The sequence below is a fragment of the Callospermophilus lateralis genome, chromosome 3 (genome assembly GCF_048772815.1).
Source record: "Callospermophilus lateralis isolate mCalLat2 chromosome 3, mCalLat2.hap1, whole genome shotgun sequence".
Classification (NCBI taxonomy): Eukaryota; Metazoa; Chordata; class Mammalia; order Rodentia; family Sciuridae; genus Callospermophilus; species Callospermophilus lateralis.
The window spans coordinates 157548258-157679302 of NC_135307.1; the positions used below are offsets into that span (position 1 = coordinate 157548258).

Here is a 131045-nt window from a genome sequence, read left to right on the forward strand (position 1 = left end):
GAAGAGGTTGTCTCCTGAGCCAGTTTTCTTATCTTTTTAATAGGGCTGATGGGATGATCGGAATGAAGATAATTGTGTTCACAAAGCCCTCTGCAAACTATTAAACATGCTTCAATGGTATGTGAGGTGTTCATATAATAAATCTAGACGATAGCTTTCTTTCTGACCTCTTTTACTACTTGCTCTTTACCACTTCTTGCTCTCCACTTAGATCTCTGAAATTGTCAACCGTTTCCACCTCGTTCCACCTTCTGCACATGCTGTTCCTTCTATCTAGAAAGCTTCCGCTCCCATGTCTTCCCACAACGGGTTCCTTCAGATGATTTAGATTTCAGCTCAGTGTCACTTGAGGCTTTACCTGAACATCCTAAAATAGGCTCTCCCCACTATCACTTTCTGTCATATTACTCCAGTTCTTTTTTCCTTTTTTTAAATTATATTTTTAGAGATGGGGTCTCACTAAGTTGCCCAGGCTGGCCTCAAACTCCTGAACTCTAGTGATTCTGTAGCTAGGACTACAAGCACATGCCGCCACATCCAGCACCTATCACTCTCTTATTAGTATAGTAGTTGTTCCTTTTCTGGGGGTGGGTGGGGTGCTTTCCATGTCTCACAATGGATCCTGAATCCATAGATAGTGCCAAACCTTATGTATACTCTGTTTTTTCTTATATGCTCAGCTGTGTTACCACATAGTACCATAGGTAATCATCCTTATATTTGTATGCACAGGTGCTCCTTCTCATCATTATTCATGTGCTTTGGGGCCAATATTAAGTAAAATAAGGATTACTTGAATTTGATCTCTGTGATACTGTGACAATCCACCTGATCGATGGCAACTAAGTGAACTAATGGGTGGGTAGCCTATACAGCATGGATACTCTGAACAAATGATTCAGGCTTATGAGATTTCATTGTGCTCCTCAGAATAGTATGCAAATGAAACCTTATGAATTGGAAAATTCCAGAAATTTTAATATTTTGACTCATAGTTGACCATGATTAAAGTGAAACCACTGTAGGGAGACTAGGATACTTGAAATCTTCTTATTTGTTTGGTACTGATCGTCCACCTCCTGTCTCCTGGTCTAGAGGAGTTTTGTCCATTTTGCTCGTTGCTCAAAAATCATGCACTGACCAAATTTTTTTTTTACAACATTGTATGTATTCAGTTCAGTTTTCCAACCTTTTTTTTTTTTTTTTGCAAAAAGAAGAGACTGTGAGGGAAATACTGTTCATTCCCACCCAGTGACTGAACCAATCTACTCAAGACGTGCCTGTCGGCCACAGGTCTGAATGTTTGCCACCCTGGTAAGGCTCCACGTCAGCTGCCGGGTTGTGAGGAACTGGAGAATAAGGAGGGCATTGTGCTGCGCTCAAAGATGGATGCGTTCTGAGAACAGCTCAGGGAAAGCACCTCCCCATTAGACACACCTCTCCAGGCTAGGTGCTTTGTTCTCTTCTCCTTTCCTGTCTTTCCCCTACCAGAGCAAGGAAATCAGAACAGTCTGCCTTACCTTTGTTCCTTGTAACTCAGTGTGCAGATTCTTTAAGGTTCTGGTGCTTGTAGACAAGCCCTGCCAACACCACAGTGGAATTTTCTAACCCATGCCAAAGAGGGAGCTCATTAATTTTCGTGGCTGAAAGAAAACACTTCTTTAGAAATTGGTATATTTGCTCTGCTGAAGGAGGGTGCACAGCCTCCCTGGGAGGAAGGTGGGTCCCTCAGGGAATCCCCCCACCCCAGCCCACTGTATAGTGTGTTGTTTGCACTGATGACTGCCAACTGTCCTGGATGACTTGAGCAGAGACAGGAACACACTCCCTCTTCCCCTAAAGTGACCACCCAGTACATTTCCAGAAAGTTCTTTTGCCCTGTCTCTTCCCTTCTTTCTTCTTGAATGTTCATGGTTCCTGGAGGGGATCACACCCAAGTGTCTGCTTTTCAAACTGGAAAGCAATTTGGGTCAATTCCCCAGTGCCTGGACTTGGTGCCATCAAATAGCCAGAATATTTTACACAGTGGTAAGTAATTTAAAAACATTTTATGTTTAAACAATGTGTCTTTATAAATAGAAAATAGTGTAGAAGGAAAACCCTTAAAATGTCACATCAGAAGATTGGAACTTCCCATGATCTTCTCATATTTTTATTGATAACTTCCCTTGTACTATATTCATATTTATTCACATATATATATAAGAAGTACAATAAAACTATTTCCATTTTGAGAATACCTGCTCCTGTGGATGTGTTTCAGAGAAGAATGGAAAAATCACGTGGGTATTTTAAAATCTATCTTAATGCCTTCCTGGGACAGATGCTTTAGGGGCCATAACCTCCTTCTTCAATGTCCACCTTCCCTTCCCTCTGCCTTTAGAGGCAGTTTGGCAAGAACGTTTGAGAGGAGCTGCATAGTAAGCCAGTAAAACTTTAGTGTGAATTAGTCTTTCATCTTCCTCTCTTTCAATCATGCTCATACATAAATATTGGCATCTAGGGCTTCATGGAAATCACTGGACTTGTGAAGAAATGACCCTGGAAGGAAGAACAAAAATTATCTAAATTAAAGTTATCTTAAACTAAAACTGTGCCCTGACCTGGGGCTCTTGGTCCACAGTGACTATCAACAGACTAAAGAAGAGAGCTGATGGAGCTGTGGGCTAAGTTCTCAACCCTCCAAATTTAATTTTTATGCAGTTCACATTCAGATCAGAGGCTGGGAGGACTGTGCTGAGGCGGGCCAGCCGACTTGATGTATTAGCATTAGCTGGTTGAAGGGCCTGCCGGGCCAAAGGCAGAGAGTGGAACTCATTCGCCTTAGTGAGCCTTTCTGAATTTTATTATACTTTTTTTTTTTTTTGGCTTCTGGCTTAAGGACCGTCTTCAAAACTCTCACTAATGATTAAAAAATAAAGAAGAAGAAGAAAAAAAAAAGCTGATTAGTAGAGTTTGAGAAGAGCCATACAGTGATTAAGTGGTTGGGGAAGAAAGGTTTAAGGAGCTGCACAATTTAAGTCTAGAGGCAAGAACCTGGAAGAGGGGATCGAATGATAATTTTTAAGTGCCAGGCTCTTACTAATCAACTGACACCACTTGGTGAATGTTTAGCGAAGATCCAGCATGGAGCAGGGTGCTTTAGCTTTGCCCTAAAGCTATGTAAAAATAAGGCTTGAAGAAATAAGTACACAGTGAGGCAGGAGTGATTTAAGAAAGAACTTCTGGGATCTATAAGAAACACACTGCTGAACCTAGAACACAGGAAATACAGAAGGAAAATAGTACCACTCAGGCCTTCCATAAGCTGTTATTTCTGAAGAGTTAGGATACCTGGATCTAAAATCTAGCAGCAAACTCTAGTGCCCTGTTGGGCTGGGGCAGCCTCCAAAAGTAGGCATTGGTAGGGGCAAAGTATTTAGAGGTTTTGTGGAAGAAGGAGTTCTGTGGGCTCTTCAAGGGCGGAGAATAACCAAATTGCACTCAACTTTGCATCCACCTATGAGAGGGCGCTTGGCAAACCTAGAACCAACTACGGAATGAATGACTGAAGGCAGGACTTGAAAGGTGACAGGGTGGGGTGGGCATGGTGCTGAAGGTAGGGGAAAGTGCTCCTTGGGCAGAGGCAGCTGGTACCTACAGATGGGAAGAGGCAGACGTTGGGGAACAGAGAGGTACTGGCATATGAGGGTCTATAAAAATCGGGCAGAGAAAGAAAGACTTGATATAGTCAGGACTATTTTTGGCTGCTGAGGCGGAGGCATGACAAGGTAGAAGGAGTAGTTTTAGAGGTAAATTTTACTAAAGAATGGACTAGAAAGAGAGAAGGGGGAGAAAAGGATAGCTTGGTCCTTTATATCACTTTATTCTGTGAATTTACTTGAAATTTACCTACTAGGAGCTGAATGCAGAGCTGTTAAACTATTGATTGCCTGATTCCCCCATCTCCACTAGACTATTAACTCACTGAGGGGAGGGGCCTATAGATTTATTTTCTGTTGGTCTTAGCAGCTAGGGTAGTCTGTAGTATGCCATGGCGCTCCATAAATATTTATCCAATTGTTTTCATTAACTTTTGTGTTTCTGTGACCAAAACATCTCACAAGAACAACTTAGAGAAGGAAAAGTTTATTTGGGGCTCATGGTTTCAGAGGTCTCATTAAGCTAACTCCATTGCTCTGGGTCCAGGGTGAAGGCAGCACATCACGAGAGAAGGACCAAGGCAAGGGAAATGCTCAGCTCATGACAGGGTCCAGAAGAAAAGGAGGGAGGGACCACAGGGAAGAAGAACTCTCCCAGGGCATGCCCCCATTGACCTACCTCCTCTAGCCTTGCCCTGCCTGCCCACAGTTACCACCCAGTCAGTTCATTCAGACTAGGATGGACTGATCAGATCATAGCTCTCCTAATCTAATCATTTTACCTCTGACTATTCCTGCATTAACAAGAAATTTGGGGGACACTTCATATCTAAACCATAACATGAATGAAAATAAAGTAAACCAAGAATGAGAGATGAAGTTCTGTTCTATGTACAGGTCAAGTCCTGAGCTTTTCATCTCTGGTAAGATGAGCTGAGATATACTTTTCACTCAAAGATGGAAAGATGAAGTCCTTTTGCACCTTCCAATCCAATAACTTTGGAAACCCATTTTTGTCCCAAGATGCCCATTGTAAGGCTTTTGGTCATGCCAGGCTGACCTTAGGGACATAAAGTGTTTCTCCTGACAGGTAACTTCCTATCTGTGATGGAGGGGTATAATCACACAATTCCTAGAATACCACAGCTGGATAGCACAACTGGACATGTTTTTGATTAAACTAAAACATTTTTTTTGACAGCTTACCAAGTGCTCCTTATTATCTAAGGCTGAAGGGGAGATACATGGAATCCTAGAAGAATGGTGGAAAAGAGATTGTTTCCATAACTCATGTAGGGTCTGTTGTACTGGCTCATTTCTTCATTCATGATTCCATAGAGGAAGCAGAGATAAAGCCTGGAAAGATGCTGTTTTTTGAGTCTTTCAGTGTTATTTAACTTTGTCATTTATAAGTGTGAAAATTTGGGCAAGCTACTGTACTTCCCTAGCCTAAGCCCCCCATCTGTAAACTGAAAATACTAATAATACTTTTCTGTCATGATTATAATAAGAATCATCTGCAAAGCACTTTAGAAACAAAAAAATGCCAAACATCATTCATCTCTTATTTTACTTTTCCTTGTTTTCTTTGGGAGCCTACAGATGGTCAAATCATTGTCATTTCTCAAAAGCCTCTAACTCTAAGCTCATTTCCAACATCACCCACACAACAAACCCGTTAGTTATTTTCTAACTCAGGTTGTCTTTTACTACCACTAGCAAGTGCAAGTGTTGGTAACTTGGGCTCACACAATCTATTTTATTTGAATCAATTTTATTTTTTCTTTTGACAATTTCTACAGTCTATAGGGATATTTTTCCCCAATGTGCTCAATAATATTACTCATTTCAAGGAACACTATTTCAGAATTTAAATGATCTGGGGTATCATGTAGATTCTTTGCTCTAGATCTTGTGAGAAAGCATATGATATATGGACTTCCTGGGGAATGGAAGGATATCCATTCTGTTTCACAACTTTTAAATTCTAAATTTGTGTTTAAAGGTATTTAATGGGCCCTAACCCTAACACCCATTCATACATTTGTTCATTCATTCAAGAAATATTTATGAGTTTGGTGCAGATACAGTCAGTGTCCTGCCCATATCCCCTTGGTCATTCTTTTGCATATCAAGTGTCTATTATTACAAACACTAACAACGGTCTTTCTGGTCTTTCTAAGTGCTTTCTTTGGAATGTGAGCTGGAAATGCCAGCTTAATGCCTTCAGGAGCAGCTCAGCCAGTGATGGATAGGAGTTGGTGAATAAGTACTTCAGCTTCCTTACCTCTCAGCTTGAATGACTGTGAGGCGTATTCTATACTACTTCTAGCGTTCTTTTATGGGATCATACCACAGCTGCCCACAGCAGTAACTTGCCTATGATGCACTATTCACAGGCTTTCATCCTTATCTGACTTCCAGGTTTCCCTTCTGGTAATTCCTGAGATCGTCTTCCAAATAAACTTTTTTCACTCAAATCTTTTTTTTTCAGGGTCTGCTTCTGGGGAGATAAATCTATGGTGAGTTTTGCTTTTGCTTTTTTTATTTTTATTTTTTGGTAGTGGGGATTAATTAAACCCAGTGCCTCACAATGCTATGCAACATAGTATTTTTTAAAAAACTTTGAAACAGGGTGTTGTTAAATTGCCCAGACTGGCTTCAAACATGCTACCTCTGTCCTTAGCCTTCCAAGTAACTGAGATTACAGGGGTGCATCAGCATTCTGGACTATGGTGAATTCTTAACATAATCAAGGCATTGGGCTAGGTTTTCATAATGATGCATTGGACAGTGAGAGTGCAGAAGTATCAACATGAACATAGACAACATTTCATTTTTTTGAATATTTTAAAATCCTGCTGAGTTTTTCCTCCATTCTTCTCTCTTTCTCTCCTCCCCACCCCACTCCGCTCTGGTCTAGATGACTACTATATTCAGTGGTGTGGTGGAGCTTATAAGAATTTATAAGAACTTATTATTACATTTTGGGAATTCATGGCAATGTGTTAAACACAACCAGTATTAAAAATTAAATCATATAAGCATATAATGAAGTAATTATATTTTTAAAAAGTTAATAAATCCTCAAAATCATTATTTCCTAATTATTTTACTCCATATCAAAGCTCTTGAAGTTATGTCTATTGTATGTCCGTGGCCAAGATAGTACACAGTGGTGTATGACTGCAAATTTCTTCCCATCTTTGCCTTCAGTAATTAGATAGTTTGAAATCAATGGGCTCTGATGGGAATATATAAACCACAGAAATTGGTAAATGCCCCAAATCAGGGAGTTCCCCCACTTTCCCTGCCCTCTTCAGATAGTTGTTAAGTATTTACAAGGCAAACATCAACTGCAGCTTGCCTGGAATTTTTCAATACCTCCCTAGTTTATGGTGCCTAATCCTCTGTTATGAAAACTGTCCTATCCATTCTGGTACTACTGATAAAGTAGTCTTTTGAAATGCAGATCAGATTGCATTTAGTCCCTGTGTAAAGCTCCCCTTTGGCTTCCCATTACCTCCCACAGGGCCTCCCTGATCTGGGACCTTCCTGCTACAGATCCCGTGTCTTTTCTCCCTCCTTCCTGTTCCCTGAACCAGCTGCTGATCTCCCCTTTGTCCCAGGAATTTTGTACTTCCTTTTCCTTATGCTGAGACAAGATCAGCTTCTCATCATTTAACTCTCAACTCAACCATTCCGTCCCCAGAGAGTCTTTCTCTGACCATCTTCTTCACACTCACTGCACTGCCCATTTCCCAATCCCTGGTCCTTCACTGTTACATGAGCCCCATCCACTTTTCCTTGCACCACTTTGACTCATCTTGCTTATTTATCAGTTGATTTGTCTACTGTCCCTCTCCCCACTACCATGTGAGTATGCTCCATCAAAGAAGATCCCTCACCTTGTTCATGGCTGTCTCCCCAGCTGCTAGAGCAGTAACTGACGCGTTGTGGGTACTCAGCTGTGTGTCTGTTGGATGAACAGATGCACTTTGCTTCTACCTTTTCCCCTCCCATTCATTTCTCAATCCCCTGTAATCTAGTGGCCACTTTACCACTCGCTGCATTCTCTAAAGTTGTTTCCCCCAGGTCTCTGGTGATTTCTGAGTTGCCACGTGTAACACTACTCCTATGTTTCTCTTGCTATATTTCCAGGCTACCTTTAATAGTGCTTATCCCTCCCCACCTCTTGAAACTCTCTGCCTTCTGTAAATCCCTCCTTTTCTGATTTGCTTGCCCATTACTCCCACTTAGACCTTGTGGTAGTTTACATCATGGATGCCATTTCTTTACTCCAGCCTGTATTTCCTCTCCTTGTAAATCTGAGCTCACCTGTATGACATGGTTTGGCTAAAAGAATGATATGGACACAACACAGTTCTGAGCCAAGACCTCAAGAGTCCTTGTATATTTCTGATCATTTTCCTCTGATTCAATCATTGTCATGAGAAGGGAATGTTCCCTCTAGCTTGCTGATCCCAAGAGGAGGGTGTAAGCCAAGAGTTAGGAGCAGGAGCAGGGCTTCTGAGGTTCCTCAGTCAAGCCCCATGCTAGAGGTGAATCCCCAGTCTACCCAGTGCCCAATGAGTGAGCCAGCCAAACTTGACCAAGCCTCAGCTGACTCACAGAAGCCTCAGCCCCGACAAGAAACCAGACTTGTATTAAACCACTAAGTTTTAGACTCTTCTGTTATGCAGCAAAGGCCGATTGATACAGGCTTTTTTGTGGATTTTCCTTTTTGTGGATTTTCCTTTTTCTGTCCAGTGCTCAAGCATCGGCTTTCTCCTGTCACCATCCACACGCAGCCCCCAGCTCTATATGTTGTGTATAAACATTGTTGTTCTTGGGGTTTGACCTTGCTTTGGCATGCTTAGGTTTCTAAATTCTTTTGCCAACCCTGATTTCAATATGAAACTTTGGATCTACAGAACAATACAGTCCTGAGCCTTAGAACATTTCAGTCAATGACACATCACACACATAAGAGTGGTCCCATAAGACTGTATCATCTAGTGACATCATAGCTGTCTTAGTTTATGTGAGTACATTCTGTAATCTTTGCACAACCCTTTTTATTTTCTTTTTGAGACAGAGTCTCACTAAATTGCCCAGGCTAGCCTCAAACTTGCCATCCTCCTGATGAATTGCTGGGATTACAGGTATGCACTACTATGCCCCATTTCTACTTATTCTTTTAAAACAATATTTGCAATTTGGTAGAGAAAGTAAAGTACTATCATGAATTAATAGACTATACTAGACAATTATTCTCATGTTTAATTTTTCCTAATAAGAATGCTTTGTTTTAAATGTACAACTAAAGTCTAATGCATCCTTTTTTTCAGTTAGGTGATTTAATCATAATTTTTCTTACAAACCAAATCCAGCCTTTCAAAGAGTATACAATTTGATGAGTATTGCTATAATCATGTGACCATTACTATAATCAAGATATGGAACATTTAATTTCTATCATTCCAAAAAAGTTCCCTTATTCCCCTTATGATCATCTCTGGGGAATAATTCTTCCTATCCTCTCCTTTGTCCCTGAGGTCTTTCCAGGTAGCTGTCCCACATGCATCACGCTGTTCCTCACCAGGGGCATACTTTGGACCTGGTTACCTTCAGTGTCTCCCTTGAGCCCCTGTTTATTCCCTCTTCCTTGTGTCTGAAGGAACCCCTCTGCCCAAAGCAGCTGTCCCATCTGGGTCCTCTCTTTCTTTTGTGTTTAAATCATCCATTCACACCAAAGAGCTCCTCAGTGGACTGCCATCTGGGAATGGAAAGGTCCTGTTTCCTAGGCTCGAGCCTGAAGCCTGACACTGGAGTCTGGGTCACAGACAGAATCTTCCTTGTGCTGCTGGTGAGCTGTGTGATTTAGCAGATTCTGGACTGTGGTGAAAGATCAGAGCTGAGGAGATGCCTCTTACTGCCCCCAACATCTAGTCCAGGGGATAACTATGGTTTTTCCCATCTACACCTTGGGAGAGCTGATGAGATTGTGCAGGGATAAAGATGGGACTCCACAGGTACAGCAGTGTGGCCATGAGGATAGACCGTAAGGTGGGATGTGAGGCTGACCAGCTCTGATAGAGCTTGGCTGAGGGAGGTCGGTTTCTCCACTCAAAAGGTGCCTGAGGAAGATGAAGCTGCAGGTGGGAGTCTCTAGCACATAGCTGGGGGTGGCAGAAGATGAGTGGGGAGGGATTTCGGTAAGCAAAGCTCAGAGGAGGCCACTCTTCCTTCTGTCCTGAATTGAACGTTGTGTTGAGGCTGAACCAAATATTAAATTAGGAGGAGGAACAGATAGGGAGCCTCTTTTTGTAATAAATACCACTTACTCCTAGAGACTTCATGATCCTATCATTCATTGGACAATATTTACAGAAATATTGTTTTGTGTTTAAATTACCCATTCACACCAGCTGCTGTGTCAGGCAGGTGCTGTGGCAGGCACTGGTTCCATGTGGAAGGCTTTAAGGTGCTCTCTCCCACACCCTCTGGCAGTCACCATTCTATCAAGAACTTCTTTCTGCAAGGCCTTCTCTGGCTGATAAGGAGTAGGGTGAGTTAAAGTCCCTTAACCAACAAGGACTGGGAGTGCAAAACAACCATGTCCTTATCCCTCTGGTGGGACATTTCTGAGGTGTGTTCTGTATCATTTCCCAGCATCTCCAGTGACACCAAGCCCTGGCAGCCTACAGAAGTTACTCTCTTGACGCAGGGTGTGGTGGCACATGCTGTAATCCCAGTTCTCTGGAGGCTGAGGCAGGAGGATTTGTGAGTTCAAAGACAGCCTCAGCAATTTAGGGAGGCCTAAAGCAATTTAGTGAGACATTGTCTCTAAATAAAAAAAATATAAAGGACTGGGGATATGGCTCAGTGGTTAAGTGCCCCTGGGTTCAATCACTGTTTAACCCCCGACCCTGCAAAAAAAGAAAAAAGAAAAAACAAAACAAGTGCATGATACTGTGTTCTTTACTGGCTCCTTCCTATCCTATTTATCCATCAGTGTTTCTTATAATCACCTCTAAATGAATTACAGTTGCCTTCCAGAGCTATCCACAGGTTATGCACCCACATACTCAACTGAAGATAAAAAACTTCAGAAAAAACCTGCATCTATACTAAATATCAATAGACTTTCCCCTCCTTGTTATTATTCCGTAAACAAAATGTATAACAACCACTTATATCATATTTGCATTTTATTAGATATTATAAGTAATCTAGAGATGATTTAACATGTATGGAAGGATGCATGTAGGAAATATGAATATACTATGCCATTTTAGATGAGACTTGAGCATCTTCAGATTTTTTTACATCTGTGAGTGGTGGTCCTGGATACCAAATCTCCTTTGAATAGTAAGAAACAATTGAAATTTTGAACCATATCCTTGTGCCAGGATCTGCTGGGAAAACAGTGAACAAAAGGAGGCTCCTACACGAGAACAGGCCCCTGGGCAGTTGGGTCTTTACTGGGTCTATGTATTACTCTGGGCTGCCTGCTCTATCCCAGTCTCTCAACAAACATCCATGAATGAATGAATTTCTTCCCTAAAACCCAGAAGAAAGTGACTGTCCTAAAATAAATACATCGATGTTCAGAGAGGTTAAATGGCTTATCTGTGGTAAAGTAAGACCAGTTGGTAGTAATTGCCAGCCAGAAGTTGGAATTCTTGAATTTATTTCAAGCCAGGGTTCACTGAAGAAAATGAGTGTAGAAAGCTGATCCAGGTTAATTCCCGTTGATTAATCATTAATGTGCTAAGGAACTGCTGAGATTGAAAATAGAAATGAATAGTTTAATTTCAACCTAACTCCTCTTTATTCCCTCATAAAGGTTTTTATTTTCAACTTCTAACAATAACTAGTATAGTACCAATGGCAAATGGTGGTGGTGTTTGTGGAGAAACTGTCTTAAAAAAGTAGGTATTAGGCAGGGAATTCTGCAACCACAAACATGAGAGGAGTGGTGTGGGCAGATAGACAGTCACAGCCCTTTTGGCCTCTTAGAAACTTAAATTTCAAAGAAACTGGCTTTGGCTCTAGTTTGAAGGGTTAGTTTTTGTTCTTTTTTTCTTCGGTGCCAGGGATTGAACTCTGGAGCACTCGACTACTGAGGCACATCTCTAGCCCTTTTTGTATTTTATTTAGAGACAGGGTCTCATTGAGTTGCTTAGGGCTTCGCTAAATTGCTGAGGCTGACTTTGAACTTGCAATCTTCCTGCCTCAGCCTCCTGAGTCACTGGGATTACAGACCTGCACCACTGCTGAAGGGTTAGTTTTTTGTTCTTGCAGTGTTACGGATCAAACTCAGGGCCTCATGCAACCTGGCAAGTCCCCTACCACTGAGCCACACACCCTGCCCTTTTTACATTGTATTCTAAGGGAGGGCCTTGCTAAATAGCCCAGGCAGGTCTCCAGCTTGGGATCCATCTGCCTCAGCCTCCTAGTAACTGGGATTACAGGCCTGCACCACTGGGTCTGGCTGATTAATTTTAAGAGACTGTTATAACGGTTAAAATCTAAGCCTACAGTTAACTTAATTAAATTTGGTTATGAAGACAGTGTTGGGTAATATCTGGAAGGAACACATGTAATGAGGAAGTGCCAATTGTTCAGTTTCCTGGAGTATAGGTGAATTTTCTTGGGTCAGAACCTTTCACCTTTCCCATTACCTGGAATAAAAAGTCCATAAAGTGGGTGATGAATTATTACTCTGGGGCTGTGGTTTAGGCCAGAACAAGAAAGACACACTGAGCCTTGGGTGCATCCTCTCTAAACAAAGGGTGTGTGATGTTCACAATGCTTTGTACACTTTCTGGGTTTTTCACCCCAATTTTCCCCTTTATTCAAGGAAATCTTTCTAGTGTTGACTGTAATCTCTTTGAAGATGATTACTTATCTTGAGTTGCCCCCCAGCAGAAGTTGTGTTCCCACCCAGAAACCCCAGGGGGCTCTGCTTTTCGGAAAGTTTAGTTGGGTTTGAATAAAGCAATTTCTTGAATTGCGCAATCCTGCTTAGGGTGACACCCACCGCCACCTAAGACCGGAGACGTCCAAAGGCGCAGGCCAGGGTCTGCTGGGATTCGAACCTTCCGCCTCCCGCCTAGGCGGAGCCCATTCCAAGTCAGCTACGGCAAGCAGCGCCCAGGCCCGGAATGGGCGGGGCTGGTCGGGGACCACCCCTAGCTGGGCGGAGCGCTCGGGTCCCGCTCCGCCCCCGCGCAGAGACCAGCGCTACGCGGCCCGCCCCTTCTCGGCCCCGCCCCCCGCGGCTCCCCGCAGCTCCTCCCCTCTCCCATTGGCCGAGGCGGAGACCCTCCTCTTTGTCCAATGGCCGCCGCCGCGGCTCGGCCATTCGCGTCCTTACTGGCCAGCGACCAGCAGAGTGGCGGGTAGCGGACCAATAAGGAGAGGCGGTTCGATGAATGGCTGGCCCGGGTGGGGAAGGCAGGAGGCGGCGATCCCGGCGGTGGGGGCCGTTCGCCAGCTCCGAGGCAGAAAGTGCCACGACTCCACACGCGCGCACGCAGCCAGCGAGCGGCCGGAGCGGACGGCGGACGGGGCGGACGGCGTCGGGGTCGCGGCGCCTGCAGCTGCTTGGGGGCGGCTTCTTGGTGGAGGCTCGGCCGGCTCCTCTCTCCCGGTTCCGCGGCGGCGGCGGCGGCGGCGGCGGCTCCGGCTCCTGTCCTCTTGCTCTCCCTCTCGCGTCTCCGCCTGCAGGTAAGAAACTTGGCTGGGCCCTGCAGCGGCAGCGGCGGCGGTAGCGGCGCGCGGGCCCGGCCGTCGGGGTGCCGGGGCCGGCCGCGCCGCGCCGCGAGTGACACGTCTCCTTGGCGGCCCCTCCCCCGGCGGCGCCGGCTCGCCCGCCGCCCGCCGTCACCGCGGCCGCGGCCCCTCGGGGTGGGACTCGGGTGGGGGGGCGTGTGCCAAGGCCCATTCCTATTCAGGGGCGGCGGCCGAGCGCGCCTAGCTGCGCGGACCCCACGTCCCTGGCAGTCTGGCGAGCTGTGGCGGCCCGGCGGCGCGACGTGGCGACCCCTCCCTCCCGGCCCGGCCGTCGGGCCGGCCCGCGCGCTCCTAAGTTGGGCGAAGAAAGTTGGCGGCGGGGCGGGGCGGCGCACAGCTGGCGGAGGAAGGGGTTAAGTTTCGGGAAGCCGCCGGATGACGTTGCCGGGCTGGAGTCCGGGCCGGAGGAGTGGGGGGGAGCTGGCGGAAGGCGGTGGAGGCCGTGGGGAGGAAGGCGGGATTGAATGGGCAACCTGAGGGCCGAGTGCGCCCGGTTGCGGGCCGCCGAGTAGCGGTGTCTTGGGGGATCCTGGAAGACTCGACGGGGCGGGCCCGGGCCGCAGGCGTGCTCTGCGGACGCCCCAGGGTGCTGTCCCGGGCGCGGACGTTCGGGCGGCCGTGGTGGCAACTTCCCGGAGTGCGGGACGAGGTTCCCTGCTCCCCCTGGCGGCGGGGCTGGGGCACCGTTTCCCCCGCGGGGCCGCGCGATGTCCGGCGCGAGGGCACCCGGCGGGGGTCGGGGCCACTCCGGGCCCAGCTCGGCCTGCCCCTCCCGCGGCCACTATGAATGGGTCGGCAGTGCCAGGCCCAAGCGGAAGCGGGCACCTCCGGCCCGGCGGGCCAAGTGCTCTGGCACCCAGCCCGCTGCCCGCCCCAGCCCGCCAGGCTCCCCTCCTGCGCTTTTGGTAGGGAGAGTGTTACTGTGGCCCGAGTTTCCACTGGGGCTCAGAGATGCTTTAGGGATCCCCTTTGCATTACAAATCACAAGGTGTGGCACTGTCTGGTGTCCATGCAACGTGGAGGTTAGGACCAGGTCATCTTTCTCGGGCTTGGGGTGAGGGGCCGTCTCAATTTCCTCGTCTGAAAAATGGGGCTCCTGATTCTCTGTACTTTAGAGAAAGCTGTGAAGGACCAGCACATGTAGGAAGTAGTCAACAAGTGTTGGCTTGTCCTTTTGGGATGCATTTTTAGGGATGTGCCGGACACAGGAGCAAGGTGGAGCCAGGCTTCTACTTGCCTACTGCAGACCACGCAGGCCTGCAGCCTGCAGAAGTCACAAGTTTGGATTCCACTTGCTAGACTACATATCTCTGGTCCCTTAACCTCTCTGAACCTGGGTTTCCTTATCTGTAGCCTGGAGATAGTACCACCCACTCACTATGGGGTCAGGGGAGCTGTGCAGGGAAGTGCTGGGACCTTGTGCAAACAGCAGGCAGTTTGGCAATAACTGCGTAGGTCAGAGGTCAGGAGAGACTGGAAGCACCAAGGAAATGAAACTTTGGAGGCTCTTGGAAGACTCCCACGTCTCTGTTTGCCCAGTTATTCACTCAGTGTGCTGAAATCTTCCTGGTTGCCAGTATCTGGATGGAATTTTCTGAAGTTTGGGGAAAGTGACCCAGTAGGGTCTCATATCCCAGGCTGAACAACTGCACATTTTACACGAGCCCTAAGCATTTGGGGGGCATTCTTCTACCTCCCTTCCACCTCCGTATACTATTCCAACTGCCCTTGTTTGTCTTAACTGCTCATTAATTGGATACCCCAAGAAATCTCAGTGATTCTGCAGCATGCTATCTAACTTTGGTGATGTCTTAATTTGTTTATGAACTTTCCAAAGGTCAGCCCGCTATGGTCTGCCAACTTGTTTCCCTTCCAGAAGTACCTTCCGGTTCTGAGGTCCTGGAGATGCCACTTCCTTCTTGATTTAAGTAGAGGAGGAGAGGTCAGGGCAGACCTCCTAGTAAGTTTCCCTTTGTATGGAACAGGGCAGACTTGGATAGCCAGGCAAACCCATATTATTGGGCTGCCTGGCCACACCCCAGAGGAGGGTAAGAAAGGAGTCCTGGGGTTTGGAAACAGAGGGTTTCCAGTGGGTAGGGCTATAGGCACTATGTTATAAGAGAACTTTACCCTTTTATACTTAGAAGTCTGCCTCTGACCATTTCAAAAGGAGATTAAGAAGTTAGAGCAGTACCATGGTATAAGGATATTTTTTGTTGATGGGAGAGTTTTAAATAAATCCTGAATCGAATCATTTGAGTAATTATGCTCTTTGCTGAAATGAGCCCTAACTCTACAGGCTGCAATAATTATATAGCACCAAACTCCGTTTAAATGGTTGAATGCAAATGATTTAATTGGAATATTGGTTTATTATGCAGCAGAATACCTTTTTAAAGTGTAAAATCCTGGATTCTTCTTACTCATTCTCTTATCGCTGGGAGCTTTAACTAATAGACAAATGACATAGAGTCAGAGACAACAATTCTTTTGAGATACCGGATTTTTTTGTTAAAATCTTGTTTCCAGAGGGAAAAATGGTCAGTCAGAATTATGAAGGTAGAGACTGTGCTTTCCTTCTGTATATCCCAGGCCTACAGTGGATAAGATCTAGTAAGTTTCCTTTGACACAGAGTGGTGCAGACCTGAATCACAGGACTCCTGATTTAGCTGAAGCCTGGAGGAGGCCATGATTGAGGGATGGCAAGAAAGGGATCTTGGAGTTTGGAGATAGAGGGTTTCCATAATTAATACTGATTAAGTGGAATAATCTACCATCTCTGGGTTAAAATATCCTCAGTAATTAATCCAGCTGTTTCATGGGATAAATGAAACTGAACACTACTTGATTTTTAAGGTTTACTGTTTATAATCAGATTTCATAACTTTAATGTACATTTAAGACTGACAACAACCTTATTTTTTAGGATAGGTATAGTTGTCACCCATTTGGTGGATGAGAATGGGGAGGCCCAGCAGATCAGGAGGTGTTTAGACTTGTTTTTGTTGCCAGTTTCTAGGTGACCTGGACTCTGCCTTCCAAACATTCTGTGGGGTTGTACAATTCTACCTTCTAGGGACAGTAATTATCCCAGAGACAACATAGAACTAGAAGACCAAAATTAAGTTTCACTGGCGAGAAGGTGGAGAGTCAGTTGAAAATGTAAAGTGGCAATGCAAGAAGGTACTTTGAATTTCATTTCTTTATGAAGCATCTCTCTTCTGGACCTTCAAATCTATACATACAAATGAGGGACTTCTAGTTCTTGTCTGAAGAAGTTGCTATGAAAAATGGTATTGTCTGGCACCATAGCCATATACAGCTATTTAAGTTTGACTTTAAAACAAGTAAAATGAGATAAATCAGTTTCTTAGCCACATTTCTAGTGCTCAGTAGTCACATATTAGTCAGTGTAGATTTAGATCATTTCCATCATCACAGAAAGTTCTGTCAGATAACATTGGTCTAGGGAAGCTGTTATTCTCTAGTTAAGTCTCTGTTCTCTTCATCATAGGGAAATATTTTGATGACCAGCCAGGTGAAATGCCCATTCTATAGATCAGTACAGTTGACTAGTGGCAGTTCATATGCTTTGACCTAATAAAATGTCACTTTTAATCACATTAGTCCTGACTCTGCATTGTAAACTACATAATGAGTGGGGAGTGGGGGGATATCAGTTTTTACCTAATAGCAACAGCATCTAAATGGCCAAATGTACCAAACATGGAAAATAAATAAGTATTAAGTAGAAATCATATGGCTTGTAAGGAAAGTAAATATTTAATTTTAAGTGGGCAAGCAAGGCCAGTTAGCATTATAGAATATTAACTCAGGGACTTCCTAAGAGACCATTTTTTTTTTTTTTTTAGGCAGACAAATTCTGAATGAGTCTCCCCAAACAGGCAAGAATACACCCAAGTTTAAAACCAGACAAAAGTGACTCTCCAATCTCTCTAGAATGCACAGCAACTTTAATGTTTTTTTTTTTTAAAGTCCTATAATTCCTTAAAGTCGTAAATTCTCAATTATTTTGGCAAGACTGGACTACCTGCTTGGTCATCAAACCTTACATCTTCCAACATATTGGAGTTTTCCTACCCCTGGGGCAGTAACGAATTTGCAGGCTCTTTCATACTCCATATGACTCCGAAAGGCTCAGTGGGATTTGAGAGGATCAGTATTTGGGAAGAGCTGTTGAATTCTTGGTTGTCCTAGTGGGTTCATCTTAGTACTCAGAATGACAGAACCAAAGATTAAACAAAGAATCTTCAGTGTTGGGCAACTAGTCAATCTCTTGTTGGTCAGAGGAGTGGCCCACTGAGATTGTGCCGGAAGTTATCAGCTATTTATAGTGATAATGAATATCATTTGCTGACTCAAAAGTCATACTAAAAGACCATCCTGATCCCAAACCTTTAATTCTGTACCCTACCTCTGGGCTAGTTATCAGCAGACAAGGTCTGTGTTAAGCTGTCTCAAGACAGGTTTGAGGCTGGTGCACTGTGTGGACTGAAATTGGCCTGCACATGACATTTGTGTGACAAACCCCATGTCATTAAACACCTTTTAAAAATGGGGGGATTTTTCCCCCATTAAAATATTTCATTTTACATGAGGAAGAAGCTAAAGCCCAGAAAGAGAAAAGTCATGTCTAAGGTCACATCACTTATTCCTGGTATCAGAACCCCCACTAGGGCTTATCTCTTGGAAAAAATATTTAGGGCCCTCTTGGAAAAGATGAGAATGTCTGGCCACATTATGTTGGTTTTTCTTGCATGAAAACTATGAACTGTGGTCACCCTCTGGGAAGAGCCTGTGCTCTCATGCACCAGCATTCTACCCTAGTTTATGTGATGTGCTGCGGTTTCAGCAGTCCTTGAGGGGACTGAAGAGCTTCTGGGAGCGGCCTGGCTCATCTCCAGCATGGGGCAGTGAGATAAGCCCTGGTTGGGGTTCTGATCCCAGGAATAAGTGGTGTGACCTTAGACATGACTTTTCTCTTTCTGGGCTTTAGTTTGTTTCTCATGTAAATGAAAGTAGGCCAGATGGCTCCATCTTTGAGGCTTCAAACCTTGGTTTAATTCCCTGCTCTCTCATGCCAGTGTCTTCAACATCAGCAAATCCCATCAGTTCCACCTTTAAAATAGAGCCCCCATTGGACTTCTTACCCTCTTTTGGTTCCACTGTCCAACCCCTTTCACCTCTTGCATGGATTGTTTTACTACCCTCTGAAGTGGTCTTCCAGTTTTTGCCCTCACCCCATGCCTTCTAATCTGTTCCAAAGCAGTCTTCTGTTAAAGAGCCTCCTTGGCCAGAGTCTTTATAGTGGTCTCCAGTGTCCCCACTTAGGCTCTGGCTGCCTACCATGTCCCTTGCTCCTCGGGCACACTTCTGACTCAGGCCTTTTTCATGTGCGGTTGCCTCTACCTGGGGATAACCAGATAACCACGTGACTGGCTCCCCCATCTCCCTCAGGTCTGTTGCCACTCTTTTTATTTTCACAATATCTTTATTTTGTTTATTATTATGTGGTACATAGTGCCTCACATGTGCAAGGCAAGTGCTCTGCCACTGAGCCACAACCCCAGCTTCTGTTGCCACTCTTTTTAAAGTGACAGCTATCTGTCTCTTTTCATGTCTTTCTCATCTCTGCATCACTTTCTGTTGATTATCACCACTTAATGTATCCCATATTTGACTTTGCTATGCTCCACCCCCAGTGGAGCAGTTCTACCAACATGGGGATATTATCTGTTTTGTTTCCTCAGGTGTCCCCAATATCTTCAACGGTGATGGCACCCAATAGATGCTGAGCTAATTGAAGAGACGATTTCCTAGTGCTCATATACTTTGGGTATATTATCATTTAGCCTGAAGTAGTCTGGATTCCTAGAGCATCAAATATAAACACAAAAACATATTCCAGAGCCAAGTGCAAGTGATTTTTGGATTACCTCCAGCCTGGCTCCAGTTGAGAAATTGACAAGAACGTTGTGGAGTGGCGCTGTCAAGCATGGACAGTCCCTGCTCTGGCAGCAGAGGCCGGAGGTTTAAGTGTGCCTTAGGGGAAGGCTTGGGTGCCTGCCCTCCCTCTCCTGGCTCCCTGAATCTCCTGGCCAGCATATTATATAGATCTCAGGGCTGCCTGTTTCTCCACAGCCCATCATCCATAGCACCTCAGCAGGGCTGGGCCCTCCCAGGTGCTTGTCCTAGTTCGGGGGAGGAGCACTGGCAGTCAGCATCCTGTGTTTCCCTGTGTGAATTATGAGCATGAGGTGGGGTTTGCAGAGTAACTGAGCATATCAGTGACGACACACTTAACCAGGAAACAAAACGTTATTTTTGGTTCTGAACAATGTGCTGGCTTGCTCTGAATAGAGGTGGATTTTGTGTTTCAGTGTTTCTCAGTGGTAGGAGGGAGAATTCTTTTCTTTTAGTTGGTATGGCATTTTCTTTTCTCTTGGTCAGACTAAGGAGTGAGAGGACTTGAGAGGTTATTCTGCTGCCTCTCCTCGCAGTGGGCTTCTTTACCCTCAGAGGGCTTTAGTGTGTAAGTTAGCAGAGATGGAAAAGCCTGGTCAAAGGCATGCTGGTCTTGTAGGTGAGAGTGGATTCCAGGCTAGCTGCCATTCTTCATTTCTCCTTCTCTCTTGCTTGTAGGCAAAGAATGGAAAAGAACATCCTAGATTCCTAGCCCTTTGTAATGACGGTTTGTGACCTACTCATTTTACATGGAAGTGTGACAGCCCCTTGTCCATACCTAGGTGTGGTGTTTTCTGGAATCTGTCCTTCAGTGATTAGAATGTACAGCTCAACTGTATCAAAGACAATTGAGTTTTCTATGAATAGGAATTGATGCAGCTTTATTTCTGTTGGATACATTCTTATTTTTGGTTCTTGATATTTATACTGTAGTATTTAGAAAAATCTTAATTTTCAAAAATTTTTTAATAATAAATGATTCAGGGAAGGAAGGAGCTAAAAAATAAATGAATTATTACAACTCTTCATGAAAAGTCTTATTAGGGACTTGTCAAGGAACTTCTGAAAAGTCAACTTTAGCCTTGACTCTGAAGCCCACTCTAAGTTGACTGTCATATGTAGCTTCTGTCTTAAGTTCCTGAGCCTTATGTTGTACAGTTTTATTTTTTAAGACTGTGAGGAGGATAGCACAGTAGGTGTGGCTCCTTGCTGTCCTGGACACATCAGGAGGTAACACCTGCCTGGTTTCTTTAATTCCTCTCTTTGGAGAGAACAGTATTGTGTATATGTAAGAGCTGGGAGGTAGCAGTAGAGACAAACTGTGACAGGTTCTTTAGGCCTTAAATTTACCTTTCCTTCAGGATCCATGAGATGCATTTTCCTGTCAGAGATGGCACACATACTTTTAAAAAAATATTTATTTTTTAGTTATAGGTGGACACAATATCTTTATTTATTTGTTTTTTTAATGTGGTGCTAAGGTTCGAACCCAGTGCCTCACACATGCTAGGCGAGTGTTATTTTTAACTCTTTACTGAAATAAATATATTTGAGTCTATAGCTCAATACATTTTTTACAGAGTATAAACCCTTGTTTAACCATCAGATCAAGAAGTCTATTATTTTTCTCTATAGCTCTTCTTGTGTCCCTGTGTCCCCTTTCACTTGCTGCCTGTTCCCAAGGACAACTGTTCTCCTATTTCTAATAGATTCTTTTTACCTTTGTAGGAATTCTATAGATGTGGAATCACGTGGCATATGCTTGTTTTTCCCTCAGCATATGTGTAAGATTTCATCCATGTATTTGGGATAGCTGTAGTTTATTCATTCATTCTTGTTGTTTATATTCCAGTATGTGAATATATCTCATTTTATCCATTTTACTCTGGATAGGTACTTGGATAGTTTCCAATTTGGGGCTGTTACAGATAATACTGGTCTTGCCTCTGACTTTTGGTGAACACATATTCATGTTTCCATTGGAGTGGAATTGCAGAGCCATGAGGAGGTGTATGCTCAGCTTTAGAAGATAGTGCCAGACTTTTCCCCCCAAAAATGCTTCTATTAATTTGTACTACCACCAGTAGTATATGAGAGTTTAGAGTGCATTGTGAAATGACTGACTTTAGGAAGGAAACAAAATTTGATAATAAGAATCAATTCCTTCATACCAGAGTTCTTTTGTCACAGAGATGGGAATGTCTGGCCAGCAGAATTTGTTAATCAAAGATGGGTCTTTGCAAAGGGCTGATAGGAGGGTCAGATTTAATGTCAGTGAGCAAATGTTATTTCTTCACCACAAATCCAAGTGGAAAGGAGCTCCTCATAAAAATTAAGTGAGGGAGTTGATTTGTGTTCTGATCTGATCCCTCTTGGTTTCTTAAAAACAAGGCAAACAACAGTTGGGTACCAGACCTTATTCAGCCCTGGCTCATACATTTCTAATTAGAAGATCCACCCCTTACATGAGTATGGTGGTGTGGGGATACACCTGCAGGATCTCCTACTTATCCACCTCCCACTCTTGGGATTAGGGTATAGTAGTTCTCCCATCTGTGGGAATATACTCCTGTGACTCCGGTGGATGCCTAAAACTGCAGGTAGTTCTGAACCCCATATATACAACGTTTTTTTCCTATACAATGTAATATGATAAAGTTGAATTTATGAATTGGGCACAGTATGAGATTAACAACAATAACATAACAGAGAAGAAGAGTTCCAACAATATCTGTAATAAAAATTATGTGAATGTGGTCTTTCTTGGTATCTTATTGTTCTGTACCCATTGTTTTTCTGTTGACAATGTGAGATGGTTCAATGCCTGCCTGACAAGATAAAGATAAGTAAATGATGTAGGCAGTGTGATATAGCATTAGGTCACATTGACCTTTTGATGATACATACTTTAGATTGTGGCTGACTGAGTACCTAAAACCTCAGAAAGGGAAACTGTGAATAGGAAGCACTTCACATATCCAGGTCTGAATTAGAAACTTGTCTTGCTGGCACAGCCAGCCTTCCTGTCACATAACAGTGATGTTTTCCCTTTTCTTTGAAGAGCTTGATTGGCTGGAATTTGGTTTGATTGTGAGTGGCAACAGTGCCAGCTATCAGTTAGCTTAAAGATTGAAGGGACACTGGGTTTCTGGTGAGGTAAGGCCTGGGTTGTCTACACCAGTCTTCTGATTTGGGATGGGCTGGGGCAAGTACTAGATAGAAGATCAAAAACACCTCCTGTAAAGCAAGGAATGGCCTGGAAGATACTGAAGAAGGATAAACACGACCCTGAGGGCCTTGGGTGAACTGTGCAAACTCTTAAGTTTTGAGGGAATCTCTCAGCACAAGGGGCAGAGATCAACATGGACAGCATAATAGGAGAGCCTTCTCCTAAGAGCTGGAACCACTAAGGACTTCAATACCTTTAGGAAGAAGGAAAGTCCTAAGTAAGTACTTCTGGGACTGGGAATGTAGCCCAGGGGTAGAGCGCTTGCTTGGCATTTGGGAGGCCCAAGTTTCAATCCCTAGCACTGCAAGATAAATAAGCAAATATGCAGATAGACCAGCAGTATACAGCAAATAAATACATAGAAAGGAAGGAAAGGAAAGAAGAAAGGAAGTACTTACCCTACCCAAGAGCCAGGTTGGGTGCAATGGCGTAGCCTGAGAAGTTGATATGAGAAGTTGTCCCTTATATAGATCACATGACCTGAGTACTGGGAAACAAGCTCATTTTAAAGTTATTTTATAATTGACCTGGACAGATAGTGCTCCTATGCCAGTCTCTGAGCAGGCAGGTCTATGAAGAACTGTACCTTTATGTAAGCTCGTTGAATTCCCAGTAAAAGTGTAACAGGAAAATGAACAGCCCATGCTCACAAAACACACAGAACTAGACAAAGGATGCAAAGTGCTGTCAGTGAGGAACATAGGAACAGATCTGTAAAAATATAAGATGGTGGTGTTGATGCATATTAAATACCACCACTTACTGAAAGTAATAGGCAAGGTTGAAAATACCCACAAGGAACAAGAAACTATAAAATGGTTTAGCATATTTTGAACACTGAACCAGGTCCAACATGTAAATATGAAAATGTCAATAATTGTAATAAAAATCTGACAAATGGCATTATCATCAGATTAGACAAAACTGAAGAGAAGACATGGACTGGAAGGTAGAACAGAAGAAAATATATAGTATTCATCTTTAAAAATCAAATAGATGGGCCTGGGGTTGTGGCTCAGCGGTAGAGCTCTTGCCTAGCATGTGTTAGGCACTGGGTTTGATTCTCAGAGCTGCATAGAAATAAAATAAAGGTTCATCAACAACTAACTAACTAAATAAATAAATAAATAAAATAGATGAATACTTTGTAAGACCAATAGAGATTCACAGAGAATGGACTGAGAAGTGTGTATAATTGGGGATCCAGGAGAGGATCTGGATCTCTTCAGTGGGTATCTAAAGAGATCATGACTGAGAATTTTTGCAAAATGGATAAGACATTCATCAAAAACTAAAACAAACCACCTAAAAACAGGTTTATATGTGGATAGGTTAGTGGTGTAATAATTAGAGGGAAAAATTCAACATGAAGGTGAAAAGGTCATTTTAAGACATAAACCAAGACAGTTACTATGGATCTTGGCTAAAGGACATTCTCAAGGATATTCTTGGAAGAAAGATGAGGCCAGATGGAAAAAAGTGAGTCTGCAGGCAATGAAGAGTAAAACTAGTTAATTTTTGAACAATCCTAAATAAGTGTAAATAAAATGAGATTATATACATGAAAACAGTAACATCTAAGTTGGAAAAGGTAATGAAATTTTATGGGGGAGGGTAAAATTTTTGTAACTGAAATTTGTGAACCTTGCATGTTGATTTTTAAAGATAATTACTAAAGAGTAGAAACAGTGAGTTACTTCTGTAATAGTGGGGTAGAGAATGGTGAATAAAACGTTTTAAATAATCAAGAAAGACAGACAGTAACCCAGGACAGGGAATAAAGTAGCACAAAACGCAGATTTAAACCCAAATATGTCAGCATTCTTATTAAATGTAAATGACCTAAATATTCCAGTTAAAATGTAAATATTTTGTTCATACTGGGTTTTAAAAACATTCAGCTCTGTGCTGTTTATGAAAGATGGTGAAAATAAAAGAATAGAAAAAGATACTACAGAAAAACTATTTAAAAAACCTGGTGTATCAATGTAATATCAAATATGCTTCAAGGCAAAACCCATTATGTAGAGAGAAGGTCACTTCATAATGATAATCATGCAATTTGAAGATTGTTAATTCTAAAGTTAAAATTGCTCAATCTCAATACATAAAGCATAAACTGACAATTTTCAAAAAATGGTCAAATCTATATTCATAGTAGAGAATTTTAGTAATCCTGTCAGCTAAACAGAGCAGTAGGAATGTAGTTTGTAATGATTTTTTTTTGGGGGGGTACCAGGGATTGAACTCAGGGGTGCTTAACCACTGAGCCTCATACCCAGCCCTCTTTGTATTTTATTTAGAGACAAGGTCTCGTTAAATTGCTGATAAATGACTTTGATCTTGGGATCCTCCTGCTTCAGCCTCCCAAGGCCCTGATATTAACAGGCATGTGCCACCATGCCTGGTTGGTATGTAATGATTTTTTTGTAAATAAAACACTATAGCCAGTGCATACTTCAGGTTAGCCATATCTGTAGCCTTTAAAGTAATTCTCAAGAAATAATAAAGGATTGAAATTGTACAGAGTAGATAGATCACTATTCAATTAAATCAGAAATATGAATAAAAGGAAAATCTCCATGTACTTAGAAATTTTAAATTGCTTCTAGTATTCATGTGTAGGTCAAAAAATAATAATGAGAAATAAAAATGTTGAAATGTATAGTATGTTAAAACTTGTAGCATGTAGCTAAAATATTATTTACCAGGTAATTTATGACTTTAAATGCATTCAGAAAGAGAAAAAAGATGAAAATTAATGAACTAAGCATTTATCTTGAGACATTACAAAAGGCAAAATAAACCTGTCAATAAGCAAGAAGTAAAATAAGGATTAATGAAACAGAAAACAAATATATAATAGGGAACCTCAACAAAACCATAATTTCACCCTTAGAAGAGATGAGTAATATTGACAAATCTCAAGCAAAATTGATCAAGAGAAAGACATAAATAACTAATATCAAGTGTGTAAAATGGGACTTCACTACAGATGATGTAGACATTAAAAAGATAAGTGGTTATTATGAAGAACTTGTGCTACATAAATTTTAAAATCAATATTAACATTTATTAAAATATCTAATAACTAGAGAGGAGTTATACATCATACATCAAAAACTTCCCTTTTACATCTCAACATGGCAGAAGTTTTGCAAATTCTTACAATATTAATAAGTTTCTAGAAAATGTAACTTATCAGTACTGAATCAAGAAGAGATAGAAAACTTGCATAGTCCTATAATTATTAAGGAAATTAGATCCTTCAAGTTTTCTCACACAGAAAATAGCAGCTCCAGATGACTTCACTGATTAGCTCTACTAGACTTTTAAAGAATAAGCATTTCAGTTGTTCACAAACTCTTCAAAAAAAGAAAAAAGAAACACTACACTATCTACTCATCTTGATATAAAACCTGATGAAAATAGGAGGGAAGAAAATTATCAAATCTTACTCTTAAAAATACAAACCAAATCAATTAGTATGGTGTATATAATGACATATCATATTTATCCTAGGAATGCAAACTTGGTTTAATATTTTAAATATGTTTATATTCATCTCCCATGCTAACAGATTACAGGAGTAGCTCAGCGTGATTATCAAATACAGAGAAAGTATTTGGTAAAATTAACCATGTATTTATGCAAACTAGGGATAAAAATGGACTTTTTTAAACTGATAAAGGATGTCTACAGAAAGCCTGTAGCAAACATCACACTGAAAAAAGGGATACATAAAATCCTGCCCTTAGATATCAGGAAGAACTGGTTGCCTAGCATCATCCTTTTTCCCTTTCTTTTTTGTTTTTCGTTCTTACTGGGGGTTGAACCCAGGAATACTTTGCCAACTGAATTATATTCCAGCCCTTTTTATTTTTTATTTTGAGGCAGGGTCTTGCTAAACTTAAAATCCTCCTGTTTACCTTCCATGTAGATAAAATTATGGTGTGCGCCTCTGTAGCCATCCGTCATTTCTCTTTAGTGCTGTGTTGGAGGTCCTACCCTGTCAAGAAGAGTGAAGCAGAGCATATCAAGAGTGGGAAGAAAAGAACAAAACAATGGTTCATATGCTAAGATGTATAGAAAACTTAAAAAAAGTCTTCAGATGTATTATTAGAATTAGTCAAGGTTGCTGGGGGGAAAATTTACCATACCTGAATCAAATACATTTCTTATACAAGTAACAAATTGAAAATGAAACGTAGAGACCTTTTGCAAGTGTGTAAAAACTGTGAAGAACCAAGAAATAACTCTCTGCAAAAATGGGTAAGACTTCATGGTGGACATTAATTTCTCCTTCAAGACAGTTGTGTTTTTCTTTGTAAATTTGGTCCTTATAAAATAAATTGCCCTGATATCAGCAGATACTGATGCCGATGTGAGGAGGCTAGCTGCATGCAGTGCAGGTCAAGTTCATCCCTGCTTTCTGAGAGGTGCATGTCAACTGCAATAAGCACTCTTGTTGTGGGCTGACACATCTTTATTCTTCATGTTTATTTGTAAAAGTCAGGATCCTTGATTCCTACCACATAGGCATGTTGTCTTCATAAGATGAAACTTGTAGATTTCTTAAAGCTCTCAGAAGATTTAGGTCTATTTAGATACCTACTTTTCCAAAGACTTCATAATTTTTTTTAAATTTTTTTTTCCTCAGGCATACAAATTGAATCTGAAATGGCTGATGAATAAGGCTTATAATAGAATACATTTTTATTTTTAGTGTTTCAACTCTTCTTTGAAATGAGTAGTATTGTTTCTTTAAAGTAGGAAGTCAGTTATTTCCATCCTATTAACACATGAAATAAGTGATTACAGAGCTGTCTTTAGTTACTGCATTTTCTCTTAGTTCCTCTGGGTTAAACAAAACAAAAACAAAAACAAATCCAAGATTACATTTAAAATTTTAGACCAGATACTCTGATTCCCTTTTAGAAATGAAAAAAGTTTTGCTGAGGTAGGGATAGCAAAGAGATTGCCAGAAACTGTAAGCTAAGTGAGAAGTGACTGGGGTGTAGCCTAAGCTGACCCTGGGATGGGGTAGGGTAATGACAACTACAGTCATTTTTGGCTTTAATACCCAGGGGGTAAGGGATTATCTGAAGTGGAAGTGGGAACTGAGCTTTCCTTCACATACCATTTAAGTCCCAAACCCTTGAAGGCCTACATCCTCAATGGAAGAGCAGACATTTATCCCATGATTAATAAGGGGAGAGGAGGATAGGTAAGCACTTACCTGCTTTGTTCTGAGGCAGGGAAGCAAAGTCTCCTGAGATTTTCTGTGCTACTGGGCCCAGTCCAGGGCCTAGCATATGATAGGTTAGTGCTCAACCACTGAACTATACCCCTACACCTTTTTATTTTATTTTAAGACAGGGTCTTTAAGTTGCCCACACTGACCGTGAACTTGTGATCCTCCTGCCTCAGCCTCCCGAGGAGCTGGGATTACAAGTGTGCATTACCATTCTGGGCTTAGTTAATTTTTTTTTTTTTTTTAAGGATTACTCAATGATAAAGTGGAAATAAACCGTAAAGGAAAAAAGGATAACACTTGAATAATCCAATAAGAGTGCAAAAAAGAATGGGAAAATATGTAAAGAAACTGTTATAAATAGGAAGTATAAAATGAGAGTATAAATGAGTCCAATTACATAGGAAACCACAATAGATGTTGGTGGATTAAACCTACCAGTTAAAAAGACAAATTGCCACTGGTCTTAAAATAAAACCCAGCTATATGCTATTTTTAAGAGCTCCACTTAAAACATAGGGACACAGAGGAGTTGCTAGTAAAAAATAGAAAAAGGTTCCAGGCCAATATTAACCCCAGAAATTTTGGTAGGGCTTTTAAGTAATCAAACAACTTTAAGGAAAATAAATTATTTTTAGGATAAATAGAGACATTGAAGAATAGAGGGAAGGTAACAGGCTCTTTACCAGGAAGATATAATAATTCTGATATTATGTTCACCTAACAAAATAGTCTCTAAACAAAGCACAATAGTGGGAAAGTTACGAGTTCTCAATAGCTGCTTGATTAGGTAGGCAAAAACCTAGTGATGTATACAAGATTATTAAGCTAGAACTAAGGATTCACACAGGACCTTATATTCTACAGAGTATACATATATTTATAAATATTGATCACAATCCTGGTTTGGAGGCACATGCCTATATTCCCATCTACCCAGGAGGTTGAGACAGGAGGATGGCAAGTTTGAGGCCAACCTGGGCAACTTAGAGAGATCCTGTTTCAAAATAAAAAGGACTGAGGATCTAACTCAGTGGTAGAGTGCTTGCCTAGTATGCACTAGGCCTTTGATTCAATACCAAGTGCTTGGACAAAAAACTGACTACAATGTAGTAAAAATCACCAAATATATAATCTAAATCAGAGTTCTTCAAACTATAAGCATTGGAGTCATTTTAGTTTGTTATATAACATCTTCTTTAATTTTTGATGACAGAGAAAAAAACAATAGTGCATTCCATCTACTAAGATTGAGTTGTTTCATGAGAATTTTATTTACTTGGTTTTCTCTCCATATGTATGTGTGTATATTAGTATGTATGTATGTATCTGTGTCCATGTCCTAGGATACACAATAATTATTTATTTTTTTGGTTAAAAATCTGAAAGCTTATAATACAGTTAAATTAGGATTTATCAGCCATACTTCAGACTCATCCTATGTGTTAGGAAAGTTAAGCACTGCCTAGTCACAGGTCAAAGAAGAAACACATGGGAGCTAGATAATAAAACCAAATAGTTATGAAAATGCTGTTCATTGATGCCTGTAGGATGAAGCTACAGCAGTACTTATGAGGAAAATGTATTGCCTTAAATATTTGCTATAAGAAAAGAGGAATGAAAATTGATAAATGTTCATGTCAAGAAATTGGAGAGAACAGAATGGAAGATCAAAGAAATAGTGAAAATTAATTGGGTCTAGAATCATCATTGAAATTGAATCAGCACTCTACCTGAGTTCTATACTATTCTACTCCCTACTCCAAGAAAATATCTCCAGACATCCATCCTGACAGTTTTATTATACCCCATAGTCTTCCAAACCTACAAAGAGCAAATAACCATAATTTCATACAAACTTTTCCAAAAAACAGAGGAAGGGAATAATCCTTAGTTCATTCTATGAGAATTGAGTGACCCTGATTCCAAGATCAGAGAACAACCTGAGAATGATCTCTGATTTTTCTACTTAGAACACACAGAAATTCCACGTAAAAATATAAATATACCAAATCTAGAGATAGTATTTAAAAAAAAACACCCAACCTTTTGAGGACTCCTTTATGCCATAGAAATCGTCTTTTTGAGTTAACAGAATATGTATGATAATAATCCCCCCTTATGGTTTCACTTTCCACTGTTTTTGTTATAGGTAAGTATGGCCCAAAAATATTAAATGGAAAATTATAGAAATAATTCATAATGGGGACAAGAAAGATGGTGGAATGAGATGAACATCATTACTCTAGATACATGTATGACTACACATATGGTGCGACGTTTCATTGTGTACAACCAGAGAAATGAAAACGTGTGCTGCAGTTGTGTACAGTGAATCAAAATGCATTCTGCTGTCATATATACCTAATCAGAATAAATAAATAAATTTTAAAAAAGAAGCAATTCATAAACTTTAAATTGTTTGCTATTCTGAGTAGTGTGATAAAATCTCATGAAATATTATGTCTAGATTTGGTTCCTTCATATATTTATGTGGACTTTTTGTGTGTTCTAAAGTAGAAAAATCAGAGGTCATTCTCAGGTTGTTTTCTAAGGTTGGTATCAGGATCACTCAGTTATCTTAGAATAAGCTAAGGATTATCCTCTTACACATCATACTCAGGACATAACTCCCTTCATCCAGTGTATCCAGACTATATGTGCTACCTGCCCATTAGTCTGTGTCATCAGACTAAGTCTATCATGGTATCGCACAAGTAAAACTTATTTTGTTTAACAATGGCCTAAAACACAAGTAGGGACGTATTATAGTGTATTATTATAATTGTCTTATTTTATTGTTGTCAATTTTTGCTCTGTCTAATTTACAAACTTTTTTTCATGATAAATATGTACAAATAGGAAAAAACATAATATATACATATAGGATTTGGCACTGTTTGATTTCAGGCTTCCACTGGAGTCTTGGAATATATCCCTAGCTGATAAGGAGGGGGGGTACCTTATTATAATTCAATACATTTCAGATTAAAAGAGAAAATGTCAAGTGATAATGAAAAAGAATTTGCAAAAATTTACAACTCAGTTGCTTAAAAACAGGTAACCAAAAAGGTAAGATACACTACTTAACCTGAGAAAAACTTGCAGTCAGTATAACATGTGATAGTGAAACATAGAAGGAAAAACTTAGAAATGCATGGGAAAGCCTCCCCTCACTGACCCCTCAGCCCTGCATGGGCGCTCCCCACCAACTCTGCTAAGATGGGAAGAGATGAGATAATCCAGTTTAGGAAGCAAGAAACAATACTGTCTTGTTTTCCACACATGATTTTTTTTTTTTTTAAACAAAGAGAATCTGCAAACTCCTAGATTTGACAAGAGCTTAGCATAATAAAAGCTGGGTAAATAATACCTATGCAAACTTGTAGAACATTGCGGGTTGTCTATAGCTAGAAAATAGAAAAAGTGAATTACAAAAGATACTTTTCTGCCAGCACATTTAAAAGCAGTAGTAATCTTAATAGCAACAACAAAAATTACGAGTTTATAGAAAAAAATCATAAAAGCTTTCTGAAAGTATGAGAAAACATTTAAATCAATGTAGTGCTGTAACATACAGTGTTCATTGACAGGAAGTTCCCATGGTTACAAATGTCAGTCCTCTCTGTGTTTATCTGTAAATTCAGTGTGATTTAAATAAAAAAGTCCCAGTGGATATTCTGGAAGGAATGCATAGGCTAAAATTGTGGTATTGGCACAGGGCACAAATAAATGAATATACTCTTGAAACAAAGTATAGAATCCAGAAACAGGTCTACTCATTGGAACAGAGGAATGGAAGGAAGAGACCAGATAGGGGCTGAGGATGTGGCCCAGTGGTTAAGCCCTGGGTTCAATCAAAGTAAAAAATAAAAAAAGAGACCAGTCAGGGAATGGTGCTGGTCATTGAACTAATGGGGATAAGTTCTATCACTCTTTTTTGTTGTCTATCAAAGTCAATACCCAGTGATTGTGAAATCCTAACTACAAAAAGCATTACTGATGTTTTTAGGAGAAAGTAAAATTTTACTATTTTAAATAGTAAAATGACTTTTGTTGCAGTGGTTGCCTCCAGAAAGGGACCTTGGGTAGCAAGGAGGGGGGGATGAGAGAGAATTTTTACTCTGCGGTAATTTTTATATACAATATCTCATCAATATGGCAAATTTTTATATACAATATCTCATCAATATGGCAAACTCTTAGAGGATTTGATAAATGTAGGTAGTGGGTAAATGGACATTCATATTTTTCTTTCTTTTTTAAAAAATTTTTTATTTGTTTTAATTAGTTACACATGACAGCACCATGACCTTGACATATCATACTTTTGAATCAGATGGAATATGATTTCTCATTTTTCTGAGTGTACAGGTTGCAGAATCACATGGGTCATGCAGTCACGTATGTACACACAGCAATAATAATGTGTATCTCATTCTGCTGTCCTTCCTTTTCCCCATCCCTTCCCCTCCCCTCCCATCACTTCTCTCTACCCAACCTAAGGTGACGCTATTCTCTTTTTTTTCCTCACATCTTTATACGTGTATTTTGTATAACGATGAGGGTCTCCTTCCATCTTCCATGCGATTCCCCTTCTCCCTCCCTTTCCCTCCCACCTCTCTTCCCTATCTAGAGGTAATCTTCTTTCCATGCTCTTCATATTTTTCTTGCTCTTCTTTATTTTTGAACTCTTTCTGAAGTGCTTGTACCAGAAGTGTTTCAGATTTGGAATTTAAAAAAAATTTGGAATATTTGTTTATACATAATGAGAACTACTTAGGGATGGAGACCCAAGTCTAAATTTATTTATGTTTCCTGCACACTTTATTACACATGCAGCTTGAATATTATTTGTACAGTATTTTGAGTACACCTGTGTTTTGACAGAGACCATCATATGAGGTCGGGTGTGGAATTTTCCAGTTGTGGCATCATATTGTATTCAGAATTTCAGAATTTGGAGCATTTCATATTTTTGAGTTAGAAATGCTCAACCTTTATCTTAAGGGGAAAAAAAAAAGGAGATAATGATTCTGATATAGCCATATCTGTTTTCCTGCCATTCTGCTTTAGTTCTGTTTCTTTCTGTTAAGTCACCTTATGTCTAGGAAAAGGATATGGAGGCTTATCCTCTTTGACCATCCCTACCTGTAGCCATGGCTTCTCCCAGCATCCAGATGTGGTCTACCACAGAGCAGCTGAGACAAGCCCCAGGGAAGAATCATTCTCTTGGGACCCTAGAGTGCTCAGGGAGTTTCAGTCAGTGAGCGTGGGTGGCCCCTGCTTCTGGGTAGTCTCCTGACTCCTTCCCTCTTAGGGCCTTCATCTGTTTGCCTTACACTCTTTTAAGCCTACTCTCCAGAGAGAGTAAGAATACCTGTTTCACAAAAGTTTCTGGAATTGACACAATAGAGATACCTTGTATTATAGATAAGCACACTTTTGACTTAATTCTTTGCCCACCTAGGCGCGGCCCAGGGGAAAGCCCTGGAAGAGTTCTTACTGTGGGCCTCCTACCACAGTACAGATTTCAAAAGGGAAGCACTAGGGATGCTGGTCTTGAGAACATATTTGAGAGGCCCTATTGGCTTTATCATTTCTGGAAGTCATGCAGGATATGTGTAGCCACACCCAAGCAGACTCTCTGAGGCTGTACAGTCCTCTGCTGTGAACAGGCAGAACTGTCCACAATGATATTACCCTAGCCTTAAATGTTTCAGTGTATTTCTAAAGACTACGCTTTTCATTTTCCTGTGAAAGCTTGCTTTTCAAAAATTCTAACTCAGGAATTAGTGGTGGGGATGTAATTTCTTTTTAAAGCAACTCGTTTTGCAAAAGTTGGGAAGATACATTTGTACTGCTATAAAACATACATTTGTGTGTGCTGCAGAGGAAAAATATTCTCCTAAGTTTGCTTTTCTTGATTCTTAGCTCCCCACAGAGAATATATTTTTGTATCTCATGTTTGCCTATGTGGAGTCAGATTAAAGGCTAATTTTCCAGCCTTGGTTTTTCTGCTGGAGTTTAGAAGTTGGAGAACGTGAGGCTTCACAGAGCTGTACAGTCCTCTGCTGTGAACAGGCCCTGCTCTGTCAGTGGCCATTCACTGTGTTAGGGTCTGGTGACCAGTGCCAACTGCAGCTCCAGGAGAGGCCACCTCTCAAGTACATAGTTGTTGGGAAGCCACTTAAGGTTTATGGAGCCATAGCTAGGGTGACTCAGACCCCAGTGTTGGTCTGCCTTCAGAAAGGGGTATTTTGGAGGATTTTGGTCATCTGAATAGGAATATAGTGATTAGAATTTAGGTTTTATTTTATTTTATTTTTGCATGAATGCATCCACATTGGCAGAGTTCTGAGAGTTCCTTGTGAGGACTTGGCGTCAGTTGGTAGACACCTACCAAGAAATAAGGTTGACCCACAGCATTGCAAACCTTCTTGTCCTGCCCTTCTACCCACTGAACCCATCCAGGGCTGAGCAGGGTACAAGTCCCTTTTTAATGCCAAGTTTGGGGGAGTGTGTTCCTGGAAAGGCTCATTTGTGACAGCTTACCTTGACCGCCACATAAGAGAATGCCCTGGTGGTGCCCTGTGCTATTACTACTACAGCCAGAGGTCAGAATCCACTTGGAAACACAAATGCCATCTCATCCAGAGTTCGAAGGCCTCTAGGAGCTTACCTCAGACTTTATTTACAGAGGTGATGACTAGGGTGCAAAACTGTGCCTTGGCCCTGTGCAACCCAGAGTTCACAGTCTGTTGGAGAAGTCAGTGTTACAGCAGCTGCTGATGTTGTGATCACTATGAAAGTGTGCTGGGCAGCTTTTGTGAGGGAAGTATCAAAAACCCTCCTTAAGGGGCTTATCGGAAAGACAGTGAAATCCTGTGTTTGAACTGCAAGTAGAATGATTTGTCTTAGATATGATGCTGAGACATTTAAACACTGTCCTTTGCAGTCCCTTCTTTAAATCACCCTGTTGTCACAATTTGGCTTTTGGAATTGTTGTTTAGAAATTCCCACTTGATATTTCCATCCCTACACACACTCAGGAGGTGTTGGAATCTCAGCTTTTTGGAAGAGCAGTCTCAATGTCTGAGCCACCACCAGCCTAGACCCAGGTTCCGTGGTGTCTAAGAATCCTGGAGGGCAGTGTCCTCTTCTTTTCCTCTCCCTTTCTGGCCTTCCCTGTCCACTTTCCTTTTCTGTTTGCCTGTTCTGTTGCTAATCCTCTTTCAAAGGGGTTAGCTTTTTCTCTCTCTTTCTGGTTTAGTGGACTGAGAATTGATGATAGCATCAACATTAGTTAAAAGTTGAGTATCTATATACACTCCTTGGTTCCTTGGTGAAGTGGAACTAAATCTGGGCCATCAGCCAGAAAGGTCTGCACCCTGTTGCCTCTGGCCCCTCAGACTTTTTTTTCCCATAGGCAGCAGTGAGAATGGTGGGGTGTGTTGCCTGACAGAGGCCTGTTGATACTGTCCCCTCCCTTTGTGCAGCCTGAAGATGTGAAATTCCAACCCTGGAGTCTGGTGGGCTTTCCAAGACTTCCCCTCCTGCTTCCCAACTTGCAAATTATAGGCTTTCTGACTGCATGAGCTATTGTCGGCAAAAAGACATTTTCCTTCACTAAGTTCTTGATAACTGTTATAGGATTGTAATGCACAATTGTTTATTTTTACCCCAGTAGTGTTAGGGGTAAAAGGGAGGCAACAAAATAGAGATGGCATGCCAGTGGCCTGCTGGCCAAAATGTACACTGCTTTGATGTTTTTGAGTTTGCTCACATGGTATTTTTAAAATCAGTCAATTTCACATCAAGAGAAGAAGAAGAAAAGGATTTCTGCCTAATGTGAACAATTAGATCATCTCTCAACTCAGTACTCATATTTCTATGGCAGTCAGCTATGGCTGAGTGGCTTACCTACTACCTAATTTAGGCAGGGCGTTTTTCTCCACAGTCCCTACTACTCCCCACTGTCTCATATCTGGTTTTACTTGTGCTTAAGTGCATCTTTGACCCCTGCCATGGGGAACATCTTGAATTGGGATCATAGCTACGACTTGATCTTAATGTCTCCCGGGCATTAAGTACTCTGTTATAGATCTGCACTTTTCAATCTGTCTATTTTTTGCACCTCCCATCAATAAGAGAGATGCTCAGATCTTGGATAAAAATCGGTCTCTTCTAAAAAGGGGCAGGTAAGAATGTATGATACCAAAGATTGCCTGGGTTTGTTTCTAATCTGAATTTAGTCTGAAGAAAGAATTAGTGAAACCTTAGATTTGGTGACAGGGGTGGAGATGGAAATTGTCAAATGCTTCAGTTTCTCCAAAAAGTAATCAAATGTATGTATTTGGCAGGTGAAAAGAAAGCCAGCCAGGATGGATATTTACGACACTCAGACCTTGGGGGTTGTGGTCTTTGGTGGGTTCATGGTTGTTTCTGCCATCGGCATCTTCCTGGTGTCAACCTTCTCCATGAAGGAGACGTCGTATGAAGAAGCCCTAGCTAACCAACGCAAAGAGATGGCAAAAACACACCACCAGAAAGTAGAGAAAAAGAAGAAGGAGAAAACAGTGGAGAAGAAAGGAAAGACCAAGAAAAAGGAAGAGAAACCTAATGGGAAGATACCTGACCACGACCTGGCCCCCAATGTGACCATCCTCCTCAAAGAATCAGTGCGTGCACCTGAAATGACTTCGGCCCTGACCCAAGTCCAGTCCCCCATCGTTGTTGCCCCTATTGCTACAGTACCAGCCATGCCCCAAGAGAAGCCAGCTTCCTCCCCTAAGGACAGAAAGAAGAAGGAGAAAAAAGTGGCTAAAGTGGAACCAGCAGTCAGTTCTGTTGTGAATTCCATTCAGGTTCTTGCCTCCAAATCTGCCATCTTGGAAGCTTCCCCTAAGGAGGTGCCTATGGTTGTTGTGCCCCCAGTTGGCGCCAAGACCAGTGTCCCTGCCCTTGCTCAAGGCAAGAAGGCAGAAGGGGTCCAGAACCAGGGCAGAAAGGGGGAGGGAACCCCAAACCAGGGCAGGAAGGCAGAGGGAGCCCCAAACCAGAGCAAGAAAGCAGAAGGATCTCCAAATCAGAACAAGAAGGTAGAGGGTGCCCAGAACCAGGGCAAGAAGATGGATGGGACCCAGAACCAGGGCAGAAAAGGGGAGGGGACCCAGAACCAGGGCAGAAAGGGGGAGGGGATCCAGAACCAGGGCAAGAAGGGGGAAGGGACCCAGAACCAGGGCAAGAAGGCAGAGGGGACCCAGAACCAGGGAAAGAAGGTAGAAGGAACCCCAAACCAAGGTAAGAAGGCAGAGGGAACTCAGAACCAGGGCAAGAAGGGGGAGGGAACTCCAAACCAAGGTAAGAAGTTGGAGGGAGCCCAGAACCAGAGCAAGAAGGGGGAGGGAGCCCAGAACCAGGGAAAGAAAGGGGACGGGGCTCAGAACCAGGGCAAGAAAGGGGAGGGGGTTCAGAACCAGAGCAAGAAAGGAGATGGGGCTCAGAACCAGGGCAAGAAAGGGGAGGGGGTTCAGAACCAGAGCAAGAAAGGAGATGGGGTTCAGAACCAGGGTAAGAAAGGGGATGGGGCCCAGAACCAGGGAAAGAAGGGAGAAGGGGACCAGAACCAGGGCAAGAAGGGGGAGGGGGACCAGAACCAGGGCAAGAAGGGGGATGGGGCCCAGAACCAGGGCAAGAAGGGGGATGGGGCCCAGAACCAGGGCAAGAAGGGGGATGGGGCCCAGAACCAGGGGAAGAAGGGGGAAGGGACCCAGAACCAGGGGAAGAAGGGGGATGGGGTCCAGAACCAGGGCAAGAAGGGGGATGGGGCCCAGAACCAGGGCAAGAAGGGGGATGGGGCCCAGAACCAGGGCAAGAAGGGGGATGGGGCCCAGAACCAGGGCAAGAAGGGGGATGGGGCCCAGAACCAGGGGAAGAAGGGGGATGGGGTCCAGAACCAGGGGAAGAAGGGGGATGGGGCCCAGAACCAGGGTAAAATATTGGAGGGAACACCAAACCAGGGCAAGAAGGTTGAGGGGGCCCAGAATCAGGGCAAAAAGGGAGAGGGATCCCAGAACCAGGGTAAAAAAGCGGAGGGGGCTCAGAACCAGGGCAAAAAGGTAGAGGGAACGCCAAACCAGGGCAAGAAGGGAGAGGGAGCCCAAAACCAGGGCAAGAAGGGAGAGGGGCCCCCAAACCAGGGCAAGAAAGGGGAGGGGGCCCAGAATCAGAACAAAAAGGGGGAGGGGGCTCCTAACCAAGGCAAAAATACAGAGGGGAGCCCCAACCAGGGCAGAAAGGGAGAGGGAGCCCCTAACCAGGGCAAAAAGGCAGAAGGGACCCCTAACCAAGGCAAAAAGGCACAGGGGACCACCAACCAGGGCAAAAAAACAGATTCAGTTCCTAATCAGGGCACAAAGGCAGAGAGTGTCACGAACCAGGGGAAAAAAGCTGAAGGAACCCCTAATCAAAGCAGAAAGACAGAAGGAACTCCCAACCAGGGCAAAAAGGCAGAAGGGTCTCCCAACCAGGGCAAAAAGATGGATGTAGCTGCCAATCAGGGTAAAAAGTCAGAGTCAGTTCCTGTCCAAGGTAAAAATGCAGACATGGTCCAGGGCCAGGAGGCACCAAAGCAAGAGGCTCCTGCAAAGAAGAAATCTGGTTCAAAGAAAAAAGGTGAGCCTGGTAAGTGACTCTGGTCTCTTTGTGACCTTGGAGGGAAAAGCTGTCTATATATGGTTTGTGGATTCCCTTGAGGAGCCATCTGTAACCGTCAGCTTTTGCCACAATAAGACCCTGTAACAAACATCCCCCAAATTTAATGGCTTACAACAGCAGTCATTTACCCTTCTTCATACTGCTGTGAGTTGGCTGGAGGTTGGCTGGGGTGTCTTGGCTTGGAGGTTCTGCTTCAAGCTGTGGTCTAACTGGGTCAGCTCCTTGCTGCAAGTTGAGCTCAGGTCTGGTCCTCATGTGTTAATTCTGAGGCCTGGGCTGGGGATTCAGTGGCTCTTCAGGGTAAAGGGACAAAAGGGCATTTCAAGTAGAAACATATCTATCCTGGGATCATTGGCCAGGGAAAATCATGTGACTGAGCCTGAATCAAGGGGCAGGGAGTCCGCTCTGTCTCCAGTGAGAAGGACTGCAAAGTGATATTGGATAGGGGATTTGAAGAATGAGGAATAGTCTACATAGGACTGTGTCTTGACAAGTCTGTCTTAAATATCCGACTGTATTCTGTCAGACTGTTCTTTGTTCTTATTTCACCTGATGCTTTTGTATAGCTTTATGCATTTATATATATTTGTTGGGTTAATAGCAGTAGAGTAATGTTCTTAAGGTGCAGTCACATTCTTCCATATTGCTCCAACCTTCCTCTCTTCCCTGCTCCTACCCTAGTTATGTAATGGAAGTTTTATGGAACATTAGTGTAGGAATTGTTCATATAGACAGATATTAGATCATGTAGAGCATTAATTTGCCTTTACCTGTGTAGTGCATACTAGTAGAGAAATTGGACCAGAGTGCATCACTCATTTGATTTCACTTTGTCTCCTCCTCCTCCTCCCCCTCCACTTCTTTCCTCCTCCTGTGTTTGAATAGCCATTGACAGATTGGAAAATTAATTCTGTTTGTCTTAAGGAAAGGTATCTTAGGGCATTTGAAGGTGTGAACCTGTGTCATGTAGCATAGGGCCCTCTTGTTTTTAAAAAGTTGAATTTTCCTATTTTGCTCCTCTGTTGAACTTTGTTCCCTTTCTCAGGTCTCCCCCAACTCCAGTTTCTGATGGGACATTTCCTCGGAGTATATGAGGAAACTCATCCCACATGACTGGCTCTGGGACCTGCTCGGCATCAAGAGGCCCACCTGGGTCAGGTTGGCCTTTTAAGACCTTGACACTGAGGAACTGGGCTTTAGCTTACTTCCAAAAGCTGGAGAGTAGCATACTGCCCTTTCTTTAACATGATGTTTGTTCCACTGCACCCGCAGATAGGGATAGAGCTGAGAACTGGCTGGCATCAGATTTTTCCACATGGAGTTGTTTAGTGCTTCCTGTGCCCTGTGGTCATTATTAGGACTGGGATTATATGACTCAGTGATAGAGCACTTGGGAGCATGTACTGGGCCCTGGATTTATCCTCACCCCGCAAAAACAACAACATGGTCATTGTTACCTTGGATGGTTTTAGATGTTTGAAATAAGATGTGAAATAGAAATGTGGTGGTGATAATAATATTGGAAGGGAAGTTGAAATTACCCTAATTTGCCAAGTAATAAAGAACCTTGTAAGGAATGAGACTTACGTGTGATCTGTCTAAATCTATGCAACAGCTTGATTGAGGTGAAAAGAAAATTTGAACCAGGAAAATAACTACCATGATCCTGATAAGAAAGATTAAATATTATAGATAAAATGGTAGTTATTTCAAGTTAACTTATGGTCTCCTGTTAAGCTTTCAATGAGCTATCCCCCTCTAACTTGACAAAAGTTGTAAAAGCTCCATCTGAGGGGAAAAAGGTAAGAACAGTGAATAGATTTTTTAAAATAGCATTTATAAGGCCTGTCCTGTCTGCTATGGGAACATTTCTCCCAAATATTGTGACTATAAGTAGGGAAGTAGAATGGTCCAGAAATCAACTTTGTCACCCCTGAGAACATACATGAGGGATGCATCAGATTTTAGTAGGAAAGAAAAATGTTCAGTGAATGATTTTGAACACCATGTTCATTAAAACTTACTTACTCCCCCCCTTAAACTTACCCTTTCTAAAACTTTAAAGTTTAGATAAAATAGATTTAATTTTAAAAGAAATTAATATTGATCTGCCCAGATGGTGGAAGACAGTACAAGGTTGTAATGAGAGGTGGGTGTGGGGGAACTTGACTGCACAGATGGCCAGGTGGGATTGTCAGTACCATCAGGAAAAGACAAAGGGGGAAATGGGCAACTGGTGTGACACTGGAAACGTAAGGCAGATTTCTTTTTTCTTCAGAGTCTAGAAACATGGGGAAAGTACTTTTTTGTATTTTTCATTTTTCTGAATTTGCACTGTGCATTTTCTGCTATTTTCTCATGGTTGGTGGATGCAGGCCATCTCTTCCCCCACCCCCACCCCCTGCCCAGCCCTCCCCCCACAAAAAAATATCCTTGAAGGTCCTGAATGTTTCTCCTCCTGCAGTTCTTCTCAAATTTGATATTCAGACCATCCCCTGGGGGTCTTGTTAAGATAAAGATGGCCTTCCATGCTGTACTCTTTACCAGTTCCCAGGAGATGCTTCTTACCCCAGGCCTACACACAGGCTAGGAGGGACCTTTTCATATATCAGACAGTTTTGAAAATTCACAATATTCAAATAAAATAAACTTTATTTGAAATGATTACTTCAAGCAAGAAAACATGGCTGTGGTTAAAAAGATTGTGGCATTGTGAATTGTATGACCCTTTTGAAAAGCAGTTTAGCAAAATATATCAAGAGCTTTTGGAGGGGCTTGTCGTTTTCTTCTACTCCTGAGACTCTCCTCTGAGCAAAAAGTGTAAGCTGTGGCAGAGAGGGTTTGTGGTTAGTGGCCCTGACTGCCTGGGGACTCAGTACATTCATTCTGCCCACCTGGACACAGAGCAGCCACCAACAGTGATGGGTGTGAATATTCCACCGTGACATGCAGAAACTTTACAGCATGATTTTCATTTGAAAAAAGTAGCATACCAGATTTTTTTAGACAACATAATAATATAAAACAAAGACATTAGATGAGTGATACTGATAAAAAAAATAAGGAAATGTATAGTCTTCCCTCCATGACTAAGGGGATTGATTCCAAGACTATCCCCTGTGTATTTCAGACTCTCTGGATGTTTAAGACCTTTATATAAAATGACTTAGAATTTGCATTGTCCTGTATATTTTCTTATTATTTTGTTTTTATGGTGCTAGTGCCTCATGTATGCTAGGCAAGGGTTGTACCACTGAGCTGTACCCCCAGCTTTCCCACAATACTTTAAATCATTTCTAGATTACTTAAACCTAATACAGTATAAATGCTATGTAAATAATTGGTTGAATTCGTGAATGAGGAACCTGTGGATTCAGAGTACTGACTTTCCACATTGAGAAGTCCAGTTGTCTTCTGATTTTTTTTTTTTTTTGCAATGTAATAATATTTTATTCTTCAGAGAAGTCAGAAAGTAGTAACCTTGAAGAAGGATCTTGTGGCTGTAACAGTGCCCCCTGAAGTTGAAAATACTTGTGTGGAAGGCCTTTGATAATTTTCTGTGCAAGGCCACATGGGACAGAAATTCTAATGAGCTGTTGTAGTAGATAATTTCCTATTAAAATCCTTCTTATTTAATGACCTTTTAAATTATTTTAGGGGCATAAAATTGGGTCTTGATATATTATCTTAAATTCTTTGTTCATCATTCCAAAAGAACAAAAACAAAAAACACAACTCCAGCAATAATGACACTTCCAGATGTGAAAACAATCCAGAGATACCTGGATGTCAGAGGCAGGTGGAACTGCTTTTCTTGCATCCGGTAAACCCTCTAGATATAGCTTAGCATGTCAGGCCTCTGCAGTGGATTTATCTTAGTAGTTGTGGTGAAATGCAGAGAAGGACCCTTGAGTAGGAGTCATAGAAGATGACCCAAGAGGGTGAAAGTCCATATTATCAAAGGCTGGGAGAGGCCACCCAGAATTGTCATTAAGGGAAAATGGCCTTAATGACTGGGTCAAGAGCTCTAGCTGTACTAAGGAGACCCTCTTGAAATTTTCAAGCAGTGTAAGCTCAGGACAGATGAAAGGAGGCATTTATGAACTTGGAAGGGAGTCATTAGCCAACACACATTGATGGGTGGTAAGTCCTGAAGTTCCAGGTGCTGCCTAATTGACAAGAGCATGTATTCAGTAGATTATTTTTCCATAGAATTAGAACAGTGTATTAGAAAGTCTCCAAGGTGAGTATTTCAGGCCATACTTTGTGAAGACCAACACCAGGTAGATGATTTGCTACAGAGTATTGGCCTTTCTCTAGGTCAGGAACTCTTGTGTGCCTGTTTAATATGCCTGAAGTTCTGTTGCTTCCGGTAGATGTCTTCTGTTCTTTATGGGAAGGAAGATTCAGAATTCTTGCTTTTCCTTTTCCTTTTTTTAAATGTATGTGTTTGTGTGTGTGTGTACACACACACACACACACACACACACACACACACATTTAGGATCAACCTCAGGGCCTTACACATGTTAGCTAGGCATGTGCTTTTATCACGGAATGAGGTCTACAGCCTCTATTTTTGTTTTTTAAATTTTAATTATTTTTAGTCATACATGACAGCAGAATGTATTTTGACATATAATACATACATGGAATGTACATACATCAATTATGTTGTCTATTCTGCCGCCCTTCCTATCCCCCCTACTCCTCCCCTCCTCTCCCATCCTTTCTCTCTATCCAATCTAATGTGACACACTTTTTTTTTCTCATTACACATCATATATGTATTCTGTATAACAATGAGGTTCTCCTTCCATCTTCTGTGCAACTCCCCTTCTCCCTCCCATTCCCTCCCACCTCTCTTCCCTATTTAGTGGTAGTCTTCTTCTCATGCTCTTCCTCCCTATCCCATTTTGAGTCACTCCAGCCTCTATTTTTAAAATTTTGAGTCAGGGTCTACTAAGTTGCGCAGGTTGGTCTTGAATTTCCAGTCCCCTTGCCTCAGCCTCCAAGGCACCACGCCTTGCAGAATTCTTGCTTTTAATGCTCAAAACTCAGCTTCTGCTCCTACCATGGACAGAGTGGCCCATACCCCACGTCCCTGCAATGGTGAGAATCTCCTCAGCTTCCTGACTTACACTCAGGATGTGGCAGACTTTGAGTCCCTGGAATGACAGAAGCTGAGTATCTCCTAGGTGGAGGGCAGGGAAGGAGGTGCTGCTGTGATGTGAGGAGGTTGGCATGCATTAAATGGAGGTGTCCATAGCTAGTCTGTGTGGATAGTGATGGAGGTTAAGGATCATGTCTTTTTACTGTATCCATTAGTTATATTGTCCGACCCCATGTGGCCATCATTAAACCAAAGCAGGAAAGAACATGTTCAGGAGTTACTGTTTTTTTAATTGAATGGTGTACTTTTCTCTGGTCTGTGATGATGTTATCTAAGAATGTCCAAAGCAAGTGGAGGTCTCTACTGACTATGGGTTATGAGGTTAACATGGTGAATATATGTAGAATGCTTTGTCTGGTTTTCTTGGGGCCAGGCTGTCCCTGACTAGATGACCCATTTGAATTTGCCTCATACGGACTCTCTCAAAGTCTGCTTATTCCTCAGCACAGATGCATTTTCCACTCTTTCTAGCTGAAGGGCTCCAGGAACATTTCTTAATTTTTGCGTGTCTGTCTTCCTCCTGCTAATAGCACAGGAGGGGGACCCACCCCCAGCAACTGACAGGTAGTGGGGGCGAGAAGGGCAAGGTGAGCTGTTGGCATAGTGCCTACATCTTTGCAGCTATGTATAGGATAGAGGTCCCAGGGTGTGCTTAGTGAAGTGTGTGCCTTTTCCCTCACAGTCAGTTTAGGTTTTCCTTCTTACAAATATGCGAGAAACACCAAAGAAACATGGGACAGAGAGGACATTTGCTATAAATGACAGAATTCCGGTTCAGGCCTTGCTCTGTGAAGACCCACTTCAGGTGGGTGATGTGCTTCGGAGTACTGGCCATTTTCCATCACGTTGGCCTTTCTCCAGGCCAGGAACTCTCGGTCATTTGCAGTGATGTTCCCACCTTGTCCAGCGTTCCCTTAGAGTTTTTTCTTCATCTTCAGCCGTGCTTTTGTGAAGCACTGTGACTGAGGGTTTGAAGAACCAATCTGAATTGATGGTGCAGATTTTTACCAGAGACTTATGGAATTGGTCTCCACTTCTTGCCATTACATCTTGTACATGGAGTTTAGTGTACCAGAATTAATCTGATTTATTTGCAGCTGTGACTGTTGGAAGGGGAGCAGTCATAAATGAGAAGCAGGCTTTAGTGTTTCCATGCAGTTAGACACGTGTTCCTCCTTTTGTTGGTAAGGCTGTGGTCAGCTCCAACTGGCCTGCCCTTGGCCTCCTTGCCCCTTAGCTGAGACTGAACTTCCGTCCATCCAGAGCCTGTCTGCACTCTAGAGGCCACATGTGGCCAACCAAGGGGAACTGTAGACAGAACTCCTGGTGGGCTGATTGGCCCTGGGTGTTCAGAATTTCAGGCAGGACAGGGTGAAGTGGCCTGGTGACCATGCTTCTGGGATCAGGGAGATGAATGGGCATTGGGTTCTGGATTACTGGTGTGGAGCAGACTGGGAAGGGAGCTCTTCCCACGTATCTAGGACACCTTTACTTGGGCAGGTAAAGGATCCAGGGATCCTTTAACAGTTTACAACAGAGTGTGAAGGTCTAGATCTGTTCTATCCACTGTGAGAGCTACTAGTCACACAGGCCATTTAAATTGTCATTTAAATCAGTCAAAAGTAAATAAAATTAAGGATTCAATTCCTTAGTGGCACTAGCCACACCCTAAGTACTTAGTAGTCAGGCGTGGCCAGTGGCTGCCCTTTTAGTGCAAAGAAAGAACATCTCCATCAGACAGAGAGTCTGGTTAGACAGCCCTGCTGTGAACAAGAGCTATTTGGAGGGAGATGGCCTTTTGTGTCACCTTCAGGTGGCCCTGTGAAGACAGAAATGTCTTTGCCAGCCCTGTGTTGGAATCATACATGGCTCCTTTCCTCTTGATTTGGGCTGTCTGTTGTCCTCTGTATCACAGTGGGTGCTATGAGTGAGGTCCCAGTACAGAACCAGCATTGGAGCTGCTGGGGTCTATCAGAAACTGGTGTTGCTTTCTTGGTCTTATCTAGCACCTGGTAAGTGGGGGGCTCTTGCTGACAGGTGCCCCAGAAGAGACCTAGCAGGTGTAGAGGCAGACATAGGGCATGATTCTGCAGGCCTAAGTTGGAACTCTTCCAGAACGTCTGTTCTGATTTTCCTACAAGAGCAGACCGGGGTCATGTGACAGGTTTTTACCACTTGTTCATGGCTGTAATTTGACAGTGAACACCTGCCTTCCTAATCCTTGCTTCTTAAAATTTATTATTACATAAATGTTTCCGGAAAACAGGATTTCAAAAGTATAGAGGCAAGGAAGGTGAAAATTGAGTCTTCCCACTTCATGCCTATCACCACCCTCTTCCTACTGGAGACCCTACTCGTTACATGCAAACAGTGGTTTACACAGCTTAAAAAAAACTGCTGTCTGTTTAACAGTGTATTGGTGACATCTTTCCACACTGCAGTTGCAAAATGGCCACATTCAGCTGCATAACATTCTGAAGCATGAATGTATCGTAATTTATTTAAATGATGCTTAAGTAGTGTGCAGGCTTTTTTGGCTGCTAAAATTAATGCTGCAGTGATGTACATATATTGCTGTATGAGTGTCTATAAAGTAAATTCCTAGAAGTGTAATTGCTGAGTCAAAGGTGGGTACATTTTTAATTTAGGAAGATGGTATTGCATTGCTCTCCAAAAACATTTTGCAGTTTATGATGAGAGGCCAGCACGATTGTTTTCTGAGTTAATCACTGCTTACATGGTCTTTGTTATGGCACTGTGGAAAGGGCTGTAAGTTCAGTGGGGAGCATCATAAACCCAGCATGGAGTGAGCAAAAACATTGGTCTATGAAACAAAAAGTTTGGAGTCTTTTTTAATTGTTTAGAGAAAAGAGAATTGGCAGAATCCTAAAGTAGAAATTCCCCAGAACTAAAGTGTCTTGTGTTTGGGGGTGCCATTACAGACCTTATCTGATAGCCCAGAACTTGTGCATAGCATATAAGGAAAGCCTAGTTTCTTGTACAGGAAGCGTATGTATATGGTTATGATTGTTTTTTAAAAATCTGTTTTTATCCTTGGAATTAGTCTTTGTCCTTGTAATTATGTCAGATTACCTCCTACCCTGAGCCCTGGGCTGTCGATTGCATCTTGGTGTTACACTATCGGGAGAACTACTCCATCCCAGCACTTGGAGCTGAGTTTAAGTCAGTGTAGTATGGGCAATGGATGAGAGACTGAGATCTGCATAGTATTCTTGTTTGGGGACTCTGCAGTTAGAATGGGTCTAGAACAGTATGCTTTTAACTGGAACATAACTCACTCTGTGTTGTTATGGGAAGAGTCTGAGACCAGGTCACAGGTGGGGAGCCTACCAAAGACCTTTCTGTTCCTGCCTGATGGGAAAGGGGGGGCCCTTGAGGGCATGGTACTTCTCTCATAGACTGTGATTGGCTTTTCATTGAGTGACCCATCCCCTCTTCCAGCCTGCTCACATTTACTGATTTTACTCTGGGGCCAGAGTGTCAAGGCCCAGAAGAGCCCCCCCACCCTTAGGGAGAAAACAGAAAGGAATACCTACTTCTTTTGGGGCATTAGAATGGAGGCCAGTTTTCAGGCCTCCATCATGATGCTAATGCTCATCCCAGCCCCTGGCACACACTGGTAAATGTTTATGAGCTGAGGAAAGGTAGAAAGTTAAAGGTGTTTCCCACATCCTGTAACCTGGCAGCATCCTGTTGGATGAGGGTGGGATGGAGCCTGTGAGCCCTTGTGTGCAGCCTCCCTGGCCACCATTCAGCCTTCACCAGATTAGGCAGAAATATACAACAGGAAACACAATCCAAGGTCTAGAGTTGAGTTCTATAGCCTAATGAGAGCGGAGCTTAGATTGTATAGGGAGGAATTATCAAAGCTACCAGGAAAATTATTCCAGGTAACCACAGCAGAGTGTAGTCCTTACTTAGACTATTTGTTACAATGATGGTAACACCCCTTCCTACTCCTCACTACTATCACCATCCTTTTTGCATCCTGGGCCCGCTGTGTCCTAGGCCTCCTGCGGGTCACCACAGGAAGGGTGACCATTATGCTGTTTAGTTTGTGTTGAGATGTGTGGCTCATGATACTCCTTTGCCTGCATTTATCCCCTACAGTTCTGTACAGTGGATTTATATGTTTCCTGTTTCAAAAAGTGGAAAAGTAGAGCTCAGACCTTGCAGGAGTTGCACAGCCAGCAGATGGCAGCACAGGGTTTCCCTGGGCAGTCTCCCAGCACTGCCCTTCCCTGCAAACTGCTCTTTGCCCACTGCCAACAAGTCGTGATACTTTTTCTTTTGACTTTAAGTCAGTTTCTCAGGGTCTGAGACTCTGAGGACAACTCTCAGGGGCTTTTGAGCCATTATTCACCTTCTGTGCTAAGTTCTTCAAACCAAAGTTTTGCTTCTCTTCCTCTTTTTTAAAAAGGAGAACAAAAACGGACCCTAGGGAAGTGAGCCAAGTATCAGTGAGAATCCACTAGATGATATTCTTCCAGAAATCGCCATTAGGTCACTTTAAGGCATGGCAGTGCTGGGGCTCTAATCACTGCCTAGGCAACTGTAGTCAGAAAGACCAAGATTGTAAACATCTTGTTTATTTCTGCAGGCATTAGGTAAAATCTTGATTGTCATTGAAATTGTGTTCTCCTTCCACTAACCTTGTATGCCTGAGGAAACCCAAGGAGGGATCTTGCCCAGAAGTTCTCCATTAGTTATCTGTCTTTTAAAAATATTGTGATGTGTGAGGTTGTTTTCCCAAAGAAAAAAGCAAAAAAAAAAAAAAAAAATTTTCTTTTTTTTTTTTTTGTTGTTGTTGAAATCTCCGGGAGGAGGGGAGAACAGAAGTATAAAGAGAAAACAGAGTCATTCAGTCTATAGGACATTTTAAATTTCATTAGAACCATTTAATACATATCCTCTTAATTTGGTAACATTACTTTTTCCTCTAATCAAAGGGAAAGGGCTCAGTAAAGGCCCCAACCTGATTTGTGCTTACTTCCAGTGCACTTGAAATGCCAGATGTGATTGTCCTTAGCAGTCAGGGGTCAAGTGTAGGCGCTCTTCCTTTGCCTGCCTGTTGTCAGGAAGGCTGGCCAGTGCCTGGCCTGAGCTGATTTTGGAGCTGATTTTGATTCTTTTCCCAGCCCCCAAGATCATGCTCCATGTCAGGTTCTGCTATTAGGGTCTTTGGGTTGATACCTGGGCCTTTCTCCCATTAGCTTGGCTTCTTAAATACTTTTTGGGTTTGGACCCTTGTCTTGGGGGTTTTACCTGTACTGTCTGCCTCTATCCTGGTCCATCTTGGCATACTGAAATCATCTTCCCAAACTATAGACCTTGCTCCCTTTTAGGCATTTCTCTGCCTACAGGGTAAAATCCAGATCCTTGGAGCCTGTGAAGCCTTGGACCTACTCCAGCTTCACCTCCCTCTTCTTTGGGAATCTGACTAGCCAGGCTCCTGCTAGTCTCAGTGCCTTTCCTGGGCTGCTTCCATTCCTGTAGTAGTGCTTGACTCAGGAGCCTGCTTTAAAGTGATGTTGCTACAGTAGGAGCTTCCCCAGGTCTCCTTCATATTACGCTGTTGCATGACTGCCTCCTGTCCACTGCCTTTTCTACATGTAGTCCTGCTTCTAATTCGCCTTTTCAGGCCTAGTATTTGCACACTGCTGGGTACACAGTAGGTACAGTGTTTGTGTTTGGAGACTAGTTGGACTTGCCTGCTCTGGGCAGGGCAACTGGGTACCTGCAGCTGGAGTTGAGCTGGAGATTTTTGATTGGCCCAAACTGGCGCTGAGGTGATAACCCCTCCTGTTAGCCACCAGCTGTCACCAGGCACCCAGAAGGAAGTTCCTGGAACTGGAATGGTTTGATTCTCTCCCCTTTGTGAAAGGAGATTGAGTGTGAGCTGTGCAGGAACTTTCCAGCAGTTGGACACTGGAGATCGGGGGGTTGAGATGGGGATTAGATGCTGATCTAGCACTGGGCTGCCTAGTCTCAGGAATCCCCTTTGGTTGACATCTTCCTTTTATGGCTCAGGCCTGGTGATTGTGCAGGCAAATAATAATTTATTCAAAGTAACTCATGGTTGGCAGTGAAAGAGAAAGAGACCCCTAAATGCCTTTTTGTTAGATAAATTTAATTTTAGGTTATAAAGCCTTCCTGTGTGGTCACAGAAGGCAGTGTAGTTTTGAAGTTTGGGGCTTTAAGCACATTTTCTGAGCCACTGCAAGCTTCTTGGTGGGGAGCTCTAGAAGCACAAGGCTCTGCTTACTTAGGTTTAGCATCTTGAGTAAGGACAAAGGTGTGAGGCTAGAGCAAGGGGATCCCCGACTCTGGTGTTCTGTCCCACCTATCTTCTTGGACAGATTTGGCCATGGAGGGGATGGTTCCCAAGCTTTACCCTTGCATGACTTCTTCACTCCTTTGTTTGTTGAGAATAGGCAATGGGCAGGGGGCTCTCTTTAGAAGGGGGTCAAGGTCTTATATTCTTCATGGGGTCCTTGAAGGCTGGTCCTGTAAATTTATTGTTCAGTGCTTTACCTTGTGCTAGGCGTTGTCTCAAGCATGTTGCAGTATACTATCTGCAGCCACACTGTTAGGAAGGAATGATTATTACTCCTACTTCACAGAGAAAGAGAGGCAAAGTGTGTGTGTGGGGGTGCGGTTAAGCCCCTTGTTCAAAGAACTCAGGAGGGAAGGAGTTGAGTTAAAAGTTATAGCCCTGGTCACCTGGCTACAAAGGCCTTGCTCTGGCCAAGGGCAGAGGTGGCCTGCAGACTGAACCTGATCCATGGATGTATTTGTCAGCCACATGGTGGTTTTATTAACTTATTTTTTATTGAGTTAGCTGTGAGCATTGAGGGTCAGGAGGTACACTTGAAAATCTTATTTCTAGTCTCTTGGACAAGTCTGTAGCTCTGAGGGTTCTTGGGAGTCGTCACCTGGAGATAAGGTAACACACTAGGACCACCCAGTTGAGGGGAGGCTTATCCCCTGGGACCAGGCCTGGGTGGACATTTGTCATAACACCTGTCTTGCTGTGTCCACGACCAGGCAAGGGTCTGATGATACCATCACAGCAAGACACACCCTGCATCTCCTTCACTCTTCTGTTCCCTCCTCCTCCTCCTCCTTCTGCAAGCCTCCTGGCCTGTCCTTCCTTGGACTTTGAGACCCACCAAGAAGGGGCAAACACTGAGGGTAGCAGCTGCCCCTCAGGGAGCTCGTCTCCTCTAAAATTCCCTGCCCCTATGCTTTTTTGAACCCTGTGGCTTAACATATACATATCTTTGGCATATATTTTGGATTGATTTTAGTGCCTTAAAAGTTCACAATACCAAGTCCTCAAGTATTTGTTGGAGACCTGAGTGAGGTGTCAGGCATATGTTAGGCTCCTGTGGGTATGATGTTTGTGATTCACTGAGAAGCTCAGAAGTTCTGATTCCTGCTTCTAAGTGCTTGCCTTTTTTTTTTTTTTTTTCAGTTCTACTGCCCCTGATTTGGGGAGAATAGAGGTGGTGCAATTCTTACCTAAAATATTTAATGAAAAAAGTTTTGTGAAGTTAATGGCTCTCTAAAAATAACCTAAAAGGGAGTGTTTGTGTAAGCATGGAGAAGTTTCTGTGAAAGTTTCTGTCGGGGTGAGGAGGCAGAGAAGAGTGTTCAGTTTTTTTGCTCTACATAGCTTAGGATTATTTTACTTGTTATAAGTTGCTTATATTTTTAAATTAAAATGTCTAACAATTTTAAATATAATTATACTAGAAAGTTTTAATAAAGATTCATTAGAATACCACTGGAAGAAGACCCTAGGAAACACTGGACAGAGCATGCAGGAGTGCATACACGTGCCAAGATTGGGGAGGCACCTGGCTGGGGCGAAGCCTGTGAGGAAAATGGTGTTCACTAGCAAAGCCTCCTCTAGTGGTGTTATCCAGATGTTCCCCTGGTGGAGTGGGGCCATAGGGCCTGACAGAGTGTCTTCAAAGACTGAGGCCAGAGTCCTCAGTCACCTGGGACCCTTTTCAGAGACAGTGCCTGCCAGGATTTCAGCAGGAAGCATTTTAGAGTTTCCCAGAACTGGAAGGAGTAGAGGCTACAGTCCAGGAGAAATATAGCGTGAGCTGCAGCCATGTGCCACTTATGTAACCGAAATGCTCCTCGTGAGCCACTTAACATAGGCCAAGAAGAAACAAATGGAATGTATTTTAATGACATATTTAGCCCAATTTATCCAAAACATTATTTCAATAAGTAATCGATATATAAAATTATTACATCTATTTCACACTTTTTTTTAAAACTCCAAGTCTTTGAAATCCCATATATACTTTCCACTTGTAGCATATCTCAAATCTCACAAGCCACATTGCAAGTGCTCAGTGGCCACGGGTGGCTGGAACTTTCTGAATCAGAAAAGGAAATGTTTCTGCAGCCATCGGCTGGACATAGGCTTTCATGGCTGTCCTGCCTCTTCTGCAACTCCCTGTATCTTTGAATAGGTGGTCTTCTTCTCCTGGACAGTGCTGACAGTGAACATGCATCTGGAGGCTGAGGGGGGAAACGAGAAACCATAGCCAAAATGGTACCAATGGGGGTGTCTTCTGAGGGTGAGCTCACAAGGGGTCTTTATGTATTTATTTACTTATTTTTGCCTTGTCTATACTCAGAATTTTCTCTTGTGTGCATAAGTTTATAATTAAAATTATTTTATATACAGATATCCCAGTGTAAAGAAAGAAGGGGGCATACCCTCCCATACCCATTTTTGTGGCACTTACCAACTCTTAGGCCTTCAATGTCAACCACATTCTTTTTAATCGCCCAAGCTTCACCAGGGTAAGAAGTTATAAAATAAAAGGTGTTCATAGCAACCAGCTCGCCCACATTCTGCATTCCCCTTATTAAGGTATCATGCTAAGTGCTTTAACTTGTAATGAAAATATTGTGACTGGTAAGTAAAAATATTGTGACAAGTCAGAAAATTTGAGGTTGCTATAGAAACCTTTCCCATTTTTTGTCCCTGTAAGGTGGGCTTAGCTGAAGGTGCTGCTGCAGGCTGCTCTCTTTTTGTTGTTGTTTTATCTTGTTTTAGCTCATTTTTGGCCCTCTGTTTTAGCCATGGTGCAGATTTGGGCCTCAGTGGAAGGAATTGCCTTAGCATTTCGGGCAAGGCACCTCAGTTTACCCTTTCTCACCTCTAGGCTGCATGAGAACTGTGATGAGAGCACACTGTGCATGGGGATCTGGAGGGTGGTGAGGAGTTCTTCATTAGTGATAATTGGTTGTTGGCAAATGGCTCTGTGTCCTTTAGGAAGTCATTCAGGTACCACCGAGTAGACAAGCCCATTCTGGAAGAGTCTAGCCCAGTTTGTCCTTTCCCCAAACCTGTCACTGATTAAGCTTCATTCAGGGAGTGTTGGAAATAGAGTGTTTGGCCCTGGATGCATGGGAAGCAGCCTCCCTCATTTTCCATCCTTCTGCGTGGTTTGGGGTATGCCATCCTGGGCGGTCTGCAAGTGGTCAATGATGGATTCTCTGAGCAGTCAGAGCCTATAGGAACACAGGGACATGTTAGTTAAGGGAAAATCTTCTGGAGTTGTACAGGGTGAGAACTAGACCAAGGTGTTTGCTAGAAAAAAGGGAGTGGAGAAGGGGAGAAAAAACTTCGGGAAAAGTACCCCTTGCTTAATTCTGCATCCTGATGATAAAGGGATGTTACTCGATCCCAAGCTGGGGTTTTCTCTTGGCAAGTTAAAAGGGCAATGCAGGGTACCGTTGTTTGTTCATTTTCAGTGCCTGAAGGAACACAATGCCACCAGCCTGCTGAACCCAGGCAGAGGGATAGACCAGATCCTTTTCCTTCTGATGGGCTTTGTTATGGCGTCTGTCATTTTGGGGAGTGAATATAATGCTCTGCTCCTTCCTATTTCAGTGTCCCTGGATTCCAATAGCCCTCTGTACCTGCCTTACAAGACACTGGTCTCCACGGTTGGAAGCATGGTATTCAATGAGGGTGAGGCCCAGCAGCTCATTGAGATCCTGTCTGAGAAGACTGGCATCATTCAGGACACTTGGCATAAGGTGGGCCCATTCAGAGACCATTGTAGTGGGCTGGGGCTGGTGGCCCCTTTCCACTGCCCTTTCAGGGACCACTGAGCTGTAGTGGTTGCCTGATCCTAGACACCTCCATCCCCGGGAGACATTCATCAACCATGCTTGCTTGCCAGGCTGCAGAGAGAATTTTCCTAAAACATTCTTCACATCTTCCTGGCAGGACCTAGCCACTCCTGCCCATGCACAAGTAGCATGAATCACCCTGAAAATGCTTTGGCTTCTGCCACCGCCTGGCTACCAAAATGGGAAGCCTCTTAAGAGTCAGAGGCAGACCTCTGCATTACAGGGAGTCTGGGGAATAGAACACACAAGGTGGGGCCTCACTGATCTGTGGCCAGAGCTCAGAGTGTGGGAAGGAAGGTGTAGGAACACTGGGTGAGAGAACCTGATGGTGAGCCCTGAGGAGCTTCTCTGATGGACCTCATGCTATCAGGCAAGTTCTGAGTCTTACCCTTTGGTGCCTCTGCCCCAGAAATGCTGTGTGCATATGTTTCTTTCTTAGCCAAAGTCTGGAGTCAAGGTAACTTTTCTGGAGTATTTAGTGGCTAGAGGTTTTGGGGGTGCCCTGAGAGCTAGGCTGGGAGCTTCTTTCCTGACGCCAGTGGGAGTTAATTCCTTTCTGTCGCTGGGGGGTGTCATGCATCATGTATAATCTCAATGATAATGGGAGCTCCTTGCTCAGTGAATGTTGGGGGTCTACTGGGCATGAGTATTGAAGGAGTTCAGGGTAACCACACAAGAGACTCAGTTCAGGCCACTGTCTCCAGAGTTCACCTCCCTCTGGCCCCCTGGGTGCAACCAGTGGCCTCCAGACTGCTCAGGGGGCTGGAAATAGGAGGATCCTAAGTACTACCCCAGGAATCCCTGTTGCAGAGGCTGAGTGGCTGAGCAGGGCCACCTTTTCTCCCTATAGATGCCTGGAGTTAGTGTGGACCTGCTTGCCTTGAAGCTTTTGTTCCCACTTCATCAGACCCTTGGGCCTCCCTCTTATCTGATTGCTTGGGGATAGGATGGGGGGAGGGGACAAGCAAATTGTCTGTCAACCCCTTGTATTAACATTGGCTCCATGGCATTTCTAGGCCACTCAGAAGGGCGACCCTGTGGCAATTCTGAAACGCCAGCTGGAAGAGAAGGAAAAGCTGCTGGCCACTGAGCAGGAAGATGCAGCTGTTGCCAAGAGCAAACTGAGGGAACTCAATAAGGTACAGCCCAAGCAGGGAGGCGAGCCCACTCAGGAAGCACACCTTCCAGTCCCTTGCCGGCCCCTCCCTGGGCCATGATTGTGCTTGATCATGATAACCAGGCCAGGATCAGCTCTGAGATAGGCAGCTTTCCCATCCAACTTGCATGCTAGGCATGGAGCTATTATCCAGCCTGTGACTGATGGGGCTGGAGATTACATGCTGTCTTTGAAGAGCCCAGGGGTGAGGTTGGGTCGGGAGCAGAGTGGGTTCTTTCTTTATGGTTACAGGAACATATGCAAGTCAAGCAAAGATTGGGGACCTCAGTTTGTCATGGAGGTGAACCTGGTCAATCTCATGGTGACAGGGGAATATTCTAGAAAGGAGAGTGGACACAGTTGTTCTAAGGTTTTTTTTTCCTTGAAAATTGGGGCAGGGAGGCAAAAGGCACTGCTTTTCTCCATTTTTTCTGATGTCAGTGTAATGATGGGCTAGTAAACACCTGGCTCCTTAGAATTAGCCCATGGAGGGTCAGGGAAGAGTTGTACTCTGAATGCTAATTGGTAATGGGTTTGCAGTGCTATGGGAGTGAACTGGGGGATCAGTCAAAATGGGTCAGGATCTGAGGCGTAGGGGGCTGCTCTTCCCTCTGCCTAATTCATTGGGGTCTGTCCCTGGTTTGTCTGTTTTTGAGGGGTGAGTCCTGATGCTCTAGCCTTCATGGAGGAAATGCTCGGCAGGGCAAGGGGCGCCTTGCAGGGATGGTCTTGCCTGCTTGGAAAGCTGTCTTTTCCCTGCAGAGACCTGCAGGCATGCTCTTGCCCTCTGCCCACCTACCTGCCAGTGGGGAGATGGCCTAGGTTGAGGAGGGTCCAACACCATCTTGGCTGCTGTTCTTCCTCTAGGCACTTCCTTCTGCTCACTTGGGAAGAATTGGAAATGAAATAATTTTATTGTTCATTCAGGGGATGTACCTCTGAGCCAGACAAGAAAGTTCTTTGGGTGGGGGGACAGGCTGGAGAGCAGAAGAGCCTTTGGATGTTTATTCTTTGTGTTTTACCCAGAAGCAGAAACCAACCAAACAAACAGACAAGGCTCCCATGACCTTCCCTAGTGCCCAGTGGCCTATTCATCCATGTTGTTTTCTTTTTTCCAAGATGTGTCTACACATGATCTTTGCTTGAACCACCCTGGGTTATTGGTCAGATTCAGGGCAGCTAGAGCCGCTTGCCCTTGTTCACCAGTGTCAGTTGTGCACATCTCCTCCTGACTCCACACACATCATGCTGGAGTTAGGCCTAGGCTGTGGCAAAGAGAATTACACCACAATATTTGGCCAGTCCTGCAAATCACAACTTTCCTACCACTCAAGAACCAACTGACTAGCGTTCCCACTGATTTAGAGTCCATTTTCCTGTATCCTTTTTCTAAACCAAGTTGAGAAATTTCATGAAAATTTAAGTGACAGGAAACGGAGGGTGTTTACATTGCCAGCTGGTTTTGCCTGGCTAGTTACCTGTAGCTGCCCCTTTTTATTTAGAATGGGCTTTGTGGTGAGTCACATTTGTGGTGAATTGTGTCTCTCTTTCCTATTATGGGGTCTGTGTCCACAAAGGACAGGGTGGCAGGTGTGAGGGAGGGAGTGCCCCTTGTTGTTGGCCCCCTTAAATGTGGCCCCTGTGCTTGCTGGCCATTCAGTGCCCAAGATCTTCCTCAGAGGTAGCTGCATGACACAATTTCCAAACCACAGTCCAGACACCTTAATCAGGTTGAGATACGTATCCTGTCCACCCTGTTGGGAAAGTAGAATGTGTCCCTTAGTAGGAGCTGCAGAGATACAGCCTGTGATTTTTACTCCCCTGCTCACCTGCCAGCCTTGACTCTGGGGCAAAAGAAGTTTAACAGTATGTCCAACCACAGCTCTGTGTCTCCTGACCACATTCCGGTCTCTGCAGCCTGAGGAGGTCCTCTTGAGCTTCCAAATGCTTATCTGTCCCAAGAGGATGCCCTTCAGGCTCTGCCAGTGGCTCCTAATCTTCAACCCCAAGTCTACACCCTGAGCTCCACGTCCCCCCCCACACACACTTCTGGCCTTCCTCCCCTTCCCTGTTGCTCACTTGTGCCCCATGTGTCCTACCTTTGCTTACCTCCTGACCCAAGAGGAGGTTGTTGTCACATATCTGTGTGTGTAGACTTCAAGCCTTGGGAAGCAATCTCTCTGGCCACAGAGGCTGAGACCAGCTGTAGCTGAAAGAAAGCCTTTGTTGGCATTTTATATCTTCCTCTAATTATAAGTAGAAATGTTTGTAGATGCATTTGGCCACTTTTCTTCCCTGTACTCCTGGAGTAGCTCAGTGGTAGCTATAATCTTGGGTTCAAAACCCAATACTGCCAAAGAAAGAGAAAGAGAAAGAGAAGAAACCTGTCCTCATCTCTGCTCTGCTGACAGTCCTTCTTTCCAATTCTCCCAGGAGATGGCTGCAGAAAAGGCCAAGGCAGCGGCTGGTGAAGCCAAGGTGAAAAAACAACTGGTGGCCCGGGAACAGGAGATTGCAGCTGTGCAGGCTCGCATGCAAGCCAGCTACCGTGAGCATGTGAAGGAAGTGCAGCAGCTGCAGGGCAAGGTATGGAAGGGGACAGGCTTAGTGCAAGGTCTGCCCAGGGCTGAGGATGCCTGCAGGGGCCTGGGGCTGTGGCATTTGGCTGAATGGTGCCAGGCAGCCCGTTATGTGTGCATTTTATGGTAATAATCAGAAAGGCATAAAATATATTTTAAAGAACACTTCCAAAAGAGCCTAGCTTCAGGTTGGAGGTAGAGCACTTGCCTAGCATGTGTGAAGCCCTAGGTTCAATTCTCAGCACTGTGTATAAATAAATGAATAAAATAAAGGTCCATTAACATCTTAAAAATTAAAAAAAAAAAAAAGAGCCTAGCCTCAAGTGGCCAGCATTGTGTCCCAGTTTGTGGGGGCCCACCATGGACCAAGGTGTTAGCTTCCAAGTGAACCTGGAATAATGTCGGCTCCACCTTCTCCAGATATTGTTGGGATGATTCTATAAAATAGTAGGCCTGAAATTCCATAGCTCCAGGATGGCCCCAGCACATCTTCGCCGGGCTGCTGCCTGTCCAGGCTGGTCTTCCTTGTTAGAGCCTGAAGCTTAATCTCCTGACACTTGCCCTTTGCTTGGTCCATGGCTGCCTTCCCATTGTACATCTCAGGAGGTGCTAGGGAGGTTAGAGGGTCAGAAATGAGTCTTTCTCTCATTTCTGGTAGTTGTGGCTTATCACTATATACTTTATCTCAGAAGAGTCAACCCGTGTGACTTTGGAGGCAGACATGCATGGAATGGTTCTGAGGCTCTTAGCTGAGTGCTCAACTGGAGTTCAGGCTGAGTTCTGAGAATGGTGAGGAGGAAGAAAGGGTGTGTTGCTTCAGGTTACACTTAGCTTTGAGCTCCTGACACTGGAGCTATGCCGTTTTCAGTCCTCTTATTTTATAGCATTTTCCCAACCTCTATGTGGAGCAAGTGGAGCCTCTGGGGTTTTCTGTTGGTGAGCTGTGACCTCACTAACCCTACCCCAGAGATCTATTTTCTTGATATGGTCAACACTCTGATGACCTTGTTAATGACTTTTCAGATCCGAACTCTTCAGGAACAGCTGGAGAATGGCCCTAACACCCAACTGGCCTGCCTGCAGCAGGAGAACTCTATCCTGAGAGATGCCTTGAACCAGGCCACAAGCCAGGTAGAGAGCAAGTAAGTTGAGCATCCTATGCAGATACCACTCTGTCACATTCCAAGGGCTTCGGAATCCAGGTGACTCTGTAGGTCTCTTGCAAGGCCGTCACAGTGCACTCTAGTTCTTACTGAATGTGGGGTTGGCCTGGCTGCAGGTGTGTTTCTGCTCCCTCCCTGTGTTGGGCCGCATCCCAAGCTTCCATCTTTTGTGTGGGTTTTGAGCAGCTGAATCTTCTGGTAGGTGGCCTGGTACCTTTCAGGTGGTGAAGATTTCAGCAAGAGTCAGGGTGCTCTAACCTTAGGCTGGCCTTGCTAGCATGCATGGTATCAGTGGGATCATGCACCCTCAGCCCCTGGCTGCTGCCAGCCTCTTGCTTTCCTGGAAGAGTGAAACTTGCCCAGTGCCCATCTTCATAACATGCCCCATGGAGGGCTTCATAAAACTCCTGGTTGTGACCTAGAGTATCAAGGCCAAGCTGTTTGTCCAGGATGAAAGTTTGTTGGTGGTGTGGGGACCTCAGTTCTCCACTGGCAGTGCCCTCTTCCATTCTTACACCCCGGTAATGAATACTGTTGTATAGTACACAGGCCTGCTGAGTAAAATTCCTATTCTCTTGCCTCTGCTAAAATGTCACAGAGCCCACAGTGAGTTGGTCAGCTCTGGAGGGCAGCTCTTCACTTCTGCTGTTGAGTACAGCCATACTTTCTTCTGCTTCCCTGACTTGGGCCATCCCTTAAAAAACCCAGTGTGCTGTCTATCCATGTGCTTGTCTGCCTTCTTTTGGCTTGAAGTGCCCTGTAGGGACTTTGGACTTTATGGGGTTCTGTTATTCCCAGAACATGTCCTCCTTCCAAGAGAGGATTGGCTAAGGCAGAAAGCACTGGCACTCATCATATAACCAGGAGTCAGATGGGGAGAGTCTTAGTACAGGAGCTGGGCAGAGAGAGAAGTCTAGCCATGTCTTTTTGGTGGCTCCCCTAGAGTGAAGGGAGGCCTAACAGCTATTTTCCCATGCTGTCCTTCTATCAAGGTCACCTCCAGGTGTGTGTGCACATCTTCATTTCCTCCCTGACACATCAGTGTCTAGAGGTTTATGACTGCCATTTCCTCAAAAGCCACAGCACAAGAGGAGCATGGGGCTGAAGAACACGCTGGCTTCCCTGACACAGAATCTGTTTGTGGCCTCCTTACTGGGAAAAGCTCTAAAGCATGGGAACTTGTCAATCTGGATGTGGTGACTCTGCCTCTTATCAGTCTGGAAGCCCCGCCTGGTGTTGGGTTTTTTCAGCTCCAAAGCAGTCCCAAGGGGCTGCTACCCAGCCTCCCATTTCCACCCCAGGTTGCTTGAGTCTTGGCATTATAAAGCACAGGAGCTGGTGTAAATGAGGAAACCCAAGTCAGAAAGGTGGGACCCCACCTGTCAGCAGAGCAGGACTGGCCTTGACCAGGTTTTGCTACCTGTCTGGTAGTGTCTTATTGTCAATTCATGCTTGCAAAGGAGCAGGCCTACAGCTGCCCTCCTTTCATCTTAATCAAGTTTCCTTCTGTAACTCCAAATATTGCTCTCAGGTCCTGAGAACCACTTTGAAGTGCATGCAGTGTTGAAGGGTCTGCTTCATAAGTGCCTTGGGCTATGGCTGAGGATGGTTTCCCTGGCCTGGCCATGGTTGTGTAGGCCAGTGGAGTGGGACACATGGCTTCTGCAAGCTGCTGCCGTGCCCTGCAGGGAGCAAGGCATGTTTACCTCATCTGCAGCTCTTTTGTACCCAGGTCAGCAATGAGAAGAGTATCTGACCCTTTTTCTATGTGAATTTCCAGTAGTTTCTGAGCTCCTGAGGGAGGCTTTGGCACATAATTTGCCCTTTGCTCTCTCTGGTCCATATGCTATTTGGTAAAACAACATCTTTGACAAAACACACACCAAACTTTACATGGATGGTAATGCAAAAGAGGCCTTGGTGATGGCTCCAAGATGTGAGCACCTACTTCAAAAAAGAGCAGATATACCAGAGAGGCATAGGCCACCTATCATCCGTTTCTCAGGGACCTGTGACTGTCTTGCAGACAGAATGCAGAGTTGGCAAAGCTCCGGCAGGAGCTCAGCAAGGTCAGCAAGGAACTGCTGGAGAAGTCAGAAGCCTCGAGGCAGGAGGAACAGCAGCGGAAGGCTCTGGAAGCGAAGGCAGCTGCCTTTGAGAAGCAGGTCCTGCAGCTGCAGGTGAGTAGGGGTGCCTCAGTGCCCCCGTTCACTGCCCATTGAGCCTGTCTACATTATGGGGATGGGTAGGGCTTGTAGCCACACTAAGTCATCCCTTTCTAGCCATGAGTAACAGATGGAGATGTAGGCAGTTCTTGAACCCTCAACCCTAGCTAGCCTCATTAATAAAAGTGATAGCATTAAATGGATGCTTTCTATGTGCTAAGCTTTGTTTAGAACATTTTATAAACATTGTAACTCTATGAGGTACTTACTCTTAGTGTTTGCATTTTACCCATAAGCACATTTGAGGCACAAAGAAGTTAGCAATCATATTTAGGACACTGTAGAGGCAGGATTTGAACCCCCTGAGTCTAGCTCTAGATCTGTATTTATCCTCCCATATTTGCCACCATTGTGATCCTGCAGCTGTGGAGAAGCCAGTGAGCTAACTGCTTCAAGGACAGGTGGGATTTTCTTCTTTCTTAGCCTTTGGATATAGCTAAAATCTGTTTTCCCCAGGAGTGTGCCCTTTCTCCTTCAAAGAGAGGAAGGTTTTTCCCTTAGTGCACTGGGCATCATCTAGCATGTTTTCCTCAGCCCGGGGGCTTTGCTGCCCACAGGTCTGATGATTTCCAGTGTTTCCACTGGCTTATGTCAGGGAAGGTTGACCAGGCTTGGGGCAGTTACCTTAGGCATGAGGAGCTTTGATGCCATACTCATGTGGAGGTTAAATCACTGGAAAACAAGGAAATCCTGGTGACTCAAGGGGCTTTGGGTTGTTTTTTCTGCTGTATCATTGAAACCAAGCTATGGGACTAGAGTAGCCAGACATGAAATTCTAAGACTGATGTTTGAATGGATACAAGATACTAAAAGAGAACATAACAAACACAGTTAGAATTTGGGTGGAATCAAGATGGATAACTTGGTATTTTCTGATTTTTGTGTAAAGCAGACCACTAAGATCAGATTCTTGGAAGTGGGCCTGGCTGTGGTTATATTTTAAAGGCTCCCAGGTGGTTCTGATGCATCTGAGGAAGGACTTTTCACTATTGCAGCCTGGTTTTCTGTCATGTGTCATTCCTAAGGGTGGAGGCCTGGCCCTGGCTCTTACCAGCACATTACCACCTGCAGATGTCTGCTGCCCCTGTAGGTCTCTGGACTCTCATCCATAGCCTGGGCCTAGACAGAGGAGTCCATTCTTTCTAGTTTAACACCCCAAATTGTGTGGCATGTGGTCAGGGAGGTTGGGGGATGTGGCATTGTCCCTCATGATATTGATAATGAAGGCCCCTGGCCGCAGCTACTGGATTCAGATTTCAGCAAGTTATTTTAGAGCTTCAGTGTCTGTCCTGTGGGGTAGTTGTGGGGATGTCCTGGTAGTTTTGCTGACATACTCAGAGCCTAGACCTAGAACTCAGCCTTGAGCAGAAAACAAGTTCAATAAATGTCAGGGTCCCATTCAGGGAATTTCTCTGACTAGAAGTGTAGGTTGTAGAAAGGGCTTTTCCCTGTTGTGCTGAAGTGGAAGTGGGGCTCTTTCCATTTTATCCTTCTCTCACCTGAGGCGTCTTCACTGTGAGCCAGCTCTTCAAGGACCAGGATGGGTGTGGCCTCCTGTGCTTACCTTGGGAACAGAGCTTTAGCATCAGGAAGCAGACCCCCATCTCTTTCCCTCCCCTTTAGTGATTTGACGAGGCCTATGTGACCAAGAGTGCAAAGAGTCCTTTGAAAGTGCTGGTGGCACTTGTCTTGGCTTCTTGTTCCAGTGAGTGAACTGAATTTTAGAAACTCACGAGCATTTTATACCAATCCCCAAACGGCCATGGGACCAGCTTTTGAAATTGCTCAGTGTGATTGGCTGTGTTGACTACCTTCTCCTTCCAGGCAACTGTGATCCTAAGATGTATGCTCATGGGTTTCATTGAAGATTCTAAGTTTTTGGTTCCAAAGGCGGGTGGATTGTTTGCTTGTTGCTGGAACCATTATTCTTTTTTTTTGTATTTTAATATTTATTTTTTAGGTGTAGATGGACACAACACAATGCCTTTATTTTTATGTGGTACCGAGGATCGAACCCCGGTCCCGCCCGTGCTAGGCGAGCACTCCACCACTGAGCCACAATCCTAGCCCTGGAATCATTATTCTAATGAATGGAAAAACATTCAGTCTCCCTACAGAGCCCTTTCTTAAAGAAGAAAAAGAAAGGAAGAAATTGCTAGTGGTTTTCTCCAGTGACAATCTGGAAAAACCAATCTCAGTGACAGGAGCAGAGCTAAGGATGTTGCAGCCCTGAGGGGGAGGCTGGGCCCTGGAGAAAAAGCTGGTCTGCTTCCTGGGGAGCCTATGGCAGTCATTCTTCCTCCTCTTTCATCCCTTGGAGTTAGAATGAAACTGACCCCTTGCTATATGCCAATGCAGAAAACATTGTGGACCCTAAAGCTGTCCTGATTTTGTCTTGTACAGTACATGTTTGTCTACAGTCTAATGCAATGACTTGACAGCGACTTTTCTGGCTCCAGATCTACCTCTGCCTTCATGGTTCTCTTTAGAGCAGTTAGCCTAGCACCATGTTGTGTAGCCATTGGGCTAAAGAGAAAGAAATTGGGGTGTGGTGACAGAAGCATGACTTGGAGCCTCACTTGGGTCAATGAGAGGCATTTATTGTCAGATCCTTCCTGGCCCTGTCCAAAATGAGCTTGTTAATTCTGTAGCCAGGGATCTGGTCCTTTGGAGAATTAGTTTCTTTGAAGATCTGGTGATGTGAGAGGCTTTGACCGACATTCTTATCCCAGAAGCTCAGTTTTGGGAATCATTGACTAGAGTGTCCATTGGAGTATTGATTGGGACCACCAGAGGTTGAGAGCAGCCTGCCTGCCACTGAATGGGGAAATTGGGACACATTCGGCACCTCAAAGCTGTGTGTGGTTCTTAAACAAGGACCCAATGATGTGGAAGTCTGTGAGATACCAGATTGAAAAATATGAAATTGTCATTTTTGTGGAGGAAAGATTGAATACTGGCAATTTTATGTGGTTCATTCTAATATTAAAAGAAAGAACTAAGAGAACTGCCATATTAATGATCCTAAGCATGTGTCACATCCATGTTAGTATAAATGCATATTGCTATTGAGGAGACCCAGCCAACTGTCTGCTTCTGGAGAAGGCATCAAAGATTCCACTGGGAAACTCTTTATATATTTTGTTTGAATCAGTATCTTTGGACTTTTGTTACAAGCAAGTATTTACAAATCACTTGAGAAGATAAAAAATATTGAAACCCACCTCACAACCTCCACAAGTGGGAAATGCATGTAGGTCCCTGGCAGCTACTTTTCTCACTGAAAGGATGCTGGGTGAAATTTGGACAAATTCTAGTAAGTTTTTACGTTATACACAAATCAGAGACCATATGGGGCTTTGGTAAGGGCAGGAGGTCAAGAGTTTTGTTTTCTTCAACCTGGGAACTGATGAGGGCCCAGCCTCCTCCCCTCCTCACAGCCATCTTTTCTCTGTCCTCTCCAGGTGTCTCACAAGGAGAGTGAGGAAGCTCTGCAGAAGCGCCTAGATGAGGTCAGCCGGGAGCTGTGCCGCACACAGACCAGCCATGCCAGCCTCCGGGCAGATGCTGAAAAGGCACAGGAGCAGCAGCAGCGGTTGGCAGGTAAGGGCAGTGTTCTGATGGCCCCTGCTCCTGGTGGGTCCCAAAGGAGTCTGCCGATTGTCCTATTGTCAAGGCCAGGCCTGTACCTACCCCCACACCCCAAAAGTTGAAGAGGCAGGGATGTCAGGACTGGCTGGAGTCACAGAGTCAGATTAAGAGCTGACTGTCCACTGGGTTTGGGGAGTAGGGCCTGCAAGGGCTGGATATAGAGGATGGTGCCTATGTGGGCTACTAGTGGGGTTGGGGTCTGGGGACAGAGGCAGGGCCTGCAACGGTTGGTTACCTAGCAGGTGAGGCTGGTGAGAAGTTGACCCTCATTCACTGTATTTCCTGAGCCACTGCCATGGGCACTGGGCTGGCAGGAATAGTGCCACCTGCAAGGACAGGGTTATGCAGCAGTGCCCTTTACACAAGCACTTAATCTGTGAAGGGACAGATGGTAAATACATTTGGCTTCCTGAGTCAAACAGTCTGCATTACAACTACTCACTCTGCAGCTGTGGACAAAAGTGTCCATAAACAACGTGCAAACAAGCAGCCTTGGCTATTCCCTCACACCCACTAGAGATGAAAACTATGGCATTTACCACTGAGCTACCCAGCCCTCCTATCCTTCCCCCCCTCCCTCCCTTTCTCCCTTCTTTCATTTATTTATTTATTTTGAGACAGGGTCTCACTAAGGTGTTTAGGCTAGCTTCAAACTTAAGATCTTCCTGTTTCACTTCCTGAGTAACTCAGATTACAGATGTAAGCAACACTACACCTGGAAGGCTTATCTTTTTGAATAAAACTTTGTTTATAAAATAGACACGGGGAGAGGAGCCTATAAGCCAGCTCACTGGTCACTGGTCTAGAAGGCCTGGTGTGGCTTTAAACACAGGAGGCCTTTCTGAGGCAGGAGGGGTGTTTAAACCTAGATCAAAATGATGGAAGGGGTCAGTCCCATGAAGAGTAATTTAGCTAGCATACACACCTGAGAGGGGAATGAACTTGAACTTGGCCTTGGGGCTTCTTATTAGCTACAAAGCCACAAAGCAGTGTTCATGAGCACTACTAGGGTAAAATGAAATGCCTGCAGACCACTAAGGAGAAGATGATGGAACTCTAAAATGGATTTTAGTTGGAAGTTTCTAAAGATTCATTCTCTGGAAACAAGGTGAACAAATGAATGAGAAGGCTACTGATTAATGTGGGGCCAGATGGGCAGGGCCTTGGTCACCTCCCTGTGAGGATTTTGGGTCCTGTGAAAAGTGTTAACAGGAAGGTCGGGGCAGGGGGATGGTACAATTTCATTTGCACTTCTGGGGTGGAGAATGGACCATGGGGGCAGGAGAGGCCAAGGGAGAATGGGCAGACTTCTGTAGTTGTCCAGAAGGGTCACGGGGCTTGACCTAGGTGATCTCAGAGGTGCTGCTACTGATGGGGACAGATTTGGCATGTGGTGACTGTGGAGTCCCCATGCTTTAATAGTGGGAGAGAGGTAGAAAAGGGTAAACAGAGCAACCCGGATGAGACCTGGGAGGCAGGAGGCGGGGTTTGAGTTGCTAAATTAGATTTTGTTTGGAAGTGGCAGGTGGCAGACCCTGGGGTTGGGGATGAGGTCAGTCCTGGTGGAGACAGCAGTGTCACAGGCAGGTGGACTATACTCAGCCATGGGACTTTAAGATCACCTGAAGGAGAGTACAGCTCCCGAGTAGGGCCCCAGGATAGGCTTTGGGGAGGGTATAGCCCAAGATCCATATAGTCACTTTCAAAATAGTTTCTGGCCATGTCACCCCTATCCTTGGTCTCAGCTAATATGAGCCAGAGTGTTCTAGAGAATGAATCTTCAGAAACTTCAACCAAAATCCATTTTAAATCTCTATCATTTTCTTATTAGTGGCCTTTGGGCATTTCATCTTGCCCTAATAGTCCTCAAGAATGCTATCACCAGGCTGTGATTTTGTTCAGCGGTGATTTAAGAAGCCCCAGTGGTTAGAAAGTGTGTCTTCAGATCCCCAGGCATAAAGGAGGCTGTGTGCCCTGTGCGTGTCCCAGAGGACAGCAGTCCTGGTATTCATCTCAGGCATTTCCAGCCCCTGACTTCTCTTTCCTTTTCCTTTTCCTGCAATAGAGATGCACAGCAAATTACAGTCCTCTGAGATGGAGGTGAAGAGCAAGTGTGAGGAGCTGAGTGGTCTTCATGGGCAGCTCAAGGAGGCCAGGGCAGAGAATTCACAGCTCACAGAAAGGATTCGGTCCATTGAGGCCCTGCTGGAGGCAGGCCAAGCCCGGGATAACCAGGTCAGCCCACTCCTGGGAGGATACTGCTGAGGAAAGGGGCTCCCCTCCTGACTAGTTGCTGTACAAGTGAGCCTAGTGGAGATCAAGGAATTTTCTGTGTCTCGTTCCAGGCCAGCCAAGCTGAAGCCGACCAGCAGCAGATGCGGTAAGCTGGCGGGGCGGCTGCAGGGGGCCACAGGGCTCTTGTCCACTCACTTCAGCCTTAGCTGAGGTGACTGAAGGCTCCTGGAAGCGCAGGCTTTCGTTATGGCACTTGAGTTTCCCGAGGAAGAACCTCTTCAGAGGCCCCCTTCTACTCTTGTCATACTAGTGGTTTAGAGAACAGGAGACAGGCCTGGGCAGGCAAACGGTCACCTTTGCAAAGAGCTATGTATGTATTCTCTGTTGCTATAACAAAATACCTTAGGCTGGGTACTTTATAAAGAATAGATTTATTAGCTCATGGTTTTGCAGGGAGAAAATCCAAGATTGGGCAGCTCCTTGTGTTTGACCTCTGGTGAGGGCTGATAGGAGAGCATGAAAGAGGAAGCATGCACATGGTGAGCCAGGAAGCCAGAAATCGGGGCAGGGCCAGTCTTATTTTTTTAATAGCAACTCACTCTCAGGAACCAACTCACTCAGTGAAACCAGCATCAGCCCCTTCATAAGGCAGCACTCCCAGTGACCTAGCTGTCCCCCACTAGGGTCTGCCTCTTAAAGGTCCCAGCACCTCTTAATTACTCCCATCAGGGAATAAGCTTCCAAGACATGAACCCGGGGTGTGTGTGTGGCGGGGGAATGGGACAAACCACATCCAAACCATAGCAAGCTCTGTGCCCACTCTCAAGAAGCAACACCTATCTGTGTGAAGAGTGGCAAGTGCTTCAGTGGGTTGGGGGCAGACTTCTTGCCAGCTGCATCCATCCAGTCATCATTTCCTGTGGGGGAAGACTGGCTGATTAAAAGGCAAGAGATTTTAGGGACTGAGGTTTATAAATCAAATGGGGAAATGGCTGTGGCCCAGGCTGTCTGCTGGACCAGAGGTTTGGGATGTTGGAAGAATGTAGAGCTGACCTTGCCACAGGGCTGTTTTCCTTTGTTTGTGATGACTTCGTTGCTGGCCAGATCTCATTTTCCCTCAGTCAGCAGCCCCAGTCTTGGACTTTTTTGTTCAGGGGCTGCTTGCTGTTGCTAAGGCCAGAGCTGACACCTGGGTGGAGTGGCTGAAATCAGGGAACAGGGTCCTTGTGACCATCAACTCTGGGACAGGGGTTCAGTCTTGAGAGGTGGGTCCTGGCTGCCATGGCCAGGGTTCCCTTGAGCACTGGGTGGGACGAGCCATGGAGTATGTGTTTTCTCTTTGCTCAAACACTTCTGGACGCATTCTGGGATATCAGCCAATAAGATCCCTTTATTCTGGCCATTGTTGCCAAAGAGTCGCTTACTACTATGCTTCTCAGCAGGTACAGCTTCCTAGGCATATAGCCTGTGTTCCTCAGCATCCCTAGGGCTCTGTGGTTTGGGGACTGGAGAAAGAACCCAGCCGCCTTCTTGTGGAAGACCCAGAACCCAACCCTTCTCTTCTTCCTTTCCTAGGAAGCATGGGTAAACTTTATTTCTCACAGTGGTTATTTTTTTAGGGGCAGAGAAGCTCTATTTTTTTTTTTTCTTTAAGCTCAGATTCTTGAACCACTCAATGAACTACTAGGATAATTAAGTCACATTGCAGTTATTTTTTAATTTCAAATTTTTGCAAAGTGCAGAAATGATCTGGTAGAAGCTGATTCCTTTTCTTCTCAAATAGTTTACCTGCAAGTTGTTTATGTTGGGCCATCCTGTTCTGGGATAGAGAGAAGTGATTCAGTCCCAAACTTTGTTTCTATAACTTGACAGAAGCTGCTAAGGGGATGAGGGTCAGTGTGTCCTTACCACTGACCTGCAGACTCTTCTTCAGGATCTCGTTCTTCTGGGGTCTTTCCAGAGGTGGTCTGCTGGAGGATGCTGTAGTGTAATACAGGGATTGGAGGGATAGTCTGAGGGGTTTCTGTAGAATTTTGGCTGGAGGGGGGCAGGTACCAGGGATTGAACTCAGGGGGACTTGGCCACTGAGCCACATCCTCAGCCCTATTTTGTATTTTGTTTAGAGACAGGTGCCACTGAGTTGCTTAGCACTTCATTTTGCTGAGGCTGCCTGTGAACTTGCAATCCTCCTGCCTCAACCTTTCGAGCTGTTGGGATTACAGGCACGCACTGCCACGCCCAGCCTTTCAGTAGAACTTGGAGGGTGGGGGTCACAGTTCTGTGGGCCTAAACTCAATGCCCAAAAGTCAACAAAGCTCTCAAGGCCATATGCAAATTGTATGCAGGTTAAAAATATAAGGCTGTGATAAGCCAGACTTCATTATCAGATAGGTGGTCAGGACAGCCAGCATGCTCAGCCCACACTCGCATTATGGTCAGCATTAGTGTGTGTTAGAATGGTTGTTTTCAAAGGTCTTTGACCATGACCTTCAAGAAGAAACACAAATACGTCTGTCCCCATGTGACCTGCAGTGTCCACCACAGCCCTCCTTCCTCAGGCTGCTGGGGTGGTAGCTCCTTTGGGGGACTTCCTCCTGCATCTCAGGAAGTGGCTTGAATTGCTGATTCAGACCACTGTTGACCACTTCTAGACTTTAGATTTCTCATGTCCCTGGGTCTCCATCTGTTGCATATCATAATGTGGAAAGGGGCTTGTTAAAAGTGTCCATTCAGAACTGGTCCCGAGAGCCTTGAGTTCAGTGCTGTAGTGATGGTGACCTCTCATTTCTGGTTGAAGGGCACAAGGATATGAGGCACTGACACTCAGGGATTCTACAGTGCTGGGGAGTCATCTCAAGGCTCATTCCTTCCTCAAATCCCAGGATATAGAAATGAGTGGTCCTCCATTGGTCCTTGGTTCTCAGAAAAGTTAGAAGTCAGGCTTTGGGGAGCTGTCAAGAGCAGTGGTGCCCAGGTGTGAGGTGACAGCACTACTGTGAGCTTCTAGTTCACACCTTAGAAGGCCAGCCTAGTTCTGAGAGTCAGGTGCAGCCATGTGGAAGGGCCAGCTGGCATGTTCTGTGGTGACAAGATGGGTCATGCCAAACTCAGTTCAAGAGAGTAGATGTCCTGGAAACCTAACTGCTGGGGCACATCCTCTGCTGGCCATTGGCTGCTCTGGAGCCAGTGCCCTGGCCTCTGAGTGGTCGGCATGAGGCAAGGTAGAAGGGTGTGTGCCTCGCAGGTGTTCCTTGGGTAGAGGGGGGTGTTAGGCTGACTGGGTGCCCTGGGTAGAAGAAAGGGGTCCTCCCGAGATGGAACTGGAGGGTAGGCATGGTCCCTTGGAGCTGAGGTGGTGACCTGCTGTGGTAACCATTTTCTCTCCCCTCTCCCCGCCAGTCTTAAGGAGCTAGAATCACAAGTATCATGTCTGGAGAAGGAGGCCACTGAGCTCAAGGAGGCTGTGGAGCAGCAGAAAGGGAAGAACAATGTGAGTGTGGAGGGCCTCAGGGCTGGGGTGGGAGGACCAAGGCAGAGCCGTGTGGGCCCCGGAAAGGTTTTCACAGAGTCTCCTTAAGGCGTCTGCTGTAGAACCTGCCCTAGACAATCAGGGAGCCCAGCTTTGCTTCTCCCTCTGTTCTCACTGTTGTTTACTCTGGGAGTTTCCTCTTCCTGCCTCCTCATCCCCAGCTTCTCCATATGTTCAGGGTTGACTGCCCTTGGGGCAGGTAACATCATTACCCAAACATGGACAGTGGTGTGACCCATGTACTGGTTGACCTGGTCTGGGTCACGTAGCCACCCCGAGCAGATGTGGGTGAGGGAGGCTGGTGCTAGAAGAAGGGGAGAGAGACATGCCTGCCCTCTCCAGAGGGCAAGGGCCTTCACCCACATCCTTTCCACCTGCCCTTGTCACGGAGCAGGGCTTGCTGGTTGCCCTGCTGCTCCCAAAGGAGGTCTCACTCCTAGAGCCAGCCGAGGGAGTCACTTGCTATTTGGTGGCAGGAACCTCCTCTCTGAAGAAATAGATCGGTCCTTCCTCCTCCTGCAGTCTAGTCTCCACTGAAAGGGCGCCTGCCTCTTCATCCTCTGTGTTCGACTATTCCGGCATCAGGTGGCAGCACCTTGTGCTGAGTGCCACCAGGAGAGGCCACATGAATGTGGGCCAAGAAAAGAGTGGATCCTATACAGGGTCTGAAGTGGGGCCATGGGGTTCTCTGAACCCAGCCCTTGCTGAGACCAGTCCACAGGAGCTGGTCATTGATTGACGGGTGTGGGCTACTGACTTCCCCTCATCTCCCCTCCCAGGACCTCCGAGAGAAGAACTGGAAGGCGATGGAGGCACTGGCCTCGGCTGAGCGGGCCTGTGAGGAGAAACTGCGTTCCCTGACCCAGGCCAAGGTCAGAGCCCTGGCCATCCTTAGGTTGGCCAGCTGGGATAGCAGCACCTGCCTGGTTTAACTGAGTCCATAAGATATGGAAACTGTGTAGGGAACAGTCTTGGCCTCAGTGTCTCATAAATCTGTACCAAGGCCCCCAGGCTCAGCATGCAGTGTCCTCTAGTCTCTTTTCATTCTTTCCTTCCTCTCCCTTATTCCTTCCTGCCCCCCTTTCATTTTTCTTTAAGAGAAAGGAGGGAAATGTGCACCCTCAATTGTTTTTCCTCAACTGGGCACTCTGTTATGAGGGTACAGAGCTGAGCATGGCCACAGCAAAGACTGAGCGGGTTTGGGGAGCGCTGTGGGCTGCACCCTCTGCGAGTGCACCCAGGGTTACACTGGCTTCATGGCCTTCAATCATATTATTTTTATCCAGAGGTACTTGGAATAATCCTGCTTCTTTCTCAGGCCCTCTGAAGTCACCGTCCAGTTGGTTCCATGTGTGTTCTTAGGGGAGGACATCTTTAGCAGTGAGCTTTCAGGGTGTGGTATCCAACTCTCTGTGACTGGGGCCCCCATTTGCCCTGGGCTGGCTGGAGTCAGTGTGGAGGCCCTGACTAGGGCAGCAGCACTGACGCTCTAGCCCACCCTTTTTTGTCACACATTTCCATCCCTTGTGAAAGGCCAGCCCCTTCCAGCCTTGCTCCAACAGAGGGAGAGCCTGTCCCAGTACCTGAACTTTGCAGTGACTCCCATGATCCTCCCAGGAAGCCTGAGGGTATAAAGATGAGACCCAGAGAGCAGGCAATAGGGCAGAAGTTGTAAATAGATTATTAGAATCTTAGATTTTTGGCCCCAGAAGTGAGTGTAGAGATGGTCCGGCCACTGTGTGGCAAGTGCAGAAGCTGTTGCCAGGCTGACAGCTTGTGGCCACACAAGCAGAGAAAGACAGAAGGTGGCCTCCAAGGCTCCTGTGCTTTGCCTTATGACTCATGACTGGTGAACCTGAGTGGGCATGGTGGTCATGTGGCCAGGGGTCCAGGGCAGGCCACAGCATCATCTCTAGATAATTGGGCAAGCCAAAAAGGGTCTGCTTCTCAGGCTTAGTTCAGACCAGGGGTTTTGTGGTCAGACTGGGTGTCTGTTGTCACCTGAGGAAAATCAGGTCCAGCCCCATACAGGGTGTGAAGTCAAGCTTCAGGAGAGACCCCAAGCGATGCCCTGTCTTCTCTGAGTTGGTTTTTTCCTCTGGAGATTGGGAATGTTGATTCTTTCTCCCTCCAGTGGGTGCCTAGAGATGAGCTCCCTGGGGATACCTGTTCATGGCTGGCACTGGCCCTAACTGGGGCATGCTGGGAGGGCTGGGAAAGTAAGAGCTGGCAGAGTCTGAGTGACTGCTGGGAGGTGTGGGGTAACTGGCACCTGCCACCTGGGGCTTCCCATTGTCTGGGAGCACAGACTGGGGAAGCCCATCTCTTCCTTTGATTTTTGTCTCATCCTTGATGAGGAGCTGAGGCCCTTCCTGGTAGGAGGCTGAACCCTGTCCTCTCCCCTTCCCCTCTCCCCTTCCAGGAGGAATCAGAGAAGCAACTCCGCCTGGCCGAGGCCCAGACCAAGGAGGCCCTCCTGGCGCTGCTCCCGGAGCTCTCTGTCTCAGAACACCAGGTAGTGGGGGGGTGGCTCCCAGGGATTGTACTCCCCCAGGAGCATTCCCCACCCTCACCTTCCACGGTTCCTCGCAGAATTATGCTGAGTGGCTGCAGGAAGTCAAAGAAAAGGGTTCCCAGCTACTGAAGAAGCCATCAGCTACCACAGAGCCCTCCTCGGTAAGCAAGGCTGCCAAGCAGGTGCCCTTGGCAGGGGCTGCCACTGTCACCCAAGCTCTCCTATCCCTAGGAAGAAAGTGCCCAGAGTCATTTCAGCGGGTAGCTGTGTTGGATTCACTAGACACTTGTTCTCCCTCTGCCCTCAGGACCTGGCCTCCAAGCTGAAGGAGGCTGAGGAGACTCAGAACACCCTGCAGGCTGAGTGCGACCAGTACCGCACCATCCTGGCAGAAACGGTGAGCAGCCAGGGCAGGGTCTCTGGGAACTCTGTGCTGGGTGATAAGAGGGTGCTGCTAGGAGGAGAGCTTTGGGGCCTAGAGTGCAGGAGTTGGCATAGTATCTCCAGAAACCCTCTGGCTCTGTGTGACCTGGGCAGACCTCTGCCCTCCAGACCTCATTTCTTAGACTGGATGGTAATGGGATGAATAAGTCTCTTAGGTCTTCATTATTTCTAAGCTGAGGAGAGGGCTGAGTTGAGGGTTTGAGGCTGGTCTCCAGCGGGAGAAGGGACTTGGTTATAACAACAAGGAATGATTGGGCAGGCAGTTGTGGGAAAAGGCAAGGTAAGCTTTGGCCTGACTGGGTTGAACTCCTCCCTGACTCCAGGAGCAATGCTGGGTCCAGCCCTTTCCAGTTCTGAGCAGCTCTGTCTTGTGTTCCTTGTTCTGGGCCACCAATGGGATCAGCACCTGTGGCAGAGCCCAAGAGCAACAACAGTTCTAAGAGCCTCTTTTGGATCACAGACCTCATTTCCTGGCATGGTCCTACAAGCCAGCACACTGGATAGAAACCTCACTTCTGGGACAGTGGCCACCTTCCCTCCCCACACAACACTGAGTCTTAAGCAGAGGAAGTACTGGCCATCATTGCAGAGGACCTGGGGACAGGAGTGCGTTTGAGTGTAGGGCAGGGCTGAGGAGGGAGACAGCCCTGTCTTACCGCTCTACTCCTTCCTGCCGCAGGAGGGCATGCTCAGAGACCTGCAGAAGAGTGTCGAGGAGGAGGAGCAGGTGTGGAAGGCCAAAGTGGGAGTTGCGGAGGAGGAGCTCCAGAAGGTATCTTGGCATGTACATCTCCCCAGGGCCTGATGGCATGGACATTGCTGCTGGGCTCAGGGAAGCCAGGTGTACTCTACTGAAGACACATGGCTGGGTTGAAATTCCAGAGCCCACAAGAGAAGTTAACAGGATCTGTCACTTAGGAGATGCATATCGCTGTTGGCATTTCTGGGGGACACCCTGCGAAGCGGAACTGTAGAATGACAGTGGAGCTCCTCAGTCTCTAGGAGATTGTGCTCCTGTTCTCATGCTGGACTCTATCCCCACTCCCAGGAGAGACTGCTACAGGCCACCAGAGCTTCAACTTGGCTTGGAGATGGTGGCACTACTCGTCCTGGGAAACATCCCCAGACACCTATGTTTCACAGGGCATTTCTTTTGCTTTGTAGTCACGGGTCACAGTGAAACATCTCGAAGATACCATAGAGAAGCTAAAAGGAGAACTTGAAAGCTCAGATCAGGTATGTGGTGCTTCTGTTCTGAGAGTTGGTTTCTCTTGTCCTATGAGTCTCTTTGAAAGTGACATTGCAGAGGCCATTTGAGTTATTCTTCTCTCAAGGATCACTGGCTTCTCACCTAAGCCAAGTGATCCTATCCTGTTTTGCTTTAATGAGAGACCTTCATAATAACCTCAGAGGCCTAAGACAGCTACAGATCTGTGCATAGTTGTCCAGCCCTGACCAATGGTGGCTTTGGTCTTGGCCTTCACAATCAAGGGTGTGCTCAAGGGAGCCCTGGTGTTCCTTTAAGCACCTAAGCAAGCCCTGGCCTTGGAGAAAGTGCCCCTGGTACCTACTTTTGCAAGTGTATCTAAGAATTGCCCTCTCCCCTGCTCCTTAGGTCAAAAACATGTCAGGACCCAGGAGTACTGGAGTTGGGGTACTCTTTTCAGCAAGGAGTTCTCTTGCTAGGGCTTGGTTTCTTATTAGCCTCGATTTATTTGGTAAACTGATGGGCCTCAGGGGCTTATCAGAGCCAGCCAGACTATACATCCATCACCCCACTCTCTGTGGCTAGTGCCCCCTGCTGGCCAACTAGAGGCTCTGATGTGTGTGCATGTCCATCCAGGTGAGGGAGCACACCTCACATCTGGAAGCAGAGCTAGAGAAGCACATGGCAGCTGCCAGCGCTGAGTGCCAGAACTACGCCAAGGAGGTGGCAGGGGTGAGTGCACACTCCACGGACTTGTATGCCCTGCCTAGCCAAGTCTGGGTCCTCCCTAGTGGCTCTTCCTCAGCCCTTAGGGAGCTGTTCTTGTCATCATGAGCCTTGAAGTCTGTGTCATTTGGTTTTGTCTTAAATCCTGCTTATGCCTCATCAAAGGGTCAGATCTGAGGTGTCTGGGGGTAGGTTGTGAAAAGGCAGCCCCACTCTGGGGAGCAGGGGCAGAACAGGGACAGATCTGACTGGGCACTGCAGCAGGGGGCGCATTTGACATTCCAGATCATCCCCTGAGCATGAGAATTCTCTGCCTGGCTTACTGATTGATGTCATTTCCAGTAGGGAGTGGATTTAATTCTGGAAACTGTTTTCTGACTGTTCAGAAGAGGAAAGCAAAAAATCGGCAACCTGAGTCCTGGTTTAATCTCACCCTTGGGGCCTTGGTTTTTTTTTTGAACAAGAGATTAGGGCAGATGTCTGAGAAGGCCTGAGATAGGTGTGCAGTGAACACCATCCTTCTTAAGTCTTCAAAAAGGAAATTGTAGCTATGGGAAGCCTGGCCCTGCTCTGTGATGATCACTAGTGTTTTGGGTAAATAGATGTTAGGTTTTTGTTTTGCCCCTAATTCACTGGAATTGGTTTTCTCTTCTCTCCTTTTCCCTATCACCTGGCTGTTTCTTCCTCAAGTTGAGGCAACTTTTATTAGAGTCTCAGTCTCAGCTGGATACAGCCAAGAGTGAAGCCCAGAAACAGAGTGACGAGCTTGCCCTGGTAGGTGAACATGGAGTCCAGCATGGGGACTGTGACTTGGGGGTCTCGTGTGTGTGAGATGAATCTGCCAGTCACGTTTTGTTGTTCACTCAAAGATTTCTGCAGCTTAGCAGACGGGGACAGTGTTCATCCATTAGCCACATGGGGCAGGAAGGCTCTTTGAAGCCCTCTTGGAACATTTGTCTAAAATTCTGAGCTGGGCCTGTGACTGCTGGGCCCAGGGTGCACACCCCATTTCCCTCCCACTGGTAGCCTGGTCTCTTGCTCAAGGAAGTGGGGGTTCTGGGGGTGTGTTCATCTTGTAAGCCCATTTCAGCACTTACGAGCATCGAGGATGTAGTGACCCCTTGCAGATCCCTCCTGGCCTGGTTACCCACCGTACTGTGGCTCTTAGCAAGGCCTTGCCCTCTTGGGGTTTCCTCACCTCAGCAATGGCTCAGACCCATTCAGTCAAATCCACAGGTGTGTGGGGATGGTCTAGTCCCTACCTGGTCTAGTGCCAGGTTCTGGGTGCAGAGCTCAAGCCCCATTCAGATGTGAGGAGCTGCGCTGTGCAGGTGACCTGAGTCCTGCTTGGCTTGCCCAGTTTTCAGCTACGGTGTGTAATCCCATGTCCCAGCTGCTTGACTGGTTCAGCTCTTGCCTCCATAAAGAGGTCACACCCTATCTGGTACCTGCTTGAGGCAGCCTTTATACCACAGTCCATCTGTCAGATCTGTACAGGCTTTCTTAAACGTCTTAAAGTAGTCATCAGCATTTAGAGATTGAGATATTTGGGGCTAAAATGTGCAGCACTGACGTCTGAGAAGAAAGAAGTTCTGGTGTGCCATGCTAGCACCCCCCACAGCCCTCACCAAGCCCAGCAGGTGCTCCCAGCTCCCTGGGTCCCCATCTTGAGCTCACCCAGGATTACTACACCAGAGGGGGGGCTATCACCCAGCTCAAGTCTCCTCCTGAGTTTAAGGCCAGTCATCTTGGCCATTGGCTAAGCCAATGTTATAGGCCTAGGGTATACAGCCCATACAAGGGCTATGTGCAGAATCCCACCCCTAGGCTTTCTTATCATCTTTCCAACTACAGTTTGGCTTTTGCCTTTGCAGGCTGTTGGGTCAGAGGTTGTTCCTTGGAGCAGGGCCTCTTGAATAGAGCCTGAGACCACTTATGTCCCCTAGAGAGCTCATGACCATTGTCCCCAGCCAGGCCTCCTGACTAGAACTTTTACCCATGTTCCCTGAGTGATGCTGCCACCCTTCAAATCAGAAGCTCAATGGTCTGGGAACCTTGGGGGCCAGTGGATATGCCACTTGCCCTCAGCCATAGAGCTGAGGATGGGGTAACTTATTAGGCAAGGTGTCATCTTATAATCTTCCCTGGACCCCAGAAAGGGCTCCAAGCCATGGTTCTTGAAGAAACCAAGGGTATAGGCAGAATTGTTGGCAGCCTCTCTCTCCCTTTTGGACTCATTGCCTGTGTGGTCTGTGTCTATTAGGGGCCATCTCACTCTTAAGGAGGATTGCCCACCAGTTTGTTTTGAAGCTCAGCACATGGGTCTCATTGGCCCAGAGGCTTCTTGGCCTCCAGGCCTGTTTGGCTCAGATTGGGTGCCCAGCTAATCTGCGTAGCGGTAGGGACTCAAACATCAGTCACAGATAGCAAACCAGTAGGGGCCTCGGCTATTAAGAGCAGCTGCAGTCCTCTCTAGGGGAGAGTGTGTGTGTGTGTGTGTGTATGTGACTGGCTGTGCACAAACCCGCCCCTCCCTGTTTCAGGTCAGGCAGCAGTTGAGTGAGATGAAGAGCCACGTAGAGGATGGTGACGTAGCTGGGTCCCCAGCTGTCCCCACAGGCGTCTCCCCAGCTGAGCAGGACCCTGTGAAGGTTAGGGTGGTGAGCTGGTCCTCAGATGTGTCACTAACAGCCCCAAGTACAGTGCAGGGTGGGCAGCCTTCATGTTGATTGACGTGTTGGCTGCTCCCAGCCCTCACCAGCACCCTCCCCATCCCTCTACCTGGATTAGGTGCACCCAGGACCCAAAAGATGCAGAGCAGAGGGAAGGTGACCAGGCAGAGAGGCGGGCGGGGTTGGGAGTGGTCTGAGAGTGGGAGTGCACCGTGCACCTACCAGGCTGAGAGAGCAGCCTTGGGTTGGTTCTGCAGCCACTGTAGGGGACTTGTCTCCTGTTGTGGCTCTTGCTGGGATATTACTAGCAGAATATCTGCTCTCCAGAGGGGTGGTTATTATTTATGTGGTCCTGGGGATGGAACCCAGGGACTAAAAAATACTGGGTGAGCTCTCTGCCACTGAGCTGCACTTCCAGCCCTCTTCAGAGTTTTGACCAAAGGAGCTACCACTTAAGAGTTCTTGCCAAGAGGCAGGGGTCTGTCACTAGGGTAGCCACTGTAGGTTTGGGCCTTACCTCATGGCTCTGAGGCATCTTTCTTGTCCTATGGGTCCTGTTAAAGGCTCCTGAGATTACAGAGGTTCCCTCAGAATCCTTTTAACCCACCAGCTTCTGGACTGCAACTGAGGTTCCATCTCCCCATAGGAGCATCAGGGATGGCTCATTGGGGCAGGGCAAGGCTGGGGGAACCCTAGAAGCAACTAAAAGGCAGAACCTATAGTCTCAGTCTGCCCCAGAGCCCTGGGCCCCAAAAGGGTCCTTCACCAGGTTCCCAAGTTATGTTTGTGATATCTCCACATAGCTGAGAATGCAGCTGGAGCGGACAGAAGCCACCCTGGAGGACGAGCAGACAAGGAGGCAGCAGCTCACGGCTGAGTTTGAGGAGGTCAGGCCTGCTTGGTGGCTCTCAGCCCCTATCAGCTTTCAGACTCTTATAGTCTCTGGGGAGCAAGCTGGTCATGCTGGCCCGCCCCTGCTTTGTCCACCAGGTGTCTGGGCTGGGCCATCAGCATGCTGGGGGTTGGGAGGACAATGGGATCCTGGCAGGTGGATGCTGAAGCCTTCTTGGGACCTCATGGCTAGTCTGTGTCTTCAGGCTTGAGCTGTTGCACCATCAGGCTTGGGATGCCCATGGTCCCCAGGCAGATTTGGTCATGCTTGACTGCTGAGATGTTGGTAAGGCTGCTCACTCGGGCCCACTCTGCTCTCTGATAAGGCTCAGACCACAGCGTGTCGGTTACAAGAAGAGCTAGAGAAGCTCCGTGCTGCTGGTCCCCTGGAGTCTTCAGGAACTGAGGAGGCTGTACAGCTGAAGGTAGAGGGTGGGGCTGGGGCCTGCGGCTTTGACCAGTCTTGACCTTGGAGAGGGTTCGGCTTTGACCAGTCTTGAACTTGGAGAGGGGCCAGGAACGGGAGAACAGACCCCAGCCTAGGAACTGGCTTCCCTCGTCACACATGGTGGGAGGGAGCCATGTCACATGGCAGCTACTAGTCAGTGTAGCTATTTAATGTAATTTATATAAAACTTGGAAGTCATGTTTTAGGTACTGATAGATATACATATCAGGTGGCTGGCACATTAGACAAGGCAGAGTAGACCATACCTGTTGTTCTAGGCCAGGAGGTAAGTGGGGCTGGTGAACAACACAGACCATTTCCTGCCAACCAGCACTGTCTGTTGTTGAATGGCCCATAGACGGCTTCCTTGTGCTCCTGGAAAGCTCCAGTCCTGGGTATTTGGGCCCTGTGGGTGTATATAGCTCAGAGTCTTACTGCTGATGTCATGTGAGGGCTGATCCCCTCCAACCCTAAAACCCACAGGAGAGACTAGAAAAAGAGAAGAAGTTAACAAGTGATCTGGGACGTGCTGCAACCAAACTACAGGAGCTTTTGAAGACAACCCAGGAGCAGCTGGCAAAGGAGAAGGACACAGTGAAGAAGTTGCAAGAACGGCTGGAAAAAACAGTGAGTGCTTCATCCATGTGGGGCTACAGGGCTGGCTCCCAGCCCCTGTGGCTTGGCCTGTTCTGGAGGTGGGCCCTGACCCCCAGGAGGGTGGATGGGAGTGAGCTTTTGGGAAGAGTTGGGTATGATGCTGGAGCCCCAGGGAAGCGGGACAACCAGGAAGTGGGAGAAACAGAACTAGGTGTTGGGGACAGATACTTGTAACACGGACATTAGCCCACAGGGCCCAGAGCCCAGGAAGCATGGTTCTCACTGCCGCCTGCTTGGGCCCCGTCCCAGTCCCCCTGCCTCTGTCCTGGCCCCTACCTGCAGGGTTTTTCACCTGACTCAAAGCCCTCACACTCCTGCATCCTGCATTCTCACTACCACCAACTCTAGGCAGCCAGCCCCAGGAAGTCATCTCTGGGTCTCCAGACAAGTGGCTTGGGGCTGTCAGCCCAGGGAGGGGACTGCGGGTCCTGGCATGGCATGAGAGGTTATGCCTTGGCTGCTTGCCCAGCTTTTCTCTCTCATGGCTGCCTTTGTTTGCAGGAGGACGGCAGCAGTTCAAAGGAGGGCACCTCCGTCTGAGTCTCTGCAAAAAGAAGTTACTGTTCAACTTTACCAAAATGCCTTACACATTCCTTATAAATAAATAAACCAACAACACAGCGTTATCCAGGCCCAACTTCCAGTAGCTCCGAGAGAAGCCATTAGAGACAAGAGTCTCTTAGAACCACAGAAATAAATCTTCCAGACCCCCAGTCTGTACAAGAACATTTGTCACATTTGATAAACACTATTCCCTGGAGCAGTCCTGGACCACCTTGAGCCGACGCCAAAGCCCTTGTTGACTCTGACAGACCGGGTTGTGCCGGGAGGCCAGGGTGCTTAGGGATCTATGTCAATCAGTGCAATTGTCATGTCTTTTTTCAGTGGGGTTGGGGTCGGGAAGTGGCCGGACCAGGTGGTGAGTTCTCAGAGGCTGGGGAGACTGGAGGGCCTCAGCCCAGCCCAGTGAGGCAACAGCTCCTCACCCCTGGAAGTTGCCAAGCAGAACTGACGTGTGACCACCTGGATGTTAATGCCATTAAAACCTATGTGTTGCCCGGCGCGCTGCAGTGTCGTCTGGTCTTCTGGGGTTCCCCCATCTTACTTTGGGCCCAAGATGGGCTGTCTTTGGGACAAAGTATAAGCATAGTCTTGGTTTCTCTGCAAGCAGGGGACCAGCAGCTATGTAAAATGGGGATAAAACCTTTTTTGGGACCCCAGTATTTTCCATCGCCTCCCAGGCTTCAGTCGTTGGTGGGCAGATGAGGAAACAATGCCTGACACCCAGTGGTGCTATACCCCACCCTTGAGGATCTGAGGTTTCTGTGAGCAGGGGTGTGGGTGGCCTACTGTGGTATGAAGTAAGCTCTGTGAATGAACAAGGGTCTGCATGTGCGCAGGGCCTTGGATGAAGGTCCATACCTTGGGAGAGGTTCAGGGCTGGAGTAGCCCCTCCCACCTGTCCTGTGGTACTTTCTCAGGCAGAAGCCAGCTTAGACTTCTGCCAACTCTCAGACCCAGAGTTCTTGGCCTATAACAGAATGGTCCAGGGGAACTTTGGCCTAAGAGGTGTGGAGCTTCTTAACTGAGAAATAAATCTGGAGTTTATACAAAATGTTAGAGATCCTGAACCAAGCCAGGATGGGAAGGTAGGTCTGAGCAGGTCCAGTGTCCAATATCAGCCAGTCTTGTTAAGGGGCTGCCTTGGCCAAGTGCTATTCCACATTCATGTCCCTGCCCTGCAGAGTCTCCAAATCCTTTGGAGAGTCTAATTGGCAAAGCTTGGCTGTGGGATGTTGGGCACTTAAGATGGCAGATCCTACAAGACAGGGTTGTTTTCACACTTCTGGGATCTGTATCTCAGCCCCCTTAGTGGTGGATGATTCCAGTGGCTGTTCCAGGAACCTAGGGAGGTGTAATGCTTGTAGATGTGTCCTTTTGCCTTTTTATTCAGCACTCCCCCCACCCCCATCCCACACCTGTGGGCGAACCACTTGAATGTTAATGGCTAAATTGGAGACAAGGTGCTGGAAAATCCCGGGTGGTCTCCCTGGAGAAGTGGGCTTAAGCTGGAGTTTGCAAGAGGGTTCCCTCAGGGGACAGTGGTTGCAGAGGGGAAGGTGAGGCTGAAAAGTCATTAAGACCAAGGGGTTTGGACTAAACAGGGCAGTAGAAGCCACTAAGGGTTTTTAAGCAGGTGTAGGGTGATACTCCTGTTCTAGGATTCTATGGAGGAAGGTGATGTGGAGGGGCACCCCACAGGTCTTGAAATACTGACCAGGAGAATGAGGAAGCAAATGACAGGAACACCTGATGCCCACTCATACCCAACTCACAGCACCTGGTCTTCCATGAGGTGAACCAGAGCCCATGGAAATGATGGTACTCACCTGGCAAGCTGCAGGGCTGGTTCCAAACCACTTCTTACACCCCCCAGTGCATCGGCACCCTGAATGGGCCACAGGTGTTTTCTAAGGATGCAAAACCCCATGAATAGCTGTGGCCTTATACATCTGTGGTGCCCCAAATTGCATCTGCATCTGCTGTGTGCACTGTGCATCTAAAGCAAGGCTCAGAGCCAGAGGAAAGTCTCTGGGTGAGGGAGAGCAGGGACAACTAGCAAGATGTTGGTGATGGACAGGAAGGGTGGAGACGTTTGAGCAGCCACCTGACAATATCCTCCACAAATGCCTCATCATTGTGCTTTCCTCAGGTTTGGGTCTATGCTCAGAGACCAAAAGAAATGCATTGTTTTTCTTTCCCCTTTCAAACCCATCCAATCCACTGAACAAGATCTAACCTTTGAATTATAGTTAGCATTAAGCTGGAATTTTCAAAGGAGTATAGGGAAGCAGATCTGAATTTCTATCCTAGTTTTGCCAGGCAGAAGTCTAACCCCACACAGGTGGCCTTATATAGGTCACTGGTTTGGGGCCCTGGTGAGTGGGTGTGGTACAGACCAGACCTGTGCCCTACACCAGGACTCCCACTCAATTGCCATTATGAAACTGGGAGCCTGCATTTCCAATAAACTCCTCTCTACCCCATACACTGACTGCACAAATGAAGAGCTTCTACACTTGGTAGATGCCTTCAAAGGCACTGGAATGAGAGGGCTACTCGTTTTTAGTAGAGGAAAGAGGAGAACTCAGGGAAAAATTGCTGGGGTTATCAAGCCACCTTGGGTTCAAAGAGGCAATGGCTTCTGGTCATGGCCCTACCCCCTTGTCAGACACTGTGTCCACCTGTGGGAAAAGAGGCAAGACAAAGGGAGTGCATAGTGTGGGCCCAGGGGGCTGGCCTGGGGAGTTCAGGAAAGTGCCACTTACGGGAACCTTCCTACTGCAGCTCAAACTCTGGGGACCATTATCTGTCCTCACCTACCCCAGTAGTGGCATTTCGAAGGCCAGCAGAGGGAGCCCAAGTATGCCTTGCCTTAGCTGGGCCAGGTCACCCAGCTATTCATGGGCAAGGTTCCACCACTATGCTGAAGGCAGAAGAAAACTGCTCAGGAGGACACCTGAGGCAGCAGCCCCTGGCAGACTGCTTGCAAAACAGTGTCAACGACTGCCAACATGCTCCCTGTGTTCTTCCAGTATTAGCATGGTACAGATCCTATGGGGGCCTGGTTCACGGGGCTGGCCATGTGAAGATCCCTGTCCTGCTAAACTAGAAATGTAGTTTTCAGGCAGCAACGGAGAACTAGCTTTTGTAGTCCTTTGGGATGAAGGTGTTAACTGTGAAAGCAGGAATCTAACAGAGGAAGCATGGCTCTCCCTGGGCTGGTTCTTAGGGCCATGGCCTGGACTTATGCTGCTGCTACCCTTTCTTCCAGTACCAGAGCTGGGAGGGTGCGGAATAAAAACATCCAGCCGAAATCCTTCCCTTCAGAGTGCAGACATCCGAGTCACATGGTTCATAAACTGTCCCACCAGACCTGGAAAGCCCATCACACAGACCACTGCTCTTTGATGATGTTAATCTGGTCATCTTCCGAATGACACTGAAACGCAAAGGCACCAGGATGCCTGGCCTGTAAGGCAGCACCTAATGCACCTGGAGGAGGAAGTGGTGTGGTGAAGACAGGGAGAGTAGGGACATCAGCAAGGCATTGGTGATGGACTGGAGGGGCAAGGACAGCCTTGGAAGCCACTTGACCAGCACCCTCCAAATGCCTCCTCATTGAGCTTCCTTCAGGTTTGGATCTACACTGAGACCAAAAGAAATGATTGTTTTTTTCCCTCTTTTGAATCTCATCCAGTGCATGAACAAGATCTAACCTTTGAATTCCAGTGAGCATCAAACTGGAATTTTCATTAGTGGGAATGAGGAGATCCGAGTTTGTCCCAGTTCTGCCACTTGAGTTGAGAGATGTAATTAGGCAAGTTACCTCTGGGCTGGCTACTGAAGGACTGGCCAGAGGCCCTGAAAGTCCCTTCCCAGATTCCCTTCTGGGAGAGCCCTGGCCAGCCAAATGTAGTCACTCAGCTTGAGGTACTCCATGTAGTACGACTTACGTCCCCTCTCCTAGTCTAGAGCCTGTTACTGTATTTCAGAAGTGCCCCAAATCATAAGAAATTGGTGTGTCTTTGGGCAAATCCAGTCTCCCATGTTCCAAAGAGCAACAAGCCTGTCAAGAAACAGAAACTGTGTCCACTCTCAACAGTAGATCTACAAAAAGGAGGCTACTAGACTAAACCTGATTCTATTACCCAAGTCACTGGGCTTTTTCTTAGAGTACTCTTCTCTGAAATAAACATCACAGCTAAGGAAGGTCTGGCTGGATTCTGTGGCACTGGCTTTACCTGCTCTTTTTCAGGGCCTAAGGGTAACTACAAAAGGAACCCTAAGTCTTCCACAATCATTTTTGTAATGTGTTGACCACTGTGAAGATACAAGTGTAGGGCTGGGGATGTGGCTCAAGTGGTAGTGCGCTCGCCTGGCATGCGTGCGGCCCGGGTTCGATTCTCAGCACCACGTACAAAGATGTTGTGTCTGCCGATAACTAAAAAATAAATATTAAAAAAATTCTCTCTCTCTCTCTCTCTCTCTCTTAAAAAAAAAAAAGATACAAGTGTATTTTCTGGAAAAGGAATACACTTGCAGCTTTGTTTCTGACTAGTGTCAGCTGAAGTTTAAACCCTGACTTTACAAAGCAGCACCTGTCCCAACCTCAGACTTTTCACAGGTGTGGTGGCACACACCTATAATCCCAGCAGCACAGGAGGCTGAGGCAGGGGGATTGTGAGTTCAAAGCCAGCATCAGCAAAAGTAAAGTGCTAACCAACTCAATGAGATCCTGACTCTAAATAAAATACAAAATAGGGCTGGGGATGTGGCTCAGTGATCAAGTACCCCTGAATTCAATCCCTGATAACCACCTCAGCCCCCAAGTCTTCTGAAACATAACAGGATCTAGAGACATAAGTAACTGTTACCATCTTCCCCATTTCTGGAATAAGAGTGGAATGCTCACAGACATTTATACTACAGATGTGCATACTGCTTGCAATCGTTACCAGGCATGTATGTCTCTTTGTCTCTTTCGTATGCACACACACCCATGTACGGTCGCAGCAAGAATGAGTGATCAAAGCAGAGCCTGGATCACATTCCTGGCTCTACCCACAGAACTGATTCTGGACTGGGGCAGCCTTAGGCTGGCAGCACTTCTTTGGGGGGACTGTGACTAATGCTAATGTGACTAATGAGAAAACCAGAAATTCAGGATGAAAGAATGACAAGCAGCCAGCACTATTTTCTCGATTCTTTGGAAAGAGATATTCGAATGAAAGCACAATAACCTTTTTTTTGCCTTCCCAAAGCCTGGCCTTTGGATGACGATTTGGAATTAGAAAAAGGTTCCCAATTTTTACACCAACTTTCTCATTCAATCTGAGGAGGAAGGTGCTGTGATTTTAACTGTCAGAAATAAAAACCTTGATGACTTATCACATATGGAAAAAAAATCCTTCATCCCAATTCACACAAGAATAATTACACAAGAAGTAAGTTAAAAATGCTTCCTTTATTACATAAGCCAATAACTGCTACTTCTAAGTTCAACTGTGCATCTCTAAATTTTTCAAAGTGTCATGCCTGTGATGTTAATGACAATCACTTCCAAGTGTCATTGGGTGGTGGCTCCCTATGAGTTTCATCCATGGTACCTGCACCCCACTCCACACAGTCAACAAACTGCTCTAGGAAATATGGTTCTCCCAGGTTCCAGAGGAAACATATTCAGTGTTCTTCTACATCTTATTGAATTAGATGCAGCAAAGCTCTGAAGGAAACAGATACTGCAGGTGTCCTAGCTTATCAATATACTGTTTATCATTTTCATGAACAAAGCAGATTACAATGGAGCCCTAATTTGCATTATAATTAGCTGTTGGGAGACACTGCACCTTCTCCAGAAGATATTCCATGATTTCCAAGATGCAAGGTCACTCTCAAAACAATATCCCAACTAGTGGGCTGCAAGTTCACCTCAGGTACAAGGAAGGGCTGCTTCCTCTTTTTCAATGATGTGATTGAAACAGTGCTTTGCAAGATCAGTGTGAATTACACGTGGACAATTTGATAGTCTCCATTACACATTAAGCAGAATTAAAAGACTGCCTTAGTCTTACTGTTAATTAGTGTATTAGTGTTATTACATGTTACAGCAAAAATTACATCCCATTATTCTGTTTAAGTCAAGGAAGAATAGAGAATTAAAAATAATTTGGGGCCAAAATGATAATCAGATTATCACCAATTCTCTAACCAAAAAACCCCAAAGTAACTGCTAAGGTTAACAAACATACAATAATTCTCTTCACATGGCTTTGTACTGTTTTGTGAACTGCATTATTAAAATTCCTGAGCTTACGAAAATCTTTAAAAGTCAACTCATCAAAACAGGCATTTGGCCAATAAAAATTTAATTTCATACCAATAAGCCTTTTAGATTCTAAATTTATTTAGGGCTGTGTTTGCACATGTTTATAGAATATTTTGTTTACTCTAAAAGATGACAAAACAGCTCCCCCTCAGTGAGACCCTGGCCTAAATATATTCACTTTCCTTATATAGCAAGAGGATAACATTGAACATGGAAGCTTTCAATTTGTGGCACTGAATGATCATCTACACAGGGCATCCTTCAAAAGCTACAATTAAGGATCCACCTAGCTTTTCAGCAATACAAGCCCGATTGAGGTCTTCTGGCCCATTTGCTTGACATTCATGTTTTATGCCTAGAGAAGAAAAACAATTCTATTTAGAATAACATCAGCAGCTTACTTTATTTTTTATTTGTTATATTTTTCAGCTGTAGTTGGACACAATACCTTTGTTTTATTTATTTTTATGTGGTGCTGAGGATCAAACCCAGAGCCTCGCATGCGCTAGGGGAGTGCCACAACCCCAGCCTCAGCAGCTTAATTATTTATCTAATATGATGAACCATTTTTAAAGACCACTTCTAATATGGATAAACTGTGGTATTTAAAAACCACATAATACTATAATGAGAAGAAATAAGTAACATGCATCAAAATGGATGAGGTTGACTGAAAAAAGCCAGAACAACAAGCATATATTCTGTATGGTTCCATTTGAATAACATACAAAATCAGCCCGAGCTAACTCTGGCTGTTAAAAGCAACCTTGTGGAGGCAGGGGTAGGAGGTTAGTTTTATAAATGGAAGTCCTCAAGGGGGGCTTCTGAGGTGCTGATATTAAATAAAAAAACAACATTATGTTCAGTCTGTAAGAATCCATGGAATTCTACAATAATTTATGATGCATATTTTTCTACAGATATATTATATTATACATCAGTTAAAAAAAGGCAGGGCAAGTAATAAAGTTTTTTCTTAATTTCTAAAATATACGTAAAAATAAGAATTATATGTTTTGATTGCATAGTTGATTTCAGCAACTGTACTGAAGTGAGAAAATTACCAATAACATCACTTTTGCTACAGAAAACAGCTAGCTCTCTAGTGGTATTATACTACATAAGAATTCTACTGCAATGAAAACTATGTAAAACGTGATGCTGATGGCTTTCTTAGAAAAATTATATCACCCTACTATAGAGCAAGCTCAATTACAAAATTGCATACAGTGGTTTCTCTGTAAAGAGAGCTACTACATTTTAAATAGCTGCACTATTATTCCATCATTTCAAGACCATTTTCAAGCAAGTTGGCTTATGGGCCACACAGTTCTGATCTGAGAAAGCCAGTGACAGTTTCACTAGAAGAAATTACAATTGTTAAATATGACCAATGTAAACCAATTGGTTCCCACTGCTACAAAGATGACTGTCATTTACTATCAACAAATCAAGTCCACACAACAATTCCTTTCAATGAAAAAAAAAGCAAAATAAGGACCAAGAGGAACCCATGCTGAATGTTTTTTGGTTTCACTGTAGAAGTATTAAAGCCAAGGAGTCGTTAGAAGAGGCCAGTTAACAGACTAGTGAACATGCTTCTGGGGACACCCCAACATCAAGCCAAATGCATGAAGAACTTGACAAGGCACAAAGTATGCAGCAGTAGGATTCCAGAAAGGAAGTAAAAATTTTGTTTTCTTAACTAAGTAAAACATATTAGGGCAAACCTGTTCTACTGCAAGTTTGTAAGAACCAATCACAGAAAAACAAACAAAACCAATACTGGGCAAGCCCTCGAGACCTTGACTCACTCAGTTGTTTAGAGACTGCTACGACAGGGAGGTGGCAAGGCAAACACTAAGACCAAGGCTCCCAGTCTAGAACTGAGGGAATCAAGGCCCATGGAAGTGAGGCAGTTCTGCCCATGGTTACAAAGCAGTTAGACAACAAGCTTAGCTCTCCGTGCAGGCCTCTGGCCACGTGCTCCATGCTCTGTCCACCATACCAACACTTCCTCCTGGCTGAAATCTGGCCAGGCCATCTCTTCTGGACCCCAATCACCCAGTGGCCAGTGGCAAGTCAAATATAACTGGCCAGCTCATGGAGTGAGTGTACTTTCCTTTGGACACAGATGAATTAATTACTTAAAATCATACCATTTGATAATAAAGTCAGAGATAAAAGCATTCTTCACATTTATGAACATTTCCTTTTGCTAATTTATTGTATCAACTACATTCATAGGCAATAGCAAACTGATATGTAAATCAATTAATTCCCACTTGCTGTATGAGAAACCAGTCTGTAGAGCTGGGGATGTAGCTCAATGGTAGAGTGATTGCCCACTGTGCATCAGGCCATGGGCTCAATCCCCAGCAAAACAAAACAAAACAAAACCTTTAAAAGCAGCCTGAACAAATAATGCAGACAATGTTGGAAGAATGGAGTTATTAACATGGGCCCTGGAGTCTCAATGGACCAGTCCAAAGCAAAAGTCCCTTTGAGAGCCAGGTTCCAGCCTATTATTTTTTCCCCTTAAAACAAGCAAAGGTCTCCCCCAACTTTGTGCCTAAAGCTATCCAAAGAAAATGAGGTGTTTCTTAGAAAAGTTGCATCCCTATTCTGGGAGAAAGTCTTATCTTTAATATCTAGAGGTAAAGCTAGTCCATACCTTGAAATTTCTTTTTGATTGCATCCTTGGAGCTCGCATAGATCATTTTACTTTTCAGAGGCGCTAATTCTGGTGCCCTAGACAGAAAGATGCCAAAAATGAAAAATTGGATTTAGAGAAAGTATAGCTTACATTTTATTAATCTGCATCTGTGATGGGGTGAAGGGCCTCAAATCTCCTGAAAGAATTTTTCTATTTCTCCACCTCTTCAGAGCATAACTGTTAGAAATATAGGCATATGGAAAAGCATTCAAGTTGACCAGAGTTAAGCAAAATAGAGAGGCTCTGGTAGAAAAAAAGAATCACTGATTTAGAATTAAAATAATGAGGAAGCCAGATACAGTGATAGACACCTGTAATCCCAGCTACACAGGAGGCTGAGGTATGAGGATAACACTTCAGGTTCAAGGACAGCCTCAACCACTTAGCAAGATCCTCAGCAACTTAGCAAGACTGACTCAAAATAGACAATAAAAAGAGTAGAGATGAGCTAGGTGTAGAGCACATGCTTACAATCCCAGTGACTTGGGAGACTGAGGCAGGAAGATAACAGGTTCAAGGCCAACTCAGCAACTTAGCAAGACTCTATTTCAAAAGAAAAAATAAAGGACTAGGGATGTAGCTCCATGATAGGTACCCCTAGATTCAATCCCCACATATACATACACACACAAAAAAGAATCAGATTAATGTTACCATAATAAAAGAACCAACAATGGGTAAGGATCTATAACCCAAATTGTTTTCTTTAAAATATTTTTTTTCATGTTTTATAACAAAGGCTTGAGTTTAGGCAAATACTCATACAAGATATTGACAAGTTTTCTTTTTCTTCTTCTTTTTTTTTTTTTTTTGAGAGAGAGAGAGAGAGAGAGAGAGAGAGAGAGAGAGAGAGGAGAGAGAATCTTTTTTTGTAGATGGACACAACACAATGCCTTTATTTTTAAGTGGTGCTGAGAATTGAACCCGGGTCTCGCCCATGCTAGGTGAATGCTCTACCGCTGAGCCACAATCTCAGTCCCTTGACAGGTTTTCTAACGAAAAAAGTTTCAAAATACATAGAAGTACAGAGAAAAACCTGTAAGTCAAGTATATGCCACCCAGAGTTTTAAAATGCTAGCATTTTGGCATTTGTGCTTCAGACTGCTTTCTTAAAGAAATAAATTATAAATTGAGTACAAATGTCCTTCTTAACTCTCCTCATTCCTTTCATTTATATCTATTCCGATGGCAGATTCTGACCACATAGCTATTAGTTTTCCATTTTAGTCTAGCATAATACATGTTCAATTACCAAACTGGAGATCAGCCCTGAGTTTTGATAACTCTCTTAAAAAAAATTAAATCTGCACACGTAATCTCAAGATTCAATATGGAGCTTTCAAAGAGTTCTTTTAAACTAATGGCTAGTCAGTAATAAATGTCTTATTTGTCAATATTAGCATTATTCTTGTATTTCCCAAATTTTAGTGCCTTCCTCCTCATGAATGCAAGCATATGGAGGAAGCTGAGTATGCTTTACAATGCTTTCTTTACCAGCAACATTGAAAAACAACAGAAATATCAATAACGGGCAGGTAAACCTCATCATCCTCAGACTGTTCATACATGAATGCCCTCTTTCTGTCTCTATCACCAAGCCTCAGGCCTGGCTCTATATCACACTACCAAAATATCAAAAAGAGTATTGCAAAATACTTTTGAGCCATTACATGATTCCACTCAGCTGCCATATTTTAGGACACATAATCATCAGCACTGGGTGTGGCCCTTACCAGCCATACCCAGTGTAACTCAGTGGTAGAGAGCCCCTGGGTTCAATCCTTAGTACCAAACAAAACAAAACAAGTGGGAGGCTGATTCTTAGCATGGCATGTTGGTTGAAGAAATAGAAGAAAAATTTATCTTATAAAGCAGTGAGTTTAGAGGATCCATAGAAACCTGTTTCCTGCCCTTTCCCACCCCCCAAAAATGTCAATTAGAAGTAGACAAACATAGGTTAAATTTTAGTTTTGGTTCTAAAAACATCAATTCAGCTAAGACCTTATGAAATCTTATAAACAAAAATTAAATGATCATGACTACAAACAGCTTGATTAAAAATTACTTTGGTTCCAGAATTGGTTCTTTAAGTGTTCACAGTAAGAGACCAACTCTGAGATATAGAGAGACTCCATATTTCTAACATGCTTACCACAAAAAAAACATCAATTCTTCTTTTCTGGATTCCTTGGTTTCAAAGCTTGCATCATACAAAGCATAACGACAATCTTTTTCAGGAAGCATTCCCACAAAATGCTTGAAAGGATCGGTTATGGTAACACCAACATCTCCAACCAAGATCTCTTTGCCTTCTTCAACAATGATGCACTTTTTGTCTGCACTGAGACAAAAAATGACAGCCTTCTTTCTTTTCTTGATTTCTTCTGGCGTGGAGCACTTCCGAACTTTCATGTCATAAAAAATGCGACATACTTCATCAGCCACTTGCACTCCTGAGGCCTATGATGACAAATGAGAAAGAGTCTTGCAATTTTTATTATGCCAAATGTAGACTGAAATATTCTTACATCTTTTAAATTATATTTATCATCTAATAAAAAAACCCAAGAGTTACTACTGATTTCAGACATCAAACTTTATTTAAAGCTTATATATATTGCAGAAGCCATTCATCACCATTACATGAAATATAAGGAGATTTTACCCATAGCATCCTCTCCTCGCTTGAAATCTAAAAGTAAATATTTCTTAAACTGCTGGATTCTATTATTCTCATACATGTTTCTTAAAACCTTGACTGGGAGCTGATCATTTCCCAGTTTGCATATTAGTAACACCTAAAATTTCTTTCATAATGCAGAGCAGATGGTTAGAGCTGCTGGGCTGGAAAAACTCCATTCCCATAGCCTCTCTTTCTCTAACAAAATAACAATTATTTAAAGGTCTTTGCTGCACTCACATTTCAAATTTATGTGATCAACATTCAGAAAGATATTAATCACTTGCTATTAATATTTCTCTTAGAAAATCTCTAAGTTCTAAGAACAGAATAGATGAATACTTATTGCTAATAACAAAGAGAAAAGTTTTAACTTGGTTCTACATTGGCCCAAAACATAACCTTTTATCATGTTATACTTGCTATTTTGGAATGAAGAACAGTTAAACAAAATCTTAAACCAGTTCTTAATTCTTGCATGTTCTTTAAGAAATGTGATATTTATATTAACTTTATCCATAATTTTTATGCCTCATGAACTACTTTGGTTCATATGTCAGCTTTACTAAAGCAAGAACTATGGAGTTACAAATTTAACAGAGTTTAAACACTAAAAGATGAAAAATATTGATACCCCAAAATTTATAAAGTAAAGAAACATAGATGCATGAAAAAAGACGAGGTAACCTAAAGATCTGCAACTCATATAAGCAATACATATTTAGAATATATAAAGAAATAAATTCAACAATAAAAAAGAAAAATAACCCAATCAACAAATGATCAAGGGATCTTAAGAGGCATTTCTACAAAGAAGATGCTATACAATATACCTAATAAGCATATGGAAAAACTACTTAATATCAGCAGTCATTAGGGTACAATAAGATTCCACCTCACCCCATTTAGAATGGCTATTACCAGAACAAAATATAAATGCTGGCAAGCATGTTGGTAGAAATGTAAATTAGTACAGCTACTATAGAAAACAGTATGGAGGTTCTTCAAAAAAGTAAAAGTATAACTACCATATTATCCAGTTATCCCTCTCCTAGTTATGTGTATATATCTATGGGAAATGAAGTCAGCATACATAAGAGATACTTGCATGCTCATGTTTATTAACACACTATTCACAATAGCTAAGATATGGAATCAGTCTAGCTGCCCCTGAACACAGGAATGGCTAAAGAAAATAAGATATACACAATATATAATAATATATACACAATGGAATACTATTCAGCCACAGAATGAAATCTAGTCATCTGCAGCAAAATGGGTGGAATTGGAAGATATGTTAAGAGAAACATGTTAAGACATCATGTTCAGCCAGTCACAGAGAGACAAGTATTGCATATTTTCTTTCATATGTGGAAATTTGGGAAAAAAAATCTGAGAAGCTAGGTTTTGGCTCAGAGGTAGAGTGCTCACCTAGCATGTGTGAGGCATTGAGTTCGATCCTCAGCACCACACAAAAATAAAATATTGTGTCCACCTATAACTAAAAAGTAAATATTTTTTAAAAAAGATCTGAAAGTGGAATTATCAGGAATTAGGAAAGTAGGGAAGGAGAAAGGAGAAAGAGGTTAGAAGGAAGGATAGATGGACATGATCAGTGCATGATGCATGCATGTGTGGAAATATCACCATGAATCCCATTAATTTGAGCAATTAATGTGCTAATAATTATAATAAAACACACTGTCATCCATAAAAAAGGGAACACAAATCAAAAGTACAAAGAAATTCCACTTCATATCTATTAGGATGGCTTTAAAGAAAAAAAAAAGGGACAAGTGTTAGGCTGTGGGGAATTTGTAACACTTACACACTACAACAGAATTGTAAAATGGGGAAGGCACTTGGACAGTTTTGCAGTTTCTTAAAAAGTTAAACATGGAATAACATACCACCTAAGAATTCTACTCCTAGGTATATACAGAAGAGAAATGAAAACTTGTCAATAAAATTGTACACAAATATTCACAGCATCATTACTCATAAGGCCAAAAAAGATAATACTACTAATGTTCATCAAGTGATATATTTTTTTTTTAAATGAACATTTATCACTTGATGAACATTAGTATTATTTTCATTTTTGGTCTTATGAGTAATGGTACTGTGAATATTTGTGTACATCCATACAATGAAATAAAAATGAAGTAATGGAAGTTAAATGGTTTCCAGGGGCTGAAAAGGAGACAAATGGGGAGTGATTGCTAATGGATATGGGTTTACTTTGGAAGTGATGAAAATGTTCTAGAATTTGACAGGGATGATGGATCACAACTTTTGAATATAATGGAGAAAAAACCCCACTGAATGTGAATTGTATCTCAACAAAACTGTCACTAAGAGTAGTACAAGTCTATAATCCCAGCTACTGGGAGGCTGAGGCAGAAGGATCTAAAGTTCAAAGCTGGCTTGGACAACTTAACAAGACCTAGTCTCAAAAAATTTTATAAAGAGTTAGGAAAGTAGCTTAGTGGTAGAGCACTTGCTTAGTAAGAATCAAAACCTGCATCCCTTCCCTAGTATAGCACACAACAAAACAAAAAAACATGAAAGAATTCTGGGGGGAGAGAAGGATATACTGAGATCCTAGCATTTACTTAATATGAAGGCAATTAGGCTATTTAATCATTCATTAAAAGAGTGCTAAATATACTTCAATCCCATCTAACCTAAACCACACATAATCATGATCACTTCAATCGGGTCTAAAAAACCCCCACACTTTTATATAAATGAACATTACCCTTCAAATTAAGGAAGTAGCAGATTCAGAAAATTAAGACTATCTAGTCTAATAAAACCTACACAATCTTATTACATTACTATTACATTCTTATCACATGTACATTCTTACTACATTTTTTAAAAAAGTATTTTTTAATACTATTTTTAATAGTATTTTGTAAGAATAGTATTTTTCTGATCTTTACAATTTAAGTTAAGGGTCTTTATTCTGCACAGGTGTGGTGGTGTACATACAGTGACTGGAAGGCTGAGGAAGGAGGATCACAAGTTTGAGGTCAGCCTCAGCAACTTAGCAAGACCAGTCCCAAAATAAATAATGAAAAGGCTGGAGATATAGCTCAGTGGTAGAGCACCCCTGGGTTCAATTCCTGTATCAAAATTTTTTTTTAAATTTTACCAAGAGGTGAATACAATGATCCAAGAAACAAAAATTAATGAAAAACTAGAAACAGACCCCATTTCTCTAACTCACTCCCTACTCTACAATGTTGGCTTCTAAGTCTCATTTAACCAACACCAATTTTTAAATATAGTTGAATATACCTATCAATACCTAGGATCCCCCAAACACTCTAAATTCTGATTTGGAAGTTAAATTGAATTAATCATACGGTGGCAATTGAAAACAAAAAGTGTGCATTCTGTAATTATAATGCAGCTAAATCTTAGCCAAATATGGCTTTAACTTAAAGGCATTTCAAAAGCCCCAGTAAGAAGGAGATTTTATTATCAGAAGTGCAACCTGTAGAGGTTTCTGATAGAAGACTGTGCTGAAAGAAATTAACACTGAAGATTGTGAAGGACAAACTGGAAGCAGGCAGACCAATTCTGAAACAATCACTAATATCCAGGAGAAAGCTCTCAACTATAGGAATGAAGCTGAAAATAAATGCAAAGATGTTCCTGGCAAGGTCAAACCAGAAGACAGGAAAGGGCAGTAGTAAAGAAGGTTCAGAACTTTTTAGCTTTGTGACTAGATTGTGAGATATGAACAGAAGGGAAAATGGTACAGCAGTATGACACACTCATTCTGAAGACTGGGCCCAACATCTATGCAGATAGGGTTATCCAGCAATGGATCTCACAGGAAGGCTGCCCCATACATATTTTGGAGTAGTCCACCTCCCAGAAGGCACAAACTGCAAACAGGAACAGAGATATCAATCAAGGTGACTAAGAAGAAATTATCAAAAAGTTAAAAACAAAAACAACACCACCAAAAAACCAGGATGGGAGATAGTCTCCTAGAAGCTAAGGTAGAACATTTTAAGGAGGTAAGTCATCAATACCAAAAACTGCAGAACTTAAGAATGACTGAAAGCAGACTGGGCTTGAAAACTGGCTCTCTGAGCATTTTAGCAGCCTGAAGAAATGGGTAGAAACACAGACTGAGGACCCAAGAAAACTAAAAAGGTGAAGAAAAGTTATAACTGAGGAGACTGACCATACTAGAGGTTTAAGAGCCAAAACATTAATAATAAAAAAAGCTTTAATATTTAATACTTGGCTACTTTGTAGTACATTCATTATTCCTTGATTAACTCCAACAGACGGAAGTGTCCAGAGGATAGAGCTTAAACTGCAGGGACATGACAGTGGGGAGAGGGAAAGGAACACCACCACAATTAAGACAGGGAGGATTTCACCAGGTAGTGTGAGTGTGGAAGCTGACTAAAGTGCTCCAAAATAAAGGGACGGAAAGAAAAAGAAAAACAGTTCCTGACAAACAGAACCAGTAAATACGATATTGGGGGGGGAGGAACTGGACTCCACCTAGATTCAGGTGGAAAACGCCTCCAACGGCAAGCCCAGCAGTTTGGAGACCTTGAATGTTAAAAAAAAAAAAAAAAAAAAAAAGAGAAGACCAGAGTTTTGTTTTTGAAAGTATATGAAGCTATGCATAAGAGAAGAACAGGAAGAGAACTATATAGCAAGGACTACCAGCTAAAAGTTAATTCCACAAACAAGGCTAGAGGCCACAGAGACCTTTCCAGGCAGTCATAGCAGCATTCAGGAGGAGGGCATGGGGGCCAGCACAGGATCAATCATGCATACTCCACAATGACTAGACTCTGAGGAGAAGGCTGGAAAGGCAGAGTCAGGATGGTGATCAGGAGATGGATTCAATTTGCCAAGTGCTCAATCCTTAATTTCCACTGTGGTGGCTTTAGAGGCTTCAATTATTAGAGTACTATGGTTCTCTTTCTTTGGTATATATTATATACCAAATTTTGCCTGTGAAAATAATAAATATCCCATCAGGTAAAGTGTATGTTAGATTCAATGAATATACTTAAAACTGTTATACCTCAGGCATAGTACCATCTTGAAATAGCACTGATATGGAAGAAATGAAGTTTAAACAACTAGTCCCTAGATTCTTCATAGAGTAAAACTAAAATCATCAGACAGACTGAGAAGGCAAGGAATGCTACTCCTACAGCCTGTCCCGTCCCGTTCCCCGCACCCCCCTCCCCAAGGCACCTCCCTTCCTCTCACTTCCTTTCTCCTGCTGCCATCACATCTCTTCTGCTTTTACATTTGATATTTTGGTAGGTGAATTAGAAATCTGGAATAAATACTACTAGTGGGATGGAAAAATGACAGAATAATCCTTAACTAATTATACTTTGTTAACAGTTTGAAGACCAAAAAGAATAGAACATGAAATTAAAGCACCCCGATCATGGGAAACACAGTCCATCCAAGCTCCTATACTAACTAGCTATGTTACCTTGGTCATAGCATTCAACAATTCTGAATTATTTTAGATGCTTCAGCTGTAATTTATGGGCACATGTTAGATCAGTTATTATCAAACTTCAATGTGCACAGTAATCATCTGCTGACTCTGTACAGTCTCTGTAGTATCTGGGGTAGAGTCTGAGAGTCTTTATTTATAATAAGATCCAGTTGATGACTACTAAAACTTAGTTCTAAAATTTCATGAACTATAAAACTTCAGCCAGGCATGGTGGCGCACTCCTATAATCCTAGTGGGTTCAGGAGACTGAGGCAGGAAGACTGCAAGTTCAAAGTCAGTCTCAGCACTTTAGTGAGGCCCTAAGCAACTTAGCCAGACCCTGTCTCAAAATAAAAAATTGGAAAAAAAAAAAGTGCTAGGAATATGGCTCAAATTAAGTGCCCCTAGTTTCAATTCCTGAGAAGGAAGGAAGGAAAGATGCAAGAAAACTAGCTCATTGCTGAATTTATTTTTGCTTACAGGTTAAAAAAAAAAAATTAATAGTACTTCACAAATACTAGTAGGTTCAAAGTCAAAGCATTTGTTTCTGCGTGCTGTGGGCTCCTGGCCAAGCCTATGTGCCCCTTTCTCAAATTATGTTTCAAGTAAAATATATAGGATTACAAAAGAAGTCAATTATACTGAAAAACAGTTCATCTAGGATGACAGTTAAGAATTCCTTGGAGTATTGATTTAGGTGGATTTGTTATCATAAAGCAAGATTACTGTGAATCTTAAATGTATACAATCATCTTGTTCTTTATCTTTACCCTGTAAAGATATGTAACAGAAAAAAGTCCTCTACCATCACTTTCATTTTTCAATATTTCTCTACAATGTTAGGTCATTAAGATAAATTTAATTGCTCAGCTGTTGAAAAATCTCAAGTTTATCCTGAAAAGGAAATTTGAGATGGGCCTTGTGATAATCCCAGCTACTTGAGAGATTGCAATAGAAGGATCACAAGTTCAAAGTTAGCCTGATCAACTTAGTGAAATCCTGTCTCAAAATTGTACTTCACTGGTAGAGTGTCCCTGGATTCAATCCTAATACCACAAAATAAATTACAAACAAATAATAAAAAGCAAATTCACTTTTGATTTTAAATTCTCTAAAAGTTACTGATATTCAAATACACAGTTTTAACAATAAAGACCATTAAAGGATACTCTGAACATAGTACTGAAATTTGCTGCACATTTGGGAAGGAAAAATTTGAGAGCAAAAATAGACTGCTATCGCAACAAGAGCTTTGTGATTACCTTAAAAAGATATGTTATTCACATCTAGTTTCTCTGTTCTGTGCCAGTGTACCAGCTCTTAGAGCTCCATCCTCATGTCAAAACAGTTGCTGTTAAAGAAACACTTTGCTGCATTTTGTCTCACTTGACTTAAAGCTTTAACTTGTTTATGAAAGACTCAAAGTCTTCTCTGGCAGAAGATTTATAAAATACTGATCAGATATTAAATCAGTATCAAGATTCACTCAATGTGTGCTTTTTAAAATAACCTTATTACTTACAAACAGGAGACTACTACAGAGAATATGGGATATTGGGTATTTTAAAGTTGCAAATAACAGAACATAACTTCAAACATCAATTCTAGCATAAGACTTATAATCTTTGAAACTTGAGCATCAAGTTGTTTGGATTCAATTTTTGTAAACAACTGCACTAGTCCATGAAACTATTGATCTTGCAAAATGAAAACTTATACGTCTAAGCCAAAATATCAGAAATAGAGGTCTACTTCTATACTACAAAACTCAAGTAGGACACCTAACCTTACTCAATAATTAAAACCAACTATATTTTACCTAACTAGAGAAAAACATAAATGAAAGCTATCTTAACTACCTAAGAATATGACTAATTTTTAAACTATTTTTTCTAAGCTTAGAGAATCTGAAATACTTGAAAGCAGTATACTGCAAAGCAGATAAAAGCTATTTTGAATTTATAAACAACTTGGCAGAAAATACTCACTGGATCCTTTCTCAACCTACCAACTTAAAAATTTGGGTTCATGATTCCCTTTATTTACATTATATCTTACACAAGATCCAAAAGAAACAACAACAAAAACTGACTAACAAAATATTTGGGTTTGGGGCTACAACAATTGATGTCTTTGAGCAGTAAGGTTAAGGTAACAAATAGACACTGAGTGACAAGTACTTTTATTTCCACATATTAGTGCCAAGATCTCTCATGGGTCCATGTTAAGATGAGTGGTGGGGGGCTGAATACATATACCTAATTTAACTCCCTACCAAAATTCCACTGAAAAGATAAAGGAGGGTTTAAAAACACAGACAGAACAAATCTACCTGGGCAAGAAAAAGAAATATAAAGTTCCAACAGAAAAAATGAGTGAAATTAGTCTGAGAAGTAGTTGGATCCCCACATCCCCTTCCTGTACTCCACTCCCTCCTAAACTCTACCCTGCCGTGTCCCTCACCTTTACCCCTGGATTTCTACAATTTATTTTATTCCCTGAAGACAGTAAATAGTAGGTCCTTCTGTCCCCATCATCATACTGAAAAGAGGAAAGTAGGTGACCATACATAAATGAATGGTAAGACACTCTCCCTACCACCACCAATTTGAAGCTTGACTATCAATTACTAAGTCTTTAGTTCCCTATCCCAGACTCTGCTTTCCAATGGTGATGGTAATGTTCCTTTTCTGCACTGATATGGTAACCATTAACACACATGGCTACTGAGCACTTGAAATGTGGCTAATAAAGTTGAGGGGCTAAATTATTTCAACGTTTATTTTAAATAATTTAACATGAAGTAACACAAGTAATTCTCTTAATACTAACATAGTATGTTGGTGTAACAAATTTATAAAATATATATAGTTTTCTGCCTTGGGAAAAAGTAAGTTATTTAGCTTTAATTGATGACTTGTGCCATAAGGAACCTCAGTTATTATTATACTATGAAATGACAGAATATTGTGTCTAAGAGTGAGGTTTTCAAATCCAATCTTCTACAGTAATTATAAGGTCAACTATTTAGTGGGGCAAGAAAGCAAACTTGGTGCATATTCATATAAAATTTTTTAGTACATATTCTAAGTATTAACTTGGAAGAATCCAAACAATCAAAATGGAGAATGAAATGAAGTTTTGTATAAGACGACCTAACTTTAAGCAAAGACTAATTCTTAGAGATGTCATAACAAGAATTCTTTATTTCTTGAGGGGAAAAAAACTCTGGCTACCGAAGAAGAAGTCAAATAGTAGATTTAAAATACTACATAAGGGGGGCAGCATGGGTAGAATAGAAGAACTTTGATAGGGCAAAGAGGAGGGAGGGAATGGGAGGGGGCATAGGGGTAGGAAAGATGGTAGAATCAGATGAATATCATTACCTTAGGTACATGAATGACAGCACATGTGGTGCGACTCTACATCTTTTTTAAAAAAATATTTTATTTTTTTATTTGTAGTTGGACACAATACCTTTATTTAATTTATTTATGTATTTTTATGTGGTGCTGAGGATCCAACCCAGGGCCTCACACGTGCTAGGCAAGCGCTCTACCACTGCTATAACCCCAGCCTGGGACTCTACATCTTGTACAACTAGAGAAATGAAAAGTTGTGCTCCATTTGTGACAGCATTCTGCTACTGTGTATAACTAATTAGAACAAATTTAAAAAGAAAAGAAAGAAAAGAAACCTGCCAGGAAGGAAGCCAAAGCTTCTGTCATCTTGAAGCGAATACTCTGTGGCTTCCATGTTTAATAGATTTGAGTCTTTTCTTTCTCCTACGAAAAACTCAACACTTTACTGGGCCTGAACTTTGTTCTGTGTTGACCTTATTAATTATATTTTGGCTTCGACCATCCACCTTAGGAATTCATTAAACATTTAACAATGGTATTTTGTTTTGCTTTTAGAAAGCATTTGGGAAGGGGAAGTTGATTTCTCTTTTATCTTTTCATATGAGATAAATATATAAATCCTTCTATGAACCTAATGAATTCAAGCCATCGGACCATTACTTTCATTTCCTTTAAGCATTGGTGGGTAATATCCAAGCACATCCTTATTTTAAATTAAATAGTCTTGTTATCATTGAAAAAAATACTACGTGAAAGAAATAAAAGCAATTTTATTTTATGTAATATTACATGAAACTATTCCAGATGAATTTTACAATGAGTATGTATTTTAAATAAGTTGAGGAAGTCAGATACTAACTTTTTCTTTTTAAAATCTGACTGCATTCTCCTTCTCATAAACTGAACTTGGGCATTTAACCCAGAAGACCTTTCATCCAGAGAAGAAAGCATGCCATAGGGTTGTATAAGACTTATTTAAATCTTAAAACTTCAGGAAGTTGGAGCTAACTTCTTTAGCCTCAATTTCATCATCTATAAACTATAAATACTGCCAACTTGAGAGGACCAATAAAAGCATCTAAATATATTGCCTGGTAATGGTATAATTCAGTAAGTGTCAACTCTTTTCATTAACCAAAATATCTGATCAGAGCTTCTTCAGTGCTTCCTACTTACCAATGTGGTCAGTATTTACTAAAGCCTTTGGGCAGTGGAATGTTATGGATAAAGAATTCAAAAACATTAAAATTGATATTTAAAACAGAAATTTCTGTTTGTTCTCTGTTGACCAGAACTGTGAATTAAAAAGTAAACCTGACATCTGATGTGTATCTCTTCTTTCTTCCCATGATTATTAAGTGATTAAATAGCAAAGATATACATAATAAGAGAAGGTGGCAGTCCCTTTAACATACTAAGATTCAATTACACTACCTCCTTCCATTCTCTTTGGCATAGGTTATCACCTATAACCATAAGTCAAAACCCACAGTGATGAAAGCTAGGGCCTCTGGGGTGAATTAACAGGTTTTATAAACCTAAAATCTGTTCCTTTCCAGTATGCATTACTCAAACAAGTGCACAAGAAATCCTCAATCTTTTGATAAGTTCTAAATGTCCAGAGGTACTGCATGCAGTTTTATAGATTGTACCTTGATAAAAGGTGCCTGCTCAAAGGGGGTAAGACAAAGCTGAATTCAAGTTCACGCAACTATCTGCTTGCAGGGCTGCAACTACTTGCCTGCAAGGCTGCAACCATTAGGAAGAGTGCCAACTGTTCCTCCCCTAAGGCTGCATCACTCAGAGGGAGGAGTACCACTAATTATACAAAGTCACTACATGGCCCATCAGTGATCCAGAAAATGTTCCAAGTTAACTCTCTGTCTTAATATACTGGTTTATTTCCAAAACATAAAAACAAAAACAAACAAACCAAGATGAAGAGTTAAATATACAACCAATTTCCAATTATAAAAATCCTTATCCTTACAAATTAGAATTTTAAAAAAAGATAATAAAAAAATCCTCATCCACCTTATAGTAAAGTACAGAAAATGTTCTTGAGATGGCATTCTACACAGACCAAATGATTTTTTTTTTTTGTGTGTGTGTGTGTATGTGTGTATGGTACTGGTAACTGACCCTAGGGCTTTGTGTGTGCTAGGCAAGTGCTATTACATCCCCACCCCTTTTTAAATTTTGAGACAAGGTCTCACCAAGTTGCCCAGGTGGGCCTCAAACTTGCAATCCTCCTGTCTCAGCTTCCCAAGTAGTTGTTGGGATTACAGGTGCACACTATAAGCCCAGATCCCCAAACAGGAATTTTACCTGATATGCATTAATATTTAAAGAGCTCCACTAAAAGACTCATGGATAAACCTTAGTAAGAAAAAAAAAATTCATTCAATAACACCTCCCCTAACAAAAGAAATTTTAAAAATCTTAACAATCTCTTAAAACAAGTCAGAAAATCATCTCAACAGCCAAAGTAGATTTAAATTTTTTAAAATCTCTGATTGCATGCAATTTCATTTTTCAAACACTCTTAATATGGTTTGTTAATAGGCTTCCCACCCCCAGTAACAGGCAAAAGGTGAGAAAAGGGAGGGTAGGAAGAACAAGGAAGTTGTATAATCCTGAATAGAGTATTTCTTATTTCTCCCCTCCTCTTATAAAAAACTAAAAAGAAAACTGGGAATGGGCGCAGAGAGCAGTGTAGGGATGTTAAGTTCCCTGGCAAATAAACTTATGCCCTTACTGTTTTCATTCAATGATTTCCAATTTCCTTCATAATAAAATCTAAAACCCTTATGTTCAACTCCTTATGCCCTACCTCTCTAGCCTCCTTTCCCATTCCATCCTCCTTAATTCCAGGCATGTACAACTCTGAGATTCCCCGAATATCCACATTTTCTTATGATGCTTTTATCTTTCTCCTCTTCACTGTGTCACCCAAGTCCTTCAGGATTTAACTCAGAAATCACTTCTTCTGGGAAGGCAACTCTTACTTGGCCCTCCAGTTAGCAACTGGCCCACCATTTCCAATCTAAATTATATGATCCTTCCATGTATTAGTTATTTCTATCATAGTATCATTTAGAATTGTGATTAACTGTCTGCTGGTTAATCCCCCACTAGCCTGTGCTCTGTAAAGAGCAAGAACTCAGTATCTTCATCATTCTCTGCCCAGTACACATATATGACTCTCCATTTACCCAGAATCATAAAGTTGCCAACCAAATGTTTACTTAATCATTAAATGTTCAATACTTAGTATTTGTTTTAAAACTTATGGTTATATACTTTTTATTTTTAAAAATGTGTATTATGTAAATAGAATTTTAGCATAAATGCTACATGAGACATTAATGAATACACTTATCAATATGCAAAAGGCACATGACCTTTAAGAAACTGGTATCCCATGAAACACACTGATGTATTTAATAGTTTGCATTTGAAAAATTAATAAAGCACTACTTAATAAAAAGATGTTATTAGTAGTTTTCTGAGTAGATAGAATGACTGTTTCAAAGGTTTTTTTAATATTTGAAAAAATCTTTACAATCCTTCTATCTCATACATTTTGTGAAAATAGGAAACAAAACATACCTCTCCAACCTTTCCAAACTTATTAAGCTTGCATTACCCTAATACCATCATCATACAAAGGGACAACAACGAAAACTATAAACTAATATCCCTGATAAACATAAATGTAAGAATTATCACAAAACACTAGCAAACCAAATCTAACAAGAATTCAAAAAGATTATGTAGCATGACCAAACTGAATTAATTATAGGGACAGAAGGATGATTTAAATCATGGAAATAAATAATTGTAATATATCATATCAACATGATAAAGGACAAAAACTATATTGTATGATTATCTCAACAGATGCAGAAAAAGCATTTAATTAAATTCAACATCCCCTAATAAAATTCCTCAACAAATTAAGTATAGAAGGTATATGACTTAACACAAGAAAGGCCTGACATACAGTCAGCCTTACACTGAATGGGGGAAAGCTGAAATTATTTCCTCTAAAATAAGGAACAAGACAAGGATGTCCACTTTCAACACTCTTAGTAAGTGGTGGAACCCAGATTTTAAAAATTTCAACATCCAGCATAGTATTGGAAGTCTTAGCCAGGGCAATAAGTTAACAGAAAAAAAAAAAAAAAATTATCCAAATAGAAAAGGATGAAACCAATTTAGCCCTGCTTATAGACAACAGAATTTGATATACAGGGAAAAAACCTAAAGACTCCATCAATCAACTGTTAGAGCTGGTAAACAAATTCAGTAAGTTGCAGGATACAAAATCAACACACAAAAAGCAGTACCAATTTTATACAGCAATAATGAACTTGCAGAGAAAAAAAAAAATCAGAAAAGCAATCCCATTCACAACAGCTTTAAAAAACCCACCCCAGGGCTGAGGATGTGGCTCACTGGTAGAGCACTTGTCCGGCATGTATGAGGCCCTGGGTTCAATCCCCAGCACTGCAATTAATTAATTTAATTAAAGTTAAATTAAGAACCAACAAACAAAAACCCAGGAATAAAGGAGGTGAACAATCTCTACAACAAAAATTACAAAACACTGCTGAAAGAAACTGAAGAGGACACACACACACAAAATGGAAAGATACTCCAGGTTCATGGATCAAAAAAAAAAAAAAATATATATATATATTGTTAAAATATTCACACTACCCAAAGCAATTTACCAATTCAATAAAATCTTTATGAAAGTACCAATGGTAGTCTTCACAGAATAGAAAAAAATAAATCCTAAAATTCATAGGGAACCACAGAAGATCCTGAATAGTTAAAGCATCTTGATCAAAAAGAATAAAGGTGGAGGGGTATCGTAATACCTAACCCCAATATACTATAAAGCTATAATGAACAAAACAGCATAATACTGGCATAAAAACTGATACCTAGAACAATGGAACAAAATACAGAACCCAGAAATAAATTTACACATCTATATCCAATTAATCTTCAACAAAGGCACCCAAAACATGCACTGGAAAAAGGACAATTTCTTTAACAAATGGTGGTGGGAAAAACGAATCTCCAAATACCGAAGAATGATACTAGACCCCGTTTCTCTCATCATACACAAAAATCAACTCAATTTTATCTCTCATAGTGGAAATACAAGTGATTTTTATCTTTTCTGGTTCTCCCTTTTCTGCATCCTCACCAGTATCTGCCCCCCCCCACCTTTTTTTTTCTTGATTATAGCCATTCTAACTGGGGGTGAGATATCTCACTGTGGTTTTGATTTGCATTTTCCCTGATGGTTAGAGTTGAACTTTTTTTTTTCATATTCTTATTAGCATTGTATATCTTCTTTTGAGAAATGTCTATTCAGATCATTTACCCACTTTAAAATCAGATTATTTGGGTTTTTGCTGTTATTTGATTTCCTACACTCTGGATATTAAGCCCCTGTTGGATAAACAGATGGCAAATATTTTCTTCTGTTCTGCAGGTTACATATTCACTCTGCTATTTCATTTGCTTGTACCAAACATAACTTTTTGATTCAGTGATATCATACCTAAGACCTATTTTGAAGAAATGATGAATCATGCGCAAAGATTTACATGAAAGGCAACAGAGAATTTCTTATAATAATGGAATTGTATTTAACAGGAAGATGATTTAATGCTACAGTACATACATGATGATACAACTGGAATCATTTTTCACACATATATTTTATAAACCAAAGTCACTCATTTAAAGTGTAAATGTGGTAGGTGTTATGGTTTGGATGTGAGGTGTCCCCCCAAAGCTCAAGTGTGAGACAATGCAAGAAGGTTCAGAGAAGAAATGATCGGGTTATAGGAGTCTTAACCCAATCAGTGATTTAATCCCCTAATAGGGATTAACTGAGTGGTAACTGAAGTGGTAGGGGAAGTGAGAAATGGGGAGTGGTTTTGAGTACATATTTGAATCTGGCCAGTGTAGTCTCTGTCTGCTTCTTGATCACCATGATGTTAGCTGCTTCCCTCAGTCACACACTCCACCATGATGTTCTGCCTCACCTTGAGCCCTGAGGAATGGAGCCAGCCTTCTATAGACTTAACACCTCTGAAACCATGAGCTCTGAAATAAACTTTTCCTCCTCTATAGTTATTCTGGTCAGATCCTTTAGTCATAGCAGTGAAAAAGCTGACTAAAATAGTAGGTTTTAGAATACTCAAAAAGTTGTGCATCTATCACCATAACTTGATTTTAGAACATTCTGAACCCCCTAAAAAGAAACCTCAAATCCATTACCACTCATTCTTCTTTCCCACTCCCCACAGCCCTAGCCACTACTAATTTATGTCCTATCTCCATGGATCTGCCTATTCACATTTCATACAACCAAAATAATACAAAATGTAGTCTTTTGTGGCTGGCTTCTTTAGCTCAGTATGTTTACAAGTTTCATTCTTGCTGTAACACATTATCAGTACTTCAACTATTTTGATTGCCAAATAATATTTTATTGTATGGACATACTACATTTTACCTATCCATCCGTTGATCAATTGGGTTGTGCTCACTTGGGGACTATTATGAATAATGCTACTGTGAACATTCATGTACAAGTTTTGTGTACACACATTTTCATTTTACTTGGGTATATAAGTAGGAGCAAAACTGATGGGTCATATAGTACCTCCCAAGTTTAACTTTTTGAGGAATTGCCGAACTTTCCAAAATGGCTGTATCATACATTCCCACCAGCAATGCATGAAAGGTTTCAATTTCACAGCCTTGCCAACATTTGTTACAGTTATCTTTTTATTATAACCAGCCTGGAGGATAAAAAGCATTATGTTATGATGGTTTTGATTTGCATTTTCCTAATGACTAGTGATGTTAAGCATTTTTTCTTGTGCTTATTGGTGATTTGTACACCTCTACAAATAATGATTAAAATATTTTTTGTCTATAAGATTGGGCTACCATTTTATTGTTGAGTTTTAAGAATTCTTTATATATTCCTACATACAAGTTCCTGTCAAATATGTGATTTGCAAACATTTTCTCCCATTCTGTGGGTTGTTGTTTCACTTTCTTGATGATATTCTTTGGTGCATGTATGTTTTTAATTCTAATGAATTTTAATTTATCTGTTTTCTTTTTCTAAATTAAAAAAAAAATTTTTTTGTTTTCAGTACTGGAGATTGAACCCAGGGGGTACTTTTATCATTGAACCACATCTCCAACCCTTATTTTACAGGGCTAGCCTTGAACTTGAGATCCTCCTGTTCCAGTCTCCCTAGTTTCTGGAATTACAAGCATGCACTATGGCAGCTGGCTTACTTTTTCTTTTGTCACTTGTGCTTTCAGTGTCAAGTCACCTGGAAATGCCAAAACTCACAAAATAAAACAACAACAACAAAAACAAAATCAATAAAAACTGCTTCAAACAAGGTCATAAGGATCTATGCCTATGTTCTCGTCAAGGAGTTTTATAGCTTTAGCTCTTAAATTTAGATCTCTGATCCATTTTGAGTTAAATCTGGCATACAATGTGAAGCAGAGATCCAAATTCGTTCTTTTGCATGTAGGTATCCAGTTGTCCCAGCAGTTTGTTGAAAATGCTATTTTCCCCCACTGAATTACCTTGGCACTCATTACATTGGGACATGGGAAATAAAGTTTTATCCTTATAGATGAATTCAACTGTGTGGGGGAAAAATAATTTATATTGGCAGTTTTCACACAATCATTTCTTCCACTAAACTAAGTATTAAAATCTATAATTATCTTATTTAGTTGGATTCTTATTTCTTAACTGTCTCTCCATTAGAATGCATACTTCTTAGAGACAGGGTCCTTATCTTACATATTGTTGAGTACCCAAAGCCTACAACAGTACCCTATTCCTCGGAGGAACCTAAAAATTATTTATTTGAAGAATGAACATATATAAAAAATGGCCTGGGAGAAAATGTGCCAAATGTTTACATTTTGGTTGGGATTGTCATTACTACTAAATTTTTCCTAATATTCTACAATTATTCTTATAATCAGATAAGCAATTAAGGTATTTTGAAGATTTGTAATAAGCTGGATCAATATATTATTCCTCAAAGTTCTAAGAACCTCTGTTTTTGCCAAACTATTTTAATGACATCATCAACTTTGAGTCTAGATCTGGGGAACCACCACTGATGATCTTTCTTTCTCTTATGCCACTCAACCAAATTACATCAAGTTCTATAAGGTCTACCCACAAATATATATCCAATCTACCCACCTCTCACCATCTCCACTACCAAAAATTCTAAATTAAATTATAACCATCTACTTACTGGCTGAAAAAAAAAAAATTTGGTGGGGGGGCTCATTTGTACACATACACACTGATGAACAGGAACAAATCATCTCTCTCCACTACTTAACTTGTCCCCACTACTATACACCTAATGGCTTCCTGATGTGATCAGAATAAAATTCAAATTCCTTACCTTTGGCCTAACCACTTTTCCTGGTCTAATTCTTGCCTATAACCCCTTTCCCCCCTATTTCACGGAATTCTAGCCAAACAAGCCTCTTTTTAATGTGCATATGTAATGTTCATTGTGTTCTCAAGGTCTTTCTACAAAAGAGTTCCTCTGGCCTGAAATGTACCATGCAAGGCTTGCCTTAAATGCCACTCACTAAAGGACTTTCTCCAACAATCCTAAGCAGAAAAGGACAACTCTGCTGGTATTGCCTATTGATTATTTTAATTTTTTCATACCATTTTAACTACTATCTGACATAATTTTTTTTTTTTTTTGGTCTGTTCCTTTTTATTAGAATGGTAAGTTTAATGAGGAACAAACTGTGTTTTTCAATACTGTATCTCTAGTACCTGGATTAATTCTTGGCATGTAACAATCCCTCGAATATTTGTTGAATGAATGATTGCTATTATAAACACTGAGGGGTTTGAAGAACTATGATTAATTCTTTCTTAATTACTTTAGAATAAAATATATCTAAGAGTGAAAGACAAGGTATTTTTACATCAAGAATCAAGTCACCCACAAAAGTTAAAATAAAAAAATTCATTATATATGATTCTAAGTAAAATAACATTAAAGAAATAATAAAACTACTGAAACATGTTCTAATGTACTCCTCCCCACCCTTTTATATGATCTATAATTACAAAAGCATGCACTGCTGGAATAAGGATATGATGGCTAACATAGAGCAGGCACAATGGTGTACATCTGTAATTCTAGCTACTTGGGAGGCTGATAGGAGAATCACATTTTGAAGCCAGTTTGGGCAACTTAGACCCTATCTTAAAATTATAAAAAAGCTGGGGATGTAGAGTGCTTTCCTTGCATGTGTGAAACCTTGAGTTCAATCCCTAAGAGCACCACCAAAGGAGGGGGAAAAAAAGAGACAAAACCAATACAGGATATAGGATTAATAAGAACTCTGAACTATTCTAAACATTTACTCAAGTTAATTAGAGACAACATGTACAAGTGGAAATCTATGTGATTAGTGCTACAGAGTAGCAAGATGCCCTGGCTGTCAAAAATAAATGATTCTGTCTGAAGGGAGGTGACTAGAAGGAGCTACCATGTCAAGGAGATCTTCCCACAATTAGCTCTTGAAGGTTTAGCTGCCTTTTGATTGGCTAAGCGTAAATCCATTTTTAAGGTGTTCAGTGATATTTGACTTTTTCCATTCATATAGCAAGTAAGGAAAAGAGTATCAATCTAAATTAGATCCAAGGCTGATACCATTTAATAATATTACTCTAACCAACATTGATAAGCACTTTACTACATGTCAGGCACTTCCTTAAACCCATAGTGTTGTGATGGTAGGCACTAATGACATTCTCACATGGAAGAATCATAAAATCAAGGCACAAAACAGCCAGTAACTTGAGGTCATTTGGTTAGTAAGTGGTGGAACCCAGATTTTAAAAATCTCAACATCCAGATTCTGAGTCCACGCTCTTAACCACTGGTCTGTATGGTATAACTGGAACACCTGCCTAAATGGATAAGCACTGAGTAAGTATGATAACACAAATGCCTGACACCCAGTATTTATCTAAGACAGCATTACTTCTTGTGCTTTCTTTTGTTAGGCCTTCAAGTGCTTTTCTATGGTTCAGGATACTTTACTGAGCATCAAATACCACTTGGTTTCATTTTTAAGGAATGGAGGAGAATTGGCATTTATTGAGGGGTTTCTGTATACCAGAATCATTTTAGAGATATTACTCTAATAATACTTGCCTCATCTATCTCAAAGGATTTTCACTGTAAAATTCTCTAAATTGCAATACAGTCTGAAAAGAGGAGGTCCTATTCAATTAGTTCAGTCCTTAAACCCTAATTTCCATTGAATTTTAAAAAAGTAGGTGGGAACAAAATGTATAAAAATTAAAGTAATCCATCTCCACAAGAACCCATCTTTTATCACAACTAAGAAAAACTTTTCCTTCCCGTTCATTAACATCTGTGTGAGCCTACTATGACAGGCATCATACTACTGATAGTACAGAATATCTTTAAAGAATTCAACATTACAGTTTCACAAAATATCTTAGTGAGTGCTATAAAAGAAACATTTGCTATCCTTTTTTTTGGGGGGAGGGGTACCATCTTTTTGGGGGTTACTATCCTTTTTTGGGGGGTACTATTCTTTTTTTGGCGGGAGGTACCAGGGATGGAACCCAGGGGCACTTAACAACTGAACCACATCCCCAGCCCTATTTTGTATATTGTTTTTAGAGAGAGTCTCATTGAACTGCTTAGTGCCTCACTTTTGCTGAGTCTGGATTTGAACTCTTGATCCTCCTTCCCCAGCCTCCCGAGCCACTAATGCTGCTTTTTTTTTTTTATTGGTTGTTCAAAACATTACAAAGCTCTTGACATATCATATTTCATACATTAGATTCAAGTGGATTATGAACTCCCATTTTTACCCCAAATACAGATTGCAGAATCACATCGGTTACACATCCACATTTTTACATAATGCCCTATTAGTAACTGTTGTATTCTGCTACCTTTCCTATCCTCTACTATCCTCCCTCCCCTCCCCTCCCCTCCCATCATCTCTCTCTACCCCATCTACTGTAATTCATTTCCCTCCTCGTTTATTTTCCCCTTCCCCTCACAACCTCTTATATGTAGTTTTGTATAACATTGAGGGTCTCCCTCCATTTCCATGCAATTTCCCTTTTCTCCCCCTTTCCCTCCCACCTCATGTCTCTGTTTAATGTTAATCTTTTCTTCCTGCTCTTCCTCCCTGCTCTGTTCTTAGTTTCTCTCATTATATCAAAGAAGACATTTGGTATTTATTTTTTAGGGATTGGCTAACTTCACTAAGCATAATCTGCTCTAGTGCCATCCATTTCCCTGCAAATTCCATGATTTTGTCATTTTTTAGTGCTAAGTAATACTCCATGGTGTATAAATGCCACATTTTTTTTAATCCATTCATCTATTGAAGGGCATCTGGGTTGGTTCCACAGTCTAGCAATTGTGAATTGTGCTGCTATGAACATCGATGTGGCAGTATCCCTGTAGTACGCTCTTTTAAGGTCTTCAGGGAATAGTCCGAGAAGGGCAATAGCTGGGTCAAATGGTGGTTCAATTCCCAGCTTTCCCAGGAATCTCCATACTGCTTTCCAAATTGGCCGCACCAGTTTGCAGTCCCACCAGCAATGTACAAGAGTACCCTTTTCCCCACATCCTCGCCAGCACTTGTTGTTGTTTGACTTCAGAATGGCTACCGATCTTACTGGAGTGAGATGGTATCTTAGGGTGGTTTTGTAATGCTGCTTCTTATACGTGGGCAGAAATGCAAAGAATTAAATTGTTGGTAATCATATCAATTTCTCATTACATATTAAACAGACCAATCCACAAAATAAACTGGTCAAATAAGATGACCTCTAACACATGTAGCTTAGAGAGTCCTTTAAATATGGCTAGTGTGACTAAATTTTATTTCATTTTAATTGTATTTTAAAGTTCTCAATTTTTATTACTAGAAAACATGTTAAGTATGTCTGGAGCAACTTGGCTATGTGACTCTACCTTTTCAACTGTAAATTTTACAGTATCTAAATATAGATCAAATCTGTCCAAAGAAAATGTGTTTGAATTGAAATGAGCCTTAAGTATGAAATATACAAAAAATTTCAAACAATTTGAAAGACAAGAGAATGTAAAGATACTCATTATTTTTTATACTGATTTAAGTGCTGATACAGGGGATGGAGCTATGGCTCAGTGGTAGAGAGCTTGCCTATTATGTGTGAGGCATTGGGTTTGATTCTCCCATACCATATATAAAATAAATTAAAAAATAAAGATCCAGCAACAACTAAAAAAAATATATACATTAAAAAAATAATTTAAAAAAAAGTTGATACAGCCAGCAGTTCGGGAGGCTGAAGCAGGAGGATCAAGAGTTCAAAGTCATCCTCAGCAACTTAGTGAGGCACTAAGACTCAATGAGACCCTGTCTCTAAATAAAATACAAAAAAGAGCTTTGGATATGGTTCAGTAGTTGAGTTCAATCCATGATTACCCCCCCCCCCTGCCCCAAAAAGTTAATACAATATTTTGGATAGATTGAATAAATAAATTTGAATAAATTGATAGGTTGAATAAATAAATAGATATGTTAAATAAATTTCATCTTTTCTTTCTACTTTTTAAAATGGGGCTACCAGAAAAATTAATTACACACATAGTTTGTATTTATTTCTATCTTACAACACTGGTATAAAGGTTAAACATTCTTATAACAAAACTTCAATAATTTGAGAATTCCTTAAAGCCCTCAGGTTTCAACAATAAACTTAAAAGATTACTCCAGAGCAAGTTGGAGGAGTCTTAACTTTATGCTTATGTGCCTGCACATTAGCCTTAGCTCTATTACTATCTGAAAATAACACCAATAAAAATATGAGAACATTTTGAAATCAAAACATGATTACCTATACAAGCTAAGAGAGGAATAAGAACAGGAAACTCATCTTTGCTTTTCTATGATAAGGCAAACAAAAGTAGCAAACTATAATTTTAAAATACTGAAAGGAGTAAACAGTCTTTCTCAGATGTGATCCAAAAGCAAAATTAAGTGACAAATGACTTCACTGTAATATGTACTGAAGTTTCTTTCAGATAACTCACCTATGTCTTCCTGCAACAGAACTAGTTCTCAGCCTTTTCACTCTTTCAACTAGATTCAATTCTTAAGTTTTAGTTGCTTTTTTTTTTAACTTAAACCAATTATTTTAAAAAATATTTTAGTGCTGGGGATATAGCTCATTTGATAGAGTACTTGCTTCACATGTACAAGGTCTTTGGACTGGGTTCAATCCCCAGCACCACACACACACACACACACACACACACACAAAATTAAATTGATTCTTCCATTTTAACACAAAAAAGCAAATTATAGATTAAAGTGAGCAACAAGATCAATTACGAGAAGACTAGCTCAGAATTAAGAATCACTCTAGACTAAAATCTATTGACTCAATGGAGGTCTTGGTATAACAGATTCCAATGAATGTAACAAGCGTGTCCAAAGTATTACTGGGATAAATGAGCCTTATGTTTATTTCTCTAAGTCTATATCTTTCTCAACAAAATTTTAAGAAAAAAGAATAGGTGATAGCTCAGAAGCACAATTTCACGTAAAAATTCTAGCTTCTCACATCAACACAGGAAAGGGACAGAAAAAAAAAAACTGTCATTAAAATATTTCTGAATTGTTCGTTATGAACTTTTGTATATTACTCATGGACAATATAGAGAGGACTATTATGCCCCAAAGGAAATAAATTCGAGATAACTACAACAATCTTAGTTCTTTATTGTTCTGTGGATTATATGTACAAATAGCAAACAGTACAATAAAGAGAGTGGGCCTAGGAACTCAGGACTCAAGTGTTGCTCTGCAGATTAAAAACAATGCATTTGGGGCTGGGGTTGTGGCTCAGTGGTAGAGTGCTTGTGTGGCACTGGGTTCAATCCTCAGCAACACATAAAAATAAATGAATGAGTAGAACAAAGGTATTGAAGAAAAAAAAATGTATTCATGCACATTTGTAATCCTAGCTATTCCAGAGGCTGTGGTGGGAGTGTCTCAAATTCATGGCTAGCCTACACAAATTAGCAAGACTCTGTCTTAAGATAAATTTGGAAAGGGCTGGGTGTGTAGTTCAGTGGTAGAGCACTTGCCTAGCATGCACAAGGCCCTAGGTTCAATTCTCAGTACTGCCAAAAGAAAGAAATAAAACACTGCATTTATATGTAAATTTAGTTTTCAAGACCTTGGAGATTTATTCTAATTTCAAGCATAATGTGTTTCAACTTGAGGTATTTAATTATTACTCAAAATATATTATCAAGTTACATTAGCATAAAACCATAAATGCTCAGAGTCCTCCTTTATTATAAAACATTTTATTTAAACCAAGTCTATTAGAAAAATAGTCATGATTATGTTTTATATTGAAAGTTTATTTTTAAATAGGCTTTCTTTTTTAGGGAAGTTTTAATTCAGAGCAAATCTGAACAGAAAGTAAAATTTCCATACATTCCATGTTTGTTTTTAACATTTGGCTAGTCAACTACCTAGGAAAAAGAGGGGAACACGTATAAAGTGCAAGGAGTTAATCTCCATGGTCCTCAGCTTAAAAAAAAAAAAAAAAAAGAGGAATTCTACCCTGAAGTGCTCCATGGTTTAGCCCTACCAGAAGCTGGAGAATGGCCAGTGACTAGAATGAACAGAGAAATGAATTTCTGTGATTTAGCAGCTAAGAGGCCTGGAAAGAGACTTATGTGACAGAAGAAAGGAATATTATTATATTATTTTAGAAGTTGTCCAGTGTTTTTTTTTAAAAAAAAAAGCTGCAAAGGGCTATACAAAGCACAGTATTTATGTAAATACAATATGTATTATTAATAATGCATATCATATATGTATAGCGACAAAGTATGGAACTATCAGTGAAAATGGAATAGATCAATTTTAGGTGATTATGTTTGCATCCTGGAAAGCAGTGATGGTAAAGAAATTCACCCTCATTATTCTGTATTACAGGAAAAAGGTAACTAAAAAGGACAGGCCTGTTATATATTTTGAAATAAGGCCCATTTCCATTCTTCCTCAAGATTTCCTGGTTTATGTGCCCCTTTTTTCTTTTAGAAATTTCTCCTTAATAAATGTTTTCCTAATTTGCTATAGCCTGAATAAAATCATCTCCTTAGTGGGCCAGTACATTGTGTCTTTGACACAGGAATAGGTATCTCTGGGGAGAGAAATGAATGGGAAGAAGATGCATATTTGGCTGAATATGGCAAAAAGTTAACCTTTTATAAAAATCATGCATACTTTACTGCTTAAAATGTTTCAAAATTATTAGCTTGGTTTGTTAGAACAGAGTTCTAATTAGGGTAAAGTTAACAGGTTAGACTATCAAGTAGACCTGAACTTTATTTTAGGGGCAAGACTATACTCCCACTTTCCAGAAAGCCATATATCTAAGCTGCCAGTGCACATCTTGGTTATAAGAGCTAGGAAAGTCTATGTGTGACATCTCAATCCATATCCAACAAAACTACTGAGCAAACAACCCTAGGAACTTGATGGTGGACTGGTAAACAATCTTTGCACATATAATAAAGAAACTGGCACACCCAGTACACACATAAAATTTTTTTTTCTCGAGGTGTGTAAATGTGGTTCACGTGGCGGTAGGCTCTTTTTTGGGTGGAGGCACTATAAAATGAGACATCTAAAAATATGATCTCATTTTAAAGTGCCCAGGATGATTTTCTGAATTGGTTTCAAATTGCTTTATTACAAGTGCTTCTAGAAGACTTGGTGAGTACCAGGAAGTAATTGTGCTGTTTTATAACAAACCCATTAGCAGTTAAAATGTAACCTCAGGAAGAAAGAAACAAACTTGGAATCAAGTATCAAACTAACAAATCTAAACAATTCCAAATACAGAAAGAAAATGCTAGACTAGAATCTAGGATAATAAAGGAACTCTTCTTCTTCACAATATTTTCTAAGAGCTGGACTGAATGGAGATGCTTTGTGTTCACAAGACCAAACATACGAGTTACCGTTAAAAATGATGGGTCTGAATTCTGAACTCTTTATTCTTTGCAAGCATCCAAGCCAAAGTAGCTTGTAAAAGCTTCTTGATTTCACTAATACCAAAAACTCTGAGATCTATTACAATTCATCCACGTTTTTATTTCTTCTCCCCACAAGTACCAAGGAATAGGAAAAACACTTCCTTTATTTCATTTTAAGGTACAAAGGGTTAGGAATTTAAATTCTAATATTAAGTATTTAACTTAAGCGTTTAACCAAAGTCAAAATATTTGGTCCTATTTTCAAACAAAAATAAAGGTTGTATTAGAACTAAAAAAAAAAAAAAAAAATTAATTCAGAAGACCCTAAAGCAGGCTCCAGTCCACTTCAAAGCACTTTCATCAAAAGGGTGGTCTTAAATTTATCAGCACTCAGTCTTTAGTTTTAAAGTCTTCTAGTGTAAAGTACCATATACTTAAAATCTTAAAGATGTTAAAGACTTAAGATGGTGATCCTCTTGGTAACTTACATTAAACCAAAAAGAACCTCAGACTAAATATCAAACCCCTATTACACAACCTCAGCCATTAAGAAACTACCAGTTAATCTCTTTTTCTTCCACAGCCTGCATCTTCATGAAAATTGCAATACCTTAAGAAAACCAAAACTGCTATTCCACGAAAACATTCTGTATGCAGATAAAACTGGTACCAACTGATTCCAGACAGAGAGATGCAATAACAATGTGATATTTCTAGCAAAGTCTGGATAAGACTTTGCCTGCAAATCATTGACCAAAAATGGTAACAGTATGTGCACACTACAGAAAATGACAAAATGTTCTACCTAATCGTAGAATGCTGTTTTACAGCAAATGAGAGTGACAGTTTAGAGAAAGAAAGTAATATATAAATTAAGCCAAATCTCCATCATCTACAATAAACTAAACATGTTTACTTTTTAGTGACTCAGGTAATTTAACAGACTTTTTTAAAGCTCTTAAATTTGCTTGTATTAGCGTCCCAGCATCATGCCCATGCATGTCAAGTTGTGGCAAAGCCAAACTGTTTACAGGTAAAATAAAATTTCTAGTCATACACGGACATATCGGGTAGGGAAGGGTTAAAAGAGACACTGCCAAGCTTGACAAGCACAACGAGAGTGCTGCTGGAAGCTGATTGCCAGATACGACAAACAAAGCGGCTGCAAGGCCACCCGGTTCTTAATCATGCCAGGGTCACGCTCGTCAGCGATCATTCCGCCCTCTAGGGTCGTTGAATAAAGGTCTTCTTTTCCTTATTGACGGAAAGATCTCAAGACCGAAACAGGCGCGGTCACTGAGAGGCGGCTTAGGGGAAACCCGCGCCACAAGGCTCGTCGCCGGGTTCCAACCCCCCTCCCTCGGGCCTGCAGACCCCTGGATCTGTATCCGAAGCTGTGCGGGCGTTCGCCCCTGTGTACCAAAGCCAGGAAGGACTCCGCGGAGGCCTCGCAGCAGCTGGGAGGCGAGCAAAGGCCGGGAAGCTGCCACAGAGCGCAGGGCCCAAACCGAGCATCGGAGGCCGGGAAACTCTCCTCGGTCGGGAGACTGCAGCCCAGCAGGGTTCCTTCCATCTGCGAGCGGGGGACGCGCCCCTCAGCTCCGTACCCAACCCGTCCCGGGGACTCGCAGTCCCGGGACGCCTCAGCCCATTCCTCGGGCTCTTTCCCACTCACCATTTTCACCGCAGCTGTCGGAGGGATGCAAGGGAGGAAGCCGACCAGCACCGAGTCTACGGAGCGTCCTATTCGCAGCAGCGAGACCAAGAGACCAGGCGCAGAGCCGACGCGGCGGCGCGAGCCTACCAGGGGGCGGGCGCGCGCCCCGGGCCGTAACGCGGCTGCGCACGTCACGCACCTCCCGCCGTTGCTGGGCAACCGGCTGGCCCGGCAACGCCCTGCCTCTGCGACCCTCGGGAATCCCAACTGCGGGGGGAGGGAGGGGCGGGCTTCGGTCACCTTTTTGGGGCTGTGGGGGCGAGTACCCCTTCACCAGCTGGGTCTTTGGGAATGTAGTTGGGTTCCCTACTCCTGCTGAAGAGGAGGAGGCAGAGCCTAGGCTGACACCTACCGGCGAGGGGCGGGCAAAGGGTGAGCCAGGATGGAGTGGCCATTCCCCTCCCTGGGGCGGGGCCATAAGATGCCCCGCCCCCCACGCCGCAGTTGCCCAAACATAGAAGTAGCCACCTGGCCAGGTGTGCGCCGCAGCTGGGGGCGGGGCTGGAGGCGGGGCTGGAGGCGGAGGATGGGCCCGGCCCGCGGCGGGTGAGGAAGGGAGGGAGGACTGGCTGGAGCAAGGCCCCAGCCGGGGCGGAGGGGCGGCTTCCCGCATTTTTTACCTACTTTGGTGTGATTCCCGCCACCCTCCCCTGATTGGCCAGCCCAGCACGTCGGGCCCTCGCGTGAGAGGGAAAGTCTGCACATTTTTCCTCCTTTCCGAGGCGACCGTGGCTGTTCAGAGTGCTCTGTGACTCACCGCTAATTTCAGGTCTGGAAAACAAGGAGTGATTTATTTATCTTTGGGAGCGGCCCAGAGGAGGCCGACGGCCCGCAGGGGTGTGGCTGGGAAATGGCTGCGTTGCCTTGGCCTGGTGGCGCCGGGCCCACTGCTCCGTTTTGAGGGGTTTTAATTTGGGACTGTGTTTTTCTAATGGGCGGTTGCAGCAGGAACAGTTTTTCAAAGGGACATTAGGAATCCCAACGTTTTTTTCTGAGGGGGTATTTGTGGGGAAATAAAGGAAAACAGGAAGAATCAAATGGGATGATTAAGTTTTACTTAATTTAGGCTACGGAGAACATCATGGTCTATACCAAAACTATTTTAATTCTCCAAAATGAGCCTTTTGGACAAGATGATTGGTATTGTGCCCCGCTCCCCGTGCTATATAAAATCTAGGTTTATGTGGCATTTGTTCTGCCCACTCAACATAAAAACCCATTTCTCATTACTTTTTTTTTTTTTTTTTTAAGGCAGTAAGCAAGTTGTGTGATTTTTAAGCCTTTACCACTTGCTCTAGGATTTTTGGCATTCTAGAGCATTGGCATTAGAATCATGTGGGTAACTTATTCCCGGTCAGATTTGTGAGTTTCTGATTTAGTACATCTAGGATGAGACCTAAGAATTCGCATTTCTTAACATTTCCTAGGTGATGCTCCTGCTGCTGATTGGAGCTCACTCTGAGAACTCTGGCTAATGAGAAAGAACCCCCGTGTATCCAGCTGCAGCTGGAATCCTTTGTTTTTCTGTGTGCTGGGAACTCACTACCCTCACCTCCCCTACCCCCGCCCCCCCCCCCCCCCACACACACACCAAGTAGGAGACTTCCTTTCTAGTCCAAAATTGGAGCTTTCTTATTCAAGGATATGTGCCTGCCTGCTCCAGCCTCTCTCACTTTTATCTTTCACTCTACCACCAGTTATGTCCAAGCATAAGAATTCGATTCTGTTACTTTCCTGCTTAAAATTTTCTGTGTCTTCCTCCGGAATGTTCAGCAAGTCTGAAGTCTGTGGCATCTAACTGAAGCCTCAGTGTCCGTTTTCTACCATGTCTCCCACATCTTCCAAAGTGCCCACTTGTACCTCCTAAACTTCTCATTCCGTTACCCTTCTTGCTCTTTCCAACTCCCATGATCACAAATCTGGTCATTATTCAGCCTTAAGTGTTCCTATTACCCCAGCAGTTTGTAGACTTGTCTGACCAGTTCCCAAGGAATCAATAGGGAACCCTTCTATAATCCCACAGTTCATCACTTCTAGAATCTTAGCATCCAAATTGCCTGGGGATTCTGTTAAAAAATACAGATTCAGGAATTTAAGGTTGGAGTCTCAGATGCCACCAGAAGATTCAGATGCCTCCAGTCCTCAGACCACATTTCAGAATGATGTCTTTATGGGATTTCCCTACTGTTAATGTAGTTCTGTAATTGTTTGTTTATATATATTTGGCACTATCACAAGGTTAGACTGGGAATTGCTTGGGGTCAAAAGATATTTAGGATGGATCTTATATGAACTGGCTAGCCCCTCATACATCATAGTTTAATAAGTGTTGTTCATTAAATGAACTGGTATCAGAAGATGTTTTAGGATATATAAGGTAAAATTCCATATCAGTTCATTGTAGCTTAAGAAGAACTCTTTTTTTTTTTTTTGAGATTCCATTGAACTTTAGCTTTTACAATCACACTTACGTGTTCTAGATATTTTCCCACCTCATCTCACAGAGGGAAAAAGTTTTAACAAAATTCTTTAGACTGTTTTTGTGCTCCTCCCTCAGTTCAAATATGGAACTCTAATCCCCAGTGTGATGGTATTTGGATGTAGGCCTTTACCGTATGATTTAAATTATGAGGGCAGATCCTCCAGGAATGGGATTAATGTCTGAGACCCAGAGACTCCTTTGCCCCTTCTACAAGTGTGGGCACACAGAGGCTGTCTATGAACCAGGAAGTGGACCCTCCCCAGACACTGAGTCTACTGTTGCCTTCATCTTGAACTTCTCCAGCCTCCAGAATTAGGAGAAATATTTCTGTTGTTGATAAACCACCTATATGGTATGGTATTCTTTTACAGCAGTCTGAACAAACGACAGCACGTAAGATCTCTTCTTAAACATGAGATGAATGTATTCCATTTTTCATTTAGAAAACATTTGCATAGTTAACAATCTATGAACTTATAAGCACTTTCATTTAAAACCATTAATATGAGTGGCAAGGAAGAATAATTAATACATTAATGAGGCACTTGCAGAGACAAGTAGGTTAATAGGTAGTCTGGAAAAACTTTCTTTGCCAAAGGTCATAACCCTATTGGAATACAGCATAAAAAAAAAAAAAAAAGACTATTCTGACTCCTCCCTTGTCTCCCCACAAATATGCTTCTTTATTTATACCCTGTCCTTATTCATGTCTATAGTCTTTAACTTTAATCCTGTAAGTAAGACATGAATATATTCTCATTATGCCTGTTTCAAACGAGCTGGACACGGAGGGAACACCTGTAATCCCTGCTACTCGGAAGGCTAAGGTAGGAAGATCATAAGTTTGAGGCCAGCCTCAGCAACTTAGCAAGACTCTTGTCTCAGAATAAAACTGAAAAGGGAGTAGTTCAGTGGTAGAGCTACACCCCTTTGTCCAACGTATGAAGCCCTGTATTCAATCTTGCAAAAAAAAGATTCAAATAGTACAACAAAGGAAGACCCCTTGAGTACCTACTTTACTTTGCCATAATCTCAGTCCCCTCCTCAGAGGTAACCACAGACGTTAATTTGATGTGGCCTTACAGAGAAGTATGCCTTATGCATGTGTTTTGCTTTTGGTGGGTTTTTGTTGTTGTTGTTGTTTTGTTTTTTAATGGTTTTATGCTGGCTTGTAGTGTCCTATAGCTTGCTTTCATGCAATTAATAATTGTCTTGGTAACCTTGCCTCATTAATAAATCATTATTGTAATTGCAGTAAAGCATGACCGTTTATGACTCTTTCCCCTACTGATAACCATTTAGGTTATTTCCAATGCATAGCTATCACAAACAATGTTTCAGAGACCAGCCTTAGGACATATGACAAATATGGGGAGTCAAATATTTGGTTTAAGGCTAGGCTAAATGAGTTCAAACTCTTCAAAATCAATGTGAAAGACTTTATCATATTTATGAAAAATAACCACATGGATAGATCCCCAAGATACACTGTTGAATGAATAAATAAAAACAAGATGTAATTCTGTATATGTTGCTGAGATATTTGCATTTTTAGTGTCTTACGTTGTCAAGACTTAAAAATAGTGGTTTAAACCACTATTTTATTTGTGAAGTTTATTTTATTTAGAAAAGAAATGCAGAGGTATAGTTCAGATTTGGTATATTAATTTGCTAGTTTTTGAGATAGTCTCTATACAGTTGTTTTGTTGTACATGGTTTCCTTTCCCTAAGTCACCTAATGGTCCACCGTAGCTGCCAGAGCACCAGCTGTTACGTCCACATTCTATGGCAGTAAGAAGGAAGAAAATATAAAAAGGACACCCCTCCCTTTTTAAGGAAACTTCCCAAAAGTACAGGATTGCCAGTTTTATCTCAGTGATCAAAACTTGGTTATAAGGCTGGGAAATGTGGTCTCTGCCCTGACCAGTAGTATGCTCGGCTAAGAAATTTGGGTTCCTTTACTAAGGAAGAAAGGGAAAATGAGGATATTGAGAGATAACTAGTGGTGACTGCCACAGGTGTATATTTTGGTCTCATTCTGCTGGTGAGGTAGGCTAAGATGTTCCTTGGGAGCCCAGAGGAATAAGCAGTGTGCTCCAGGCTCATGACCCTTACCATTAGACCACATGACACAGCATTCATGAGGAAGGAGGATCAAGAGAACTGAGGTGTCTTTTAGTGCTTCCCTAACACGATAGAAATATGTTAGTATTAAAACAACGAATGGAAACTGCAGAAAATACATTCTTGACATTCCTTTACTTACTGCCCATAGCCTGGTCCTGATGGATCATGCCTCCTCCAAGCCACTGGCATCTATTTTTGGTAAAAGCTAAGTATATTTGAGTATATTCATGGAAATGATACAGTATCACATGATAACATTATTGATTTCTCTATTATTAGTCTTTTAAGATAGAGTAAAAGTCCCATACTACTCTTTCATAATGTTTAAGATCGAACAATTCTGTGGTTTTGTTTTTTTTTTTTCAGATAATAGTGCACTTCTTAAGGTAAACCATGAAAAAAATGGAATACAAAGTAGCATACCAATCCTTTTTTTTTCATTTTTTTAGTGCATTTTAACTATACAGAATAATGGGTTTCATTGTGGCATTCTTACATGCAAACAATACACTTTGATCACACTTAACCCGTATTGCCCTTCTAACCATCCCCTAAAGATGGGAGAGGGAAATCCTTCATCTCCTTCCTCTTCTTTAATAGTCTCCCTGTTACTTTCCTATTGTCTTTTCTCTCCTAGATTGTACATATGAGGGAAAACATGCATTGATTGTCTGGTTTATATCTCTTACCATTATGATCTACAGTTCTATTCATTTTCCTGCAAATGACACGATTCCATTCTTTATGGCTCCTTTGTGTATATATACCACATTTTCTTTATCCATGCATTTATTGATGGGCACCCAGGCTGATTCCATGGCACAACAAAGATGGCCAATGCTTCTTAACTGCTCTTGGGGTTCCCTTTGAGATTCTTATGAAAAGTCTAAGCCCCCCTCTCCAGAAAGATACACATTTATTCCAACTCACAAAGCTTGGCCTATAATCTGCAGGAGCTCATACACTCCCCTGAAGCACATCTGTTAAAGTAGATATTTCCAGAGTCTTTTGGGGAAATGTTCCAAAGGAAGCCCAGTGTAGGAATAAATGAACAATCCCACAGTTCTTTATACACAGACATACACACACCAGCATCAGAGTTGGTATCTCACTGCTTATTGATGTAGCATCAAATCTTTCAGACCTTTTCAGTATAGAACATTTTAAAAAATACAACAGCACATTTAGGACTGCAGTTTTTATTCATTCATTCAACAGTGTGTCTTGGGGATGCATCTATGTTGTCTTGCCATTTTTTATAGGCATGCTTCATTCTACAATTTAGATATGGGAGTTGTACCTCTGAAGGAAAATGAGCCATGAAAGATTAAAGAGTCAATAAGGGAAACAAATATTTTGGTTTAAGGATAAACAAAATGGATTCAAACTCTTCCGAATGCAAAGAAGCTCAAAAATTGGGTGTTATCACACAATTAAGAGTAGGAATGAAGTGAATAGACCTTTCACAGCAAAATGTTAACAAATAAAAACAAAAGGCTTCTCTTAAAGCTCAGAAGTAATTTGGGGGGTGGGTGGAATACAAAGACTAATTTACTTAGTCTCCCCCACTGCTACTGTAGGACTGAAAAACCTCCAACATGCAAAGCATCCACCCCAGAGACTGCCAGATAATGTAAAGGCAACCTTGGAGCCTTGCTTGGGTGTGGGGAGATGACAAATGCAAGTGGACTGCACTTTCCCTCACTTCCTCCACCTCTGAGGACTCAATGATTATATCCTGGAACAGACAGGGTTCAGGGAACAGGAAGTCATCTGAAAGGGACAGGGCCTCCTGGTTGAGGAAGGGGGTTGAGCCCAGATTCCAGCATCAGTGGCTCCCAGCCACCCCACCTGTCTCCCCCAGACTTACCAGGAGCAGCATAGTTTCCTCTCTCCCCAAGTATTCTGTAAAAGCCCAGTAAGTGAACATCCCAAGTCCATGGATGAAGATGATGAGACATAGGAGGAATCTAAGCACTATGAAGAGAAAGACAACAAACTGAGTAAACTCAAGCAGAAGAAAAAGGAGGACAAGAAATGAAAATAAGCATAGTAAATATTCTCAGAGAAGGAAAAGATACTAAGAAACCAGGGCAGGAATAAGCAATTATGGAAGAATTGGGGACATTAGGAATATAAACTATTATTGTAGAAATAAAAGATTCAGTGGATGGGTTGGGAAACAGCCTGGGTATATTCAAAATAAGTTTGTGAGTCAAAAGATGGGATCAAGAAATTAACCTGGAAGGTATCAAGAAGGGATAAATAAATGCAAAGAGGGGGCGGAGGATATAGTTCAGTTAGTAGAGCATTTGTGTAACATATGCAAGGCCATGGGTTGGATCCCCAACACCCCCAAAAATGGGAAAAAATGAGAGATGAAAACAATTTAGAGAAAAGTTCAAGGCATGGAAGATAGAGGGAAAAGGGTTAATTGTACAAAGGATTCCAGATAATAGGATTAGTAAAACAAGGAAGGAAATATTTGAAGAAATAATAACCATGATTCTGCTACTTTTTAAAAATTAACTATGAAATTCATTATTTAAATATTTGTTTTGTGCATACTATGTTCAGAGCCATGAATAAAATAGGTAAGTTTCTTGCTATCTATCCTGGAGCTTAATCTTAGTGTGCCAGAGGCTCACACACAATTAAGCACAAAAGCATGGGGTTGTGAATGAGAAACGCTCTGTTGACAATAAAACTGGATGATGTGAGAATGTGAGAGAGGGTAACTGAGGGTGAAAGGGTGCTAATTAAATTGGTGCTCAGAGAAGTTTACTTTTGAAACAAATATTTCTTTCAGAGACGTTTTCTGAAAAGGTAGTATTTTTATCTGAAACTTGAATTTCAGGATGAACACAGCCATGTAAAGGTCTGGGGGAAACATTCTAGATGGAGGAAATTAGCTTGGTGTGTTCAAAGACCACAAGGAAGACTGTAGCTGGGGCCTGAGGAATCAGAGTATGTAGATCTGGGTGAGGCTGTGAGGTTATCATATACAGCTATAGAGACCATGGTGAGGAGATTAGGTGATTAATTTAAAAAACAAAACAAACTACACTATGGCCTCAGTGTTAAACAAGGTATTTGTAGTTATGTTATTTTTTATTATGTTAGGTTGAACAGTTTTCTACTGATAATAGTTAACTAACTGTGACCTACAAAAACAGGAGTTTCTCGTGGTTCAGTCTAATACATACTAACCACATAGGTATTTGAGAAGTCTGGCATTTTTAAAAATAAGATTTTTTAAAAAATGATTCTTTTAATTATTCCATTATCTATTAAAATACCACCCAGATTTCTCCTATGAAACAGAAGAGCTAAGTGTTAAAAAATAAAAGCTTGGCAAAGCATAGTGGTGCACACTTGTAATCCTAGTGACACAGGAGGCTGAGGCTGATGCAGGAGGATTGAAAGTTGGTGGTCAGCCTGGGCAACTTAATGAGATGCTGTCTCAAAATAAAACTTAAAAAGGACTAGGAACATAGCTCAGTGGTAGCTCGTCCCTGGCTTCAGTCACCACTACCGCAATTAATCAAGAAAGCTTGTGTTTGGAAGCAAAAACTGAGTATCTTGTTTAAATTCATAATGAAATGCCCTTTTGAAATTTTTTCAGTTAGATTTGACAGATGTTTACTGAGGTCCTACAGTGTGCCTGCTGTGGCCATGCTAATGACCAGGAATACAAAGATGAATAAATCATGGGCCCTGCCACAGGGAGATCACAAGTGAAAATAGATCAATGCCAAGATAAACTTGTCCAGAGTTCCCTTGGGAATTCTCAAGATCTTAACTGGTGGGATAGATCTGACCAGGGAGATGTCACCGAATCTTTAATGAGGAATGAATCCACAGAGGAGGGAAACAAGTGTTATTATTGACAAACTTTCTCACTTGTGTTTGCCAATACAAATACAGATGAGATGGTCACTTAGAGATTGAGGTTTGGAGTAAGGAAACACCACATATTCCTACCATAAAATTAGACTCCCTGAACTAAGATGTGTAAGATAGATATAGAAATGAATGTGTAGTTCATTTTGTTTGTTTTCTTTGTGGGTCGGGGAGCTGATCTGACTTACTTTCTATTTTTCCCTGTTTCTGGACATGGAGGAGAAATGCCAAATGATGTTCAGTCGAAGAAACCCAGTTCTTCCCCGTGAGGGAACTCAGTCAAGGACAACTCCATCAGAAACAGAATCAAAGAACTATGGCCATGATATGAAATCTGAATGCCTTTTAATATACACGTTTTGTTTTACCACTAAACCTCTAATATTTCTATCAGTAATCCCTTAATGAGGTGTTTGAGTCTGGATGTCACAGGTCTAGTCTTGCCAGGCATTGACATCTGCAAGATATACCTCTCTGGACTTCCATGTCCTCACCTGGAAACTAAAGGTGTTGATGAGTTTAATTAACCTCTTTGGCTCTAAGATGTGATACTCTACAGAAGATTTACTGAGACTGGAAGAGAGCCAGTAGTAGAGCATGTGCCTAGCATGTATGATGCCCTCGGTTCTTCCCCCAGCACCCTGCCAAACAAAGATTTATTGAGTACTTAGCAAAACCTTAGCAAATTGTAGAGTATCCTATTCTAACCACACTAAAGCACTTGAATTTTTGTTCATAAATTCTAAGATTGGGCTCTAGACTCAAAGCATGTTTTTTATAGCAAAATCAATTAATTACTATAATGGTCTATACTATAGACTATCCATACTCAGGGAAAGGGAACTGATTGTTACAAAGGGACCAAATAGCATTAGCTTCTCACACTCTCACATGTAAATAAGGCCAACAGTCACATCCTGCAATCAGCCCTGCTCCTATTTTTTTTTCTTTAAGGTGGTGGTGGGAGAAAGAGAGAAATAAATTTGGGACCAGTCATTAAGACATGGTCCCCCTTGTAAAACTTTCCGTGCTGGAGGTGTTAGGAATCACTTGCTCATTCTTATTCTTGATCCTTCAGGAAACTGTTCTTTCCAGTGAGTCACTTCCTCCTCACCAATCTTCTTGCCCAGCCCAGGCCTGGCCCTCAGCAGAGAGTTCTGGGCTGTTAGGCAGGAAGGGTACTTTTGGTGGCAGGTGACATACCTCTGAAATGTCAGAGAAGGATCTCCTAAGCAGGAGAGAAAGTGTATATTAGTTGTGATAAAAGCAAAGTGTTGGATTCTAGGTTCACTTTTTTTTTTTTTTTTTCATTTGCAACAACTCTAGGAAAGCAGCACCCATAGAAGGTGCAGCGGGTTTCATTTATGACTCATGGAAATTTCTAAAATGATAAATATTGGCTCAGCAATAGCTTGACCTAAGAAGCACTCCACTAAATGAGACACCATGGTTACAAGAAACAAAAAGAGCATATTCAACAAATAAACTGTGACTCCACTTCCAGCCTGTCAGAAAAAAGAGCAGAAAGGGAGGCCTGGGTTCTGCAAGTGTCCTTTCTTGGCTGACCAGGTTTTTTGTTTTTTGTTTTTAATTTTCCTAAGGTCAGAAACTTCCTGGGGTTGGTTCCAGTATCTTCCTGGCCAGGAAGACATTTTCAGATGGTTCTGATTCAGTATTTTACTTAGTGAAAACTTTTTTTTTTTTTTGGCTAATCTGAAAACCTTTACCAACCATAAAAATTAATGAAAAGGAAAATGAAAATATTTTCCCTTAAGAAAAAGGAAAATAAAATTTCCTTGCTGAGTAAAAAAAAAAAAAGTCCCTCCATCTCTGTGTGTAGAAGAAACTGGACATCCTGAAGTGATGTTAAAAATCTGGAATTTCAATTTATTTCAGAGAAAATTTAGAGGGTAAGTCATAAATAATAGTTGGGAGTCCTCTTAGGTCTAATTTTTATTTCTTAAAAAATACAGCCAGAATTACTTCCTCTTATCTGATTTTATTTTCTAAAGAAACTAATATACTATCATTCATACCCACTTACAGAAAATATTACTTTGTAATAACAGATTAACAGCAGCATTACTGATTAGCATGCATACACACACGCAAACACATGCACACATAAACTATACAGTCTGGACATGGAAAGGAGGATTAACAGCAAAATAGAGTGATACAAGACTCAGGCCACAATTCTTTTTTCTTTTTTCTTTTTTTTTTTTTTTTTTTTTGTAGTTGTAGATGGACAGAATGCCTTTATTTTGTTTGTTTATTTTTATGAGGTGCTTAGGATCAAACCCAGTGGCTCACACATGCTAGGCAAGCACTCTGTCTCTGAGCTACAGCCCCAGCCCCACAATTCTTTTTTAGTCCTTCATTTTATAAACTTTTTAACTGAAATAATTATATGTGTCAATGGGGTACAGTGCTATATTCTGATATATGTATACATTGTACAATGATTGAATCAGGATATTTAGTTCATTCCAGCACCTCAAACAACAATCATTTCTTTATGGCAAGAACATTCAAAATTCTTACAGCTATTTTGAAATATATGATACAATATATTAACTATAATGACCTTTCTGTGAAATATAACATCAGAAGTGATGCCTCCCATCCAGCTGTGACTTTGTGGCCATGGGCCAATCTCCCCATTCCCCGTCTCCTCTACCTTCCCAGGCCTCTGGTGCCAAGCATTCTACTCTATTCCCATGAGATCAGCTTTTTTAGAGTCCACATATTATGAGTGACATCATATGGTATTTTTCTTTCTGTTCTTCAAATAAAGCAGCTAAAGGGAATGTGCAGCATGTGAAAGGTCCCAGCAAGGTATCTGAAAAGGGGATACCAAATCTAAATCCTTGCCACCACTTGAGGACATGTGGACTTCCCTTGAACAAGAGAGAGGCCGTGGTAGAACCTATGTAGGGGCCCAGGGTAAAGACTTAGAACACATTAAAAGGAAGCAGGAGGACAGTGACACAGCTGTCCATATGCTTCTGCAGAGAAACCACACTTGGGAGAAAAACTAGGTGCCCAGTGTGATTTGGAACCTGTATAGGTGGAAAGGGACATGCAACTAAACACTGAATTTGACTGCCCTTTGACCCAGCTGGAGGACTTACCTTAAATTACCTCCAGGGAGAAAAATTGCAAAAGCCAGATTAATCAGAAAGATGTGACATGGGGCCTGGCATCTTTAATGAGGAAGTGGGACTTCTCCTTTGGAAGACATGGCCCTTTGCAATTTTCTCCCCTTTACTTCTCTGCTCATCTTATATTAATCAGCATTGCAACCTGATAGGGACAGAGCCATCCCCACTGGTGAGGCAGTGGCAGGAGTGTCTCTGCAGGTAGCCAAGGTGATGCTGGCAGCCACAGAGC

At 42.6% G+C, this 131045-nt stretch overlaps 2 protein-coding genes across 5 annotated transcripts; one reads left to right on the forward strand and one right to left on the reverse strand.

Annotated features, from left to right (window-relative positions):
- The first annotated feature begins 13097 nt into the window (after positions 1-13097).
- Positions 13098-80958, forward strand: Rrbp1 (ribosome binding protein 1). 4 transcript variants are annotated; one of them, XM_076851489.2, is made up of 24 exons: positions 13098-13379; positions 36278-38600; positions 53756-53904; positions 55017-55139; positions 57590-57742; positions 58759-58877; positions 60925-61078; positions 64588-64726; positions 66840-67009; positions 67120-67154; positions 70409-70499; positions 71318-71410; positions 72961-73053; positions 73131-73214; positions 73361-73450; positions 74177-74269; positions 74662-74733; positions 75341-75436; positions 76121-76204; positions 77974-78090; positions 78906-78989; positions 79320-79418; positions 79925-80068; positions 80600-80958. In XM_076851489.2, the coding sequence occupies exons 2-24, from the start codon at positions 36299-36301 to the stop codon at positions 80636-80638; spliced, it is 4623 nt and encodes a 1540-aa protein (XP_076707604.2). In that variant the 5' UTR covers positions 13098-13379; positions 36278-36298; the 3' UTR covers positions 80639-80958. The 4 variants fall into 4 exon arrangements, with proteins under 4 accessions (XP_076707604.2, XP_076707606.2, XP_076707608.2 ...); XM_076851491.2 differs by having other exon boundaries at positions 36278-38591; XM_076851490.2 differs by having other exon boundaries at positions 13099-13379; positions 77974-78081.
- A 5765-nt stretch (positions 80959-86723) lies between these two features.
- Dstn (destrin, actin depolymerizing factor) lies at positions 86724-119247 on the reverse strand. Its single transcript, XM_076848932.1, has 4 exons — positions 119099-119247; positions 91856-92163; positions 89662-89738; positions 86724-87342 (listed from the first exon to the last, which is right to left on the reverse strand). Exons 1-4 carry the CDS (start codon positions 119099-119101, stop codon positions 87233-87235), a joined length of 498 nt encoding a protein of 165 aa, XP_076705047.1. The 5' UTR covers positions 119102-119247; the 3' UTR covers positions 86724-87232.
- Between the last annotated feature and the right edge of the window lie 11798 nt (positions 119248-131045).

Coding starts and splice junctions, on each gene's coding strand:
- Rrbp1 (XM_076851489.2), top strand. CDS start 36,299: ATGGATATTTACGACACTCAGACCTTGGGGGTTGTGGTCTTTGGTGGG. Junction 57,743..58,758: donor TGCAGCAGCTGCAGGGCAAG/GTATGGAAGGGG, acceptor ATGACTTTTCAG/ATCCGAACTCTTCAGGAACA. Junction 71,411..72,960: donor GTTCCCTGACCCAGGCCAAG/GTCAGAGCCCTG, acceptor CTCCCCTTCCAG/GAGGAATCAGAGAAGCAACT.
- Dstn (XM_076848932.1), bottom strand. Junction 89,739..91,855: donor GAATTGATGTTTTTTTTGTG/GTAAGCATGTTA, acceptor CTTTCTGTCTAG/GGCACCAGAATTAGCGCCTC. Junction 87,343..89,661: donor AATCAAAAAGAAATTTCAAG/GTATGGACTAGC, acceptor TTTCTTCTCTAG/GCATAAAACATGAATGTCAA.